General features: G+C 42.7%; 3 protein-coding genes across 5 annotated transcripts; 2 read left to right on the top strand and 1 right to left on the bottom strand.

The window, feature by feature from the left end:
* Nucleotides 1-258: 258 nt before the first annotated feature.
* Nucleotides 259-82,852, top strand: URB1 (URB1 ribosome biogenesis factor). Of its 2 annotated transcripts, none has more exons than XM_089773696.1 (39): nt 259-801; nt 3,367-3,506; nt 5,631-5,782; nt 9,341-9,473; nt 10,727-10,823; nt 12,384-12,469; nt 16,367-16,492; nt 18,403-18,533; nt 20,413-20,608; nt 22,636-22,773; nt 23,652-23,825; nt 25,063-25,192; nt 27,080-27,202; nt 29,919-30,031; nt 31,263-31,382; nt 35,364-35,480; nt 35,992-36,130; nt 37,202-37,372; nt 38,919-39,115; nt 40,420-40,644; nt 41,197-41,394; nt 44,979-45,825; nt 47,782-47,986; nt 49,416-49,599; nt 52,264-52,322; nt 53,021-53,214; nt 54,766-54,876; nt 54,989-55,052; nt 57,436-57,607; nt 58,224-58,326; nt 65,224-65,384; nt 65,913-66,024; nt 67,953-68,059; nt 69,155-69,298; nt 71,433-71,542; nt 74,363-74,554; nt 75,921-76,162; nt 80,481-81,086; nt 81,567-82,852. In XM_089773696.1, exons 1-39 carry the CDS (start codon nt 471-473, stop codon nt 81,773-81,775), a joined length of 7,059 nt encoding a protein of 2,352 aa, XP_089629822.1. In that variant the 5' UTR covers nt 259-470; the 3' UTR covers nt 81,776-82,852. The 2 variants fall into 2 exon arrangements, with proteins under 2 accessions (XP_089629822.1, XP_075766872.2); XM_075910757.2 differs by having other exon boundaries at nt 260-801; nt 41,215-41,394.
* Nucleotides 82,853-92,691: 9,839 nt separating this feature from the next.
* MRAP (melanocortin 2 receptor accessory protein) lies at nt 92,692-103,085 on the bottom strand. Its single transcript, XM_006126058.5, has 3 exons — nt 101,200-103,085; nt 98,706-98,805; nt 92,692-93,792 (listed from the first exon to the last, which is right to left on the bottom strand). Exons 1-3 carry the CDS (start codon nt 101,303-101,305, stop codon nt 93,627-93,629), a joined length of 372 nt encoding a protein of 123 aa, XP_006126120.2. The 5' UTR covers nt 101,306-103,085; the 3' UTR covers nt 92,692-93,626.
* Nucleotides 103,086-105,661: 2,576 nt separating this feature from the next.
* Nucleotides 105,662-113,597, top strand: MIS18A (MIS18 kinetochore protein A). Of its 2 annotated transcripts, XM_075910730.2 has the most exons (6): nt 105,662-105,950; nt 106,086-106,152; nt 107,509-107,631; nt 111,503-111,596; nt 112,618-112,707; nt 113,472-113,597. In XM_075910730.2, exons 1-5 carry the CDS (start codon nt 105,755-105,757, stop codon nt 112,693-112,695), a joined length of 558 nt encoding a protein of 185 aa, XP_075766845.2. In that variant the 5' UTR covers nt 105,662-105,754; the 3' UTR covers nt 112,696-112,707; nt 113,472-113,597. The 2 variants fall into 2 exon arrangements, with proteins under 2 accessions (XP_075766845.2, XP_075766837.2); XM_075910722.2 differs by having other exon boundaries at nt 105,665-105,950; nt 112,618-113,597.
* The last annotated feature ends 8,299 nt before the right edge of the window (nt 113,598-121,896 follow it).

Here is a 121,896-nt window from a genome sequence, read left to right as displayed (position 1 = left end):
GAGAGATTAAGGTTAACACAGCCTGTACAATATGTTTTTTGGAGGAAATACCAGACCCACATTTTTGCGATAACCTTTCCTGCAAGGGTGGCCCAATGTTGCTCACTGAAGAAGAATGAAACAAACTGACACCCCCTGGATTCCACTGATGTTTTTTGTTGCTGGATTAGCCAATACCCAGAGGGCAGGCATTTCCCTCCAGTCCTCCCAGGCTGCACCTGCTTTGGGGGAATGTTTTCTTAAAACGTCCTTTGCAATTGCTTACACTGGAGAAAGCCGTGGTGGGGCCAGCCCACTGGTGTTTTAACATCATGCCTGTCAAGAAGAGCGGCTTTGCCAGAATACAGCAGGCTTCCCCTTGCTCTAAGGCGGATGGACTGGGCCCTGAACGCTGAGTTGCTGTGGGGGCCTGGGCTCAGGTGGAACGTGGGTGTCAGCGGGTCGGGGCGAGCAGCAGGGGACGGGGCTGGATGTCGAAGGGGTGTAGGGAGGACGGAGGAACCTGCTCCCCTCGCCCCCGGGAGCGGGGAGGCAGCGTGGGGCTCGCCCAGCCGGGCGGGCAGGCGCTGGGCCGGGCTGCAGTTTCCAGAGGACCGAGCAGGGAAGCGGACCCGGGCCGCTTCCGGGAGCAGAGCAGCGTGTGGCCGCCGTGCAGCCTGCGAGCCGGGGCGATGGGCGCCCACAAGCGAAAGAGCGCGGCGCCGAGCCCGGGGGAGGCCAAGCGAGCCCGCGGCGGGGCGCGGGAATTCACCGGCACCCACTTCAAATCGCTGCTGCGGGACCCCGAGGCCGCGATCAAGGGTGAGCGGGGCTCGGCTCGCACGTGCTCGGGGGCGCCCGTCGCGGCTGCTGGGGCATTGCGCCCCCGAGCTGCCCTAGAGACAGTGCCCCGAACCCGCCCCGCTGCTGCCGCCTTTGCATTGGCCCCGGGGGGGGGGGCCTCGACCTCCCTGAGTGCCTGCTGCATCCCAGGCACCGCGCTGCTGCCCCTGATACTTAGTGCGCTCTCTCTCCTGCCTGCCCCGGGGCCAGAGGGGGAGCTTGAGACCCACACCTAGGAGCTTGGTTAGTGCAGGTGCCCCTGTGATAAATGCATTACAGGCAGTCCCCGGGTTACATACAAGATAGGGACTGTAATAGGTTTGTTCTTAAGTTGAATTTGTATGTAAGTCGGAACTGGTACATATTGTAGGGGAAACTCTAGCCAAACATTTCACCAGAGCTCAGTTTTATTCTCCCACATCTCACTTCCCTCAGTCCTTTATTCTCAAGCTGAGGTGTCTGCTGAGAATAGCCGCTCCGCGTCTCCCTGGTCTGCTGGGCGTCTCCCTGGTCTGCTGGGGGGAAGTAGCTAGTGCGGGGTTGCCTCACCCCGTTTGTAAGTAGGGATCCGATGTAAGTCGGATCCATGTAACGCGGGGACTGCCTGTATTGTTGCATTTCTACTGTGGCTTGCCAGCTGTTACTCTCCACCAACATTTTGCATTTTCTCTATAGCCAGCCTCGGATGTACAGTTTGAAGCTCCCAAATCCTGGACTGTCTGGTCCAGCAACATCTGTGGTGCAGCAGGGCCAGAGATGTTGCTGGACCAAAGAGCCCCAGAGCAGCAGCGCAGGTGCTGGGGAGCCCCAGGTGGCATCTGGGAAGTCCTCGCCCTGGCCTGGAACCCCCAGCATCAATGGGACCAGGCGGTGGCTGAGGAGTCCCAGACCCAGCCAGGGATCCCCCAGCATCAGCGGGGTCAGGGAGTGGCCCTGGAGCTCCTGCCGGAGTTGGGGAGCTCCCAGCATTAGTGGGGCCACCTGGCCCCAGCCAGAGAACCTTTGGCTGCAGTTGAGCTGCCTGCAGCTGGACAGAAACCTACGGTGGTAGCGGGGCTGGGATGACGGGGAAGCCTCTGCTGGTGAAACCCCCTAGCTGAGGCAGGTCTGGCGGAGGTGGGTGGCCAGAATCCCCAGTGGCAGCAGGGCAACCCTGGCTGTGGGGTGGCGGTGCCAGGTAGGAATGTAATAGTGTAGTCAATTAACTGATTAACCAATAAGCAAAAGCTTATAGGTTAATGCTATAGACAGTGCATTTCTCCTCCTCCCCTCGCCTGTACATTTTTTAGCAGGCTGACCAGCAGCCCGGTTCAGTCCTGGCTTGCGATGCGTCCGGGTCTTACCTATGCAGTGGCCCTGCATTTAAAGTGTATTATGAGCCAGGCAGGCAGGCAGCCTGGCTCAGTTCCAGCTCCTGTGGAGCCCAGGAGCTCAGACTTTCTCTAGACAAGAGCTGCTGCTTCTTTATCAGAGGCAACAGCACAGGGTGACAGGCAACTGGTCTGCAAGAGGAGCTGGTTTTTAAACTGGCTCCCCTCATAGACCAGCTGCTGTCTGGCACCCCATGCTACTACCTCTGATACAGAGGCAACAGCGCAGGATGACAGGCAGCTGGTCTGCAAGGGGAGCTAATACAGAGGCAGCACGGAGTAGCAGGGAACTCCGGGGGAGTGAGGCACACTGGCCGCTGACCCCACTGCCAGGGACTATAGAATAGTCAACTAACTGATAAGAAATCATGAGGTACCTCGACTATTCATTTAACTCATATTTAACATGCCTAGCGCTGGATGGCCCTAGCCGGGAACTCCTGAAGACCCTGGGGCAGTGGGCAGGCAGCAAGGTGAGAAGCCATGCCAGGCACCCTTAGTGGGGCCAGCAACAGGGCAGGGAGTCCCAAGGAGAGGAGCCAAGGAACTGGGCAGCCAGTAGGGGAGCAGTGACCTTCCCTGATCTGGCAAACTCCCTGGTCCGGGACAGCTCAGGTCCCAGTGGTGCTGGACCAGGGAGGTCCAACCTGTATATAAATGACGGCCAAAAAACTAGATTTATAGAATTCTCCTACTGTCTTAAGTGTATTTTCTTTAGTATACAAGTATTTTTGTATCTTACACAAAAAAGAGAAGGGCACCTTTATTACGCTCTAAAACTATTTTGCATTTTTCCATGTTTCAGTGGGTTTAAAATGATATGAAGTAATTCAGTGTTCTAGGTAGAAATATTCTTGAATAAATTCTGTCCCTTGTGAGGATTTATTCAGTGAAGTGTAGTTGGTCATATTTTGTGCTTGTAACTTTTCTATTTTGTAGTAGTGGATGTACTTTTGGATTGGCAATAATATGCATAGCACACAGATAAATGTACAGCAGGAAAGAAAACATTAACAAGCAAAGGATATTGGTCCCCACTGATGTCTTGTACTCCATATCAGACCCTTCCCCCAAATTTTTATGCACTGTGCAGAGTTTGCAAAGCTGGAATAAAGGACATATCTGTCATTTGAAAAGCGTGATTTTGATTACAGATGTTCTTATGTTCTTTCAGGTTTAGAAAACTTCATCTCCATAGCTAAGACGCTGCCATGTGCCGAAGTGTATGATGTAGTGGAGGGATATATAAAAATTTCGGTGGAGTGTGCTGAAATTTTCAGACTTTTAGATGGAGAAAGAAAGCCTGAAAGTGAAGTAAGTTGTCCACGTGCATTGCATTGTAATGGAAAGCAGAGTGTGCACTAAATAGAACATTTTATTATCTATAGTATAAAAAATGTAATTGGAAATCTGAGGAGCAGAAAAATCAGTTGTTAAAGTTTGTTATAAAATGTAAAGGCATCCTTTGAAGACGTACTAAACCTAATGCATTCTGAAAAGCTCAACTGAAGTCAAGTTTTGTAGTACTGGTGGTTTTTGTAGTACAGGCAGTCCCCGAGTTACGCGGATCTGACTTATGTCGGATCCGCAGTTACGAACGGGGATTTTCTTGCCCCAGAGGACTGGAGCGGCGGGACGCCTGGTCCTGCCGCCCGTCTCCTCCAGGGCGAGAAAAGCTGCAGACCAGGGAGACGCTGAGCAAAGCGGTGGAGGACCCGGGCCAGACCCGCGGCGCTTCCAGCTGATCTGGAAGCGCCGCGGGTCCGGCCCCAGGTCCTCCGCCGCTTTGCTCAGCGTCTCCCTGGTCTGCTGGGGAGGGGACGCAGCTAGTGCCCCTCCCCCCCAGCAGACCATGGAGATGTGGAGCAAAGCTCGGGGCCTGTGGTAGAGCAGGTGGGGGCGCTGCCGGTTGGTCCTGCAGCGCCACTCCTTGGCACTACTGGACCAACCCGGCAGCGTCCCAGCTGCTCTGCCCCAGGAGTCCTGATTCAGCCGCTGCTGGTCAGTTTCAGCAGTGGCTGAATCAGGACGCCTGGGGCAGAGCAGCTGGGGTGCTGCTGGGTTGGTCCAGTAGCGCCGAGGAGCGGCTGCGCTACTGGACCAACCCAGCAGCACCCCAGCTGCTCTGCCCCAGGCGTCCCCAAGTCAGCCGCTGCTGAAACTGACCAGAGGCTGACTACAGGAAGCCCGAGGCAGAGTTGCTCTGCCCCGGGCTTTCTGGAATCAGCTGCTGATCAGTTTCAGCAGCAGCTGACTTGGGGACGCCTGGGGTTCTTAAGTTGAATCTGTATGTAAGTCGGAACTGGCGGCCAGATTCAGCCGCTGTTGAAACTGATCAGTTTCAGCAGCGGCTGAATCTGGATGCCAGTTCCGACTTACATACAGATTCAACTTAAGAACAAACCTACAGTCCCTATCTTGTACGTAACCCGGGGACTGCCTGTATTTGAATTTTGTTAGGAAAAGCATTTATGAAACCCAGTACCAATAGAAATGTTTACATACATGTGCATACACATAAATCCAATAAAAACAGTTGTTTTTAGATAAATAAGCATTTATTTACAGTGCTTGATATTCAACTATTGCAGCAATTAAGAACCAAAGGTAAAACTTATTGTCTGAGCTGAGAGAAATGCAAAACATAAACAGTATAAATAGTGACCAATAAACTAAGTTTATAGAATTCTCTTTCTGCGAATTATAGCAGGTATTATGAGTAATTTAGGTAAAGAAGTTGGTTTTTTTACTATTGATTAAAGATGATCTAGCCCATTTAAACTTCCAATAAACAATCTCTTTAATAAAATTTCCACTGGGTTTACATAACTGCAAAACTTTATATGCATTGCTTTGTCAACTGTTTGCAATGTATAGATATTCTTCTAACTACTGATAAAACATAGTTTGTAAGGCCCCGATTCTGTAGTATGGTTGTGTGCCTCCATAAGGGTTGATTGTGAGAAGCTTTCTACAGGATTGGGGTCAAGGTATAGTTTTTGAGCTCTATATAATGGCATTACAGTAGAACTGCAGTTAGGAATGCCTCAGGAATGGACATTGTTCGTAAATCTGAACAAATGTTATGGATGTTCTTCAGAAGTTTACTACTGACTATTTCATGTGTTACATGCTAATGTCATGCACTATGAGCAGATATTTTAATTGTGATGGGCCTATTGAGGCCTGAGCTTTAATCTTTGGAATCTTAATCTTTACTATGGAAACCTCTGCCCAAGCACATTATTTCAGTGTTTAACCTTCTGGAAGAGAATCACTGTGTCACTTTGAGGTTCACATTTGGAAGCATTTCGTCTTGTTACACAGTTACTCATTATTTAGGATTTTTACCATGTAAATCTTCTTATATTTGCTTTTATAGGGACATCTGAGGATAGTAATGGCAACAGTATTTCAAAATAACTCTGACTTTTGCAGATGCTGTTAATCTTTCAAACTTTGGAAGCCATCTTGTTGAGAACAGCAAGTGACCTGTCCCATTTTTCTGTGGTGGGGATGAACATAGTAAAGAAGTTAATTAATAACTATATGAAATTAATCTATGCTGCTTTGTATTCTGAAAGTCACAGGTAAGTCTACTGCATACCAGAGTGAGAACCTGTGTTGGTTGCTCTGACTAGGGATGCTGGTTACCCAGTACACAGTGGGCTGGTTAATTGGTTAAACATATAGTTTAATCAGATAACATTTTAAATAGAATTTTACATCCTATGCTTTGATATAGTCCCAATATGCTGCCTTGGGCAACCGTCCTATAAAGACCTAAGCATGTGCTGAACTGTTTGCAGTGTGAGGAGTCCTGCTTACTTTAGGGGGCTGCTCACAATGCATACATGTAGGCACATAAATACAAATATTTGCAGAATGGGGAGCTTGGCATGCTACAGGGAATAGTGCTGCAGTTGACTTTAACTAAGGCTGTAACTTTGCAGTCTCTTCCTCTGTTTACTTTGTTACCTAAATACATAATTCGTGATATGAAACCTGCCTAGGTGCCAGGGAGGTGCAGAGAGAGGCTTTCTTTTCTATTGCTCATGGAAACAAAGCAGAATACCATGCTGATGGCAAGAAATGTTGAGTTTAATAATTTCTTTTTCCAAGTCTCTTCACAAAATGTCATCACATTTGTAATAGAATTTCTCCATTAACTGAACTTTTCCTTAAGATCTTGGAGTTATCGTGAACAGTTCTCTGAAAACTTCCACACAGTGTGCTGCGGCGGTCAAAAAGGCAAATAGGATGCTAGGAATTATTGAGAAAGGGATAGAAAATAAGACACAGATTATCTTACTGCCCCCGTATAAAACTATGGTACACCCACATCTTGAATACTGTGTACAGATGTGGTCTCCTCACCTCAAAAAAGATATTTTGGCCTTGGAAAGGGTTCAGAAAAGGGCAACTAAAATGATTAGGGGTTTGGAACGGGTCTCATATGAGGAGAGGTTAAAGCGACTGGGACTTTTCAGTTTAGAAAAGAGGAGACTGAGGGGGGATATGACAGAGGTATATAAAATCATGAGTGGTGTGGAGAAGGCGGATAAAGAAAAGTTATTTATTCTCATAATAGAAGAACTAGAGGACACCAAATGAAATTAATGGGTAGCAGGTTTAAAACTAATAAAAGAAAGTTCTTCTTCACACAGCATGTAGTCAACCTGTGGAACTGCTTGCCAGAGGAGGCTGTGAAGACTAGGACTATAACAGAGTTTAAAGAGAAGCTAGATAATTTCATGGAGGTTAGGTCCATAAAAGGCTATTAGCCAGGAGATAGAATTGGTGTCTCTGGCCTCTGTTTGTCAGAGGCTGGAGAAGGATGGCAGGAGACAAATCGCTTGATCATTGTCTTCGGTCCACCCTCTCTCGGGCACCTGGTGCTGGCCACCGTCGGCAGATAGGATACTGGGCTAGATGGACCTTTGGTCTGACCCAGTACGGCCATTCTTATGTTCTTATGTTCCAGTCTCTTAAATGTGACAATTAATTTTTGATTGAATTTATTTCTTAATTTATTTATAGCCTAAGTCCAAAGGCTTCAACTACCATTTCTTCTGCTTTATTCCTTGATGGTAGTTGAGGTTTGGTGGGTGGTTCTTGCTTTTCTGCCTCATTTGGATGAGGGAAGGTGCTTAAAGGTTCAGGGACCCTGTCTGTGGCATTCACAGCTCTTAGTCAGCTCTTGGTAAGATCGAAATCTTATCTCTCTCACCAACACAAGTTAATCTAATAAAAGATGTTACCTCACCCACCTTGTCTCTCTGATATCATGGGACCAGCATGGCTACACCAATACTACAAAAAATAGTGTACCCACATAATAATGAACCCAAAATACAGCTATTGGAGAAATCTTTACAGAGCTTACTAAGAGATACTGCCCTTTTGAATTTCAAACAGGGTATTTTTACTTTTAGTAGCTCAGTTGGCCAATTGGAAAGGCCAAGGGGTTTGGCAGTCACAAAACAATTATTTTGTGTGTCATTTGCACCAGCGGGGTGCAGGACTACTCGCTCCCCCCCCCTTGCTGCCTCTATCAGAAAGAGGCAGCAAGGGAGGGGAAATAGGAAGGGGTGCCTCAAAGTGGCAGCGCCGCATGGAGCCCAGGGCCAGTGGGGGAGTCCCCACCTGACCCCGGGTTCAATGCGATGCTGCTGCTTTGAAATGCCATGTGCAGCTTGGGAGTCCCCAGCTGGCCCCGGGTTACATGTGGCGTTTCAAAGTGGCAGTGCTGCGTGGAGCCCGGAGTCAGCTGGGGACTACCCCGCTGACTTTGGACTCTATGCGGTGCTGCCGCTTTGAAACACTATGTGGAGCCTGACACCGGACTCCCCGCAGTGTTTCAAAGAGACAACGCCGCACGGAGCCCAGGGATCATGGGGCCAATGGGGGACTGCTTGATTCCCCACTGGCCCCGTGTTCCCCCAAGGGCTTTTACCTTTTACCTTGCTACACTTCAAAGGCAGAAGCATCCTTATCGACTATTTGATTAGCCAAATAATCAAAATTTTACATGCCTAGCATAGACTATAATGATTACAATAATTTGTTGAGCATATATGTTGTCAGTTGAAACATAAAGCAGTCATGTTTTTGAGGCATATTTCTGCTTTGTTTACACCTCAGAATTTTTTTGTGAATGATAATATTCCAATATTGGGACTTCAGGGCTTGGTCTTGCAGCTGTTAATAATGGCATGTCTTCACACATCAGTAATGGCTGCAGAATGCAGTTTTGAAATTAATGGCAAAATCCTGTTGATGTCAGTGGATGTAGGAATTGGAGCCTCTCCCCCGTATTCTGGAAAATCAATATTCAGGATCCCATTATATTTGTTTCCATTAACTCAGCATACACCCACAATGTATATATAAATTCCCTTTTGCCTACTTCTTCTATATCAGTACCTCTTAACTTTTTCCTTTCTTTACTCAGGTAGACTTCCACTGCAGTCACTGAGTATGAAATCTGAATGAAAACTGAGTAAGAACCTGAGTATTTGGTCAGGTGATAGGGACACAGTTCTTTTTCTCCATTCTTCAACAAATAAAAATAAGCAATAATAATGCTACAAAAATTGTGTGGAAATGAATTGAGGCCACAGTATTATAAACATTTATGTTGGTGCTTACCTTTACTGCCAAGGTAGTTTCAAAGGCACTACTCTGTACTAAAGTACATAAATAAGAATTTGGAGGCTCAAGGCCTTAATCTGAGAAATGTATTTTTAAAAACAGGTCTATGAAAATAAGATTGTCCAGAATTCTTTGTGAATTAGGGAAAAGTCACAAGCATTTTGCCCAAATTAATAACAGTGGTTGCTTTGTAAAGATGCTGGCTCTTGCATCCCTTATTGACCCAAGCTCCCATGGGCTGTGAGAGCTTTGTATGAAATAGGAATGCAGGATCAGTTTTGGTGTAGTTAGAACTTAGCTTTTCTGACACTGATGCTTACTCACTCTCAGACTCTGAAAGCTGCTCTGTGCCTGCAACTCCTGCTGACGTGGGTGGAAGATATGGCTGGGTGATTTGAGAAGTATAAATTCTCACGTTACAACATCTGCAAGGGTTTATGTGACCATCATTCGTGCAATAACTAGAATTCCACCCTTCCCCTTTATTCATATAGGATGGCTCGAGTATGCCTCACCATGTTGTCGGCCATGGTGGCACAGGGACCAGATTCTGCAAGGGATATCTATAGCCATTTTGATTTCAATCATAAATTCCTGCCTGGATTAGTGAAGAAAAGAGATAAGAAGGTAAAGTATCTGCAGGGGTCAGAAGAGCTGGCCTAGAGCTGTCTTTGGTTTACTTTTCCTAATTTTTTAACATAAACTTACAAATGCTTGTCCACTGTGTGTTCATCCACAGCTGCTCCTTTACCCATTTTCTTCCCCTTCTGTTTGATTGTTAATAATAGGCACTAGTGCTGGTCTATGCAGTTTCTCATTCACTTAAGTGAGAAACACCTAAAGGTCATGGATATTTCTTAGGCTATGTCTAGACTGCAGAGTTTTTCTGGGATACCAGAAATATCCTGGTAAAACTCTGCCACATCCAAGGAATGCATCTGCTTTTCCGAAAAAAAATTCGAAAAGCAGATGTGTTCTTTCGGCATTCCTGTAAACCTCGTTTTACAAGGAAGAAGGGATGTTCCGAAAAAAGTTTTTTTTCCTGACATTTGGCCCAGAGTAGACGAGCCAAATGTTGGAAAAACCCCTCAGAAAAAAGAATTGGAAAAAAATACGCAAATTGCAGTTCTCAGTTTGTGTGTCTTTTCCAAAACTCCCCCTCCCCCCGGCAGTGTAGAAATAGCCTCAGTGTCATTGTGGGAGATCTTGTACTGGCAACCATAGCAATTGCTCATTTCATTTTCATACCATGCTTGATCTGTGCCACCCTTGATCTGGGACAGATAGGGCGTGGTGTCTGAAAATTATAATGTCATAGGGAAAACTGGGTGAATTTTGCTGCCATGTATCAGGTAGCCTAGTTTATTGAGAAATGCTGCACTAACAGGCTGCAGATTTCATTTTCCAAATGGAAGTTGAGTAATTAATTGTTTAAAATCATAATTCAGTCAGATCTCATGGCCTTTATGCAGGCAGATTTCCCTTCAGTTTCCTTGGCATTGTCAGTACACCTCAGTCCTGAGCAACAGCACTTTATTAATCTGGTCTTTGGCTTGTTTTAGGAGAGAAACTGATCCTGAATAGAGCAACGAACTTTTGGGGATTTGGTAATATATCCAAATGTGGATTAGGGTCAGACCATTATACCACTTATCATGTGTGACATAGCCCAGTTATTCAAAATTTAAAAATTACTGAACCAACAAGCTTTCCTAACTGAATGCTGAGATATGAAAGTATCACCATGGGTTAATAGACTGTGGCTGACAAACTCATGTATTTTTTTCAAATTAATATTCTGGGGATATGCTTATATAATTATAAAACACTACTGCTGTAATAATTTATATGCTAAAAAGTGTCTTTTAATTTTCTTTTAGGGAAAACCAGATGTCCGTATGGCATATATTCAGTTTGCTCTCTCCTTTTTAATAGCTGGTGACAACATGATCCTAGTACAAGTGCTGGAGTTAAAAGGTACTTCACAATTACTGATTTGTTAAGAGTATCTTTTAAAAATAATGTTTAAAAATGTGAACCAAATAAACAGCATTGACAAGACAGGAAATTTGTTTTTAAACATTGATTTAAATAAGCTTATACTTTCCACAACACTAGGCTGTGCTAGCTAAAAATAGTAGTGATGTTATTGCTTATTCTGACTGCAAAGAGACTGCCAGATAAATAGGAAGGACTAGATGACACAATTCACAAAATATAAACTTATAGTATGTTTAGAACCACAAAAATCAGAAGACAGAGGCTTTATGGCTTTCAGATTTGTTCAGGCTGTAATAACATTGGTTGTGCTGCCGTCTTTTAAAGTGTCATATCTGAAAATCAGGTAAGATCTAGTTTTTTAACGCTGCACAGAGATGAATTTCACTGACAGCCTGTGCGAGGCCTATGTAAGCTCTTAGACTGGACTTTCCATGGATCAAAGAACCACTGTCTCTACCCGGTATGTCTCTTCAGCCAATGAGGGTCAACCCAGACTAGTGAGGGGGTTTCATGATTGGCGCTCCTTCATCTCAGTGGGGTGCAAGATTGTCATAACCAAGATGATTTCCTGAGATAGGGTAGTTTTGCTAACTGCACTTGAGTAACTAGAATTTGTGGGGTGTGCTGACTGAACCATAGCAGCACTTTCATTGGACGCAGAGGCATGGCTCTTGCAATGTTGTGTGCAATCAGCACGCACCTTGCTTCACGTGCCCTTGCTTTAAGTGTGTGTCATTTTAGTAATACCGGTAGGAAAAAAACGGAAGCGGGTGAAAGCCTGCAGAATCTGGCAACCCTATGTGTGCACAGTGCTAAACAAAATGTCTTGTGGGCTACACATAGGACCCCACTAGATCACAGGTTGCTCACCAGTGCCTTAAGCCCTTCTTTGGGGCTCTTTTTATGGAAGGACCTTCAGAGGATGTTTGTATAATCTCAGTATGTTGAGGAAAGACTGTACTAGCCTCACATAGAATATAGCTCATAGAACTGCAATAGGGAAGGAATCTGGGTTTTTTTAGCTAATTTAGGGTCTGCTTCTGAAAAGGCTTATCTGCACACTTACCCTACTAGGAACTGGATCCACTGCTCATTGAAGTTGATGGGACTGCTTCTGTTTATATCAGTTGTCTTTGGATCAGACCTTATAATTCATTCCATTGACTTCAGTGACTGCAGGCCCTTTGGGGCTGTCATTAACTATAAGTTTGCACAGAGCCCAGCACAAGAGAACTGTGACCTGGTTGAGGGCTCTAGGTATTAGCTCACTATAAATATTAAATAGTAACTGAACCAGCTAGCTGGCTAATAATTCTTACAATTAAGTATTTTATAAAAGGCAATGTCACAGCAGTTTGTTTACTGCTAAATTATTTATTCACCATGCATGCTAATACTGTTATTTTTGTTCATCTTTAAATACAATACAGAGATGAGTGACATGACATTGAAGACAAACAAGTATGAAATTAATTTCATATTCCAATGCTGCTTTTCTTCAGATCAAGACTCTAACATTTGAAGTGTTTTTTTTAGATTTCATTCCAGATATTCTTAGGACTGGATTAAAGGAAGATAAAGTATCTACTGTCAATCTTCTGCTTTCCACACTGGGAACAAAGGTATGGTGTGCCCTTGAAATGGCTTTGTCCCTTGCTTTCTGTTTTTCTAGCTTCTGAAGACAGCTTTGCAATGGATTCCCAACGAATTCCCAAACATTATGGAGAAAACATCTATTTATTATTCTGGCATTATGCTACAAAGCATCATCAGCATTTCTGTTCCTGAGTTTGTTCATCAGGGATTTATAATGGCCATAACATTGTTTCAGTGCTGAAGCTTGTAACATGGTGTTTTTAAGTACAATTTTAACTGAAATGTCCAAGTTGCTGAATTTAGAAGCTACTTACCGTGTGTTCGTAACATTTTGCCCACTTCCCCTCTCATTTCCCTCTTGGGAAGTGGAGTGTTGGATCCACAATAAGTGGGGGGCTGTTGGGACAAATAGGGTGCAAAGAATTGTCCTTCTCTGGTGAGTGAGCACATTTACTATAGATTTCCAATGAAGAACATAGTTTAGATACAGTTCTGCAACATCCCTCTCCCTGACTAAAGATATCTGTTATAGTCTGGATCTGCTTGCAGTTGAGACTGGGAGTCTCCTGATTTGGAGTTAGTGAGGTAGTCTGCCACGCACAACAGGAAAGAGTAACTAACAACATAAATGAAAACTGGCCTTTTAGTTTACAGGCCATCCTCTCTAAGGGCACGTCTAGACTACCCTTGGCTTCCGAAAGAGGATACGCAAATTAGGTGCAAATTTGTATATCTTATTCCGATTCCTTTTTCGGAAGAGGTTTTTTTTGGGGGGAAAATAAGCAGTCGAGGTAGGGTTTTTCGTGCAAAAACCCCCTTTTTGAAAGAACCCTTATTCCTCAAAACAGGAGGTTTCTTTTGAAAAAGGGGGGTTTTGTGCAAAAAACCCTGTCTAGACTGCTTTTTATTTTTTAAACCTCTTCCGAAAAAGGGATCGGAAGAAGATATGCAAATCAGCACCTAATTTGCATATATTTCAGAAGCCGAGGGTAGTCTAGCTGTGCCCAAGTCCAAGATTTGTTCCAAAAAACTTGGACTTTTTTTTAATTTTGGCACAACTTAAGAGCGGGGAATGGGAAAACTTGTAACCCATCAGTTCCTACAAGCGTCAAAGACTCTACTGAGGAACGGATGTATACTGGGGTGACTTACAGTGGGGACGCCATGTACGTTATGTTAAACTTTAAAAAAGCTAGCGTTGGGATTGCAAAATCAGGCCCTTAGAAATCAGGGAGTTCCAAAAATGAAGTTTTCTCCTGGATTGTTGGCTTTTCTGTGTTGCATATCTTGTTCTGGCATGTATCAGGGTTTCATTAATAACATAATCCATGGGGGGTTAAAATTTAACAAGGAAAAGAAGAATAAAAAAATATAACTGAGAAAATGTTATGGGGAAAATATTAATTTTTGGAAGTGCCTTGCTTGCTCTTACAGGGGTAATGCTATATTCACAGTAGTTTTATTACATTTACTTTAGGTGCAGTGGTGTGGTTTGTTTTTTTTTTTTTTTTTTTTTGCAAATGGGTATTGGGGAGGAGACACCTGGAACAGTTTGTTATGTGAAATGTATATGGTCCTCAGATTTTTCTCATAGAGCTTGTAAATTCTTTGAACTGCAGCTAAGAACAAGCCTAAGCTATCCAAATCCTGCTTAAGCAAAGTTATTGGTTGCCCAAAAGTCAGACGTTTCCCCTGAATGTCTAATTGAAGCTCAGAAGTGTGCAGGGCTCTGATTCTGCAAAGCTTCTATCTTAGCAATGGCAACTGGTCAGTGCTAGGCTAACTTCTGCTTGGTGCATTCGTGGGGTTACTTGGGTAACAACTCTTGCCAGCTTCCCCCAGTAGATTTTTTTTCAGTTTCTATATTCAGAGCAGAGCTTCCAACATATATAAACTCCACGGGATAGCTAACATTCCCTTCTCTTCAGATTCCACAGCTTGTAAGGTCTGCGCATTTTTCTAACAGCTTTCTAGTTCCTTGCCTGTAGCTAATGGGGGATTTTGGCATTCTAAAGGTGCTAGGAGATCTTTAGTCCACAGTGAGGCTCTAGTCCAGCAGGCACTTAGTATTCTAAGGGTGTGTCTAGACTACATGGCTCCGAGAAACAAGGTTTACAGGGGCGGTCGACAAAGGCTTCCCTTGTTGACCGATCCGCGTCTAGACTGCCACGCTGTGCCAGATCAGCTGATCGTCCGCACAGTGCAGCGGCCATTTTATGTTAATGAAGCGGGGATTACAGGCAGTCCCCGGGTTACGTACAAGATAGGGACTGTAGGTTTGTTCTTAAGTTGAATCTGTATGTAAGTCGGAACTGGCGTCCAGATTCAGCCACTGCTGAAACTGACCAGCAGCTGACTACAGGAAGCCCGAGGCAGAGTTGCTCTGCCCCGGGCTTCCTGGAATCAGCCGCTGATCAGTTTCAACAGGCTGAATCTGGACGCCAGTTCCGACTTACATACAGATTCAACTTAAGAACCCCAGGCGTCCCCAAGTCAGCTGCTGCTGAAACTGATCAGCGACTGATTCCAGGAAGCCCGGGGCAGAGCAACTCTGCTTCGGGCTTCCTGTAGTCAGCCGCTGGTCAGTTTCAGCAGCGGCTGACTTGGGGACGCCTGGGGCAGAGCAGCTGGGGTGCTGCTGGGTTACTCCAGTAGCACCGCTCCTCGGCGCTACTGGACCAACCCAGCAGCACCCAAGCTGCTCTGCCCCAGGCATCCTGATTCAGCCACTGCTGAAACTGACCAGCAGCGGCTGAATCAGGACTCCTGGGGCAGAGCAGCTGGGGTGCTGCCGGGTTGGTCCAGTAGCGCCCAGAGCGGCGCTGCAGGACCAACCGGCAGCGCCCCAGCTGCTCTACCACAGGCGTCCGGAGAAAAGCTTGGTCTTCTGGGGGGGGCGCACTAGCTGCACCCCCTCACCCAGCAGACCAAGGAAGCCGCGAGCGGCGGGACTAAGACGTGCCGCAGTCCTGCCGCCCGCATCCTCCGGGGCGAGAAAAGCTGCTCTGCGTCTCCCTGGTCTGCTGGGGGGTAGCTCCCTGGTCTGCTGGGGGGGCAGCCCCTGTCCTGCTGCCGGCGTCCTCCGCGGCTTTGCTCCCCGTCTCCCTGGTCTGCTGGGCGTCCCTCCGCTCCCGTCCTCCGGGGAGAGAAAAGCCCCATTTGTAACTGCGGATCCGACATAAGTCGGATCCGCGTAACTCGGGGACTGCCTGTATTTAAATCCGCGCTTCATTGACTATGTTGAGTAAACTACTTTACATGTCTCAGTTGACAGAGCCATGTAGTCTAGACACACCCTGGCTATGTCTAGACTGCAAGCCTCTTTCGAAAGAGAGCGTCTAGACTGCACGCGGAATTTCGAAAAAGCAAGCCGCTTTTTCGAAAGAAAGCACCCAGTGAGTCTGGATGCTCTCTTTCTAAAAAGCCTGTTTGCTTTCAAGAATGCCTTCTTTCGAAAGAGCACTTTCGAAAGAAGGCGTTCTTCCTCGTGGAATTAGGTTTACCACCGTCGAAAGAAAAGCCGCATTCTTTCAATTTAATTTCGAAAGAACGCGGCTGCAGTCTAGACGCAGGTGAAGTTTTTTCGAAAAAAGGCTACTTTTTTCGAAAAAACCCCTGAGTCTGGACACAGCCCCTATGTGCTTAAAGTAGGTCGAAACAGGAAAGGCTGCTCTCAGTATGCTAGGGAAACTGTGGGGGAGTGCTGCTTTCCCAGGTTGAGGAGAAAGGGACAAATACTTCTATTTTAGTAGAGAAGAGGGAGGTGTGTGAAAGCAATAGAAGTGCAGGGCTCTGATTCTGCAAAGCTTCTGTCTTAGCAATGGCAACTGGTCAGTGCTAGGTTAACTGATGGACACTAGTATTGTCCATTTCATAGTAATTTGCAGTATATAAAACACAATTTTTTAAAAAATTATTTTCAGGTGGTTCAAAATAAAGGTATCAGTAAGACACAGAAGGTGCGGTTTTTTACTGTGGAAGTGTTAAATCACATTGCTTCTCTTTACCGTTGGAATGGGATTACCGATGTCAGCACTGAGGGTGTCAAGGTATGGTAACTTTTTCATAAAATGTTTCTCATAACTCCTTGTCTTGTATTTCTTTCCTTGTTTGAGTCTGTGCAGCCCACAAACAGGTGGTATAGAGTGGTCCAGCTGGGGTTAGGGTTATTTCTGTTTATGATCTTAGGAAGAGGAGAGAGCCATGCCTTGCACTGTTTTAAAAAAAACAACAAACAACCTGGCTAGTTTGGTGGTGACTAGAGGTTCAGTCCTGAGAAGAGCGGCAGAGGGGATGTCCTTTTTTTTCTGACTACTTGAAAGGCATAGAGGGACCTCTATTTTGATGGTGGTTGGGATGTGGGGGCGGATGCTTTCTTTTCTCTGTCAAAATCAGGTACTATAGAACAGAGCTATTATCCAGGCAAAAGTGCTGCCTTTGGGGCATGTTGACACTTCAGTGTTCTTCTCAGTTTGGCTGTAGGAAGAACTTGCTCCCTATTTTAGGACAAGATGAAGAAGGAGAGAGCAAAGATTAGACTGTACAGTGCCTATCTCATTATCTTTCCCAGGTACCCAGTTTCCGTACATCAGATTAGGTTGACTCCAGGAAATAATGCCCCAGAATAAAGAGCAGTCTTGTCTTCGGGATTGATTCTGTTCTTGCTTTCACCGGCAAATGAGTGAAAAAATCATTCCTCTGAAACCTAGTACCCTCTAGCACAGCAATGCTTCTGCATAAGTCACTTTTGTGTTTACTCTACATAACCAGAACGGCATATGTTGTTATCTTTTAGTTCCACTTATACCGCATCTCAGATATTTCCATTCGTAAATCTAAAATTGCCTTTGGGTCTTCTGCAAAGCCTGTATAGTGGAATGAAAGACTCCCGTTGCTTTTGATGGGTTTTGTCTGGGGCCTTTATATCAGTATCTATTGATTTTAAAAGACCAACTCTCTCCATGAAAAGGTCTATCATTAATTGAATGTCTCTTTGTCAGCTCCTGTCTTGGTACCTAGTGTATATGCAGTTCACGTTTTAAGAAGCTTGTAAACTAGCCAGGGCCTGTTTCTATGAAGTATTTAGTAAAGAGCCATGCACACACGATACTACATGCATTCCAATGGTGAATTATTCAGACTGTTGCAATGTGAATCAAACTGCTTTGTCAGTAGGCTTTGTGTATTTCCCCTCAATAACTTGCCAATGAATTTTGCATTTGCAGAAGTCTTAAAATATGCCAGACATAAAATAATTAAATAGCCAGTCTTTGACCTGATACATTTTGTTGGTCTGTTCTCTCATTTTTGTGCTGTATCTGTAATGGAATTCATGCTTTTTTTTCTTTCCAGGAGACTTAGCAGTGCAGGCTATTCAACTTTCATGTACTATATTAAAATTGTTCTATGAAGGACCAATATCTTGACCCAACATTGGCTCAAGGAACATGTTATTTGTTTTGTATGCTTCGTGCTGATAGCATCTGTATGATTTCAGAGATAGCTTTCTTGCACTGAACATTTAAAATTCATTTTTAAATCTTAATTTTTGTAAAGGGATTATGGTCAAACCATAATCCCTTTATAAAAATGACACACTCACATCTCTGTTTAGCTTCATTTTTCAGTTTGTTCATCTGGCTTGATTTTCTTTTCTGTCCTTATTTTTTTTGCCAGAAAGTCCTAGGTGACAATGCCTTATATTTAATAAAAACACTCCCAAATTATGCAATTTGAGTTCTATGAATAGAAGAAATCCTATATTATTGAATGTGTTTAATACACAGGTTAAAACTTGCCTTGTTAACTTAACCAGAAACTAAAATGAATAAAGTAGGAGTTGTCTGTGTAAAAATACAGCTGTGTAAAATACACACACAAGTGAATTTGTTGTAAGATTTTCTTTAATTAAACTAACAATTAAAATGTTTATTTTTCATAATTCCTATGTACCTTATAGATTACTCAAGACCCTGAAGAGGCAGGAAAGGTCATGGTAAGAGAACTGGTTCATAACTTCTTAATGGACCTCTGTTGTTCTCTGAAACATGGCATTAATTTCTATGATCGAAGCCTTGGCACATCTGGCAGGTAAATTAGCAGGGCTTTTATGTCTATATTCATGGGGGGGCGGGAGGGGTTGGGGCAGCTGGGTTTCCAGTCTCTATTTCATAATTTTTTTTTAAGGCCAGAAGGGCACCATTAGTTTGACCACCCGCATAACACAGGCTGTAGAGTAGTGGTGTAACTGCAAAGATTTCATGTGGTTATACAACTGTTCAGTTACCCGATAGCTAACATCCCTAATTTAAAGTAATGGAGAATCTACTATATCCCTTAGGCATCTGTTCCAATAGATAATTACCCTCCTTGCTTAGAAATGTCTGTCTTCCAGTTGAATCTTTTTAAGCTTCAGTTTCTAGACATTGGATCACATTGTATCTTTTTCTGCTGGATTAGAGATCCCATCAGGTAGTTTTTCTCTGCCTAAATCAGGGGTGGGCAAAATAGCCTCCGCAGGCTGGATCTAACCCGCCAAGCAGGTTGACCTGGCCCGTGGAGGTCCTGCTGCTTTCCCGCCCCCAGGCCAATCAGGACCTAGGGCTGGGGGAGCGCACGGCGCTTAGTCAGCCCTGGCAGTTGACTCTAAGCGCCATGTGCCTGCTGGCAGGGAGAGACTTTGTGCTGCCCTCAGGACAATCAAAGTTAGAAGCGCCACATGCTCCTTGCAGGGTGGGAGGAGACTTCACACACTCTCCTCACCCCCAAACCCTGATTGGCGTGGGGGTGGGAGGAACATGCGAAGTCTCCTCCCGCCTTGCTAAAGGGCTTGGCACTTAGTCACCCACAAGTTGCTGGTCAGCTGGTGGGTGACTCTAAGCACGGTACAAGGTGGGGGGCAGACTCCAGACCGCCAGAGTTGTGGGTGCCTAGAGGGATCCCCAGCTGTTCAGAACAACTGGCGTTCTCTCTGGGGAGCACGGGGGCAAAGACTTCACGTGCTCCCCCACCCACAGACCAGGCAGGGTCTGTGGGCAGGGAAGCAGGGAAGTGCCCTGCCCCGCCTCTTCTGCCTGAGGCCCCGCCCCTCTGGGGCGATCTGGGGCCACTTAAAAAATTTCTAAAGTGGTTCCCGGTCAAAAATGATTGTCCACCCCTGGTCTAGATTTGATTAAGTTGCCTCTTAACCATCATGTATCACTTCAGAGGCACTGAACTTAACCAGTTTTCCAGTTTAATGTAACGCTATAATTCTAGGTGTTCAAGTTTGTGAAACGTGGTTAGACATTTTTTTAATATCTCAGTTATAACTGTATTGATGAGGGCTCTGTTTTAATTGCAGTATATCATATAAGAGATCTTTAGCTGTATTCTGTTTTCAGTTACACCAGTATAAATCCAAGCTATGTCTACACTATAGAGTTGTTGGAAAAAACTCAGAGCGTCCACACCTCAAGGTTGTTTTTGTGCAAAAAAATCCAAAGAACAGAGGGATTTTTTCCGGCGTAGGTATTCCTCATTCTACGAGGAAGATCGCCTTTTTGTGAAAGAGTTCTTTTGCAAAAAGGTGTGTGGGGACAGGGAAGATGGGTTTTTTTGCGCAAAAGGAGGAAAAAGCACAGGTGCCCTGGTGGCCATTCTGTGCATAGCAGTCAGAGCTTACTTACCAGAAAGCGTCCATGCAGTCTGGACGCTCTTTTTTGCAAAAGCACATCGCTTTTTCGATGAGCTTTTGCAGTGTGGATTTGCTCTTGCCCAAGAAGCCTGCAGTCTAAACATAGCCCCAGAGTGATTCTGTTAATGTCAATGAAGTTACTTGGATTTGCACCAGAAAAAATTAGAGTAGAGCACAATTTGACCTCTTGTATTATAGCATCATTCATATTGAGTTACTGAACTAGTGGACAACTCAAAAGTATTAAAATTATGACTTTTCTCTTCCTTCTCTCCCAAAATGTATTGTTAACAGAGGAGGAAATTTGGTGCTTCTGCGCTTTCTGCTGAGTTTAAAAACTGCAACAGAGGATGAGATGGTTGCTGATCTTATGGTGAATATTCTTAAAGTGTGCCCAGATTTACTGAATAAATACTTCAAGGAAACTCAATATTCCTTCATTCCAAGAGTGAAATCAACCTGGCTGGACAATATTAAATTGCTAAGAAAGGTAAGAGAAATATGAAAAATTCATGCTTTTTGTATATTAAAAAGACCAGGATTGATGCTAAGATCAGCATTTTATTTTGTTGAAACAAGAACTATGATTTTGTGTGATTATGTAATAGAAATGATAGAAAAGTCAGACCCCTTCATAACCTACCTAAAACCAGTTAACAAGGAAACTTTAATATATTGGGCTGTTTACCCTTAACTCCATCTGTTACAGCAGGGCATTCCATCACATTATTAGTACTGTGCAAAATGGATCCTTCTTGGGATGCCCTGCGATACTTGGGTTAATTGGGTTATATTGTGGGAATAATTTTTCAAGGTTGACTTCAAGTTGGTCCAGGTGCTCAGCTGGTATAAATTGAGGGTGCTCCATTGACTTCAGTAGCTCTACATTGATTTACATCAGCTGGGGATCTGGCCTCTTATTTGAAAGAAAATGTAGTTTGGTGTTAGAGGAGACTGTGCCTTAGTTGAGGCTTTTATGGATGAAGATGTAGTGTGTTCCCAGCTGTGCACATATACTGCTTAGTCCCTTCACTAAAAGGCAGCAAGACACTTATTTTAAATAACTAAATGATTTTAAAAATCAAACCAGATCCAAAGGCCCAACTACAAAAAGTTAAACTTTTGTGGTTTAAATGACTTACACAGGAAGGAAGGATGTAAGGGTTCTGAAACACATTCAGCAATTGATGTTATGTTAGGAAAGATGAGACAGGATGCTGTAAAATAAATGTTGAAGATGGTAAAGAAAAAATAGCATCCTGTTTTATGTGGATGCTGAGTAAAATGAGCTGTAGCTCGGAGCCATGGCATCTTTGAGAAGGGTAGATGTAAAGTAAGTGAGAACAACATTTGGTAAAAGGCCATTCTGGGAGTAGAAAGAGGTATAAACATGTAGCTAAATTGGGAAAGAAGAAGTTGGCATAACAGTCTGTTAAAAAAATGCCAATGAGGATTTGGGTTTTCAAGACACAACAGCACACGGCTAGTGAATCCTTTTGTCCTTTTTGTATATGCCTCTGTCTTTTTTTTAATCTTAAAAATAGCTGAGTGGTTTATAGAACAGGGCTTTCGAGGATAATTGACAATTTTTCTGCGGGTTTCCTATACAACTGAACGTAAAGTTGGTGTATGCTCTGTAGGATGTACTACTACTCATTAGCAATCATCATTGTAGAATGACTGTGTTTTAAGTGTGTATGCTCTATTGTTAACTTTTGAGTGAGCTTGTCATTGCTTGGAATCTCACATTTAGTACTGTTAGTTATCTCTGACAAATGATATTGGGATGTAATAGTATTGTCGATTAACTGATTAACCCATAAGCAAAAGCTTATAGGTTAATGCTATAGACTACACTCATTTCCAGGGCTCGACAATTTATGTAATCTACCCGCCCATGGTGAGTAGATTACAACCCAGAAGAGCCGGGTTCTGGCGATCTGTGCATGCGCAGAATGCCAGACAGCGTGGTTGGCGAGCGAGGCTCTCAGCGGTTCGGCGAGCCCTGCTCATTTCCTCCTCCCTCCCGCCCCCAAACCAGTGAATTTTTTAGTAGGCTGGTCAGCAGCCCGGCTTAGTAATGGCTCACACCAGGTCCAGGACCTACCTCCGCTGTGGCTCTGCATTTAAAGTGTATTAGGAGCCAGGCGGGCAGGCAGCCTGGCTCAATTCTGGTTTACGCTGGGTCTAGGAGCTTAGACCCTCCCTCCAGACAGAGGCTGCTGCCACCCCGCACTGCTGTCTCTGCCTCTGTGTCAGAGACAGCAGCACAGGGCAACAGGCAGCCTGTCCACAAGAGGAGCTAGTTTTTAAACTGGCTCCCCTTGTGGACTAGTTCCCACGAGGCACCCTGCACTGCTGCCCCTGGGGACTATAGAATAGTTGACTAACTGATAAGAAATCATGAGGTTACTCGACTGTTCAGTTAACTGATATTTAATATCTCTAGTTTGTAATGTGTTCTGTAGTATTGGCTGCCATCTGCATGATTACACCAGTCTTGTATTTTTATTTCAGGTCTATGAGGCTCAACCAGAGATTTCCAACTCCTTTAAAACTACAGAGTTTATTCCGCTCCCTAGATTGCTTTCTATGGTGATGGTAACAACAGTTCCTGTGGTGTGCAATAAAGCTATGTTCACCCAAGGATTAAATGTAAGAGCATTTTCTTGTCTCAATGTGGCTTTTCCCAAACAGCCTCCTTAGGGTTAAGGGTGTGAAAGATGATCAGCCAAGTAATTTTTAAAATAAATTATCAAATTTTATGAGCAGTGGTTCAAATAGTGACCCCGATTTGAGAAAGCACTTAAACATGTGTTTTAAGTCTCCCTGCCTGTTGCTTCTCCTTGTAAGCCACAGCTGTGCGAATGCTTGCTGGCTGTAAGGGCTGGTGTTTCTTCTACTGCTTGTAGTGAGAACCCAGTGTCTCTCTCTAACAACCCACATTTTAAGAAAAAATGATCTTGTTTAAAGTTTCAACATATAGTTCAGGAAAAATACAGGTTGAACATACCCGGTCCAGCAGACTTGGGATCTGACCTGTCCCGAACCATGGCATTTGCTGGACCCGGGAGGTCAATGCCAGCCCCTCTGCTGCTGCTGGCTGTGTGGTTGCACCATGGCGGCAGCAAAGGGGCTGGCATTGACAGAGCAGAGGTGTGGGGGCACTTGGGAGAGGAGGCAGGTGGCTGCAGAGCCCCGTGGCCTGCACTTCCAGGCCCTAGCCACAGGACTCCCCAGCCCCATGCCACTTCCCCCAAATGCACGTCCCTGGTTCTCCCTCTCCCTCCCTGAGCTTGAATGCCACAAATCAGTGATTTGCGGTGCTCTAGGAGGGCAGGGAGGAGTTGCCGAGCATGGGGCCCCCAGCTTTTCCCTGTGAGTGGTCCAGTGTTGGAGCACCCACCTGTGCAGGACCATAGATGTTACTGGAGGAGGGAAGTCTGGATTATAGAGGTTCAACCTGTGGTTTGATTATAATGCATAGGGAACAAGCACTGTAATGTTGTTAATTCAGCCTCTCTTTCTTTTAGTTACCCAGCAAAACAGTGAAACACACCATCTTGTCCCTTATGACAACTATTTTGAGAAGATCCCTGAAAAATATTGAACACTGTTTGAATGAGGAAATATGGCAGAAGTCAGAAATCTACACTCCACTGATGATGCAGGAATTTGTCCAACTGTACAGAGAAGCCCTTAGCAAGGTGCAAAATAGAAGAAGATATAAAAAAAACCCAGCGTGGGCCTAGAATTATCCATTTGCACTAGATAACTGCACCAGTGTGCTCAGGCACCCTGCCCTTGATTTATTGTATCCTGGGATCCAACCAGATGGAAGTTCCTAGGTACAGGTTGAACCTCTCTGGTCTGGCAGCAACCGTGGTCCCAGATGCATCACGACCAGAGAACCCCCGGACCAGAGAGCCCTGGCTCGGGACAGCAGAGTCCTGGCACCCTGGGGTCTGGGAGTGCTGGCAGGCCTGTGGCTGGGCATGGAGCACCAGTGGCTCCAGGGCTGGCTGAGGAGCTGGAAGCCCGGTAGCCCAGAGGCAGAGGAGCCTGGTGATTTGCTGACAGATCCCATGAGAGCCCAGAGCTGTGTCTGTCAACAGAGGGACCAACCTTCTTTGGTCCAGCAAACTCCCTCCTTTGGGACTGGTCAGGTCTCGAGGGTGCTGGACCAGCAAGGTCCAACCTGCATTTTATAGTCATTTTTATTAAATGTTAATAATCAGTGCTGTATGTAGTAGTGCATGGCAGCTAATAAAAATGGTCAGCCAATAAAATTCTGTTCTAAGATGAATTCATAACATTGGCAGCTAGTGTGCTAGTATGGAGGAAAACTATTAAAATTAAGCTTCAGAGGGGTAGCCGAGTTAGTCTGTAACAGAAAAAACTTAAAAAACAACAAATAGTCTAGTAGCACGTTAAAGACTAACAAAACATGTAGATGGTGTCATGAGCGTTCGTGGGCACAGCCCACTTCTCATGTTACCATCTACATGTTTTGTTAGATTTTAAGGTGCTACTAGACTATTTGTTGTTTTTTAAGTTTTTCCTATTAAAATTAAGAGCAGCTTTTTTGTAATTTGGTACCAAATTCTGGTCTCCCTTAAAGTCAGTTGTAGTCATTGAAGTTCATCCAGATTTACATCCAAGTAACCAATAGCAGAAACTGGCCTTTAGTTTGAAAATGTCTATTATGTTGAAATCTAGACAGCCAAAAAGTGCTTAAAACCTGGTAACATTTCATATTGGGTTTTGATATGATTTTTTCCTATGGTTATGCTCTGCACAACTGAAAATAAAAATGTGATTTTAGTTTGCATTCAAACTGCATAATATAAGCAATTGTCCTTGTCAGTGCATTAGGAATATTTGCAGCATTGTCCAGCACTGAAAAGCTGTTGTTGTTTTTTTCTCATGTATATTCTGCCTTAGCTTTTACCCGATATGAACAGCATAGTGGCAGTCTGGCAGTCACTTCTAAAACAACAGAGAGCACAACAGGCTGGGGAGAGAGCCATTGAGGAGGAAATGACTGAGATCACTGAAACAGATGAACAGCACGGTAGGAAAATATTTGTAGGCATTATATCCAAAATGTATATAAACAGTGAAATCCTAGCCCCACTAAAGTTAAAGGAAGTTTTGCCACTGTCTTACCGGATCCTGGATTTTATCCTTAGTATTTGATATTCAGTCAGTTTGGTCCTTTGGTAGGCTAATCAGACAAACAGAAGAATATTACATACTAGCAGGTGTGGCCCATTGTTGACTAGGTAAAGTCATTTTGCATAAGTTACTCTTCTAGGAAAGTTCAAGAAACGATATAGATGTCATAGATTTTTTTATTAATGTGCTTGCTAAAGAAAAGTAAGAGAACAGTTTTAAATTTATAGGATTTCATCTTCAAACCTTTATTCATTTTATTGAATAATTAACATACATAGTAAATTTGAATCAGAAACTTGTAAAGCTTCCATTACTCTTTTTGTAATTAATTTGAATTACTTTGTGATTTGTAATAACAATTTTCTTTGCACTAAAATGACAGTTGAATAGGCAACTCGATTTTAATTTTGTTAGCAAATATTTTTGATGGGCTCTAATCATAATAGTCATGATTTTTTTCCAGTGAAAAACAAAAATAATTGTTTAAACCTTTCACCCAGCATATTCCAGTGTAAAAAGTAGTGCATTCAGCTAATTTTAGTGGCAGGATTGTTTATGCAAAATTTGGTGTCTGTAGGTAATCGTGAAGTATTACTTCATTTGTGCAAACTTATCTACAAACAAACTCTTTTAAAACTGAGTCCTTCTACAGGAAATTGAAACTAGTCTTGCCCCCTGCAGTCCAGCCAAGTATTGCTAAATGGCCTCCATGTCTTAATGTGTTTTCTGTGCACACATTCTTACTTTGTGCCCTGTCAGGGTGGCATGTCCCAGGCTGGGAGAAACACTTGTGTAGCTCTTTGCTATACAAAACCTCCTCTCCTTTCATACAAATTTTGTGAGCAGTGAAACAATTGGTATTTTAAGTGTCAGTATTATATCATTAGTCTCTGATTTAGCACTTGTTGAAACAAACAGGGCAGTTCATGCCTAAAGAGGGGTTGTGTCAGGCTCTCTACCAAGTTAGGTAGGCTCTGCTGCATCAGTTACTTGTAAGTCATGATTTCATGGCTTTCTTTGCAGCCATTGCAGCAAGAGATTTCATTTTTTTTAACACTTAAAAGATGAGAGTGTGGAGGATAGTTGAAGAGTCTGTTCTCATCCAGTTTTCATACCTGCTTAGGCAATGGGGAATGTTTCACACTTTGGGAAATGCTGGTCAACATGGGGTAAAAAAGGCTGTAAAGAATTTGTTGGCCATCTTTATTTATTTACTTACACTACCAGTTGTACAACAATTTGCCTTTATACAGCGTCGCATCATAGAAGCTGTCAGTAAATCAGAAAAATAGTTTAGACTGCTGAAATGCCATTTGCCTAAAAGTGGATGACTGCTGTACATGAGTGATGGTGTTTCTGTTGTACCTGCTGCACGTCTTATAGATACTCAATAGTCTCCTTCTAAGGCTTCACATTTGGAGATTCAGGAACCAAATTAATGATCAATATTACCTAAAAAACCACAGTGAGTGTGAATGACAGGGGAAATATTTAGTTTCGTATATGTGTATTACTCTCACAGCAAATACGTTAATAACTTAGTGCAAGTTGATAACTTAATTGGTTGCTAAGATAATAAAAACATACTGATTGAGTAGTAATTAAATCACAGTGTTTTAACAACATGTGCTGCAAAGAGCCACTGGAGACCCCTTAAAGAGCCACTTGCAGCTCAAGAGCCATACACTGAAAGTCACTGCGTTACAGTGTTGTGAGATTACTTTTCCTTCAGACAAAGGAAATGCACAAACTAATTCTGAATATATTCTCTGTCTGTGTTCAGGCTCAGATGATGCAGAGACCACTCTCCTAAAAGCTGTGTTACTTCAGGTCATATGCCTTTGTCAGAAGGCTGTTCCCCACTTGGTAGCTCAGAGCAACTTTGATTTCAGCAAGCTACTAAAAGGTATGTTAAGGGTATTTAAATGTTTATCAGCTGACTAATGAAAGCACAAAAGCTTCCAGCAGGAGAGGTTGATCACTTTTCTACTTAGTAAGAGGTTGATCACTTTTCTACTTAGTAAGAGGTTGATCACTTTTCTACTTAATGTTATCAAAAGAGTAACTTGTTTTAAACTCTCTATTACATTACCATTTAGTTTTGCAGCATGTGCCGGGCATGGCATTTTACAAACAAATGTAAAATGACAAGATCTCCACCCCAAGGTTTTAGCTATAAAACTATAAATATTAAGAGTTACAGGGGCATTGGTGTCTGGAGTGGTTCATGACTGTGAATGCCAGCCTCTGGGCAGACTGTCAGAAATGCAGGGCCAACTGGTGCAGTGTTCTATAATTAGATTTCCCCAACCCAGTAACAAGTGTGAACTCCTGGATCACTGTATTGGTGTTACCATGGAGTCACAGGCATATCCTTGGGCACTCCAGTTTATCTTGCCACTCAAGCTGTCTGGGCTCAGTGATAGATATTCACTTATCTAAAAATAAAATACTGAGGTTGTTCCCAGTCCCACATGGCCAGTCATTTACCCACATCAGTTTGTACTTTAGATTTAGCATCAAAGACAAAGCTGATAGCCAGTCCTGTAGTAAACTAATGATTTATTAACAAGGGCAAGAAATGAGAGGGTTATTTACATGTTAAAGCAGGCAGCTTATAAGCACAAATGAGTTACGATGTATGGTTCCAAAAGGTGACAGAGATATAGTCATCTGTTCACTTAATGTCATTTGGGCTAAACTAGGTTGATCTTGGAGATCTCTGCTTTTGTTTCTTAGCTCCAGCCCTGTAAGAATCCAAATAGCAAAGAGAGTATTTCTTCTTGAGAGCATCTTTATGAGCATCTTTATATGCTCCTCCCCCAGAGTTTAAAGTGATGAGAGAAGTGTTCCTGCATGTAACTTCTTCATGGGTGGATGGAACATTCCCTGAAGTTTCTGTCCTACAGTGGCCTGGATTGTCCTCCTTGCTGGGCAGGGGAATCTCTGTTCCTGCTGAGGCTCACAAGTTCATATCCGGCATTTTCAAAATCCTAAACCAAACTTTAATATTAATTTATAGCATGGGATACAGACATTATAAATCAGATTAATGTGTGCAGCAACTTACAAGCATTTTGCAGAGTCTAAATACAGTGTTACAACACCTATCTTGAACAATAATTAATATATCGGTGAGTGGGTCTGGGTTCCACATATGAATTTGTCAGTGTTCAGCTGATCCTTTCAGACTTGGCAAGAGCTTACACATAATCTGCCAGTGTCACAACAGGAAAAAGATATAAAATTCCATATCTATTTTGTCACTTCCTCTCCTATTTTTAAATTCCAAAAAAGAATTTCTTATCTATTTCTTGAGGTTGATTTTCTTGCAAAACTCTGGAATTTATAGCTAGTGCCCTACCAAATTCACAGGCCATTTTGGTCAATTTCATGCTTGTATGAATTTTAAAGTAGTAAATTTCATTATTTCAGATATTTAAGTCTGAAATTTCACGGTTTTGCAACTGCAGTTGTTATTCTTTGGCCACCCAGCACTGAAGGCAATGCAGAAGGAAGTGTGGCAATAGTGCACCCCGTACAATAACCGTGATAGACCCCCTCTCTTTTGGTCGAGTACCCCAGTTTGAGAAATGCTCGTCTCCCCCATTAGGGTAAAAATACACAAGACCAGATTTCATGGTCTGTGGTGTGTTTTTCATTTATATTTATATTTGTAGGGTTCTAAAGCTGGGAGGGAATTAGGTGCCCAACTGCCAGTGACTTTCAATGAGATATGGTTGCCTAACGCCTTCAGGGCTCTGTGACAATCCCACTCTAAACAATTATTTTGGAACTCTTTGTATTTGCAACATTGCCACCTCTTAGAGGACAAGGTAATTCAGAAGAGTTTTAAAAATCACCAATGCAGAGTCTCTTGTGTAAGGTGTCAGAAGCAGAAACTGGGCTCAAGATGATTTAAATAATTGATTTAAACCAAGTTACCAAAAAAGCTAAGATTGTGCTTAGAGTGCACTTAATTTTGGAATATGTCCCATTGAAACACTGGCATGTCTGGGTTTTTTTTGAGAAACAAGTATAGATCGGAGTTCCCTTGGAAAAGTTGAGTTATGCTGAAGTAAAATTAGGGAATAGACTATGGCATTGCCGTTATAGTCTGTGGCTATGATGTCCCAAAATAAGGAATATGTCTCTTGTAATATCAAATAAGAAAATGACACTCAGGGGCAACTGGCAACTCTAGATTTCTCTTACTGCAGCTTTCTGAATTGTATATTTGACCTAGGCCAAATCCCACATGGTGATCTTCAATAAATTTCCCATTCCAGTGTGAACTGCACCTTTTCTGTTATACTTGCAATGTAAAACTACTGTTTGGAGCTGCTGCATAATAACCAGAGGGGCTATGTTATCAAGGATGGGCATAGCAATTTCTACCATGTGAACTGGGTGGGGTCCTTTGGATTGTGTTACACAAGATGTCAGACTGGATATTAATCCTGGTTCCTTCTGTTCTTAAAATCTATGCATTTCTTGCCTGGCTTCATAAGAGTGATTTGAGGCATAAATACTGAATGTTTGTGAAGCTCTCTGAGATCCTTGGATGACAATTCCTCTAGAAATGCAAAGTGATATAATTGCTAACTGCTTTCTAACCCCAGGTATTGTCACTGAAAAAGGTCTCCGAGAGGAGATCCCTCCTGTTCTACAGCACCACATACTGAAAGTGGCCCTGGAATTGCCAGCAAATAAATTCGCTTGGTTCAGAGTACAGGTAGGAGAATTCCAGAGGTTCTTGCACATTTCCTTTACCAGTTGCCCTCTTGTCTTTTTTGCTGATGCTGCACATTTTTAGTGCTAGTTGTATCATTTCAGTGGCTGTCTGAATTTGGTAAGAGCCCCTCTGTGTTGCAAACAGGCATTGTTGGTTCCACATCAGATATGCAAAGTGACGGTCTAGTACCTTGGTCAGTGAGAATAGAAATTTCCCCCTCAGAGGAAGAATGAGAAGGGGCATCCTAGAATCTGCTGCTCTCAGAGACAAGAGTGAGAATCTGCTGTATACTGTGGGATGGAAAGCAGATAAGCAGGATGCTGAGGTGCTACTTCAAATACCTGCTGGAGAAGACCCTTACCCTCATTGGCTCCTTGTTTCTGGCACATGGAGACTTTCACAGACTCCCCTCTCTTCTCACTTACCACAGGCACATATAGGAAGAGCGCCTCCTATAGGTGGGTGGAGAAAGGAGCTGAACCTAACTTGTGAAAGCTGGCAGTGTGGAAAAGAAGTGACTCAAGGCTGCCCTTGTTGGAACCCTCCGTAATAGCAGATTCTCCATCGTATTCAGACAGCCAGAAAGGACAGGGAAGGAACTTAAGTGGGATCAGGAAAGCTCTCTGAAACTGTCACAAAAATTAATTCTTTGCCAGTTTCACCAGCAGTGTCATTTTTCTGTTTTGCACGCTACTCGTATAGACAAGTACTTAGAGGAAAAGTTAGAAGGCCACATTCAACAATGGTGGAAAGAGCTTTTGTGTTTTTCACCTTGGGTTGGTCACAAAAATAGAATAAGCAGTAAAGTAGTGCAATTTGTAATAAATGGGCATCGGTCAGAACAGAGGTAACTACAGATTTCTTGTTCTTTGGGGGCTAAATTCAGCCCTGGGATGAGTGGCTTTATTTCCCCTTGAGTCAGTATTACTATGACATCAGGATTATTGGTGAGGGGTGAAAGTTAAAGGGTGTAGTGAAAAGACTGCTCTACTTAGACCTTTCTATTAGTTGTTTTTCCTGTTACATACACTCCTTCTACCGCTCAAAGGCTGTTATACTCATCTTGCTCACCCACTCATTGGAAAGTTTGTTCAAATCATGCTACTTCCATTTGGCGAGCCCAAAAAAGTTGAGGCCTGCAAAACAGTTCTTGCTATCCTACCGCCTCAGTGTAACTTATTCCTCTCCAGTGTTATCACATAAGGGGGATTTAAAGCCATTGTTCTTTTAGGATGTTTCAGAAGCAGAGAAGGTTCAAGGTGAAAGATCAGTATTTTATTTACTGATGAAAATGTTTGTAACAAGTAAACATTCACAGCTGAAAGCATCAACAAAACAACTGATCATCAAGGTAAGTGTTTTTTTTTGTGGCATTACATACCTAAAGGCATTTATATAGTTTGTGCCAACTGCGGTGGGTTGACATTGACCACACTAAGGTTATTTTTTGTAGCACTTTGATTTTAAAGCGTCTGTAATTTAATTTGACTGTAACTGTTCACTCCCTCCTGTGTGGAGTATGGTTCATAACCATCCTGTTCTGCTCACGTGAGAGAGTTCCAGTGGCCAGTGTCTGATTTAGAAGTGAATATTATTTAGCTTTTAAAACTGATTTTAAAAATCTACGTTTTAGCACCTAAACAGAAGGTGCCTGATTTTCAGAAATGCGGAGTGCCCACAATTCCCAAATTAGTGGTGGCTGCAGAAGTTTGGAACCTCTGAAAATCAGGCTACTTCTAGTGAGGTGCCTCAATATTGTTTTAGGAGCCTAAATTTAAAAAGTATGTTGTGTGTTCCTAGGTTCTGGCTTTGCAGTGAGGTCCACGTAGCAAGCTTATGCATAGCTTCAGTGACTCCAGCACAAGTCCAGGACCTTGCCCACTGGACCCTGTTGTAACTTTGTTCATAATCCAAAATAATATGGATTTTAAAAGCTAAATCTGGCATGTTATTGCTGTTATCAGGTTTAACCACAGGTTGAATGTTGAAAGATGGAAATAACAGTTTTTATCAGAGAAATTACCTGAGAAATTCTGTTGCATATCTCATGTCAGCCACTGAGATGGTGATGGGTCTGTTATCTATCAGTGTGCTCCTCTTGTCAATATTGGTATCATCTTGGCACTAGCATTGGCTGCCACTGTCAGCAAAGTGAGATGTAAGGTCACTGATGAATTTTTAAGGATTTAAGCTACAATCCAGAGCCCATTAAAGCTAGTTAAGGGTCCTTACACTTTCAGTGGCCTCTGGATGGGCCAGGACCTCATATCTGGGACAAGGAGGTTCAGTACAAAATGTTGCAGAGGCTTAAAGTGAGTGAACCTTCTTTTACAGAACACAATGACAGAACTGCCATAGATGTTGCAGGATCTGGTTCAGAGGTAGAATTCAGGAACCAGGTGTATTTCTGTTGTTGTTAATCTTGACAGCTGCCTAGGCAAAGCCTGGTTCCAAAATATGCACTCCTTAATGGTGATGGGTACTTATACACTATTTCTTTTAAATTTTAAATATGCTTTTGTGTGTGTGGTATATTAGGTTGCTGAGCAGAGATGTGGGATGCCTGATTCATTTTCTCCTTTCAGTTTGTTCTGTTTTCTTTGAAAGGGAGACATAAGCAGTGACATCAGGACAGTTGTGTCAGTTCTGATGGGCTTCAAAAATTCATCTTTTTAAAAATATGTTAATGTGTCTCTTTTGCTTTATTTTTCAATATGATGATGGAATATAAATTGCAGGCACGTTTTTGAATTTTACATTCTGTTCCTGCCTCTTTTCATGAGGGCTGAAAGTACAGTTCTTTTTTGAGAACCTACCAGAAGTAGTTAATTATTTAAGAGTGAATCATTTTTTGGATGAATAGTCATATAATGAGAGATGCTATTTTTGTATCTGCCGGTGTTGTACACAGAGTGAAAGCTGAACAAACAGTCCTGAAAGAGACCTGCTTTCAGTATATATTTTGCAATAGACAAAGCTCATAAAACTATAGAGAAGCTTGTTATTTGATTTTTGGTATAATAGTGTTCTGTTTTTCAGTAACTTCAGTAAGTTAATTTATTACATGGTTGCCTGTGCTTATTTTAAACACAAAAGGTCTGATTTGATTTCATTTAACACTGGTTGACTTTGGTGGAGTTAGAACTTGTCTACACAGTTTTGTATGCTTTCACTATCTGGGATGCCGCTGTCTAATAACAGTGGTACAACCCAATAGTGTGGATGCAGTTGTAAAAGAGTCTTGTCCTTATAGTTTATTTCCCATAATTTCTGGGAATAACTTAAACTGGTATGAGGCCATCTTCTCACTGGCATAACTATGTCCCTATTAGGTGTTTTACTGATGTGGTTTTTACCAAAATGATTACACCAGTAACCAATATTGTTTAATTAGTACGAAAACTGGCCTAAATTACTCCTGATTTATACTGGTGTGAGATTGCAAACAGGCTGCAGTTTAGCCATATCCCTGCTTTCCTGGGGTTACAAACACCAATGTTCTGCAGTTGCCCTTATGAATAATTTTACATATATGAGTAGTTTCACATTGTACAGCTGGATTACCCATGTATGTAATAAGGATGTTAAGGACTAGTCAATTGTCCGATAAGCAAATGCTTATCGGATAGTCTGGTCAAGTAGTCGGTTCTTCCCCTCCCCCACCCGCAACCTTTGCTTCCTGTATTAGGGTATGTCTACACTACAGGGCTCTGTCAATGAAGCCATGTAGATGAGCTTTGTAGACATAGCAAACTGAAGTGGCGATTTAAATAATCGCTGCTTCATTTGCATCAAAATGGCTGCCGTGCTGTGCCAATCAGCTGTTTGTCAGCACAGTGCGGTATCTGGACACTCCGCGGTCGACATCAAAAGCCTTTGTCGACTGCCCCGGTAAACCTCATCCCATGAGGCATAACGGGGCGGTTGATAAAGGCTTTCGATGTCTACTGCGGAGAGTCCAGACTACCACACTGAGCCGACAAACAGCTGATCGGCACAGCGCGGCAGCCATTTTGATGTAAATGAAGTGGCGATTATTTAAATCGCCGCTTCATTTTGCTATGTCTACAAAGCTCATCTACATGGCTACGTCGATGGAGCCATGTAGTGTAGACATACCCTTAGATAGAGGTAGCAAAAGAGGGGAGGGAGGTGTTACTTCAAAGTGGCAGCACCACACGGAGCCTTGTGTCAGCTGGAGACTCCCTATCTGCCTCCGGGCTCCTTGCAGCATTTCAAAGTGCATAGAGTCCAGTGTCAGGTGGGAAGTCCCCAGCTGACTGCAGGCTCCATGTGGCATTTTAAAGCAGCAACGCAGCATGGAGCCTAGCTCCATGAGGGTGCTTCCACTTTGAAATGCACAAGAGCCCCCGCTGGGGACTCTGGTACATTTCAAAGCCATCACGCCTGTGCACCTCGAGGCCAGTGGGCAGTCCCGCTGGCTCCAGGCTCCACGAGGGTGCTACCACTTTGAAATGCACAAGAGCCCCCTCGAGATAGGAAGGAACTTGCACTGTGGCTGGAACACTTGGATAATACAATAGAAGACACAAAGGAAGCAATGATTCAGTTTTTGGAGAGAGTAATTGTTCAAATTGTGCATTTCAAAGCGAAAGTGCCCTCTTGGAGCCTAGAGTCGGCGGGACTTCCTGCTGGCCCCGGGCTGCAGGTAGAGTTGTGCATTCCTCCTTTGAAATGTACAAGAACCCCAGTGAGGCTCTTGTACATTCCAAAGGAGGAATGCGGAAGTGCCTATCGACTAGTCGAGTTGTCGATGGAAATTCCGTCCACTACTCGACTAGTAAATTACTCGTTATTTAACATCCTTAGTTTATTATAACAATAATAGCATATGTAGCTGTTTGCAGGATCAGAGGTTCAAACACATAGATCCAAGGCAATAAGTACAAGACTAAGAACAGATTCGAGTTGTATCTGAGTGCTGTATAAAGTTAGGCAAATCATGGGTGTATTGGGAAAAGTTTTGGAGGAGAAGACGTCTGCTTTCAGCAAAAGAGATCAGCATGAATAAAGATCTGGGGCCTAATTCTCATTTACATCAAGGTCACTTTACATAGCTTTTTCAAAGTAAAGTGGCAGTAAATAATATTTGCAACTATTTTGGGGTCCTTTTGTGGACTAAGGTAGTTTAAAGCAATCTTGGTATATGTAAGAATTGGTTCCCTTTTGTTAAAAGTTAGAGGGAGGCAATATTGCTGTTCAGCAATCTGCTGCTACTCCAACTTTAATAAAAGAAATAAAAATTAATGCTGCTATATAAAAAACTATAAATATACAGTATTTAATTTCTTTCACATGCTTTTCTGGCTAGGTTTTGCATGACAGTGGAGTATTTGAGCACACATGGAAGGAACTTGCACTGTGGCTGGCACACTTGGATAATACAATTGAAGACACAAAGGAAGCAGTGATTCAGTTTTTGGAGAGGGTAATTGTTCAAATTAGTAAGATAAACAATGTCAAGAATAACATTAATGGGAAGCTAATTACTTTGCTATTATTGAGGAAAATCCTTTCAAAGGATTGGGAATGAATTCTGAGAAAGGCAATGATTAATTCCTTCACACTGAACTCCTATTTGTTGTCCTCGGTGAGAGGGTGGATAAGAAGGGTTGGGGGAATTGACTTCCCGTAGGATAGATTGTTACCAGAGCAGCGTTGCCATGAGTAAATAAGACTTCTAATAAAAGATGGAATTTTCCAAAGAGGTTAGATTTATTTGGTATCTGGCCCTTTCGGCTCCTTTGAAAATCCCAGACAAAATTAACTAATTCCAATAAAATCTAATCTGTTAAAGAAATCATTTCCTTCCCTGCTCGCCTTTTCCAGATGTTAAATTCCCAAGCCCTTAGTATCCCTAGAACTACCATGTTCTATATAGAATTGCAATGAGTGTTCTTGTTCGTGGTCCTGTGACTGACTTTTATCTTGGTTTGCAGATTTTAATGAAGTTGGTGACAAACCCCTATCCATATACAGATAAAGCAGCAGATCTTGTTCAAGAAGCCAGTATGCTCCAAGTCAACTTGTTTAAACAAGACTCTGATAGTATCAGCATTCCCATCTCTCATATCGATGGTATGTGATGGTCCCAAAATAATGTCTGCTCCATATAATTTTGCTGCTGTTAATCAGGCAAACTTGCTACTGATGCCCATGGAAATCTTGAATACAAAAGATTAAGGAAGTAGAGAGTTAGGCCTTTTAATTGCATTCAGTTCTGTAAGTAAAAACAAAGCGACCAACATGTCTTCTCACATTGGAAGGTAATCTGTGACGTCGCTTTGCACTTTTAAAAATGCAAGTAAAATGTTACTTTTGATCTGCTTTAATTGTCCCATAGTATCAGTTTTTAATCTAAGTCAAATCTATTGCAGTCTGGCTTCCTTTCAAACCACAGAGCCAGGACCAGCTCCCCCTGCAAGCATGAGCAAGGGGCAAGGATCATACTAAAGCCCCTCTCACTTCTTGTGCTCCTGCACAATGGGCAGCTGGAATCTTGTATCTTGTGCTCTTTGAGCCAAATCCTGGTCCCATTGACAGCAGAGTCAAAATTCTTACTGACTTCTGGGGCCAGGATTTAGCCTAGCAAACAGACATGGGAGTACTAGTTCCACTTTGGGAATTCAGGGCTCAGGAGAATGCACACGACATATATAACAATTCTTTTTTATTTATTTATTTGTTTGTTTATTTTGAGTATAGCAGCTGTCTCTCCTGCCTGCGTTCCACTGTCTCTTTTAGAGGTGCTCTGATTACAGATGTTTTGGTCTGATGCTTTCATCCTTTGCATCTGGTAATGTTTCCCAATTCTCCATACTTCTCTTATTGGGGCCTCAGCTTTGAGAGCCACCTCCAATGTAAACATACTATGAGTGCCATCTTTTTTTTACCATCATTAGGAGCCAGACGTACCCATGTTTCATCCTTTGTCTGATTTGTACTGTCAGAGACATCTTCTTGTACCCCTCCAAGCCTGTATTAAATTGTTCCCTTTCACGTGAATACAGCATTAACATTGCTCCCTTTATTTTCTCCTGAACTACCCATGCCTTTGAATGGCCTCTTATTTCTTATGTATTGCATCCTAAAAGTAATAACTGCTTGAACTTTGAACCCTGATGGTGATTTTTTTTCATCTGTAACTAGATGTCTTGGATATGGTTGATGTCCTTGTGGAGGGCAGCGAAGGCCTAGATGAAGAAATTGGATTCAGTTTAAATGAAGACATGATTCTACACACTTTTCCATTCAGTGCTGTTGTCCCAGCAGCTTTAGAAGCCAGGAATAAGTTGTTGCTTCAAACTGAAAATGAAATGGGTATTTACTGTGTTTATATATGTCCCTGAAAGTGGTTAAAAAGATTTACATTGTGCAGAAGGCTGGGAGTATTTTATCATTCTCATGCAGTGGTTATTCTGGTTATTGTATGTGAAAATCAATGAGCCATTTTGAACCCTCTGCTTCGACAAGAAATACAGATCCAAGGCATCCTAGCTCCAAAAAGCGTTAAAAGGTGTGAGATGCCTCTACCCTCTTCCGACCCCAAGCAAGTTGCAGAGGGTTCAGAACCTGAACAAAGAGGGCAGTAGGAGAGTAATGGCTGCTCTTCACAACATTAGACCCAGCTCTTCCAACTCTGTGGAACTCGTGTGGGAAAGCTACATTGGTCATGTCAGAGTTAGAGTCCACCTATCCTCTGATGCTCTGGAATCCACAGCAGTGGCTGCATAGAGAGCCAGAGAAGAGAGCCTCTGTAAGCATAAGTCTGCCTCCTCCCTAGTTCCCTGTCCCTTGACGGCAAAGTGCCTCAGCACAGATGGTCCTGGCTTGAGAAGCCCCCAAGTTTTTTGTAGCACTAGGGTTGTTATATTTAGTTCAATCAACTAATTGACTAGTCGATGGATTTTCCATTGATTAGTCAATAAGGGGGGGGGGGAGCTGCAGCAGAGTTGGCTCCTGGTCTACGAGCTCGCCCCACTGCGGCTCTGCCTTTTACGTGGTTTAAGAACCTGTCGGCTCTTAATACATTTAAAAGGCTAAAGTGGAGCAGGAGGAACCCAGCGAAAGCTGGGACAGCTGATTTCCAACTCTCACTGGGTCTCAGTACTTATGCACAGTTTCCCTCAGATCTGCGCTCCTGCATGGAGATTATGCCAGCTTCTACATGCAGCTGGGCTGGAGCCAATGACCAAACAGAATACAAGTATAATATAATACTGCAAAAAGCACTTAGTTTTGTGCCAGGTTGGGGGTGACCCCAGTAACAAGCCTGAACGTATTCTAGCACATCATTTGCCTTATTAAGAACTACAGTATATAGGATTTTCACTTGTCCCTTGTGGAATTAGAAGCATTTATCCATTTGACATTCAATGGGATGTGTGCTTCTTAGGCACTTGTGAAAATCCCACACTGTTCAGGTTAAATCTCTCTAGTCCAGTACCCTTGGGACCTGACCAGTGTGAGACCAGAGAATTTTCTGAACTGCTGCGTTTCCAATACTTCCACTGCTCACTGGGCTCTTAGAAGATACTTGGAGGTAAATTAGAGCTAACTAACAGCACAGAACACTGACAGCCGGGGCTGGTGGCTATAAACAAACTTTATGGGGCCGTGGGAAACTTGGTCACATGCATAAGTGGACATCAGGCTAACTAAAATGAAGGCAGGCCACAGATGTTGCCAGACCAGAGAGTGGTGGACCAGAGAGGTTCAACTTGTAATCTCACTCACTGATCACTATCTAAATATTTACTACTCAGGTTAAGATGGTGAGACTGATGCTGGGATGAGGGTTATTGTGTGTATCCAGATCTTTCCTATGTGAGACCCTCCATCTCAGACCTTCTTTTTGCTTTTATAGGAGGAAGTATAGTAGAGTATCTTGTTGCTGTTTTTACTGATCTCCTGCACTCTCAGAGAGATCCTCTGGCTCTCTGTCTGATGTTTCAGCTCTTCGATAAAGAACTCCAGTCACTGAATGCATTCCAGTATCCTCAGCTCTTCCAGTTTAATCAATACTATAGTCTTTGGATACCACAGCAAGCTAAGGAGACCTTGGTAAGGGATGCGTAAAATTATTTGATTACTAGCTTTAGGGTTGCTAAAAGACAGTAGATTATAGAATATGTTTTCATTTACATTTAGGCTTTTATCTTCTGAACCCACGTTTAGGCATCCTTGTTTTCTACGGTGTTACAGAACCTTTGCTAAATTGAAGTATATTGGAGACTTTTAAATGAGATGCAAATACTTTTTAGCTGGTGCAGGGTTGAACAGTTAATTGAATCCTTTTACATTAGCAGCAACTTTTTATCAGGTTGCGACAATGATTTACATGCAGAATAATTTATAGCAAGTGGCAGGAAAGTTTCTTGCATGTGCGAGTGGCCTGAGTTTAAAACTGTAAAGGAAAGGACCATAAAACCTTGAAAATAGTCATGTTGTTATCTATTGATGGTATTTATGTAGCCCTCACTGCAGTAGTATCTGAGCACATCACAATCTTTAATGTATTTATCCTCACAAGGTTCCTGGAAAGAAGGGAACTGTCCATTTTATCAACAGGGAGCTGACACACAGAAACTAAGGCAGTTACCAAAGGTGGAGCAGGGATATGAAGCTGGTCTCCATAGTGCTAGGCTAGTGCCTTAACCATTGGGCAATCTTTCTTTGCCAATGAGAGCATTGCTGCATTACTTTTATCATGGCATGAGCAGGTCAGCTAAGACCCAGTGAAGGGAGTTCTTGCAATCTTATGGCGTCAACTATGAGTGCCAGGGTGCTGCTAGTTCAGATCTTGCTATCAATAGATTTTTGCACTTTGCTTTTTAAATGGATTTGTTATTTATTTGCTTTGTGTGTGTTATAACCAATGTTCCCTCTAAGTTTTTCCATCTGTGGGTGGAATAAACTTTGTTAGGTGCACTGAGGCCTGTGTGGGTGTGCACCACCAGTAGAAACCCATGCTGCTGGCTGTGGGCACTCTGCTAATCAGCTGGGTGGCACCTGAATATCTCCTGAATGGCCACCCAAGCTCTCAGTTTACAGGGAATGCTGGTTATAATTATTGCCGTTGTAATACTGGTGTGATTAACTAGCGTTTATAATTGAAACAAAAGACAGAACTATGCAGCACTTTAAAGACTAACAGGATGGTTTATTAGGTGATGAGCTTTCATGGGCCAGACCCACTTCCTCAGATCAAATTGGTGTTACCAATTTTCTTCCTCATAGTATGAGTCTGTGCTCGGTTCTGTGCCTTATTTCAATGAGAATTGCCCCATCCTAGGTCAGAGCTCTAAGAGTTTGAAATACACATTCTGACTTTTTTTCTCTCCTTTGTTAACTTCTCTTTTAAACAGTTTAAACAAATTGAACGCATAAGCAGGGAGCCCGTCCTACCACCAGATCCTTCATTTGCCTCCCTGCTGAAGAATGCTTTTGAGAGAGGGGGCGCTGTCCTAGTGGAAGATAGTGTCCAAGCAAAGCTGAGAGAGATGGCTTCCCAGCTCCCACTTCAGCATCTTTTGCTGGCAACCAAGCATGTGCTGCTGTACCTAAAAACCACGGTGGAGAACTTTGGCCACGTAAGAAATATGTTCTCTTAACACTGAGTGCCAAGTACAGCACACTGAAGGTCTGGTCGTGTAGCCTCTCCGTGTGCACTAACTCTGCTAAAGTTAGGTGGTAGCTTAGGAATCCACCCCAGACTGTAAACAAGTAATGATTGTACCCCTTTTTGTTGAGGTTGGCTACCTTTACAATAGAATTCTTTATGAATATGTGTATTGTGTATATATGGTAAATGAATTGCAGGTTTCTTTTTGTCTCTTGTCATCTTTATATCAAGACTAGCTGCCTCTTTGGAGGATATGCATTAGTTGTGATTAAATTCTTTGACCTGTGTTATGTTGGACGTAAACGTGATGATCTGATGATTCCTGTTGCTCTTAAAATGCATAAATATGGTGTTAGCCCCCCATCCCCAAGCTCTTGATCAGGATCAGGCCCCTATTGTGTGAGTCATTGTACATGGTTACTGCCCCCAAAGAGCTTGTAATCTAAAAATATACTATTTTAATCCTGTAGTTCTTGCATAATTTTTTCCCAGCCTCCTCCACTTTTTCCTTCATCCTTAGGTGTGCTTACTTTCACAGCTCAGTAAAAGTTCTGGTCCTCGCCTGCTCGATTTCTACATGGATTTGCTGAGCCGCTTGTTGTGCCAATGTGATCAGATGGAATTGTGCAACCAGCAAAAACAAGAAGGGATCCAAACTGAATCTGATCTCTTTATGGATTTAGAGTTGGTGGCCACAGTGGAGTCTGCAAATAACAAGGTATAAATAGTCTTGGAAGAATTATGTTTTATATTTTTATATACTTTTGACAGATAATGTCAATGTTTATCGTTAAGCCTTCCCCCCCCCCCCCACAAGTGTGCAAAATTATGAAGTTAGGAGAGCCATATAAGAATTATTTAATGACAGTAGACACTAAGGTTGAAAAAATTAAAGCTTTATAACTCTTAAAACACAAATTGTCAACACCACATGCAAAAATATACAAAGAAAATATCTTTAAATTAGGCTTTAAGAAGTTCTCAAGCAGTGTTTTTTTTTTTTTTTTTTTTTTTAATTTTGCCTATCTGTTAATTTCCGGTATTGTCACTGGAATTTGTTTTTGTCGGTTTCTATGTGTATGATGAAATCAACTTTTAGCAACACTTACTAATAAAAATCTGATCCTTCCAAGCTTAGGTATAAATCTCTTGGTACACACTTAATGAAAGCTGTCATATTAGTCATCATAATTAAATTGGACTCTATAAAGCCTTTCATCAGTTTTGGAGAGCTGTTTACTGAGGCAAAACAGACAAACATTTCTGAGATGTAAACTGCATTAACTAATTGTCATTGGCAGTTGAAATAAACTTTTAGCACACAGCAAGGAGCTGACCTGTATTCTTACTGATACACACAGTGTGTTAGAGGCTTCAGTGAATGTTACAGTCTATGTGGCATGTGAGGGTTTGATTCTTTCTGGTGTTTAGTTGTGTTAGATTGTTTAATTAGAGTTAAAAGTGATGTTTGTTTAAAAGGAAACTTGTTAAAAGCCTGTACAAGACCTGCACGTTAAGGGGAAGTACTGCTGTAGCTTTCTGCTAGGTGATGGGAGGAATGCAAATGGGTTGTTGCCACATGGATAGTGGGCTTCATACATAGTATGCCACAGAGTGGTCTTTACATCAAAGCCATAGATTGACAGATAGGTCAATGCAAAGGTACGCTATTGAAGGAGATCGGAGAGAGACCAGTGAATCCATGAGAACATGCATCCAGTGTCAATAATTCAGTGGCTCTCAATTAGGGCTAGGTAGAGGACTTCCATGGGGTACATCAACTCATTTAGGGTATGTCTACACTAGCCCTCTAGTTCGAACTAGGGAGGCTAATGTAGGCATTCAAAGTTGCAAAAGAAGCTCAGGATTTAAATATCCCAGGCTTTATTTGCATCTTCCCATTCGGGCGCCATTTTAAAATCCCCCTAGTCCGAACTAACTGCCCGTGACTACACGCGGCAGTCAAACGTTAACTCAAACTAAGTCCTTAGTTCGAGTTAACTGTTACACTTCATTCCACGAGGTGTAACAGTTAACTAAGGACTTAGTTCGAGTTAACGTTTGACTGCCGCGTGTAGCCGCGGGCAGTTAGTTCGGACTAGGGGGATTTAAAAATGGTGCCCGAATGGGAAGATGCAAATAAAGCCCGGGATATTTAAATCCCGGGCTTCATTTACAACTTTGAATGCCTAGATTAGCCTCCCTACTTCGAACTAGGGGGCTACTGTAGACATACCCTAAGATATTGGCCTAGTTTTACAACAGGCTACATAAAAAGCACTAGCTAACCCAGTGCAAACTAATTTTATTCAGATTAATGACTTGTTTATACTGCTCTATATTACTAAATAAAATATATTTCAATTGATGTATTTTATGATTATATGGTAAAAATGAGAAAGCTGTCAGTTTACCAGTAACAGTGGGCTGTGACACACTGGTATTTTTATGTCTGATTTTGTAAGCGAATTGTAGTGAGGTAAAACCAGGGGTACACAAGACAAATCAGACTCCTGAAAAGAGTGCAGCTGAAAGGTTGAGAGCCACTGCTCTAAACTATCACAAAGGAATGTGGCCAAGCAGCAGCCTCCATCATTCTAGCCCAGGGAGGGCAATACTTTTTTGCCAGGGACCACTTCAGAAATTTTTGAAGTGGCCCCGGCGGCACCAAAAAGGGGCAGTGGGGCTTCAAGCGGAAGGGGCGGGGCCAGGATACTTTTCTGCTTCCCCACCCACAGACCATGATTGGCCTGGGGTTGTGGGAGCACATGAAGTATTTGCCCCTCTCCCTCCCTCTCCCCCTCCCCACCTCCGAGGTTCCCCCTGGCCGCCTATGCCCCTGGGGTGAGAGGAGACTTGTCGCGCTCTCCCTTGTGCCCCTAGGCCAATCAGGGCAGAGGCAAGGACGGGGGAAACTTTGTACACTTCTTCCCCACGTCCAGGCCCTAATTGGCTTGGAGGTGGGAGAGCAGCAGGGCTTCCGCAGGCCGGATTTGGTCCATGGAGGCCCTTTTGCCCATCCTTGTTCTAGCCCATAGAATAGCAACCGTGAAAGGGCTGCACTGCAGATCTACAGCTCACCTGCATATTGGGAGGGTGCACGCTTTTTCTCCATTCCTTGCTTTAGACCAGCCGTGGCCAACCCACGGTGTGTGAGCTGCATGTGGCTCTTGCCCCCCAAAAGTGTGGCTCGCAAAGATGCTCCTGCGTCCCCCCCCAAGCGGCCCCTGTCAGCTCTTCCCTGGTTCCCTGTGCTTACCGGGTTGTAGCTGCGGGGTTTTAAAAATGGCGCCCAAAATTTTTAAAATTTTGTTTTTGTTTTTGCTCGACAATTCTGTTCTGGGGGGGCTTTTTTTTTCCTTGACAATTCTGGTGCGGCTCTTCGCATTTTTTTCCACCGCTGTTTTGGTTCTCTGTTAAATGGGTTGGCCACCCCTGATTTAGACCCTTACCCAAAGCTGCATTGCCCAAGCTTGTGGAAGGAGGGGTGAATTTTCTCCATTGTGTTAATTTTATCTTATTCCTAGATTCAAGAAGAGTAGAATGTCTGTATTTAATTGATTAAACCTGTGCCATTTCCTCTGGGACTGTAGTTAAACCTATGCAAATATACAAAGTTACATTCTCTGATAGGTACCGTGGTGGTGTCTTTCCCTCTCATGAGAAATTCTCACTTGGGACTAAATCATTCTAATGTCTGTGAATTTTCCAAAGTCTGTGGCAAAATTTTACAGTCAAGCTTGTCTGAAAGAACAAATGCAGAAAGCATGTCTTTATTGCAGAACTAGCAGAAGAGAAGTTAAGATGCAGGCCCGTACGTACGTACGTACGTACATACGTACGTACGTGTGTGTGTGTGTGTGCGTGTGTGTGTGCGCGCGCGCGCAAAGGGTGTGAATTCACCCTCCTTCAGCCTCCCAGCCTCCTGGCCGGGGCACACTTACTTGGAGAACCATGGGGGGTGCATTCGTACTCGTGGTCCACATTTACGAAAAAAGGACCTCCCCCACAGAAATTCCTGCATACAGGCATGAGATGAATAACTTTGAGATGTTGTTTAATGTTTAGAATTTTTTTAACCACAGAGCAAAAGCTTTTTTCACCATTTCATAAACACTGGGATAAAAATAATTGTATGTACCCGTATTTCATTAAGCTTTTTGTCTTTTTTGACAAGTAAAACAACGTAATGTCCAAAACTACAGGCTTTGAGGTTTCACTAAAAATACACTACAGATGGAAGCAGATATATGATCTTAAATTACCTTTTTTGTGATCTCTTTATAATTGTGTGTGTTGCAGATACTAGAAGATATGCTCATGTTGATCTTCAGACATCCTATCTTGGAGATGTGGTTCTTGGCTTTAGAGCAGCATTCTCTTCCCCAACACAGCTTAAACCCTGTCATGGTGAAGCTTCTGTCAGCTCATCTAAATAATGGCATTCTTCAGTTGCTGAAACTGAGTGCTCCAATGTTGCATCGTATGAAGCACATAGACATGTTATCTAAGTATTTTGAAGCCATCACTACAAGCGTCTTGAAAGATTTACGTGCTGGAAGAAAAGTAAAGAACAAGGTAGCTCCTAATAAGTCCCTGCAGTTGGAGGCTCTGCAGCAGTTACATGTTTATATGCAGGTGGCTCAGTTAAAAGAAGTCATGTTAACCATGCTCCAGCTTCCTGTGACCACTCTCACATCTGAAAATTCCTCTACAAAAGAGCAACATTTGAGCTTCTATGGGAAGACACTGGTGCAGCTCCTCACAGAAAGCTACCAAAGACAGTCCATTCAAGGAGAGCTGCTGTTATCAACAGAGCACATTAAAGGGATGGGGACTCTGCTGTCAACGTCAAACAGTGAGGATCTGGAAAAAGTCTTCCTGCACACTCTTGAGAGAGAGCCCATCTTTGCCCAGACAGTTGGAGTAGATGTACACGTTTTCTGCCTTAACCACATGACTGAAACTTCACTTGCCATTGTGGCGTTGCTGATCCAGCATTGTAGGACTCATCTGCTGCAGTTTGAACAGTGGTGTCTGAATTGTGCAACTGGAAAGTACCTGAGGAAGAATATGGATGTCTTTCTTCCGCTGATTAACATATATTTGCAAACTAGAGAGCAGTATGTCTTTACACGGCCATCAAAAGGTAAAACCAACAGCTGATCAATATTAATTATTTAAATATTATCTGGGGAGGTCGTTCAGGGAAAAATGGTGTGTCTGTCATTGTGTGTGTTGAGAAGCGCTTTTTCAGGGGATGAAAATTTCAGTGGCTTATGGTCTGGGATTTATTATAGTCAGTCATGGAGAAGCTCCCCACCTCCCCCCGCCCCTCCCAAAAAGGTACAGTTAAATGTGAGAGCCACTGATGGTTTTAGAAGTCCATTATCTTGGCAAATCTTTAGTGTTCTAATCAATACATGTTATCCATTGGAAAGCTGGGATTCTCCACTTTATTAATCAGTTAAGAATCACTCTTTTCTGTCTAGCCTTGTCTGACTTTGTGGGTATTTATTGTGTGATTATTACTGAGCTATCCAGAGCAAGGCATCAGGTGCTGAAGTCTAATCATCACACCTCTTGCTGTTGCCATCTTTTTAAAATGAAGGTTTTCCTTCCATGTTGGGTATGGACTGATGGTTCAGCACTTAGAAAATAAAAAATGCTAGTTACAGCAAATGCTGTGAATACTGTTGCCTGTCATGTAAATATAAGCTTAAAAAGTATTTTAAAACCTGCAGTATTTGCTGAACTGTAATGGCCTCAAAGATGTAGTAATACAAAATTGCAAAGCAAGTTTTGTTTGCCTTTTAGTTTGTTGATACTTAGCCTCATGACTGTGAAGTTGGATGTGGCTTGTTAGGGCACTGAATCCAAAGATTTGCTTGGCACACTTCTTGTTCTGCTTCATCTCATGCAGATCAAATAAATACTGATAAACAGGCGCAGACCTACCCCTGAATGAACACAAGAGGCAGCATTAGGGATGTAAGAGTGTAACCATTTGAACAGTTAATTGATAAGCATCAGCTTATTGTTTTCCGTTACGAGAACATGCAGCAGGGGCTGCCAGCCCCACTCCCAGGGACCCGGCTTTGCTGCAGGCTCTGCAGTATAAAAGCTCTGTGGAGCTTGTAGTGCATGTAACCATGTAACTGCTAGGCTTTCTAGGAGTTACAGCATTACATTTTTATATGACTTTTTACATTCCCAGGCAGCATAAGCATGGTATTCTAAGCAGATAGCCTGGAGCTCTCTTCCTGTTTCTTTAAGGCGAGAGGTAGACATGAGAGAGGAGAAACCTTTCATTGCCCCGACCTCACAAAAGTGCGGGGCAAGAAAGAAATGCATCTTCTCTCTGAGCAGAGAGAGGGAAGGGGAGAAAATGTGCTGAATAAAGTATTAAGATGTTCTAGCAGCGGTTCTCAAACTTTACATGTGTAAAAATGTATGTGGTGCCCCAGCGGTCCACTGATTGTATGTGTTGTACCTATCGATGTTTCCAGTTTGTCAGCCTCGCGGAGCCCCTGGAGTTGAAAAACACTGCTCTAAAGTAATCTTGGAGTAATGTCATGAGCAGGTTGGATAATACTTTTTTTAAAAATTGAATTTAAATGCATTTTTGTATCTTATAAAAACCTTAAAATTGAATTTGAGATTGGCAGATTATATTCAGGTCCAAACTTAGTATAGTCTATTCACTGAAAGCTGATAAGGACAAAGAATCCTCTGATCAGAGGCTAGTGTCAGCACCTTGGTAAGAATCGTAGCAATTACCACTACTTTGTCTAGCAGATCAGAGCTGGGCTTCTCATCAGGATATTGCCCTGTGCCTTGGATGCCTGTGATATTTGCCTGTAACTATTCATTTTAATCCTCTGTGTAGTAGGTGTTTGAAAGATATACCAGACATTTTACAGAACATTTGTCTTCCAAACACTTTATAGATCGGTTACAGCCCCACACTGTGCATGCTTTCTCACAATAGATCCATAGTCTTTACTCTGTCATTACACAGAACACATGAAGCAGTTTGAGTTGAGCACTGCCAGCAAGTTTACAATGACATGCCTGTGTCTCTTTGCGCTCTTTCTTCCTATAGTCTCCTCAGCGGTTGTACCTGTCTTGAGATGGGCATTGTGGAAAGAACTGTCAAAAAATATTCTACATACAGAAGCGTCCCAAGACCTCTCAGCCTTGAAGTTGAAAGTTTTTTCCAAGCTGGTACAGTCTTCAGAAGTTGAAGCGTTAACTAATCTAATTGACCAGTTGCCTGGAACTCTTGAAAGAGGAGAAAATCATGAGAGGTAGTCAAGTCTTATTTCCAGATATTGCCTTTTTATTAATGTAATGCCTGAAATTTGGTATTTTGTAGCATAAAACATTGTTATAGACATTGTGTGTGTGCTCACGCGCATGCGCGCGCGCACTCACACACACACACACACACACACACACACACACACAGTCTACAGTGACTGTTCCTGCTTCAAAGAACCTTCAGTCTAATTGTGACAGTATTTTTAAGCGTGGGCATCCTTTAATTTATGCATATCATGTAAGAATATCTTTACAAATTTCAGTAGCCCCCCTAAATGTTAAATAAATCATCCCTCTGTCTGAGGCTGCGTCTAGACTGCAGGCTTCTTTCAGAAGAAGCTTTTCCGGAAGAGATCTTTCAGAAAAACTTCTTTCAAAAGAGCGCGTCCACATAGCAAAAGCACATGGAAAAAGTGATCTGCTTTTTCGAAAGATAGCATCCACATTGATTGGACACTATCTCTCATTTAAGTTGTGATTACTATGGACAGAGTGGCCATTAGGGCACCTGTTGCTTTTTCCTGGAGGCCTCTTCTTTCGAAAAAAAAAACCCTCTTCCCCGTCCACACACGCCTTTTTCCGAAAGAGCTCTTTTGGAAAAAGGCTTCTTCCTTGTACAAAGAGGTTTACCGCTGTCTGAAGACCCCCTGCGTTTTCAGCTTTCTGTCAAAAGAATGCAATTGCAGTGTGGAAATAAGTGTAGTTTTTCTGGAAAAACAGCTGTTTTCTGGAAAAAATCAGCAGTGTAGACATACCCTGAAAGATATACAGCGAGTCAGTGAATCTAAGTGTGGGTGGGGAAATATCACAGATTTGAAGCCTGGTGTTTTCTCTATTTAATTGTAGGGGTGTACTTTAGCTCCTCTTGAACCAGGAGAAATAACTGTTTATAGCACAGCAAAATAAGGTTATAACAGTGTCACCTATCTTGCTGGGAAAGGGAGCCACAGCACAAATACCCATATAAAGTTTTACTTAAGCTATGTGGAACTCTTAAGCCATTTTTAAAGTTAACATTCAATAGCATAATAAGTATAGTGACAAAAATGTTTGAAGGATTTATTGCATTAAGGTCTGAAAGTACTTTGCTGGGACCAGTAAAAATACTTTTCTGGACAGTACATTTTCAGGAGCTCTGCTCTTGGGCAAGCAATCTGAAGATTTGTGCTAAGGTGATGATGCTGGGTTTATAACAGATGTGAGAATACTCATCTCTGGAGGGAATTACTGGCCATTTAAATTCCTGGATGACTAACCTATTACATAGTTATCATAAGCTTTAGAAGATAGTGGTCCGTTGGTCATTTGGGGCATAGGAGTCTCTATGCATGAAATCAAATGATTACAAATATGTGGAGAAAATAGGTAAAATTTACATAATAAAAACATTTCTTCTAACATTTAAATTTTCTGCAGTTGGATTGTGGCAGATTCCATATCAAGCGTGCTGGAGAGCTCTGCTGAGGAGTTGCGCTCCTGGAAGAAAAGCCTCTTGGCAGCCTGTATGAAGTGGTTAATCACCACATACAACATCAGTAAAGAACAAGAAAACAGCCAAGGAACAGAGGGTTCCATGCTGTTGAGACTAGAAGACTTATTGGTGAGACTCCTTTCCATTTACTTTCATCTAAATCTTAATTGTATGGATGTTTCTTACTGTAGTAGAACATTTATTGTGCTTTTTATAGTTCTATATTATGAAAAATTAATTTGTTGGGCTTGTCTTTTTGGTACTTCGTCTGTAGCTTGTACAGTATGTAATTGGCTTTGCAAGATCCTAATACAAAACAGTTTTGGGTCTTGTTGTGAAAGGCTCTGGACACCTACAGTTACTATTGAATTAGCGGGATGTTGACTTGTTCAGTGCCTCTCAAAATAAATAAATAAATAAATGTATGTATGTATGTATGTATGTATGTATGTGTGAGAGAGAGAGAGAGAGAGAGAAAGAGAGAGAGAGTTCTGACAAACGTAATTAATCTGCTCCCACTAAAGTCAAGACAATCATTCAGTTGACTTTATAAGTTCCTAATCATGTATTCCTTGTGCACTTCAGGTTTTCTTTAGGTGTGTAAGGAATACGGGATCAGGTCCTAAGTAATAGAAGCAAAGGGTGCTTTTACAGCTACTAGCTACATGCTCCTCTTATCCTTGTGGTCTCTTTGCATGCACTCCCTCTTCAGCCATCACCTGTTCTTGGGGTGTAAATACACGATTCTCCCACTCTCAGACTGGACCTTGGTACTAACGGTGATTACTTCCATGGGGCTGACTTCTGGTCAACACCTGCAGTGCACTTATCTCTAGGAGCTATGACACATGCTACCCAGAGACTGGCAGCTTTATAAAGCAAAGTATTGTTTATTTAGAACTAAAGCATTTCAAAGGGAAAAGACCTTAAAACAAGAAATAAACTGCATACATATCTAGCTTACTAGTTATCTATCCAGTGTCCAGTTGGGATGCTGGGAGGCCTAAGATTCCTACAGACACCCCCAGAGCCCTAGGGTCAAGTGAAATAATCTGTTCTTTTAACCCCCAAGTCAGTTCTTCTTGCTACTTCAGGGACAGAGTGTTGAAATCCTGGTCTCTTTTTGACATCCTCCCCTTTGCAGGCACAGTGTAACATTTTACTGTTTTTAGCCCTGTGATCTGTTAGCAAGCAGCATTGGCAAAACAAGATTTACAACTTGGTTGGAGGTTGGCTGGTAGGCTTCCCCATTGTCTTTCAAGTGTGTGCTGGAATGTTCTTATACAGGAGCTATTGCCTTCTTTCTGGAGACCGCTCCCATTACTTACAGCAGTACAGGCAATATTATAAACATTCCTCTAGCCCAGTATAGGTCTACACTGTAGTTGTGTGACACTCATATCACTATTACTTAGCTGCTCCATGCCCACCACAAGTCCCATCTAAAGAGTTCCACAACCGATCGACAGATAAATTCAAATGTGCTGTAGCCTTGTAAAGTTCTGTGATCTAAACTGACTAAAGATCCCTTCTCTCCCTGCAAAAATGAAGTGTTAGTTCATATCAGGAATAAATGTGGGTGCTGCATTACAGTGGTGGGCTACATTATCACAAGCTAAAAACGTGTCTAAGGAAGTTAGAATTGCTGCTGTCTCATGTTAGCCAAAGTGATTTTGATTAGGGTTCTGTTTGTAGGGCCCAGCTGTATTGAAAGTATTCCTTTGCAACTGAAGATGGAACATCTTGTAGTCTCCCACCCGTCCCCACTCCTGACATGGAGTTTCTTTCTCCATGGCTGCAGATGCCATGTTGTCTTAACATCTGTAATTTTGCTCTAAAAATGTTTTGCTTTTACATTTATTGCATTTTTCTGGGAAATAGTCCTTAGCCTGAAAAGTGTCTTTTTGAAATAATGTGTTTTTTCTAAAATAACAACATAGGTTATAGCTGCATAAGCACTTCCACGGGTAAAACTTTTGTTGGTCAGGGTGGGGAAAAAACATGCCCTGATCAACAGTTATTTCACCAACAAAAGTGTCAGTGTGGAGGAGGCTGTGTTGGCAGGATGTGCTCTCCTGCTGACGTATCTACCAACGCTTTCTCCCATCGACATAGAGCTGCTACAGGGAGATCTTACAGTGGTACAGCTGTGCCGCTGTAAGGTCAGTGGTATAGACAGCCTTAGACCATTGCTTGAAAAACAGGGAAAGGCAGGTGAGTACCAAAGTAAAAAAGCCATTAAGGATTGACTGGGGATGTAAAGGGTTAACTGGTAACCCAGTAAGCAGGCACCTACCCGCATGCTTACCAGGGTAACTGGTTAACCGGCAGGGGGCTGTTCTGGTTGAGCCCGGCTTGACCAGAGCAACAGTCACCCACCCCCCTGCTTGCAGTACAGTGCAGCAGGCTTGTCTTGGCCTGGCTGGAGCAGCCTCTGCCCATGATACAGCGCAGCGGGGCGGGCTCAGCCTGGCCTGGCTTGAGTAGCCTGCAGCACAGTGTGGTCACGCTGGAGCAACCCCCCACCCTGGGATCATGGTTAACTGGTTAAACAGTCCATTTAACCGGTTAACTTTCTAACTGGGATTGTATACACCTAGGCTTGACCTAAGCAAGACAGTTAAATTTTGCTTTTGCTACTTTTTTAAACCCTTGAAAGAGTTTGGACTCTGCATATCGTAGCTGCAAAGTGTGCAACAGAAAAGGGGGGGGAGTCTTAATGTTCTGTGGAAACGTTGGTCTGCTTCATATTGAATGTTACATATTGCAACTCGTTGCTTACTGCCCATACAGCATTTTGTTAATGAAGTGGTTCCGGCTGACTGGCACAGTTTTGTGAAGATGGGACTTAAGTAAGTAAATTTGTATTGCTATTGAGATGAAGCAAAGATGGGGTAATGTTCAGTGGGTCCAATCCTACAGAGTACTAAACACATCCTAAAAGGTACTAAGTACCCTCAAGTTCTACAGAAATCAGTGGGACTTGAGGATGCCAGTCACTTTTTAGGATTAGCCCTATAGACGGGCACAATCCCCACTCACTTCAGTACAACTGCAGTAACTTCATGTACAACTGAGGGCAGACTTGGCCTTCAATTAATATAGTGTATGTAGCAAATTACTTGAACTGCTCTGATTCTCTTAGTTAAGGTAGTGTAACCCAGTAGTTTTTAATGAAAGATATTCCCAGTGTGAAGTCAGGATCAAGCACTTTCCTTTACCAATGGAAAAAAGAGATAAGAAGAAATAAATAGTTTGAGGGTGGCTTAGCATAATTGGAGATAGAAATGTCAGGCTGAGGGATTACTATTGAAAGAAGGTTTTAATATAGATTTTGTGAAATGCTAGTCTTTAGTAAAACCTGTGCAGCTGAATGATGTACTGACTGTGAAGAGGCCTTTCCTCTGAAATTTAAGATGTGTCTAGTTCACAAACTGAATGAAATATTGGCTTGTGTTTTTTGTGTTTGCTTTCTATACTGTGTTTCACTATTTTGAATAGCACATTTGCCATGGGTTGAAATCTGTTTCCTTTGGTTATTGTTTTGAAGGTACCGCTACAGAGATCGTGGATTTCTGAAAACTCTTAATGCTGCTGTGCAATTGTTGTATACAAAAGAGAGCCCTCTTAGTCAGAGATTAGTCAAGCTTTCCATGCTTTACATGATGATCACGCAGCACTCTTTATTTTTGTCAACCATGCTGAGGTCAAGAGAAGAAGATAGCACGAAGAGTCAGACAAGAGGTGTCTCTTTCTTTTCTTCAGCTATATATAGTCATAGTGTTTTGTCAGTGTTGTTTTCCATCCATCCAATTACCTGCCCATCTACATATTTACCAAGCTATTAAAATAACTCCCAAATTGTTATTAGCATATGGTTTCACAGCCTGCCTGCTATCTTCTACTTGAATGTAAATGTATTTTTCCTCACAAATGACAGTTTTAACCATGAATGTCTTTTCAAAACATCCTTTGGGTGTTATTTCGTATTGCTGAAGAATGGGGTGAAATGCTGGCTTCACTGACGTCATTGGAAGTTGGCTATTGATTTTCAATAGGACAGAATTTTGTCCTTGGCATAGATTATCAAGAAGGTAGAAATAGTATTAGGCTAAGTAGTTATTAAACAATTTGCTTACATAAGAGACATTAATTTTACAATAGGTATCTGTGTTGATATAAAGGATTTAATATTGCTCTCTGCTAGCTGTATTTAAATTTTTAATTTCTTAGCTCATGTATTTGATAGAACAATCCTCTGATGAGGAATCTAGTTCAGTCGTAACCTAAAAGAGGCAGCAAGGGTTAATGGATAGAGTATTGGTCTGGGAGTGAGAAGATTTGGGTTCTGTTCTTGGCATTGCAACTAAGTTGTACTGTGATGTTGTGCAAATCACTTACCTGCTCTGCACTTCAATTTCTCCAACTGTATAAAGGGGATAATATTTAGCTGCCCTGTATAAAGCACTTTGGGATCTGTAGATAAAATTGCTAGAATTTCATCATTTCCTGTGTAAATGGAACAGGTTGATGACAAATTAGTACTGCCAATGCCAGTAGTCACGAGCAAAAAAAAAAAAAAATCTAGGCAAACTAAGGCTTTTATATGCTTGACAAGATGAAAAAGCTCTAGTGAAGCAGTAGGAGGAAGGGATTGTTAATATTCTTCATGAAAGTATGTCTGTTATTCCATGCATTTGTCAGTTGGGCAGTATTTCTAGAGAGCCAAAGAGACAGGCTCTTTCAAAGAAGCTAGCCTCAATAATTCAAAAGTTAACTTACATGAGTTCTTTACCTCTCTCTAACTCTAATGCAGAGGTTGCTACTATTTTGTTTATAGATAATGTAGTTTAGCAGGTAGGGGGGAAAAAGGACTGTCTTTGCCTTAGGCTATGCGCTGGAACTCAAAACATGTGGGTCCAGTTCCCAGCTTTGCCAAGACTCTGTTTGTCCCTGGCCTTTTTTTACCCATCTGTAAAACTGAAGTGGCAACACATCTCTATGTCATAGGAGAAATTCACTAAAGTTTGTTATGTGATCAGATCCTGCAGTGAAGGGGTCTGTGTAAATACCTAGGTAAGATGGTAAATACTGCTCTGGCTTCTAAAAAGTTCCAGTTGAAACTATTGTATCATATCTGGCATGCAGAACTGATGGAAAGATGTGTTGCCAATTTTGTGTCATAAGCACAAATATGAATTCAAAATCTTAATGTGTTTGTTTACATGTTTTCTCTCTGGCTACCGTCAGATAGGGAATGCAGAAACTGAAAACATACTTTCATATTTGTTTCAGAGGCATTAGTGGATGTATTGTCAACTATAGTGAAACTCAGTCCCTCGGTCTGTGACAGCAGCCACTTTGCTGTGTTACTAGGATCCTATGGTGCAACACTAAGTGATGTCGGTAAGTGTATTGGACTGTTAAGGATATTTTCCATTGGATCTATTTTTAAAATTCTTAGTGTATGTCTTATTGGGTTTTTTTTTGTTTTTTTGTTGTTGTTGTTTTTGTTTAGATCAGAAAATATTACTGCTTCTTCAGTTATATGAGAAGAATGATCTAAGTCTTATAAACTTCAGGTAAGTTGATTGCCACCTTTTGTTTTAATTTTCATGTGCCATATAAGCAATCTGAAAGTGAACACACACCTGGCACCTTATTTTTTAATCGAAGCCCAAAATTCAGAATGGGAACTAAATTGATGTTGGTGCAAGGTGGCAGATTAAAACCTGGGCACTAGTCACAGAACAGACAGCAGCATTTCAGCTCCCCCTCATACCACTACATTGGTGTTGTAGAGCACCACATTGGGGGTGAAAGGTTGGCTTAGTCTCCCAGTTCTTTTAGTCCTTGGCCTCCTGTTCAGACAGCCCACCTTGCAGTTAGCTCTTATGGTGGCTCTGTTGCATCAAGTATTTTACTGTTTAACCATTCTATTTTAAATGTACCTTTCCGTTGTTTCAGCCACCAAATTAGCATTGCTAACAAACTGCATATAAAGTACATTTACCTATGTCCAATTCCTTCTCCTCTCATCTTCAACAAGATAAAGGGCTCGTATGCACTTGTAACGCTACAGCGGCACAGCTGCAGTGTTTCCCTGTGGAGATACCTATGCTGACAGGAGGAGCTCTCCCGTCTCTGTAGTTAATCCATCTCCCTCAGAGGCAGTAGTTACACTGATAAAAGAATTCTTCTGTCAACCTAGTGCTGTCTCCGTGGATGTTAGGTTAGCTCAGGGCTGACCTTATCATGAGGCGAACTGAGGCGGCCACCTCAGGTGCCAGACAGTGGGGGGCGCCGCTAGGACCCACAGTGTAGAAAATTGTGTCTGTTGCTGGTGCATATGGGGTGTCATTTGAGCTCCCCGCCTCAGGTGCCAAAATGTTGTGGGCTGGCCCTGGGTTAGCTTAAGTACATTGCTCGTGGGTATGGATTTTCCACACACGCAAGAAACATATCTAGGTAAACCTAACAATTTAGCATAGATAGGGCCAAAGACTCTCTCTTTCTCACCCACTCAACCCCACCCATAGAAAAGCCTGTTCCCGCAGGCAAGCTTTGGAGCCTATTTTAAAAGTAGGCATATTGGAACTCTGGGGAAATAAAGACGTAAGTTAATTCCAGAGTCAAGGACCTTGCCTTTATTCTCCTCCTGCCTCTCAGCTGCTAGGTTATCGCAGAGACAGAGAGTGGCCTCTGAGATGGTGAGAAACAACACTTCAGCATTGGACTCTGAAATAAATTGGTAACCAGACACTTAGCTAGACATGGTCCCTGACCTGGGCACGTCTAAACTACATTCCTCTTTTGAAAGAGGAATGTAAATAAAGCAAATGGAAAATGTCACTGAAGTGCGGATTTAAATATCCCATGCTTCATTTGAATATTTGTCTGAACGCTTTTTCGAAAAAGGGTTTTTCGAAAGTGAAAATGCAGTCTAGGTGGGGTTCTTTTGAAAAAAAAAAACATTTTTTTTCCTGAAAGAACCCCATCTAAACTGAGCTTTCACTTTCGAAAAAGCACTTGGGTGAGCAGGGCTTGACAAACCCTGGCGAGAGCCGCTCGCCAGCCCCGCACTGCGTATGCGCCAGATTGGCACTGCGCATGCGCGAAGCGCCGGTGAATGGGGCGCATGGAGCGACCGACTGAAATCTACTCGCCATGGGCGAGTAGATTCAGCCATTTGTCAAGCCCTGCAGATGAGAATATGCAAATGAAGCGTGGGATATTTAAATCCACGCTTCATTTGCACTTTCAATTTGCTTCATTTTACATTCCTCTTTCAAAAGAGGAATGTAGTCTAGACATAGTGCTAGAGTGCAGGGAATATAGACCAGTCCAAGGAACAGGCTTGAGTGTAGGAATAGAGTCATACTCAGTCTTTAGTGGGAGCCTGCATAGCTTGTAATTGATTGCTGGCATTGTCTTCATTTTCTTACTACTTTATACTAGTGCACTGTAGGCACTATCCAAATAGTAAACAGCAAGCCTTAGCAAAATAAGTGGTTTTTAAAGGAGAGGGTGGAAGGGGTTGGTTTAAAGGGTCATGGAGGCATTTTGGTGCTGGCTTGAAAAACGTAATTGAACTCCAAGACACTCTGGGGTTTGTACAGCTTGATCAAATCTTGGTCAGTGTTTGAAAAGGTGGTGGTGGGTGGGCGGGCGGGCACTGGCATAGTCAATAAATCAGTCTCCTGAGGCATGTACTGACTTTGTAGACTAGGAAGTGGCTAAAGGGACACTATCAGGCTGAATTTTGAAAGGCTCTGGATGGATGACAAAGGTGTTGCCAGGGAAACGGATTCTAGTTTCAAGTTCCCAAAGGATAATAAGCAGAAGTGAAAGGAAAAAATGAATGCTCGTGTATATCCTTTATACATTTGAATCCATCTCTGTAATTGCCTTTCCCTCCATGCTAATTATCTGTTAACTAAGGGCTTGCTTTTAACTATATTTAAGGATACTGTTGTGGGGACCAGCAGCTGTGGAACATCACAAGACTTGCAAGAGTCTGGGGAAGTCACTGTGGCAGCAGCCAAGCATGGAGGAAATTTTGTGTCTGCTAGATAAAGAGAAGATGATGAACACTATCCTACATTTCCCTCAGCATCGCCGTCTCCTGCCACCAGAGGTGATTTGGATCAACTATTGATTATTCTCTTTTAATGTAGAGAAGCCCCTTTCCTTTTAGTAATTTATTAATCATGCTGTCATTAAAGCAATATAGTCCATTGTTTGCATTTAGAGATACTTTTAAGTTAACAAGACAGCTAAGGTTAATGAGCTGGTGTCTCTTCATAGAACATGCTTTTACTGTTTTATTTAAGGCTTTTTTCCTCCAAAATTAATTGCTGCCTAGGACCATATCTTGTTTATATGCAACACCATATAAACTGTGCAACACCAATTAATTTAATGAGGTTGCCAAAGTATAACCGAGATCAAAATTTGGCATCTAGTGACTCACCATGTTTGACTGTCTAACCCACAGCTACGCATCAGTACAGTTACACTGAGTTCTCTGGTTTAGTCTCTCACATAGTGTGCTAACTCTGCTCACATTGGTGTAGGACAAACATGCTGGAACCATGGCAGCAATTGCCATGTTTATATGCGGCAGTGGTTAACATGATTCTGTGTAGTTTCAGGGCTTTAATGTAAGCTACCATGGTGATATTGTCTGGGCAGTTTGAAATCAAGCTGGTTTACATTCAAGTAGTATCTCTCCATTTTGGATTTTGTTTTAGGAAGGACAAGCCCCATTGTATAGAGATAAAAGTATGAAGGATCTTGATGATTTGTACGACCCCTGTTTTCTACTTCAGCTCTTCAGTGAATTAACCAGACCAGGTAAGTATATAGTCAGCTCCTATTTTTGGCCAGACTGTTGGCCAGACTGCCAGGAGCTGTAAACATGTATCTGAAAGAATTCAGTGTTATTACAAACAGTTTACAGCATTTTTTAGAGGAGAGAGGTTATGATTATTTAACCAGTTCTATTGTGGTTTTAATCATTTTCAGAGTAATCAGAAAATATTTTTAAAAGCTCTAGAGCCACTGAAAGAATTTCCTAAATAGTCCATAGCTTCTGAAGCTCCTTTAGCAGAGTTCTAGTTCCCGTGTATAGGGTGCTGGGCATACGAGAAACATACATAGAGTTCCAGTTTGAGGTCATGATCCTGCAAAGCAGCTCGTTATAGCCATGCATGGTCCCTATGCAAGAAAGGGAGGCAAAGGGGAGATAATACAGGTGGGAGAAATCATCGCTGCTGTGATGAGGATCTGGGGGAAGGGCTGCTTGTGGGCTTGTAGTGGGGCGATTTTTAATTTGTAACCTGAAGCAGTTTGACAAAGGGGTGTCAGAGACAAATCAGGGTTGACATTGTAAGGTCACTACACCCCACCTAAAGGGTACAAATGAAAGCAATGGAAATGATTAGTGGAGAATTCCCCAGTGCAAGCAGGGGAGTTGACAGGATTGCTGAGCCCCTGGACAGTGTATGTGGGGGGGAAGGGAGAGGCTGGCTCCATGCTCCTGTAAGGGGCTGGGCCTCAGGTGGAAGGGGAACTTTTCACTGATGTAAAGCTGATAGGGAGGGCAAAGCTGTCTCCTGTGTCAGACACAGTTCTCTGCCCCCCACCCATCTCAGCACAAATGCAGAGTGGGGCCGGGGTAAATGGTGGGGCACTCAGTGGAATCAGGTCTCCACTATGCCCAGTTCTTCACTGACGTAAGACCGAACTGCTCTAATTTGTACTAGGGCTGTGTGGCTGAGAATCTGGGAACCACAGTCCTCCAGCCCCCTGCTTCACTGTCCACAAGAGCAGGGTTTGGTCTGGATGGAGAATCTGCCCCACTGTGTTAATGGGAGCTCTCCATTTGTAAAATGGAAGTTGGCTATTTCCTCAGCTGGTGGGAACAGACAGATATCTATTGAGTTTAGTGTAACTGCATCAGTTTACAGCTCTGAAGATTCGTCCCTTTATGTCTGAGGGTAATTCTTACCGGATACTTGCTCTCATAAATAAATCCATCTAATTGATTTATTCAGCTACTGAGAGCATCTAATATTGAAATCAAACAAAAGGTGCTGAGAATTCACAGCAAAGCCAGGTGTATGTTGTGAAAAGAAAGAGAACTCTACATAATTAAGCAATGGCTGGGTATAAGTAACAAGTAATCACCACCAGTTATTCATGTTGAGGTCCAGCATTCAGTGTAATTTTGACCAAGTAATTCATCAGCGATGGAGCTGTTTTTAGAAAAAACCATCATTGTAGTATGCCTGCATTTCCAGTCAATGGAAAATGTTGATTGTATCCCTGTGTATGCTGGTAACCACTTACTCAGTATTGCTTTTCTAATTTAATATGACACCATTTCCCTTCACACCCAACTGCTGTACTGAAAAAGGGGCTTCATGTCTTTTTGTTTACAAAATGCTTAAAGATCGAAGTGAGACGTTTATCATGGCAGATTTACCAGCCATCTCTCTTCCATGTCCATCATGATGTTCTTTTCTGGATAAACTTTGGATTGCTACAGCTGGCTTTTGTTTGCTGTAGCAATAACATCTTATTCTACCTTTCAACGCAATTGTATTATCAGCTTGCCATTTGTTTAATATGAAGTGCAAATGAAAAGAAAAGAAATTTAAATCTGAGTAGCACAGCATCTATATAGATGAGGATGGAGGGAAGGGTGCTTTTTTAAATTGGTGTCTCAAATTAGCCAAAATGCTTTTGACAGTAATGAAAACATGGACTGTTACCCTGTATATATTTAAAAAAAATAAGCTATAGAAATTCAGGATGCTCTGTGTGTTCTAACAGGGTCAGTGTTAGATGGCCTACTGCCGGGGTGGGCAAGATACAGCCTGCAGGCTGAATCTGGCCCGCAAAGCCACTGGCTCTGGCCCAGGGCCCAGTGGGAAACAGCCTGGCTCCCTGCCTGCCCTGCCCCTGCACACTGCCCCAGTGTGTTTCTCTGAATGCTGCAAGCACAAGTGGGAGGAAGAGGGGAGAGGCCTCACGCACTGCCCTTGCCCCCAGCACAATCTCGCAAACTGGCCAATGATAGCTTCCTGTTTGCAAGACAGGCAGTGCGCAAAGTACCTCTCCCCCTGGGCTCACAGCAGTCAGAGCAGTACACATGGCCTCTGCAACCGGCTGCTCTGAGTGGCGTGAAGGGGCATGGAAAGCCGGGAGCCTGGCTGAAGAACCTGCTGGGCTGCTGGCCAGGAGCTACCCAAGTAAACGCCACTTGGGCCAGAACCTGTCTCTGACACCCCAGCCCCTGCCTCTCCCCAACCTCTTCCCTCCCTCTTGTCCCCCTGCCCTGTGTAATCAACTCTCTGCACCTCCGCTTCTGCATCTAACCCCCCTCCTTGGACTCTGAACCCAAATCCTCTGCCCCCAGTCACAACCCAAATTCCTGCACTCCCTCCTACACCCCAGTCCCCTGCCCCAGGTCACAACCTCTCTTAGACCTTGTACCTGAATCCCGTATCCCGGTCATAACCCAAATCCCTGCTTGCCCTCCTGCACTCCTGCCCAAGGTCACAACCACCTCCCAGATGCTGCACTCCCTCCTCCAGATTAGAATCCTCTTCTGCACCCATACACCTTTCCAGACCCTGCACCCCCTCCTACATCCCAGTACCCTGCTCACCTTATACCCCCCTTCACCTAAACTTCCTCACAGACCCCACACCCCCTCCTGCACCCCAGTCCCTTACCCAAGCTCCCTTCTATACCAGCCTCCATCCCAGATCCCGCGCCTCCTCCTCATGGAAGGGTGTGGCCCTTGACCACTTACCAAATTCTTGGAGTGGCCTCCCATAAAAAATTATTGCCCACCTGTGGCCTAGTGTGTGGTGTTTTGGCTTTTATTGACTTATGGGTGGGATTTTAAAAGTTCCTGTGTGACTTAAGATCCCAGTGTGCTCCTAAGTCACTTAAGCAGCTTTTGAAAATCTCACCCCTACTCTTTTGTGCATGCTTCTTGCACTTTCTGTTCAGCGTCACATGCATCAGTACATAATTATAAGCATGTAAAGGATTACTCCTTGCTGAGTTAAGACCTTGAATTGTGCAAATACCTAGTTCTCTCTAACTGTAGATCTGATAAGCATCTTATCAAAAGCTTTCTGACTGTGGTTCCAAGGTTTTTTAAACAAACTGGATGTCAAACATACATTTAACTTTTTTTTTTTCAGTAGCATGTTATTTCACAATAAGTTGTTGTTTGGCGTTTCCAAGGGCAGCTTGGTTGAAAATGTTTCCATGAGATGTGTTCAGTGGAAGAGAAGTTTCTAGATAAATCCTTCCCTGAGTCGCACTGATTATATACTTGAAATAAGGAAATAGGATTTTATTATGGGCTATGAACATGGGAAATTAGCATTTGTAATCTCTATATGACAGTAGTGCCCAGAGACTCCACTCAGAATTGGGGCTCCATTGTGTTTGGCTATGCACTGGCATAGAGTAAGGCACAGTCCTTACTCTAAAGAGCTTCTGGCCTAAGATTTGCACTACTGGCAAGAACTGTGGATCAGCTGCTGCGAAGGGGTGTATAGAGAATCCATTACAGACTGTTAGGCTTCAGATCATACTTTTGAAGTGTGCGTTTGTATTAAATGCACCAGGAGAAGTTCCTTTCCTTGGGCTGTGCTGGAACCTGCAATCCAGTGCGAGAAAGAGCAAAACATAGCCAGTGTGCCCCAGGAAGAGGGCAAGGAGCAGACTGTGTCTGAAATCTGGAAGTATGGTTACTACTTCCCCTTTGCTCCAGCAGGAAAGGAAGTGCTGCCAGCTATCTGGTGATGCCCATAGTGCTGAGGAAGAAGGTGGAAGAGCCAAAGGTCCTCCAGCCACCTTCCCAATCTATATAAGAGCAACCTGGCCACAAGTGCTGTTCCTGCCCTGCGTAGGCTTTGGCAATGCCATGCAGATAAGTGAGGGGGCTCTTTATGCTCTCCTGGGCAGCCATGCATCCAGGCTCATGATTGAGCCCCTAATGTGGGGGGAGAACGAGGCATTTTGAGTACTGCCAGTTCAGTGTGATGGCTCTAACGCAGCCAAGAGGAAATGTGCAGGAATCATTAGTGCTGAATCTCTCCAGCAGATGGTTTTGAAATGGATTTTCAGTGGTGCTGTTGCACAGGTAGTCTCTAAGGGTGTGTCTAGACTACATGCCTCCGTCGATGGAGGCATGTAGATTAGACAGATCGGCAGAGGGAAATGAAGCCGCGATTTAAATAATCGCGGCTTCATTTAAATTTACATGGCTGCCGCGCTGAGCCGACAAACAGCTGATCAGCTGTTTGCCGGCTCAGCACGCTAGTCTGGACGCTCCGCGCCGACCTGAAAGTCCTTTATCGACATCCCCCTTATGCCTCATAGGATGAGGTTTACGGGGGATGTCGATAAAAGGCTTTCATGTCGGCAGGGGAGCGTCCAGACTAGTGCGCTGAGCTGACTAACAGCTGATCAGCTGTTTGTCGGCTCAGCCCGGCAGCCATGTAAATTTAAATGAAGCCGCGATCATTTAAATCGCGTCTTCATTTCCCTTTGCCAAATAAACAAATCTACATGGCTCCGTCGACGGAACCATGTAGTTTAGATGAACCCTCACATGTGGAATAGAGCTGGCCAGGGTGCAGTGTGGGAAGGGGAAGATTCTACCATTGGCTGTCCCACCTTAGAGCAGCAAGTGGAAATGCTATCCAAGAGATAGGTATTCTGACAGCTCGGGAGGAAATGAGCACAGCAGTTGGGGTGGAAACAGATATAATTTGTGATTGATTTTTTTTTTTTTTTTTTTTTTTTTTTGCGCATGGTAAGGGGATTGCCCTCACAGATCTGTCCTGTCAATTATCAAAGCCTAGGAATGTACCTTGACATCATGGTTTAGGGAGAGCAGAGCTGGCAAACATTCACTGAGGCTTTTATAAGGGTTATAATGTGGATGTTGGCACTAAGTAAAAACATTTGTTATTCAGCTGAAAAAAAATACTCCTCTGCTGCTGTTTCTCATTCAAGATTGGTATAGACAAGAAGTCCGGAGTGTTTACATTAATTTAGTGTGGAGTTACAAGTGGATAGAAAAACTAGTAATTGTTCAAAAACTCATTGAAAATGTCTTGGTTAACCTCCAAATCCCTTGGAAAAAATTCAGCTCTGGCTGGGGAGGAATTATGCAAGAGAAATGTTATGCAGAAGGTAGGTTTATTCAGAAAGTGAAAGGGGTGTATAGTGGGTTTAAATGCCTTACATCTTAAATCGCTGATGGGCTTACATCGTAAATTAAGCTAGTCAACTAGATTCTCTGGCGATGGTTAGTAGCTTATGCTGGAGGATCCACGTTGTATTCTGGTATCCATTTCACTAAAAAGATGCTTCTCTCAGAAGTGCTTTTACTCACCCCACTGTTTCTTCATTCAGACGCAGGATATGGGGAATGCCCAAGAAATTTATATTTTCCCCTGCAGTTGAAATTAATTTCAACATTGAGCTCCACGAAGTCTTCCCAGAATTTACTCCTGCCTTTATATGGTCTTCTACTTACAGCAATATCCTTCCCAGATAATGAGCACTGGATTGTGCCCTGCCTCTCTACGTGTGCAAGGGGGGTGGGACACAAGGAGGCCCCCTCGTGTATCCTTGGGGTGCAGATTGTGTCCCTGCATTGCAGGGTCTGGCCCCTCTGTATGTGCTGAAGTGCCTGACAGTCCAAAATGAGCAGGGTCATGGCCCAGCTTGACCTCTCCTTGCCCCCATCCCTCCTCAACATGTCAGCAGAGCTTCTTGAAGCTCCCCCTTGAGCAATCGGCTCCATGATAATCTAACTCGCAGCTCTACGGTAAAGGAACAATTGCCCGGAATGTGCAGCCGTGAGTCCCTCATTACAAAAAGTGACAGCAGTACAGCAGATTGCAAAGAATGGGATCTAAATAAGACCAGTTGAACCTGCAATACCTCTTCATTTTGGGGATGCCCTCATACGGGTAGGTGCCCATACACATTGTTCACCTGACTCTGTATACTGGTTTCACAAGACTACAATTCCCATTGATGGAGTTGAGGCCCAATTCAAACCCCAATGAAATCAGTGGTGATCAAGGGAAGGGAAAAGGGAACAATGGATAGAAAATAGGTGGACAAGATTTAAAATTATCCCATTCTTTAAATTAATCCTTAGCCTGGTCCTCTTTACAGTTACTTTTTGTCAATCTATTAACATGGATTGAGCAAGCCACACTACTGACCTCAGGCCTAGCTAACTTCATGTACCAGGCAGAATTATTTATGATGTCCTTGCCGATGAGTTTTGGGGCATCTGAGCACACTAAGAAGTGGCCAACATCACTTCAGGGAAATTAAAAATTCCTGTTTAGATGTGTGTTTGCACAATGCTCCTTCCCAGCCTGGCTAGCGGAGTGTTCACCACACACTGCTTCATCCTCATCATCGTCCTTCTTGCCCACTGGCGTATAGGGCAGCAACATAGGTCCTCCACTTCTGTCTGTCTCTGGCCAGCCTCTCAATAGTGCCCCAAGTGTAATTCATGCTCTTCATTTCCACTTCAACGGTCCGGTGCCACATTGTCTTGGGTCGTCCTTGTTTCTGCTTCCTGCTACAGGGTTCCAGTTTTGTTGTTCATCTTTCAGAAATTATGTTTTCAAATGGAAGTTAATGTGAAGTTGTTGCTTTTGCAAATGTTATCTTCTTTCCTATCCACAGAATTTGTAGTGGCATGCCATAAATTTGTGGAAGTGAATGCTTTGGGCCTAACAGTAGCTGCCCTTAGCAGCTATGACTCCAGTGTGCGAGCAGTAGCTTACTACGTACTGGGTTCCTTTCGCTCTCATCTGGACGGAGCTCGCTTTCGAGAACAGAGACAGGTATGAATGTACCAGATTTAACTCACTGATGATACTAGAACTTGCCTTGGTAGGCACAGTTGGGCAAATGCATTCCTGGAAGGGACTCATTCACCATCCCTAATTTTCACTTGGCCTTGGATGGGTAGGCAAACCAGGCTGTCAAGCCCTGATTCAGGGTTTTATTAGTCTGTCATCTAAGATGTGATTGTGCTTCTCACACACTGTCACTTGTCCCAAAGTTAGCAATTCCCATCTATAGAAATGTGTGCTTGAGAATTTATAGAATTCATGTATTTTTAAAAAAATATCTGTTATCCTCTTTCCTATTCTGTTTTCTTCTGTCTGTATTTATTATGATTATAATCAGTGAGCTTTAAAAGAAATAACCTTCTTAGAGCCGTTGTTCTGCTGGAATTATGGCTTCATGTGTTACTTATCAAATATAATTAAGGCCTGTGTTCCCTTGCTCCCATTGAGGGATATCCTGCTGTATTATCTGATGATGAGTAATACTAGAGCTTTCTTTTCCTTGTTCTTGTGCTACAGCTGCTCTATCTTATGGATGTTGTACAAAATGGAATCAGACAACCGAATCTCAGGTTTACTTTCTCTATGACCCTCTTCGTTGCTAGGGTGGCGCAGCAAATGCTGAAGCCAGGTATTGTAGATTAAATTGTATGTTCTGTGTTTTAACTTCTGGGGTTGAAGCAGGGAAAACACTAATGCACAGCATGATTAGTTTCAGTGAAGCTTCAGATTCAAAGCATACTGGTAAACATAGCAACCACAAGGACCTGCTATAGCAAAGTTGCTGCTCCAGCATTTCCTCCGAGAAGCCAGATGTAGCGATGCTGCAACTGTACTTCAGTTTACTACACTGTGTTTTGACCTGTTCCAGCTGTGAGTGGCCTGGCCCAACCACTTTGCAGAGTTCAGTTACTTCCAGTGCTTCAGAGACACTTACAAAAATTCCAGCAAAAATATGTATCCCAGCCAGGCAGGCCACCTGTTCCTCATAGGCATACCTCAACTTCTGTGAATTTTGAGGGACAGGCCCCTGTGTCTCAAACAGCCTCACTGTCCAGGACTGGCCCTCTCCACACATAAAGGCTCACAAAGTAAATGGGGTTCCCTTGAGCTGCTTCGGGCACTAAGCACTTGCTCTGCTAGTTCCAGCTCTGCTCAGGGGTTGAGGCATGCTGCAGCTCATCATGGCTCCTATCTTCAGACTCCTTGCCACCCCCAGGACAGCCTGTCATCTGTACACCCTCCACGCCAGCCACCAGCTAATGGGCCTCCCCCCTTGAAACTCCCCTTTCAGGCTTAACCCTCTATAGCAGGCATTGACCCGTTAAGCCTCAAATTGCTGTTGATGAATCCTTTCCAGTCAGGGACAGAATTTACTCACCCTATCACACATCCCTCCAAATGTTTTAAGGAAAAACCTTCATTAGAATCTAACTCTTATGCACTGACTTATTGGAGGAGTGGAAAGCGTTTCACTTTGTGTGCAAGTGGTTGTCCGTTCAGAGCCTGTCTAATTTGTTGCAGAGGAGGTGGATATTCTCTTCACGAATTTTGGGCTCAATACAGAAATAACTGGGTGAAAATAAATAGCCTATGTTATACAGGAGATCAGACAAGATGATGTAATGGTCCTTTGGGGACTTAGAAGCTTTGTGTGCCTGCCTGACAGTTGTGCAAATAGCCTGATGTCTGTGTGAGCTCGGTGGGATACTTGCATGCCTAAATCCAGGCATTAATATGTGCAATACCAGATTTGGCTGTAACACAAAAGTTAAAAAATGTGGTCTGTCAAGACCGGATAGATTGCATAGTGCTGGCTCCCCTCCCTGCTTACAGCAAAAAATATTGGAAAACTTTCCCATCATTACTTTTCCATTTGATTGCTTACTGTAATTGCCACATGTGATTGTGAATGGGAGGAGAGGTGATCTGCTGTATTGCAAATAGCATCAGAACTGTCCATGAGAGAATCTCTTTTAAGATGTGGTTCATGCTGTGTAAAATGTTGGAGAACCCCTGCCTTACGTATATTAACAATATACATGTGAAAAAGCTGCCTGAAGTTGAAGTGTTTCTTTGGCACTGATGGTTTTTCTGTAAGCAAAAATGGATGATTACATGGTTTGGAATTTGTCCATTCTTTTGATATTGCTTTTTCTGTAATACTCTTCACTGTGCTTAGTATCCTGTAATTTTTATGAGATTTCCTAGGGCTAATCTGTAAATATCAGTAAGGGATTTGCTTAACTTTGTAGTAGATTATCATTTTGGAGTGAAGAGTAACTTTGGAAGTATTGAGAATTGACCAGTATTTATATATTCATGTGATCATCTGCTTGATGTATTCTGTAATCGTGGGTTATCATTTTAGGAAAAATTAAGGATGATCAACAATACCTTCCCTGCTATAATATGGGAACATCATACTGGCCACACAGTGAAATATTCCTGACACTCACTGAGGCAGTATAATGTGCGCATCCCACTTCATTAGTGAAGTTCTGAATATGCACGGTTAAATTTTCCTCCTGAGCAATAACCACTCAAATCTGTTCACAGAGGAGCACATGTACACAAAGATAAATAAATTCCTTCTGTCACATCAGTATTTGGACTTGAAGAAAGTTCCAGGATTTTATCAACTTTTCTACAGCTTTGATTTAGAGGTAATGTGAAATTCCTGTCCTTTATATCTCATAATGTCTGGCCTTACTAGGATTATGAATTGAGGTGTTTGTGTCTACCAATGAACAAAAAAAATCCCAGGAATTTTCTACTTAACATTTGTTGTTATTTATTGGTATTTTTGTATCATTTTTATTTTCATATAAATTTGTATTTTTTTTTATTGTGGTAGTGGCTAATGAGCCCAATCAGAGATCAAAACCCCATTGTGCCAGATGCTATGTAAACACCTAACAAAGGTCTAATCTAACTTAATTATTCATTCTGAATTCAGTTAAGATATTTTGGAAATACAGTAAACTTCCGATAATCTGGCACCTTTAGGACCCAGGGGGTGCTGGATTATCAGATATGCAGGACTATCAGAAGGGGGGGCTATGAGGGGTCTGGAGTGAGGTGGGAGGGGATGCCACCCCAGGCCTCTCATAGCCCCCCCTTACGATAGTCTGACTCTGCCCCAGGCGTCCCTGATTCAGCCGCTGCTGGTCAGTTTCAGCAGCGGCTGAATCGGGGACCCCTGGGGCAGAGCAGCTGGGGTCCTGCTGGGTTGGTCCCGCAGCGTCGTCCTTTGGCGCTGCAGGACCAACCCAGCAGCACTCCAGCTGCTCTGCCCCAGCCGTCCCCAAGAGCAGCTGGGGTGCTGCCGGGTGGTCCCGCAGCCCCGAGGGACAGCGCTACGAGATCAACCCGGCAGCACCCCAGCTGCTCTGCTCCCCGCTTCCCCAATTCAGCTGCTGGTCAGTTTCAGCAGCAGCTGAATGGGGGAAGCCTGTCCGGCTGCCCCAGCACTTCCGGGTTCCTGATGGTGCCGGACCATCAGGAGTCCTGGAGCATTGGATACCGGACTAATGGAGTTTTACTGTAGTAACCTTTTAAATGTGTCTGATTAGATTTGTGGTGTCCTGAAGAAATCTGTCTGTTGGTTACTTTTCATAGTGATGAAAACTGAAAAGAGGAAGTCAGGAGCAGTTGATGCAGCCACTTGTAGAAAACCATATTGTTTGTGCTGAAAAGCTTTCCCCTGGATGCTTTGCTTTGACATCAGTGACTGTGGTACTTTTCTGTTTGGTTTCCAGCACAAAACAGAACGTGACTGGGTTCTTGGGCTTCTTGGAGAAGGACTGCGAGATAAGCACTGCTATGAGCTATACGAGTATCAGAGGATTTTCCATATCATTTTGTGCTTCTTTAATAGTCCATTGTGTGATGAAACCTCCCAGGTAATTAAGAGAAAAAACATGTAAAACTTCAATTAAATTAAGAAGGGACATGTAGACGCTCTTCTTTAAAACTTTTGATTGTTCAGTTGTGTGGGGGAAAATATCCACTTACATCAAGACTATGGGCCAAATTCTCATCATGGACTTAAACCATTTTTCACCAGCTGACAGTTATGGTCAGTGGCCTTATCTGCACCTCTGAAATTAACATTCAGAACTGTAATTTCTGTACTTTCAGTTGAGTGGTTGGGCCTTCGTCTTTTTAGGATGGTTCACAAGCCAGCATTCCACCTTCACTGTACTCGAAAAAGTAACAAAATGTCATTATATTCACAGCTTCTTTTGTTATCAAGAGTCATTTTACCTGAAATAAAGCCTGTTTATAAGTTTGTCAAAAAATGATTGTCATTCTTCCAAGGAATGGGCAGGTGTGGAGTGGCCAGCTGACAGAGTAAGCTACTGTACTGGTTTTATTCTGAGGAAGTAGCCAAACAGAATTCAATGATGTCAGTCTAACTCCTTTATTAATTTTACCTGTCTCTGAATAGAAGCATATTGGGGATATTCTTTCTGTGATGAATATCTGGTCTTATAACATAGGGGGGCATTCTTACAATGGAGACAAGTAGAGGCCGATGCCATTACTTTAAAAACTGAGCAATTCCCCCCCCCCCCCCTCTATTTTTGGACTTGCGTCATCTTAAAGAAGCTTAACTTTCAGAAAATGTGGAGCACTCACTCCTGGAAAATCAGGCCACTTACAGTGTCTCACTCAGAAATTGAGGTATCCAGGATCACTAATTGCCTTTGAAAATCTTGGCCTAAAATTAAAAAAAAATCTTGCTGTCTGGCCACTGCTTCTTTTTTTAATGAGTCAAATATAGATCCATCTGAACTAGAAAGTATGCTGTCCTATGGCTGTTCTACAGAATTTGAAATGTTTTGTTTCAGCATTTGCCTGTATGGGTGTAGATACTGTCCTCTAATTTTTCGAAATAGCTCATATTTTTATTTCTGTATTACATTTACTTCTGTATGGCTACGTCTACACTGGCATGATTTTCCGGAAATGCTTTTAATGGAAAAGTTTTCCGTTAAAAGCATTTGCGGAAAAGAGCGTCTAGATTGTCGGGACGCTTTTCTGCAAAAGCACTTTTTGCGGAAAAGCGTCCGTGCCAATCTAGACGCGCTTTTCCGCAAAAAAGCCCCAATCGCCATTTTCGCGATCGGGGCTTTTTTGCGGAAAAGAAATCTCTGCTGTCTACACTGGCCCTTTTGTGCAAAAGTCTTTCGGAAAAAGACTTTTGCCCGAACGGGAGCAGCAAAAGCACTGACAATCTTACATGAGTTCGTCAGTGCTTTTGTGGAAATTCAACCAGCCAGTGTAGACAACTGGCAAGTTTTTCCGCAAAAGCAGATGATTTTGTGGAAAAACTTGCCAGTCTAGACACAGCCCCCAAGTGGGAATTTTAATAGCTGCCTCTATTAGCTGTCTCTCCAAAAATACTTTTTAAAAGCATATCTGTGTGGTCCCAATACAGGTATATTATAAAAGATGCAATAATAATAAAATATTTATAACACTGCAATCCAGGCACTTAGCAAAATCTCAAAACACTGTACAAAAATGAACTCATTATGTCTCACAACGCCGCTGGAATGTAGGTAATATTGTTATTTTATAGACGGAGAAACCTGAGAGGTACTGAAATTAAGTAGCTTGCTTCTGCTTACATAGCAAAAACTAATCATAGAAGACATATCTTCTGACTCCCATTTCTGATTTTTAACTTCTAGACAAACGTCCTGTCTATGGTCCTATTCAGCAAAGTACTTAAGCATGTACCTAGCCTTCAGTAGTCCCTTCAGTGCTTTAATGCTGCTTATCTGGTTAAGTTCAGTGAGGAACATGTGCCTACATCTGTGATATGTTATCAGAATGAAGTGACTCCGGCTGATGTCTGTGTGGAAGGCTATATGGTGTGGTCTTGCTGACTTGTCATTGTTTTTCATTTGAATAAAAGCTCACCAAACAATTAGATTATTAGTCTGTCAATCCGAAATGTTTATAGTAGTGCACCAGCCCACAGATATGGGCTATAGAAATAAAAGTGTATTTTGTTTTCTGTTTCAGGGTCACATTTTGGAAATACTGCAAAATGCTGCACGTATCACTAAGGCTGCCTACGAACTGATACGAGACCATAGCCTCTTAACCTGGATATTATATATTCTGGAGAAAAGGTACATAGAAGGAAGACATTGGTGTAACGAGAAATAGTTGTGCTGCATGTGTATAACAGGAGTATGTGTGCAGTTGAAAATGGGTGAATAAACCCTTTTATTTTCATCTTTGTATGAGAGACACTTGCACAGAGGTGTGTCCAATCAGTACTTGCGATATTTCCACACACAAATGCGAACCTTAGGGTGGAGGAATTTGTGGAAGCCTAATATTCTTCCTAGTGCTGTTTAAATCTTGAGGGCTGTTTTTTAAACATTTCTCATACATATATATCAAGACGGCGTATTAGGATAGCTCATTAGCCACTCACTTCTTCAAATGTTGCCTTCAGTATCCAATCCTGCAATGACCTCTGCAAGGCTGTTAAGTTGATTCTGTGTCCTGAACCCCCCACATACACAAACGCAGACAAAGTCCTTTTGCATGGATCGTTCCTACTACGTACAGACAAGGAATCTGGAAAAACAGACCATGCATGCTCCCAGCCCCCACCTAGGCAGAGATTTGCAGAGCATACACTCTGAAGGATTTTCAAGTGACACAACTATTTATGTTCCTTTTTGGGGCACCTTTCTTCACACATGTCTGGTAGAGGAAGTGTGAATTTAGCCCAATATGCACAATGCTTATTTTGTGATTAGATTGGATTGGAAAATGTCATCCTTGTTTATGATCAAGCAACAGGAGTATGGTTTCTAATTATGTGGGACAGGTCACTGACCTCCAGGGTAATGAATAATTACCATAGGAATAGCTTTTGTTGTGTTCATAAAACACAGACAATCGACTGATGATCAAAGTGCCAACACCTATAATAGATCTTTTAATGGAAAAGGATTGATGACCTGTCCTCCTAAGGAACTTCTACTCACTTAAGGGCTTGGGGGCCTTTTCTGTTTGGACGAGAGAGAGGATAGATTGCTCCTTCTTACTGAGATGTTTCCCATTAGCTAAGTATAACAAATGGATTTTTGAGGGGGCATGACTTTGTTTTGGGAGAAATAGTAATCGATTTTTCTTTTAATTAACCATGTAATCTTGGCTTCTGTGCTGTACTGCAAAGCATTGCTACTTTTGTAAACAATAGTATCATAGAAATCAAATCTAGGACTGGAAGGGACCTCAGTCATTAAGTCCAGCCCCCTGCACTGTAGCCAGACCAAGTAAACCTAGACCATCCCTGACCAGTGTTTTTTCCATTTATTTTTAAAAGCTTCCACTGATCGGGACATCTCCCTTTCCCCACCTCCCCTTGAAGCCTGTTCCAGAACTTAGCTGCCTTTATAGTTAGAAAGTTTTTCCTAATATCTAACCTATATCTCCCTTGCTGCTAAGCCCATAACTTCTCATCCTACCTCCAGTGGTCATGGAGAACAGTTCATCGCTGTCCTCTTTATAATAGACCTTGACATATTGGAAGACTTATCAGGTCCTCCCTCACTCTTCTTTTCTCAAGACTAGACATAGTTGTTGTTTAAACTTTCCTAATAGGTCAGGTTTTCTAGACCTTTTATAATTTCTGTTGCTCTCCTCTGAGCGCTCTCTCTCCTAAATTGTTGCATCCTGAACTGGATGTAGAGCTCCAGCTAAGGCCTCACCAATGCTGAATAGCATGAGAAAATTGATTTCTGTATTGTACATATATTGTTCTTGTTAATACACCCCAGCATCATATTAGATTTTTTGCAGCAGCAGCCCACTGACAACTCCTATTGAGTTTATGGTCCATTGTAACCTTCAATACCACTGCTGCGTAAAAAGAAAAACTTAAAAAACAACAAATGGTCTAATAACACCTTAAAGACTAACAAAACATGTAGATGGTATCGTGCTTTTGTGGGCACAACCCACTTCTGAAGAAGTGGGCTGTGCCCGTGAAAGCTTATGATACCATCCACATGTTTTGTTAGTCTTTAAGGTGCTACTAGACTATTGGTTGTTTTTTAAGTTTTTCCTGTTATAGACTAACTTGGCTACCCCTCTGAAACTACTACTGCGTAGACAGTTGTCCCCCATTTTGTAATTGTGCATTTGATTTTTCCTTCCTAAGTGAAGTTCTTTGCATTTGTCTTTATTGAATTTTATCTTGTTGAAATCAGATCAATTCTCCAATTCATGAAGGTCATTTTGAATTCTAATCCTGTTCTCCAAAGAGCTTGCAGCCCCTCCCAGCTCGGTGTCATCTGCAAGGGAAAATTCCTTAATACAAACCATAATGGAAACTCTTGTTTTAAATAGTAATTGATGTAAAACAAATGGTGCCTATTGTGTAGCTTGCAATTTTATGGATTGCTTTGGAAAATTATTTAAATTTAATGGACGATATAGTTGAGTCAAAAAGAACTAGTTTTATTTAAGGCCTTTGCCAGAAAATACTGTCAGTTCTCCATAATAATATGTAGCTCTTATAAAGCGTAACAAAATAGGTCAGTATCCCAGTTGTTCAGATGGGGGAAACTGAGGCACCAAGTGACAAAGTGACTTGTCTGAGGTCGCTCAGTAGGCAAGTGGCAGAGCAGGAAATAGAACCGTGGTCTGCAGAGTCCCTGTATCCACTAGCTTACACTGCCATCCATAGAGATGAGTTTTTTATTATATGATACCCAAAAAGGTTCTCAGTGTATGGGCAACCAAGGGCTCCATCTTGCAATGAGTTATACCTGGGTAGAATCCTGAGTCCACCTGGAGCTCCACTGACATCAGGCCTGCCTACGTGTTGAGGTCTCCAAATGTTAACATGTGGCTCCTTCTAGGAGATGGATTGGATATTGACAAGTCAGTTTCTGCCTTCCATAAAGACATTTATGTTTGTCTTCCAGGTTTCTGGAGAACAAGATGCTAACCAATATCATTTCATTAGTCCATACTCTGTGGATAACAAATTTAGGAAACAAAGTGATGTCACCTCAAACTCCTTGTGAAAAAGAGCTGCAAGAGAAACAGAAGTTCCTTCCTCTTCAGCTTATCAATGAGTTTCAGTATGTTTTGCTCATGCTTGTTAAACACATCCGGTAAGTCTTTTTTCATCAGGTTTCCAGGCTTATGTGATCATGTTGTTGTTCAATTTGAAATATATTATGCCAACACAAATTCACTTAATCTCCAATAAATTAGTCCTTTTCCCCTTAATTTTAAATGGTGCTAAATGAACCCTGGTGGAGAAACTTGTGCAGAAAGATTTTGCTATTAAACATGTTAAGAATGAAGTAGTGACTGTAAGGTGACTCACATTCTAAGCACTTGACAGGTGGTTTTTTAAAAGGGAGCGTTATGTAATGTGTCCTCTTTTGCTAGATCAGAGCCTACATCCGTTACTTTAGTTCTCTGGCAGGCATCCTCCCTGATGAAGCTTCAAGCTCATGCTACCTAAACCGGTGGTCACTGTCTGGCCAGTGATTGGCGCAGTCTTCATGTATGAGTTCTGCTGCTGGGTCTCTACTTCATGCTTGGGCCCAGATCCTCAAAGCTATTTAGACCCCAAACTCCCACTAAAGTCAATGGGCGCTAGGTGCCTAAATACCCCTGAGGTTGTGAGAGTCGGTCCATGCCTCCCTAAACCCTGCCCCCCCAGTTGGATTTGTATGCACCATCTGATACAGCCTTGGCTAGCGGGGACTGCTGGCATTTCCACAGCTTCTGGGGCAGGTCTGCCCACCTGAGCAAACAATGGCTGGTCTCCTTTTGTCCCCTTCATTCTACATGTCACTCCCTTTCCATCTCATTAGTCTAACTGCCAGCCACCCCACCCCCTCCACACGCAGTAGTTAGGTACATTCAACCAACTCTTCTTGTCCTAGTATGGACCCCTGCCCAGTCTGCGGGGGTGAATCAGGCTCAGGGGAAGTGGTAGAGGGAGGAATAGGTGAACAAGGCAAACTTTTCTAAAGTATTTCATGGGCCTGAGTCACTTCTGAAAATGTTACCAAACATTTTTTGTGGTAGTTCTCTTCTTGGGAAGTATGCCTGTGTGCTGGCAGCTGGAAGGTGGTTGGGTGCAAATGTCCTTGGCTCTGGACTGGCTATCTTCTACCCAAGTGACAGATGAGGATTTATTGCTGTTATTTATTATTTGTCTTCTGTGTTTAGAGCATTCCCCACATTATGGTTTTCTGTCTGGCTTTTACAGTTACCTTGCCCAGGCTGCTGGTGCTCTATAGATAAGAATTGTGATATGTGTGCTATTGTGGTTTTTTGTCCGACTGTCCCATCGGGCACTAATGGAGAGAAGCAGCAGAAATTCAGTCAGAATGAGATTAAATGTCTCTTGCATCCTAAGAAACTAAATGTAAAAAAACAAGGGGACTTTGAATAGCAGTGTATTTCGCTTTTTTCTTTTGGTTAACATATATATAAATTTCCTTTTTCTTTTTGATATAGGACCAACTTAGATTTTGCAACACTCACTCAGTTTTTCAGTACATTCAGTTCTGTGCTAGGATACCGAGCTACTGTTGTTGAGGCCTTCAGACAAATGGGCAGATTTACTGTGAATGCGAGTGTCCTTTCAAACAAAGATGTCCTGATGCTCTTGTATAAGTGGAGCATCATTGAAAGAAATCTGCAGCTCCAAGAAGATGTGCAAACAACTGCTCAAAAATACCAAGTCAAAGATTTGCTTAGTAAGTATCAAAATATGGGTTTAAAAGTGGTACTGGTTGCAGTGATTTTTATCTTTGTTTAAGCAAATAAAAGAGGAGGGTGGGGAGCTTTCAGGAACCTATATTTCCAAAGGAAGCCAGCTTCATAGTAAGAAAAAATCAGTTATAAATCAAGTATTGTGGTATGCAAAATACATTTCATATTTTCACAATTAAATATAGTTTTAAATAATTGTGTGGGGGGCATAGTCATCAGTTTGCCATAATAAACTAGAAGTGATTTAAAATATTCTTTTTGTGCAGAATGATATAATATTGTGGCAAATTGTTTGGACAATATTTTCTGAGGATCTGGCAGCCTGTTTGGTTTTGTTGCATGTTCCCTTAAGGTATATCTGCACTATAGAGATCAAAGCGGCTGCTATCAGTCTTCCAGGGTTCAAATGAGCAGGTCTAGTTAAGACCGCTAATTCGAACTGAGAGGGGAGCTCTGGTCGATGCTGGTAGTTCTGCTTCCATGAGGAGTAAGGGCAGTTACAGGAATACAGGCAGTCCCCGAGTTACGCGGATCCGACTTATGTCGGATCCGCAGTTACGAACAGGGATTTTCTCGCCCCGGAGGACTGGAGCGGCGGGACGCCTGGTCCCACCGCCCGCATCCTCCAGGGCGAGAAAAGCTGCTCCCCGTCTCCCTGGTCTGCTGGGGGGGGGGACGCAGCTAGTGCCCCCCCCCCCCCCCAGCAGACCAGGGAGACGTGGAGCAAAGCCCGGGGCCTGTGGTAGAGCAGGTGGGGCGCTGCCGGTTGGTCCCGCAGCACCGCTCCTTGGCGCTACTGGGCCAACCCAGCAGCACCGCAGCTGCTCTGCCCCAGGAGTCCTGATTCAGCCGCTGGTGATCAGTTTCAGCAGTGGCTGAATCAGGACGCCTGGGGCAGAGTAGTTGGGGTGCTGCTGGGTTGGTCCAGTAGCGCCGAGGAGCGGCCGTGCTATGGACCAACCCAGCAGCACCCGAGCTGCTCTGCCCCAGGCGTCCCCAAGTCAGCCGCTGCTGAAACTGACCAGTGGCTGACTACAGGAAGCCTGAGGCAGAGTTGCTCTGCCCCCGGCTTCCTGGAATCAGCTGCTGGTCAGTTTCAGCAGCAGCTGACTTGGGGACGCCTGGGGTTCTTAAGTTGAATCTGTATGTAAGTCGGAACTGGCGTCCAAATTCAGCCGCTATTGAAACTGATCAGTTTCAGCAGCAGCTGAATCTGGATGCCAGTTCTGACTTACATACAGATTCAACTTAAGAACAAACCTACAGTCCCTATCTTGTACGTAACCCGGGGACTGCCTGTAGTGTTCTTTCTCCCTTCAACTTTCTGCAGTATGGACAGCGCCAAAAGTCGAGTTAAGTTACTTCAACTTCAGCTGCGTAATTAACATAGCTGAAGTTGTGTATCTTAATTCGACCTTGTCCCGTAGTGTAAATATATCCTCTGTGAATGAAGACCTTGTAACAGAAATATCTGACCAAGAAGCCAGTAGGTTAATCAGCTAGAATGATGAAATTCTGACCCGGACAGTTTTTGCTGGAAAGTCTAATTAATAAAAGTTGTCTCATTTCAGAATGTTGGCATATACCTTTTGGAATCTTACGTCAGAATTATTCTTATATCACTATTAAATTAACTTTTTTTAAAAATAATTTTCACAGTGGATTTTTTTTGTTTCATAGCAGGACATTAAGGAATTATTTTCATAAAAATAGAAAAAAACACTTTATATATAAAGTTAATATGTTTTTCTTTCTGTTATTAAAAAGACACTGTGGAGGTAAACATTTTCCAAAATGCACGTTTTGTAATACAAAATATTTGTATGATTTAAAAAGAAAACAAAACGCCCAATGGGAACAGTATTGTTAAACATTCATTGGTCTGCAAGGTTTTCAGTCAGTCTTGCAGTGTTGCGAGAGTACATGAGAACTTAAAAAGGAAATTAATTTGAAACTAGGTGTAAATAAAAAATGAAATTGACTAGTCTATTTTCATTGTCCATGTTGAGAGAAATACACAAAGTAAATGAAAAGCACAATGAGTGAAATGTAAATTAGACTTTTTACTGGTCTTTCTGGTTTAATACTAGATAAGGATATGGTAGATGGGGAAAGAGGCATATCTTTTAGTCCAGTATACCAGGATTGGATATACTGTAGTTTTTTAAGAATATGTTATTACTTAACAAAGTATGCATAATATATTTAAAGGCCGTCACATTTTAAAAGATGTCAACATTTTTTTCATTTGGGTATTTCTAGGAATTCTGTATACAGTAAAACTCCATTAGTCCGGTATCCAATGCTCCGGGACTCCTGATGGTCCGGCACCATCAGAAACCCGGAAATGCTGGGGCAGCCGGACAGGCTTCCCCCATTCAGCTGCTGCTGAAACTGACCAGCAGCTGAATCGGGGAAGCCGGGAGCAGAGCAGCTGGGGTGCTGCTAGGTTGATCTCATAGCGCTGCCCCTCGGGGCTGCAGGACCAAGCTGGCAGCACCCCAGCTGCTGTGCCCCAGGTGTCCCCAAGAGCAGCTGGAGTGCTGCTGGGTTGGTGCCGTAGCGCCGCCCCTTGGCGCTGCGGGACCAACCCGGCAGCACCCCAGCTGCTCTATTGCAGGCATCCACGATTCAGCTGCTGCTGAAACTGACCAGCAGCAGCTGAATCAGGGACACCCGGGGCAGAGCCGGACTATCGTAAAGGGGGGCTATGAGGGTTCTGGGGTGGCATCCCCTCCCACCCCACTCCAGACCCCTCATAGCCCCCCCGTCTGATAGTCCGGCATATCCGATAATCCGGCACGCCCTGGGTCCTAAAGGTGCCGGATTATCGGAAGTTTACTGTATTTGCCTATGCCATATTTATATATATATATATATATATCGGGACACATAAAATTTGAGTATAGTGAATTATGTTTGCATCCATAACCATTTCTGTAGTTAAAGATCACTTATTGTGTCCAGTTTCATTCTCCAGCATTCAGTAATTCATAAGATGGTCACAAAAATGTACGTTGACATGAAATGTTGCTGTTAAAATCACCTGCTCAAGTTGATATTCATTTTTTTTTAGTAATCAAAATTGAAAAATAATTGAGGTTTCTGATTTTTCAAAATTAGCATCTCTGACAATACCCCATTCAGTACTGATGTGGTAGAATAAATGTGTTGCTGCTGTTTATAAGCTTTACTGCTTTGGTAATTAGGGATGTCATTGTGTAGACGAATACACAATTAATTGATAAACTTGGACTTATCAGTTAATCTTGTTGACTACACACATTTCCTCCCCCCGCCCCCATGAGGGGCTGGCTTTAAGCAGGCTCCCCACAAGCACTGGATCCGCCCCTCCTCCTCACCCTTCCGATGGCTCTGCTGGCTCTGATAGAGAGGCAGCAGTGTGGAGGTTGAGGGGGGCAGGTTGGAGCCAATATGAGCAGGGAGCCTGCTTTCAAGACAGCTTCCCACACGTATCTGCTCTTGCAGACTGCTTGCCCCCTCTTCCCACTTGCTGCCTCCTCCTGGGGGGGACAGGGACAAGCAGGAGCCCGTGATGGGGGTGGTGGTGTGGAAGCCAGCTTAAAAACCAGTTCCCCCCAGCACCAGCTCTGCGGTGCTGCCTGTTCCCCTCTCCTTTCTTCCCTCCCTTTCTCCCCCCCCATTGCCTCTATGACCAGCCAGTCTGTGTGGGGAGCAGGTTTTCAAACTGGCTCCCCTTGCGGACCGGCTCCTGCCTGCCACTACATGCTGTTGCCTCTGATATAGGGGGCTCCCTGAGGTGGGGCCAGGAATGCATTGGCTGCCGGCCCTGCCTCTGTGGACTATTGAATAGTCATGTAACCACTAAGGTTTCATGCAGTTACACAACTTTTCAGTGATACGATATCTAACATCCCTATGGCTAGCAGTGAACTGAACTGAAAGTTTCAGATAACCTCACATAAAAGTATAAGCTTTCACAAGATCAGTGATAAACAACATCCTGTGGACCTGGTGCACACTGAAGTCATTGGAAAGACACCTATTAGCTTCATTGAGCTCTTCGTTGGGTCCTAATGAAGTAATTGAACCCTTTGCAGATAAAGACTTTAATTTAGCAAAGTACCTAAGCATGTAACTAACTTTTACACATACAAATTCTTCCATTCACTTAGCTTGGGTTGTTGAATCAGGCCAGAAGCACGTACCTTGAAACCTTCCAGCAGGTATTACACAAGGCTATCCTGCCTGTATTATTGCATTATAGTGGCAGGTGTTCCTGGGAGGGTTGAGACTTTTTTTTATTTTTCCCATTTACAGAAAATATTAAAGAAAAGAACAAAGCTCAAGTCCCTTTTCGGCCTTCATCTCGTCATGTTCGGAAAAAGGATGTGGTAGAACAAGAGGAAGACACTGATTCAGAGCTGAAGGTTTCAAACTTAGAGAAATGCAGAGACCATCTGGAGTCTATATTGCTTCACTGGGAGCCTGTTTATCCAGCCCTGATAGCTAATCTTCCAAAGGAACAGCATGAATCTACTGATCCAGAGAATGAGACTGTCAGTCTTACATGTGCAATTGCTTACCTAGTAACCAAATGGCTAGTGAAGTCCATGGTTGATCATAGCCTCAACATACAAAATTTACTTTTGACTCTCAAGTGGCTAAACAATAGCATTTTGCCCTACCCTCCTGTAGTGCAGAAGATTCTTAGGGATGCCACCTTGAAAAGCAGTATTTTTAAGCTTTACAACAGAATCTGTGATGCCAATGAAGAGAAGTCATCCCACATTGAAGAGCTCTGTTTGTTTAGTACAATCATGCTTCACTTTATGGTTGCTCAGGGGCTGACTAACACCAGTTTCCATGAAGTGATTAAAACATTCTGTCTGTCAGCAATGAAAGAGAAGGATGAGATCAAGAAAGGTAAGTTATTGTTGGCTTACACTCAGTTAACAAGGCAGAGGAGCAGATGACAGTAGTTATATAGTTAAATATTTTTCATTCAGCAAATATTTTCGGAATATGTCTTTGCTCAGATGGATGATCATTGAGTTAAGTCCTTCCCAATAAGATAATTTATGGCCAACAGGCTAATATAGAATATGGTCTTCACCTCACAAGTATATTTGAGATAACATTAGTCCCAGTCCCCAAAAGAAGCTGGCATCTTTGTTGTAAATTTGGCTTGCTGAATTTTATACATGGGTAGCAGAAGTTGTGCAGGGAAAATATTCTTGCATTAAGAGTCCCATTACACTTTCTGGTTTGCATGACTACATTTCTGTCCATTTGTAGATAAAAGTTTTTGCTAGGTGTATAAATAGAGTTTTGAAAGGGAAATGTTGATAAAATATGTTTTCCCATTTTATTCTTATTCCTTTTTTTTCTCTTTTTGTTTCACAGCTTCTTGTGTATTCCTGGCTTCTGTTTACATTGGGGACATTTGGCTTGGAGCACAGGAACCAGATACGTTTATAAGCCATGTCAAATTGATCTGTCATGGTACAGATCATGGTAAATTAAATGGCGATGACAAGAAAATGCACAAAAAAGCAGAAGAAGCAATGGTGTCTCTTTGCAAAGACATTTATATAGCTATTTTGGGACATTAACTCTTTATACCTACTCGTACTCTTAAATGTCAAAACCAATGTCATCACTGCTGGTAACAATGAAATCTCCTCTGAATTGTACTATGTAAAAATTAATTTGTTTTCCATACACTGTACAGGCTCTAAGAAAGAGAGCAAGACTTAAAAGAACTCTACACATGAGGAATCTGGCACTAGTCTACTCAAGCACTGTTTTGCTCTTTCTTTTGCAGACAGAGATGGGACTCTGGAGTTACTATGTAATTTATACAACAAATATGTTTTACTTTCTAAAATACCAAAAAGAAAAATAGCTGATTACTGCAGTGCCTCCAAACTCACTTTCCTGTCACCACTTGCCAGATAACACAAGTCCTAGCATGGAAATAACTATGGCAAAGACCTATCTCCTTACACCCCTGAAGAGCTGAGGAATGGTCTACTGTGTGCTAACCCCTGCTTTTCCAGACAGCAGGGATGAGTGTTTCTGAAGCAGACCCAACTTCTGCATCATAAAAGAGAGGGGAAATATGAACCTGAGTTTCCTATGTAATGGTGACATGTGCTAGGCTACTGCTGATTGGGACAGTCTAAAGACTTGTATTTCAATAGGATAATGATTGGTTCTTCTGTCTACTTTCTGTGCAGAAGCACAGTTCGATGCTACAACTTCACTTATGTTAAATCCAAGGGTTGCTTTCTTCAAATTAAGACAAAAATAGTATAATTCACCAAAACAAGACATAAACAAATTGTACTTCATCAATTAAAATTGTATTCTGTTGCATGTTGTCCATGAAATCTAATTTAAGATTTTTCACAAGACCTGAAAGGGGTGATTTAATGTATCATTTCAAAGATATAAGAACATGCAGATCCTGCATTTCAAGCTGTGACATGTAAAACAGGGTTTATTATAATGCCTCATATGTGCTATGCATAGGTACTTTGTACAGATTTCTAATTGAAAGTAAGATCAGAGATATGCTCTCCTTTTTATGTTTATATAATCTATTTTTAGGACAAGTGTAACATTTCATGTTCACATCATGGTTTAGAATTATATTTTATATGTTAATATATTCTGAAATATTTATATTCTTGTAGTTTTTATTCATAATATCAGTCTATTTAATGATGATTTTTTAAAAATACAATATTCTCTTTGCTTGTTCAATGAAAATATGTTTTATTCCAGAGGGCCCATCAAGGCTTGTACTGTCACATAACTTAAGCCTAAAATTTGACATACCTTTAAAAGATGCATCAGGGAATGTTCTTTTCAATTTAAGGAAAAAAAATCATTTTCTTAAATCTATCACTATTGCCAAGAATCAGGTAGTAAAGCAATAGCTGCCATTTCGTTGTGGTGTGCTAAAAAGAACGTGTGAGCAACCAAGAGCAAGCTTTATTCTCAGACCTTTCCATATTGCTAATGAATTACTGTTGCTTATGCTAGTGCAGACACAGTGAACAAAACCGAGGAGGTGGTTACTTACTGTAACCGGAGGCTCTTTGCGATGTACGGTACACATGTGAGTTTGCCTGAGTCCAGAACTTTTCTCAAAGCAATATCTGTTGACCTGCATATGTCTCCTTGTGCTCCCAAACAAGAGCATAAGAGGCAGTGAAGGTTGATGCTACTCCAGTTCCTCCTTTTTTACGGCAGAGCAGACGAGATAGAGAGAGGGTAGTGGAATATAGATGGAGATCACACATCTTGAAGAATCTTCAGTTACAGTAGGTAATCTCTTGCTCCTCTTTGAGAGGTGGTCCCTCCATACATTCCACATGTGAGTAACTTATGATCGATGTGGAGGTAGATGCAAAGAGGCTGATGGCAGAGCCATTTGTAAGACCACTCTCTATAGATAGGTCTTGGTAGTGTCAGTGATCTTTCAGTGGAGTGAGTGATAAAGGGATAAATGCCTCCTCCAGCAACAATATGGCTCCAGTCAGAATTGAAGGTACTAAGGGCACCGACTCCACATCCTCGTACACTGATGCAGCTGACTGGTGTATGGAGGAGGACCAATAAGACCCCTGTGATGGCACTTGGACATCTGTGGTACTGGTTCCAGGGGGCTCCAGTAAGGCCAAAACACGGGGTCTGTCAGTTTGGTTGGACCCCATGGGAAGCAGTACCAGGCCTCCCTTGTGGGAAGGGTAAGTATGGATGCCTCACTGGTCTGTTGGGGCTCCTGCATAATGAGTGATATAGTGAGACTCTGTCATGGGACTTCTCTGAGTCAGATGACTGTTCTGTCAGAACTGGAGAGCCCCAATCAGATGGAAGGAGGTCCTTTCCTGTAACAGGAGAAATGATTCATCTTCAGGTGCAGGGATGTCCCAGAGTATGGATGGGCCAAGAGGAGCAGAGTGGTAATATCCCATCATTTTGTGCAGATAGTTTGGATTGTGTCTCCTAATTAAGGATGTTAAGAGGTGGGTAATCAACTAATTATGTAGTCTATACAATTTGTATCAACTACACGATTAGTTGATAAGGGAAGGTACGGTGTCCCAGCTTGTGCTGGTCCAGGAGCTACCTCTACTGTGGCTCTGTAATTTAAATGTACTAGGAGCCGGGTGCACAGGCAGCCTGGTCCCTACTACTTCTAAACTACAGAGCTGCAGCAGGAGTAGGTCCCGGACCAGCGTGAGTGAGGACTGCTCAGTCCCAGCTCGCACTTGGTCCAGCAGCCTCTGTTCGCAGCGGTCTGGGCTGGCTGATAGCAACAGCAGCAGCAGGGCAGGGGCAGGCGGCACCGCGGAGATGGTGCTGGGGGGGGGGAGCCGGCTTCCCCCAGCACCAGCTCCTGTTTCTCCTCCCTTGCTGCCTCTGATACAAAGGCAGCTGGGAGGAAGCGAGTAGTTGAGTACTCAACTTGACTACTCACTTACATCCCTATTTCCAATGTGCATTTTTTTTCATTTACGGACATTAAAATTTATTTGCTATTTTGTTGCCCAGTAACCTAGTTTTGTGATATCCTTTTGAAGCTCTTTACACTCTGGTTTGGACTTAACTATCTTGAGCAGTTTTGTATCATCTGCACATTTTGCCACCTCACTGTTTACCCCTTTCTCCAGATCATTTTTGAATATGTTGAATAGAATTGGTCCCAATATGGACCCCTGTGGGACACCTCTGTCATTCTGAAAAATGACTGTTTATTCCTACCTTTTGTTTCCTATCTTTTAACCAGTTATCAGTCCATGAGAAGACCTTCCTCATGAAAGCTTACTTTGACTAAGAGTAAAGTAAGGAACCTTGTGAGGAACCTTGTCAAAGGCTTTCTGGAAATCTAAGTACATTATATCCACTGGATCCCTCTTGGTGATATGCTTCTTGACAGTATTTGGTCCTGCCATGAGGGCAGGGGACTGGACTCGATGACCTCTCAAGGTCCGTTCCAGACTTAGTATTCTATGATTCTTGACCCCCTCAAAGAAATTCTAGTAGATTAGTGAGGTACGATTTCCCTTTACAGAAATCATGTTGATTTCCCCTAAAATTATATTCATCTATGTGCCCGTAAATGCTATTACAGGCAGTCCCCGACTTATGCGGATCCGACTTATGTCGGATCCGCAGTTACGAACGGGGCTGCCCCAGGGTACACGGAGTGCGGGACCTCGTGGTCCTGCCGCCCGTATACTCTAGGGCTTTCTCTGCGTCTCCCTGGTCTGCAGACCAGGAAGACGCAGAGCAAAGCCCCGGAGGGGCTCGGGCAGCGGGCTGGCCCGCTGCCTTCCCCCCCTCCCCCTCCCCGCGGCTTTGCAAAGCCTTGGGGAAGCCGGCAGCGGGGTACCCCAGGCGTGCCTGGAGTGCCCCGCTGCCGGCTTCCCCAAGGCTTTGCAAAGCCGGGGGGGGGGGGGCTCGGGCAGCGGGGCACCCCAGGCGCACCTGAGCTGCTCTGCTGCCGGCTTCCCCGAGGCTTTCCAAAGCCACGGGGGAAGCCGGCAGCGGGACAGCCCAGACGCCCCGCGGCTGTTCCGCTGCCGGCGTCCTCAGAAGCTTTGCTCCCTGTGTCCCTGGTCTGCTGGTCTCCAGCAGACCAGGGAGACTGGGAGCAAAGCCACGGAGGACCCAGGCGGCGGGACCGCGGTGCATCTCGGTCCGCCGCCCGTGTCTTCCTGGTCTGCTGGGGTGGGGGGGGGGGGGGCAGCTAGTAGGCCCCCCCCCCCCCCCCCCCCCCCCAGCAGACTAGGCTTTTCTCCGGACGCCTGTGGCAGAGCAGCTGGGGTGCTGCCGGTTGGTCCCGCAGCGCCGCTCTGGGCGCTACTGGTCCAACCCAGCAGCACCCCAGCTGCTCTGGTCCTGATTCAGCCGCTGCTGGTCAGTTTCAGCAGCGGCTGAATCAGGACTCCTGGGGCAGAGCAGATGGGGTGCTGCTGGGTTGGTCCAGTAGTGCCGAGGAGCACTGACCAGCACTGACTACAGGAAGCCCGAGGCAGAGTTGCTCTGCCCCGGGCTTCCTGGAATCATCTGCTGATCAGTTTCAGCAGCAGCTGACTTGGGGAACGCTTGGGGTTCTTAAGTTGATTCTGTATGTAAGTCAGAACTGGCGGTCAGTTTGAGCAGCGGCTGAATCTGGACGCCAGTTCCGACTTACATACAGATTCAACTTAAGAACAAACCTATAGTCCCTATCTTGTACGTAACCCGGGGACTGCCTGTATTTCTATAGTTTCAACCAGTGTGGCCAGCTGAAGATAGACTTACTGGTCTGTAATTGCCACGATCACCTCTAGAGAGCCCTTTTTAAAAACTGGTGTCACATTAGTTAACCTCTGGTCATTTGGTACAGAAGCTGGTGTAAAGGATAGGTTGTATACCACAGTTAGTACTTTCACAATTTCAGAATTGAGTTCTTTTGGAACTCTTAGGTGAATGTCATCAGGTCCTGGTGCCTTGATGCTCATCATTAATGGAAAAGGAGCAAGGGCAAGAGACACAGTTCTTGAAGCCTGGGACCCTGGCTTAGTCCCCAGTAACAAGAGATTGCTTCCCCTATTAGAAGGGCTCTATTCTACGGTCCACTGAAATATTTACACAAGTATACATCTCTCTTACCAAGGTAAGAGCAAATGAGGAATAGGGCTCTGATTCTGGCCATGTAGCAGTAAGTGGGCACTAGAATTCCATAGATCATACTGTCAGTTAAGAGCATGAGGCGAAACACTGCATATGTATGGGTCAATGGATACTGCTCTGGGACAACAGCCAGACTCAGATGCATGGTGTGCACACACAGGGACCATCACTGGAAGAAAAAAGACAGTCAGTCATCTCCTGTCTTTGAAGGGAAAGGGAAAAACAAAAAAATAAATGCAAAAGAATAATTGTTCAAGTATCTTCTATTAAATATATCAATGAATTTGAAATGACATATATAGATAGATGTAGTCAAGAGCATTAAAAAAAATTAAGGGTTACAATTTTGAAGCAATGTAGTGAAGCGTTGAGCAGAAATTTTCTCGCTAACTTTGTACACTTAACTCCCTGTTCAACTGCTTTAAAAATGTCTTGTAGAAAGCTTTTTCCAGCTCACTTGACACTATGTAATGTACGTATATTGTAACTTCTTAATTAGAATAACGAAAAAACCATAATCCTGTCAATAGCTACGTTTTTTTACTAAGTTTTATAACACTTGCACCTAATAAAGTTCTAAACTTAAAAGGCTACTAAGTTGAAAGGACACATTTTCAACCCACGTTGTGCAGATTGCACATGTATATACTGCAGTTGCTTATGCATAATAGGGTAAGTGCACACCTTAGTAACTGTGAAGGTGCACATGTAAATACAGTGATAATACTTTTCTTTTTTGCAAAGTGCTTTGACACCTTTAGAAAGATGCTAAAGTTATATCAAGTCACTTTTAGTTGACCAGTTTTCAGTGCGTTGCCCCCATTCTGTCATTAAGCCTGTTTGTCCCTACATATTACAGTTTACACATGATAAGACACAGCCGCACATGTGGAGAAATTGGAGAGGGTCCAGAGAAAAGCAACAAGAATGATTAAAGCTCTAGAGAACATGACCTATGAAGGAAGACTGAAAGAATTGGGTTTGTTTAGTTTAGAAAAGAGAAGATTGAGCGGGGACACAATAGCAGTTTTCAGGTATCTAAAAGGGTGACATAAGGGGGAGGGAGAAAACTTGTTCATCTTGGCCTCTGAGGATAGAACAAGCAGCAATGGGCTTAAACTGCAGCAAGGGAGGTTTAGGTTGGACATTAGGAAAAAGTTCCTAACTATCAGGGTGGTTAAACATTGGAGGTTGTGGAATCCCCATCTCTAGAGATATTTAAGAGTAGGTTAGATGTAGGTTAGATAAATGTCTATCAGAGATGGTCTAGACAGTATTTGGTCCTGCCATGAGGGCAGGGGACTGGACTTGATGACCTTTCGAGGTTCCTTCCAGTCCTAGTATTCTAGGATTCTATGTTGATCTGCTGTGGGTTACAATAACGCAAATCTAGAGTGACTCCTGCAGTGCCTACTTTATCTCTGATTTTAGTAATTAATTTAGGCATTTCAAAAGGATCTTTTTTTTCTGGCTTTAACAGTTTTTCACTATAGCAACATTCCCATTATCGAAACACTCCAGAAAGAGTGATTGTATATATTTCTTTGTTTAGTTTAAAAAACATTAACAAGATATCTCTTTATCATGTAAGTGAGCAGACAAGTTAAAATTATGACAGTCTAGCCTATGAAGGGTGTACAGTTCACATGTACTTTTATCAGTGAAGCTTATATAAATCTTCACTTGAGCACTTTTTTAAAGATAAGGACTGATTCCCAGCTAGTGAGAGGCAATCTCTTCATAGTAATTAAATACTTTTAAAAACACAGATTAAGTGGCCAAATATCTTTAAGTTCATATAAGCTATTGAATGATAGCTGCCGCTTTATAAATGCTCTCTAAACAAACTGTTTAGGTGGGCATTTATTTTAACATTTAAAAATATATTTAAAAGATGTAACAGCAATGTCCATAAAAAACGTGCAATGAATGTGCCCAAGAAAACTAATCTACATTTTGAACTATGGACTTGCACCACTTTAAAGAAAGTAAGTTTGCAACTTTGCCACTGGTCAAATGAAAAGTGTGTGGATGGACTTCCAATAGAGTCAGTGGGGCTTCTCATCAGAGGGTCCCCCATAGTTCTCATTGTGGGAGTCAAGACCTGTAAAGGGCTCATCCCATTGTCCACGGATGCATTCTGTGGGCTTTGAATTGGGCCTAAAAGTACTTCCCTTTGTGTACAGTGTGTGAAATGCACTTGGACATGTTAGTAACAGTTGGTATTTCTTAGGATTTAAAGTAGATCAGGAAAGATGTGGCTTGATGATAGTGCTACAGCTGTGGGGCTTTCTGACTGATTCTGCAAGGGGTTGCTGAAGTAACAAGAGAAAAGAATTTTAGGCCTCTAGGTTGGGGGGTTCGTTAACAGGCTGATTCAGTAGAAATTAGAGTCCTCAGAGTCATTTGAAATGAAGATTTTTCTGAGGGAGCTCAGCTTGATTTTGAAGCACATAAAGAGCCTGCACTTGAGTCTTCCTGCTGAGATGAAAAGTCTGTGAAGAAAAGTACCTACTAGGAGGGTTAGTAAATTTGAGAGACCTAGAAGGTAGGAATCTTACCAGAAGGAAAGCTATTCCCAGAATTATTTAGCATTTTTAAAGGGCAGATTGCGTTTCAGTATATTTAATATTAGTTTAGTGTTTTTTAGTTTTGGTTTATTCTTTATATAATGCTATTTTTCTCAATTTTAAAACATTTTATTTCCTTGTTCTTTGGGCTTTGTTTAAAATATAATAATAATAATCCATATTTGGTTTCCATAGCACTCTGAACTGTTACATATAATTCCACAGGAGTAATAAAGAGTGTAAATTATTTTAGTGGGTCTATGCTTGAATCATGCTACACCGTAACCATAGATGCCAGTTATGTGGGAGTTCTGAGGCTGAAGCATGCACAGAACTAAAATAGTGGGTGCTTAGCACCCCTCAGATACTCGCTGACCAATTGTTTGGGGGCCCCTGCTGATCAGCTCCTCAGCCATCCAGTGCCTGCTGCCGATCAGCTGTTTGGTGGCAGGAGTAGTGCTAGATAGGAAGAAGTGGGGGCAGGAAGAGATGGAGCAAGGGTGGACACATTTAAGGGAGGAGAGGGTAGAACTGGGGCTGGAAGAGACAGGAAGAAGCTGGGAAGGGGTAGGGTTGGGGCAGGGCCTTGGGGCAAAGCAGGTATGGAGCACCCCCAGGAAAAGCTGCAAACTGGGTCCTGTGATTGTAACTAAACAAGAACACAAGTGATCAAGGAATGAGTAAGAGCAATTATCATATTTCAGAAATCCCGTTGAAATCCACAATGATTCTTGATACCAACTAGACATCTGTGGCAGGCTATTCTTAGTCAGTGAGGAGAGTGTACATCAGTTCAGCCTGACAGCCTGATCAGGGCAACTGGTGCAACTAAACATCCAGAGTGAAATCTTGGCCCTGTTTAAGACTATTGACTTTTGGTCAGGAGTTCAGCCCAAACCCATGAACCCTGCCAAGTGTCAAATGTACTCTCCAGTCTAACAAAAGAGGAGCACAGTTGAGAAAAAAGGGGAAAGTCGGTCATGGCCATCTCCATTTGCTTATTGGAAAGTGAGGGGCTTTGACATTTTCTTGCTAACTATCTGTCTTGAATTCCTGCAATCATTTCCACACTCACCTGGTCCATGACTCAGTCTGACTCAACCCACTTTAACCCTGTGGTGTTTCTGAGCCTATTGCTGGTAGACTTGCTTTAAAAAGTATTCTAAAATACTCTTTGCGGTATCGACAACAGGACTCGATTAATTTTTTGTGGGCCCAGCTCCATACATATTTGTGTGCCCTACTGGAAATAAGAAGGGCAGGTTGGTCCTTGAGTGAGCTGCCAGCTAGGGAGCAGCTAGGCCTTCTCTGTCCAATGTGTGGGCACCGTTTATAATCTGGCAGTTGCCATGGGCACACAGGCCCACCCAACCCTATGCGGCCAAAGTACCCCTCCTCTCTGTCCCTGGCTGCCTACCAGTAATGGGGGTGGAAAAGAGCCGGCAGCCAGCCAAGGGCTGAAAGGAGCAAGCATTGGGCAGGGGGGAGGATCACTGCCTGGGGAGGAGCCAGTGGGTAGGGGGCCACTGGGTGTGGAGAGAGCTGGCTAGCCAGGCAAAAGGAGTGAACGGGGGTGAGGAGAAGCAGAGGAGGGAAGAGGAACCAGCTGGTTTAGGGTGCAGCACAAGGGAGCAAGCTGTGCTGGGGCTCCTTTTGACTGGCGTGATGGCATCAGCAGTGCCATTGTAAATCCAGGACTGATGGCTCACCCCCAAAGTTCATCCTGAGACATGAGATTTTTTTGAAAGGTTATGTTGACTGTTTGATCTGATTTTTTGAACTGCCCTTCCCCATCTTCAGTGTGTGAGAGAGAGAAACTAGCGTTGTCCATTCCTAAATTTGTAGAGTATGATGATTCTGTGGTTTGCCTGATGGTGCAAAGCTTTCAGCTTCTCTCCAAACCCCACAATTCTAATTAATTTTGTGTGCCCCCCCCACCATCCCAGCAATTAATTATGCAACTCTCACATCACTACTGCTCCTAAATCCTCATGTCAGCTTGGCCTTGCTAGCATCACCTCTTCTCATCTTGCACTCACAGGAGTTCGTCACCCCTCTCTCCCTGGCCCCTTTTCCTCCTTCCTGGGCCTGAGGGTGGGTTAGCTCCGATGGATCTTCATGCACCTTTTCCTCTCCAAGCTTGGTGCTGGGAAAGAGAAAGAGGAGGAACCAAGGCCAGACTGACCTATTATTCACAAGAGGAAAGAGGAAGTGACCTATTATTCCTAAGATGCAGGTCTCTTTCTCGTCTCTCCTCCTTAACACTATCCTTCAAGATGGTGTTACCTGCTCGCTCTCACTTCTACCCAATCCAAAATGTCTCTGGCTCCTGAGAGGAGGAGGAGGAAGAGTTATACACATCTTCTGCAGCAGCTCTCGTTGACTGTTCTTCCCCAGTAAGCAGGAAATATGAAGGGGATTTTCCTCTAGGCAGGGCTGAAATTCATCTGAGGACTGCAGATTCTCATGTCATTGCCAGATGAGCTCAAGCCCTGGCCAAAATCACATTAATTGCACCTAGATTTATTATACTCATCTGAAGAAGTGGGCTGTGCCCATGAAAGCTCATGCTACCATCTATATGTTTTGTTAGTCTTTAAGGTGCTACCAGACTATTGTTGTTTTTTAAATATTTCCTGTTACAGACTAACTTGGTTACCCCTCTGAAGCTAATTAATTGTGAAGAAATCCCGAGAGTTGGCAACACTGCAAACAGTCAGAAGTAAAAGTCGGCAAGTTTCTATCCTAACACCAGTGTAGCAACTGAACAATGGCAGTGTTTCCGTGTTAACATTTTCCTGGTATTAAAGGAGACTAGAAATTGGTTTATACAATCTTTCAGAAGGCGAACCCATGGCTACTAGATCCTGAATAGTGTCATTTTGCCAGTTTTATTTACAAATGCACTTCAGTTTGTTTGTCAAAACAAATGCTGCTTTTGAGCATTTGGCTAAACAAAATAGGCAAACTTTATTTTAAAGTAACCAGCTATTTTTTCAATATTAAACCAAGTAAATAAAACACATTCTGCTGTACTTTCAAGCAGAGCTCAGTTTGAAGCTGGTGGAGCCTGGTGCAAGTTTCCGCTCTGCAGTCACAAGGCTTTTAAATTGACAATGCTCAAACAAGTGGCCAAAAAAATACTGCAATGTGCTAAGGTGAGCTCAACAACAAGAAGATGAGCTGAGGACAAGCACCTAAGGAAATAAGATTGATCAAAACTAAGGTTGTGATGGAGCTTATTAGGAATAAGTACTGCAGGAAAAATATTTAAATCTTATTTTAATTTTTCCAATACAATCAAAGGGTTCTTTTCCAATTAAAAACAAAAAGCTATGATCCTGAGCCTGCAAAGATTTACACATTTTATTTTTGTCTCCATGAACATGAACAGTCCAACTGAAGACAATATCTAGTGCATAAAAGGTAAGCACAATACATAATGTTTTGCAGGGTTGAATCTATACCAGATTTTTGGTAGCAATGGCTCTCAATGAGGGGTATACAGATATTTACCAGGGGGTAAGCAACTCATCTACATATTTGCCTCATTTTACTACAGGCTTCATGAAAAGAACTAGTGAAGTCAATACAAACTGACATTTCATACGATTTGTTTATATTGTACTACTCTATACACTGAAAAAAGTGAGTACAATATTTATATTCCAATTGATTTATTTTATAATTGTATGGTAAAAATGAGAAACTCAGCAATTTTTCAGTAATGGAGTGTTGTGACACTTGAATTTTTATGTCTGATGTTGTAAGCAAATAGTTTGTGACATGAAACTTTGGGTATACAAGACAAATCAGGCTTCACACAACAGAAAAGTTGCTCAATGTACAGCTCCCATGTAACTGAGAACAGAATCTGTCCCTGGTTATTTTTAAGTTATTCTTACTTTTATTAGATGAGTAATTATACAATGGTAAACATTTGCAAGATCTAGGATTATTCAGCACCTCTGATAATCAGCAAGTCTAGGCTTGAGAATGGCTTGAGAAGCTTTGATCATTAGGCAGCTAGGTTTGAATATTTTAGCCTTAATTTTTTTAATTATTTTTGTTCTCACTCTCAGGGCTAATTCAATTTAATTTTACACAGTTGTTAGCAGGTTACAAGGAGATTCTTGTGTCTTGTCTCTGCCAGAATTACTAAGACTGGCTTTTGAGGAATCCATTTCCAGACTGTTCTAACTCAAGCAGAGATACTTCCATGAATGCCAATTTTATCTGAAAGGGAATGGCGTATTTCAGTAGAGATCAAGTCTGAGTCCGGACTGCTGAGATCATGACAATGCAGCCGCTCAGCATTGGAGCTTCCTCCTTCCAGATGTTCTATCCTGTTACCTGCAGGCACCTGTCTGTAATATATGGAAAGACAAAGTATTGTTATCGAGGAATTTAACTGAGGAGGCATGCTGCAGATCTCTCATAAACAGAATTAGAGTTTCTAAAAATTATAGATTATATTTTTCTAACACAAAGGGATTGCATCCAACAGGAAGTAACTGTTTTGGACCTCATTAAGATGGTTAAAGATGAATTAATTACTGGACAGTAAGCAGATCTGCTGATGGGGTCAGGAGTGGAAGAGAGGGGAGAGAAGAGGGCAACTGCTCTGGGGCCCAGCAATTCAAAAGGAGCCCTGAGACCTTTAAATGGAGCTAGAGCCCTGGGCAATGTGCTCTGGGTGGTGGTGAGGGTTGGCTGAATAGAAGCAGGGTTCCCTCTAAGCTGCACGCCTGCGCAGCTGTGCACAAGAAATTTTAAGCCCACCCACCTCATTTGCAGAGCCGTGCAGCAGCACTCACCACCGCTCATGTTCCTATTGCAATCGAAGGCTGGTGGTGGTGGTGGTGGCCTGGTGGGTTCTGGCCAGGCCACGTGGTGGCTGGCAGCTGCTCCCCTTTGCTCCAGCTGGAGCCGGAGCACAGTGAGGCTGTGCTAACCTCAGTGAGTGGAATGCCATGGTTCCAGCTCCGGCGAGTGGATCCCCTTTAGAGGGTTTAGTTGCAGGGCACAGCCAGGCTCCCTCACATATCAGACACCTGTAAAGTGACTTTCCTTCAAGCCTAGACCATACTGCATTGCCCAAGACTCCTCTGAGGGAGGTATGGTGTGTAAAAAAAAATCCTAACCAATGACTGACTGCAAACAGTCAAGGGATGAAATTAGGTTTCCCACACGGTGGTCAAAGAGGTGATAGGGAGCAGTGTCATTCAGTGCATGTGGAAATGAGTACAGTATGTATATGGCTAGCTGGTTGCAAGTTGCAGAATGGTAGATTCATTCTGAGGTGGTTTCATCTCTTGGTTAGAGCTTGGGACCGGTAGGCAGGAAATACAAAAGGAATAAAAGTATCATTACATGCTTTCTGAATGCTTGTCTAAAATGGATCTGAAATCTCTCCCTGATGATCTGTGTTAAATATAAATATTTTCCATTAGCTTTCTGAAAGGGAAATACACTTAAGAGCTCTAAAAAAGTTGCTACTCACTACTTCAGAAACCAACTAAAACTTTTAGTTTTCTTAAGGGAAAAGGATTACAGTGAACATCTTATTAATATTAGGAAACTAGGATTAAATAGAGAGCTTGGGCAAAACAACTTCATGTACAGAATAATAAATGAGATAATTCATAAAGAGAACAATATATTATTTGGGGTAGGTCATTGAAACAAACAGTAAGAATGGGTTCAAAAGACCCACCTTAGTTTTACTTCTGGATAAGAAAAGAATTGAAACAGCAGGAAACCAGGTAGCAGGTAAATCAAAAAAGAGATGTGGTGGGCTGTATAGACTGCCTTGTTCCTAACATTTCTTAAGGTATTTTCTAACATCTAGAAAAGCAATATTCAAGATGAATGTATAATGCTAAATAAACAATCCATTACCTACTGTTCCTTTCAGTTATCAACACTTGTGGTTTGTACAAAATGCCCTGGAATGCTGTTACCATAGCACTTTCAGTAGGTTATATCAAATATATCCAACACTACAGATAATATGGCAATATTTACACTATTACAATATTGTAATACCGCACAATACATATCCTCCATGTTCTTTCGCAATAGCACCATATAAAAGCTCTCCTAATGTTTAGCCTTTTCTGAGCAAGTCTTGCAAGTACTCTGTTACCAAGAGGAATCTCCCTTTCATGAGAGACTATTACTTGTACACAATTTTCTCCTGCCAGTTCTTAAGGCACAGTAAATTAAAGGGAAAGTGCCTCTGTAACCATGTAATTTTATGTTGATTTCCATGTGTTTCTTGTATTATTGTGTTATTTGGAAATTAACTTATCTCCTGCTTTGTGGTTTCTTTGGGAAAGCTGCCTTTTTGTGTTGTCGTTGCCTTTTGTTAATGTGCCAGAGACCTTCCGGTGCTGATATTCTGACTGTATTATTACTCCCTTTTACTACTATATTATATTATTGTTTGTCTCTGCCTAATTGCTGGTCTGAACTTTTTGCCTCCTAATCAGCTTACGAAAAGCAGTGGGCCCAGCCTTCCAAATTCATCCATGTTTGTACAAGGTTGTTTGCCCAAAGAAATCAGCAGCAAGCAAAGTAAACTAAATGTGGACTGCATCAAATAAAAACCTTACTTAGGCAAAGTTCAAAATCTCCTGTAATACTAGGTCTGTGAACAAAGCAGTGCTATGTGTGAATGGGCATTGCTTTCTTTTAGTCAGGCTTTGTCACTAGAATGATTTATATCATTAGGTTGTTGTAAAAAAGAACATTCATGTTGTATTCCATAGTGCTGCTTAAGTGTTACTTCAGGAGACTGCAAAACACGTTTTCTGATAAGTCTATGTAACAGTCACAGAGGTTATAAAAATGAAAGGCTAGATCACCTAGTCCACCTACTTCTCCTGAAGAGTTGATCCCTCCTTTGCCAAATCTAGTTTTACATAAATGATGAACTGCATAATGCTAACATGAGCCAATTTGTGATCTCTCCCTCAATGTACCCTACTTTGTCATATAGACTTATGAGACAATCAATTGTGCTCAGCTGTTTCACTCAGTAACTCAGAACATGATTAAGAACATAAGAACAGCCATAATGGGTCAGACCAAAGATCCATCTAGCCCAATACCTGTCTTCCAACAGTGGCCAATGCCAGATACCCCGGAGGCAGTGAACAGAACAGGGAATCATCACGTGATCCATCTCCTGCCATCCATTTCAGCATCTGACAAACAGAGGCTTGGGACACTATTCCTACCCATCTTGTCTAATAGCCATTGATGGACCTAACCTTCATAAATGTATTTAGTTCTTTTTAAAACCCTATAAAAGTCCTGGTCTTCACAACCTCCTCTGGCAAGGAGTTCCACAGGTTGACTATGCGCTGCATGAAGAAAAACTTCCTTTTTTTTGTTTAAAACCTGCTACCTTTTAATTTCATTTGGTGACTCATAGTTCTTATGTTATGGGAACAATTAAATAACTTTTCCTTATTTACTTTTTCCACACCGGTCATGATTTTATAGACCTCTATCATATCCTCCCTTAGTCTCCTCTTTTCTAAGCTGAAATGTCCCAGTCTTTTTAATCTCTCTTCATATGGGACCCATTCCAAACCTCTGATCATTTTGTTATCCTTTTCTGAACCTTTTCCAATGCCAATATAACTTTTCTGAGATGAGGAGACCACATCTGTACGCAGTATTCAAGATGTGGGCGTACCATGGTTTTATATGAAGGCAATAAGATGTTCTCTGTCTTATTCTTTATCCCCTTTTTTAACGATTCCTAACATTCTGACTGCCGCTGCATACTGAGTGGATGTTTTCAGAGAACTATTTACAATGACTACAAGATCTCTCTCTTGAGCAGTTATAGCTAAATTGGTCCCCATCATATTGTATTTATAGTTGGGATTATTTTTCCAATGTGCATTGCTTTAATATTTATCAACATTAAAGTTCATTTGCCATTTTGTTGCCCAATCACTTAATTTCGTGAGATCTTTTTTGAAGCTCTTAGGTCTTAACTGTTTTTGGTCTACTTTGATCTTAACTGTTTTGAGCAGTTTAGTATCATCTGCAAATTTTGCCACCTCACTGTTAACTCCTTTCTCGAGATCATTTATAAATAGGTTGAATAGGATTGGTTCAAGAAAAGACACATGGAGGATACCACTAGTTACTTCTCTCCATTCTGAAAACTTACCATTTATTCCTACCCTTTGTTTCCTGTCTTTTAACCAGTTAAAAGAGATTGCCTCTCTTACACCGAGCAGTACTTTGGTCTTCTAGCAGTCCCATTGAAAAAAATCGTTCTTTTTTCTGTTATACATTGGGAGGTTCCTCCCATTTTTTCTCCACTCTACTCATCCGAAGAAGTGGATTTGCCCACGAAAACTCCTGACACACACACACACACACACACACACACACACACACACACACACATATATATATATATATTTGTTAGCCTCTAAGGTGCCATAGGACTACTAATTTTTTGTTTGTTTAAGTTACAGACTAACACAGCTATCCCTCTGGACTATCTTTACGTCATGAGGAAGTTCTATCCAGGCCTGCTCAGCCTGAAGGACAGTAGCTGTAGGCTTTGAGGTTAGGGAGGAATACTGAAGTAAAGGAAATGGAGCATTTTTCAGGACAGGATGTGGAAAACAAAGCAAAGTAAATTGGGCCAGTACTTAAACCACTGAATTAACAGAGTTCCATGGATTTCAGGGCAGCTGTAGTGGTTTAAACCATCTGATAATTTAGCCCATTCATACATTTAAAGCCAAAGAGGACTAATTTGACTACCTAGTTTGATCTTCTGCATAAAATAGTCCATAAGATTTCCCCCAATTACTTGTGGGTAAATTAGAACAACTGATGTAGAATTTACCATATTCCTTGGTAAGTTGTTCTTCCAGTGATTAATTATCCTCACTTAAAACTATATGCACCACTGCCAGCTTGCATGTCTAGCTTCAGCTTCTAGCTGTTAGATTTTGTCCTCATACACAAAGCACAGACCAGGTTCTGGTCTTCAGGTAAACTGACTTGCTGGGGGTATCAGACAATGTGTCAGGGGGTTCTACAGACTTTAAATCCCAGGCTGAAAGAAATGGGACCAAGGTGCCTGTTCAGAGACAACTGACAGCTGGAGATCTGAGAGGGCACCATGGAAGTGGAACAGAAGCGTAAAACGGTGAACAGGTGTAACTTGCCAATTATAATGTGACTTAAACATATCAGGTTGTTTGTACCTCATCTGCAGCACAACAGTCTTACTTACTTGACTGGTGTTGAACCAGATCGAGACATATAGAGCAATATAAGGAACAGAAACAATACAAATGCAGCAAGTCCAACCCAAAAGGCGATGACAATTGAATCTGTTAAAAAAGAAGAAAGAAGAATGCAGTATCAATGACACAGTATCAGATAAAAATATGTAGATAAAACTGATTATCTCAAAACATTTTAAATCATTGAATTAGCTAAACTGCACACCACCACTGAATGGTATTATTCTCTCTATTCAAGATGGGGAAATTGAGGCACAACTTAATCAAGTGACTATCCAAAGTCTCATAGCAAACCACTATGTGGCATATCTGTAGAAATAAAGTAATCCTAATTCTAGCCATTGACTCTGTTCATTAAGATGACCAGCATTACATATATATTTGGGGAAGCAATATATTCCACTTACGAGGGGTGTGAGACTTTTATCCATTTGCAGATTACACAACTCAGTTTCTACCACAGACTCACAGAACACCATTGTATATGCCAGTTTTTCATGCATCTAAGTGGGCTCCCAAAGTTTTGTTGGCCTTTAAGGTGCCACTAGACTCCTTGTTGTTTTTGCTAAAGCAGACTAAGGGCACATCTAGACTAAGGCTTTTTTCCAAAATGAGATATGCAAATTTAGAGCTAATTTGCATATCTTCCATCGCACTTTTGAAGGCGGGTCTTTTGAAAGTGAAAGTAGTCTGGATGCGTTTTTTCAGAAAAACAAACAAACCCTTTTTTGAAAAACCACGTAAACCTTTTTTTAGGAAGAGCGTTTTTTTTAAAAAGGGTTTTTTTCCCGAAAAAACTGCATCCAGACTACTTTCACTTTCGAAAGACCCGCTTTCGAAAATGCAAGTGGAAGATGATATGCAAATTAGCACCACATTTCCATATCTCCTTTCGAAAAAAAAAGTAATCTAGACGTGCCCAGATATTCCTGAAACATATGTAAGTAGCTAGTTCCATGACTAACATTCTTACTTACTGAAGCTGGACAATCCCTTTTTTCCCTTCAGTTTTGGTTTGTGTTGGATTTATGAATGCAAACTGCTAGACGCAATGCACTGTTCTTCTTCATTTCAAGCCCTTGAGGCTTGCTTGGAGTGTGAACACTCTCTTCCAATTCAGGAGCCTCTCCCTCTGCCCTGCCATTTTAAAGGCTTACTGGGGAAGGGGCTAGGTATTTTAATGTGCCAAGGTGATTCAGTCCCCAGCAGCAGCCACTAAAATCAGAATAGGCTGAAACTGATGTAAAATCCTCCTATGTCACAGCCCTTCCCAGCTGGAGGACAAGCCCAGGGCTTTTTAAATTTTACAGTTTTAATATTATCATTTGCACTACAAAGAATGTTTCTTGTATTGTTGTTACACGTATAAGCAAAAGTCTTTCAAGACTATCATTTATTCCTTGTAGACAAGATCATTGATGATAATGTGAAAAGTTGTATTAACCTTAAAGATTGTACTTTTATATTTCAAAATGTCTTTGGTAACTGTAAATTAACAGGAACCAGTAATATATTTTTGTCCATTGTCATTTTCCATAGATTCTACCTATCCAATACATGTTAGTTTTAAATTCATCCTGGTGAATTTATCCTTTGACTTCCACTGAATAAAGCTAGGGAGTTACACTAGGAATGAACTTGGTCTATCATGTCAAATAATAATTTAAGATTACATTAGAGTTTCTATTTTGAGTATAATAAATACCTTTCTCCAAACAGAGTTAATACAATTGGATAAAGAGAATTACATTTTATTTGTTCATCAACTAAAAATATCAAAATACCAAAGGGTAAAGGAATGTACTATCATGGCCATACTATGATTCATACAACCATTTTGGTCATAAGTTTTCATAGCACCCAGTGATGACCTTTATAGTGCATCATTTTTGTAACTGCAATAAACATCAATATGATTAGATATGAACAAGAGATAAAAGAAATTAAAAAGTATGTGTGTTCAGCTTCTTGTTCCTGGCTAATCAAAATTTAACTTCTCCAGAAACTTACACCAGTTTTAATGCAAGGATGGTATTCCATGAAAAAACAACCATTACTGACAAAAAAAACTATATAGTGTAACAAAAGGCTATTTTGCTATTCTATCATGCAAACAGGAATACACCAATCTACTGATAAACATTTTAAAATAGGCTTTTACATAGATTTGTTTTTAACAATTTACTATCTTTCCAGTTATCTGGGTTAATATACAAATCTCTCTCAAATGTATATATTGTAGAGTAAATGAAATAATATTGCAGTATTAGTATTAACCTACAATAGAACCCAATTAGTGCTGAGTTGAAAAACTCAAGATGCTCATCTGTACAAATTACATATCTATAGCCCAGTAAATAGCATTATGTTACAGAATGCCACACAACAGTGAAGATATTAAGGGAGATTATTCAACCTATTTTATTTATCAAACTCTTCACATACTAAATCAGCAACTGCTACTTACTATGCGATACTTACATTTATTAGCCTTCAACTTCCTTTCATCTATAGGTACTGGATCCAAATAGTCCCAGTAATATTCATAAGACAAATAATACTCAGATGAGTTTGTTCTGATAGCCATTTCAATTGTGCATTTGAATCAGCTCAGAGCTCCACTCTAATTATCTTTTATTTTCCACCACACTTCAGTGTTCTCATATAAAGATTGCATAATTGATGCCTGTGTAAATCATTCTGGAAGTCTTCATATCCTGAAACCCAAGGACTGATTAGATACCAGAACCTTTTAGCAGAAATGACAGTCAGGCTATGACAGACACCAAATGTAATCCTCTCTAGCTGGTGGGTAATTATATACTATCAATTCCCACCCTGCTTTGTATTAACGTGAGTGCCAAGTAAACAGTAACAGAATGGACAAAAGCCAAACTGATAGGCCCAGTGAGTAACTAGCAACAATGAAGCCCTTGGCATGAAAGAGATATTCTTGACCTACTGAAAAAAGCTCTGCTAAAAATTAATGACTCTATGACACATATTGTGAGATGACATTCCATATGTGTTAAGAAAATGTTTATTATAAGAATGAGAACTGAAATATGCTTTATGCAAGATGGTTCATGTAAGATATCACTGGAAGGGTTATGATTTACTGAATATGATTATCCCATATGTATGCAGGTATTATTTTTGTAGATGAAGTTAAGAATATTGACCTGTGTATCTAGACTTCATATTTGCTGCTCTGGGTCATTCCCACTATTGCCACATCAGGGGCTACAATGGACTTGATGGCTCATCAGCTACTACACTGGAAAGTAAAAAGGCTTGGCCTTCCTGGGAAGAGAGTCTATAATGCTTCACCTGACACTAACCAACTCCTTGTTCTTATGAACTGTTCCAAAAGGAGGTGGGAGAATCAAAGGTTTCCCTGACTTATGGAAATTTTATGTAAGGAAAAAAAGAAAACAGTGATTGTCTTCAGCTTGTTTTACTTCTGCCTCCCCACCCCAAAGAGAAACCTGGAAATCTGGAAATAAAAGTGTAAGAGAGTGGGGGGGAGGAGAGAATTGCTGGCCACAGGCCAGAAAGAACACCTCTGACTGAAAGACTTTACCTGAAAAACTATTTTGGGTGAGAAATTATTATCCGTAACCAAATCTGTAGTAAATCTAGTTTAGATTATGCATTTTGCATTATATTTTTAGTAATTGCTTTGTTCTGTTTGCCACTTCTTTAACTGCTTAAAATACATGTCTTCTTAGTTAATAAACATATTTTTGTTATAATGAATGTAACCCAATTTATGTAATTTCTAGGGGGGAATGGGAGAGGCTGATATACCTTCTTTCACATTAAGGAAGGAGGGAAATGTCATATAACTTTGGGTTTATATGCAAAGGGGAATGGACAACTGGGTACCATAGTAAGTCCCATAAGCTGAGTCTTCTCAGAGCTGACCTCAGTGTCCGTACCTTCTGCAACTGGCTGTGGCCCTGCTGTGAGCTTTGCTGGAGGAGACCTTAGTGCTTAGTGCTCAAAAAGACAGGGTTTAAGGCAGGGGCAGGCAAAATACAGCCTGCAGGCTGGATCTGGCCTGCGGGCCAGCAGGAGCCTCAACCCTGCCTGCCCTGCTCCGACAAACTGCCCTGTGTGTTTCTCAGAATGCTGTGAGCACAGGCAGAGGTTTCATGCACTGCCCCCTTCTCCAGCACAATCTCATAGCTGCCATGTTTCTGGTCAATGGGAGCTGTTTGCAGGACAGGCTACATGTGAAGTACTACTCCCCTGGGCTTGCAGTGTTCAGAGCAATACACATGGCTCTGAGCGGCGTGCAGGAGCTTGGAAGGCTGGCCGGGAGCCCACCCACGTACACACCTCCTGGCTAGAGCCTGTGTCAGCACTCCAGCCCTGCCTCCCCCCAATCCTATGCCCCCTTCCTTCACCCTACGCCATGTAATCCAAACACTTGCACTCCCACTCCTGCACCCATACTCCATCCCAGCCCCTCCACCCAAATCCTCTGCTCCTAGTCACAACCCAAATCCCTGCACACCTCCTGCATCCCTGCCCCAGGTGATAACGCCCTCCCAGACCCTGTACTACCTCCTGCACCCCATCTCCAGGTCACAACTCCCTCCCAGAGCTAGCAACCCCAATTCCCTATCCCTTTCACAATCCAAATCCCTGCTCGCTCTCTTGCACTCCTGCTCCAGGTCACATTTCCCTCCCAGAACCTGCACCCCCCCTCCAAAACCTCTCCTTCAGGTCAGAATCCTCTCCTGCACCCATATCTCCTTCTGGACACTGCGCCCCAGTACCCCGCCCCAGGTCACAATCCCCTGGACCTAAATTCCCTCTCAGATCCCATTCCCCTCCTGCACTTCATTCCCTTGCCCCAAACTCCCATCTACACATAACCTCCATGCCCAATCCCACACCTCCTCCATTAATATCATGGAAGAGTACATCTCTTGACTATTTACCAAATTCTTGGGAGTGCCTGCCCCCCATCAAAAATTATTGCCCACTCTTGGTCTAAGGCCTGGTATAAACGTAGATCAACTTCGCTACATCACTCAGGACTATGAAAAATTCATATTCTGATCACTGCATTTTGGTCAACATAAGCCTTGATGTATATCAGTGGAAAAACTCTTCCATTGAGGTTGATAACACATCTAAGGAGGGAAATTGATGTAGGAAAGATCTGCACTACAGTACTACAGCTACATATCATAGCTAATAGAATAAACATTGCCTATGTGTTTTGCCCAGTGATGTTACGTCTAGACCGCAGGCTTCTTGCGCAAAAGCTCCTCCACACTGCAAAAAGCGCATTGGAAAAGCGCACTGGAGAGTTGGGAAGTTGGTTTAGAATGAGTAGAAATATGAGACAAGGAGATCTGATATCGCTGAGTATCTTCATCACGCACCTAGAGAGAGTGATGGACAAGATCAAGAAAGAGGTAGAAGGGATATTGGTGCACGGGATGAGAATTAACAATTTGAGGTTCACGGATGTTATAGTTATCGAGGAAGATGAAGAGAAACTAGTGAGAACAGTGCAAGTGCTAAATGAGGAAGGGAAGCAGTATGGACTGATTATGAATATTGATAAAACAAAGACAATGGTATTTGGAGATAAAGAAATAGGAAGGAAGATCAGTGTAGATGGGATCAAACTAGAGAATGTAGAGAAGTTCAAATATTTGGGGAGCAATATTACATATGATCTAGACTGTAAGAAGGAAATAGTCACTAGAGTAGCGAAAGCAAGAGCGAGTTTGAAGTTGATGGATAAGATCTGGAAAAGTAAAGCGATTAGCTTAGGAATGGAATTGAGCATCTTGAAAATGTGTGTATTTAGCAGCATGTTTACGGATGTGAGACATGGGTGATAATGAAAGATTCGAAGAGAAGGATATTGGCGTTCAAGAGGAGTTATAGAAAGATACTGAGAATATGATGGATGCAGAAGGTCACCAACGAGGAATTAGATACAGCCAAAAAAAAAAAACCTACTGCAGAAGGTTATACAATGGAAGTTACAGCTATTTGGGCATATCTGCAGAATGAACAATGAGTGAAAAGTTAAGACCCTGGTATTCGGCATAACAGACAGTCCAGATTGGAGAGGCAGACTGCACAGAGAATGGGTGGGGAGCTAGTCTACAGAAACTAAGTGACTCGGTAGTGGAGGCATCAGACACCAACGGGCGTTGAGCCCATGGTGGTTGTTGATGATGATGATGAATGTCTTCCTGCCCAATGCAGGACAATGTAGCACTTTAAAGACTAACAAGATGGTTTATTAGATGATGAGCTTTCGTGGGCCAGACCCACTTCCTCAGATCAAATAGTGGAAGAAAGAGTCACAACCATATATACCAAAGGATACAATTTAATTGTATCCTTTGGTATATATGGTTGTGACTACTTTCTTCCACTATTTGATCTGAGGAAGTGGGTCTGGCCCACGAAAGCTCATCATCTAATAAACCATCTTGTTAGTCTTTAAAGTGCTACATTGTCCTGCATTTTGCTTCAACTACCCCAGACTAACACGGCTACATTTCTATCACTTTCCTGCCCAATCTGGCGGGGTGGCCATGCGCGGCATGGTCAGCTGGGCGATAGATCTCTTTGGCTCTTGAAGTGGCAGGATTGCCCTAGCGCAGGTGGGGCACAGTCTCCGTAAACTGGTTCCAGAAATCAGCCTAGACTGGAAAACAGGCTGGCAGGGCAACAGCAGCCTCCCCTCCCCTCGCCTCGCCTCCCACCCGCCAGTGCAGGGCCGGGCCGGGCCACTGCCGCAAGGGGCGCGCGGGGCGCAGTCACCTGGGCAAACGCGCCACAGGCCCTATATGACACGCGGCACCCAGGAGAACTTAGCCCCGCCCCCACCACTGCCGGAAAGGGGCGGGGCTCTTCTCCGTCCCCGCCCTGCTCAGACAAGGGAAGGGGGCGGGGCTTCGCCGGCAGGGGTTCCTCTTTGTCCCTGCCCCTCTGCGCTCCGCTCGTGCGCGCCGCTTCCGCTTCCGGGCGGCGGGCGGTTTGAAGGTGGGGGATGGCGGGCGCGCAATACGTGCCGCTGGAGGCGTCGCTGTCGCTGCTGGAGGCGGAGAGCAGCCGGGGCACGGCGGCCCCCGACGAGCCGGAGGAGCTGCCCATGGTGTTCCTGTGCGCCGGCTGCAAGCGGCCCGTGGGGGACACGCTGGGCTGGGTGGCCAACGAGGAGGAGACCGGCTGCGTCCTGCTGCGCAGTGAGTCCCCGCGCGCGCGAGGCTGGCGGGGGAAGCGAATCTCTGCCGGCCCCCGCCGGCTCCGAGCCCGTTCCTTCCGCTCCCCCCGCCCGCCCGCGGCCGTTAGTGACGGTTGGTCCCGCCTGTCTCTTGCAGGCGCCTCCCCCAACGTTTCGGTAGAGAAGGAGCAGAAGCTCTCCAGCCGGCCCGGCGAGTGCGGATGGTGAGTGGGCAGGGCCGAGGGGCCTGGCAGCCGGGACATCCAGGGTCGCGGGCACCGCTGAATGACGACCGGGGCGTGCCCGAAGTATCCCAGCCCCCTACCGCTGGCCTCGGCCACTGCTGGAAGGGGAGAGCAGCCGGGGCACGGCGGCCGCGGGACGGGAGAAGCAGGAGGCGTTGCCCATGGCGTAGCTATATCAACACTAGGGATGTTAAAAAGCGGGTAACTGGGTGAAAACCTTCTAAGCAGCTCCACGCACCTGCAGCCTGCATTGGCTCCCGGCTCCTGACATGTACTGGCTCCCTGCTCCTAAGGAGCTGGCTGCCACCCTGCAGTGTAAGCCCTGATACAGAGGCCATGGTGCAGGATGGCAGCTGACTCCCCAAGAGTGGGGCAGGAACCTGCATGTAACCGTTCCCGTACCGATAACACCAGAGTGATCAGTTAACTGTTTAAATGGTTATTCTGTTACATCCCTAGTCAGCACTTGATTCGTTAAGCAAAACAAGGCCAATGCCTCAGTACGCACATATCCCTTGGGTTGGTGCAGCCTGAATAGGCACAGTGGATACCAGCCACAGACTGAACCTTCTTGAGGTCTGGCTTTGAAACAGCGGGTAATGGTGCACCATGGGTGCTGCTATTGGTCATGCCACTGAAAGGATGCTCCCAATCAGAAGGGTTTTATTATGTGACTTCAAATGTCTCCTGCACAAATCTTAAATGGTGAATGAAAATGGAAGAAAACTTATTCAGTTCATAATCATAAAACCCCAAATAGGATAAGGATCTTTTAGTTACTGCTTGGGAGGGAGTTACCAAAAATTTCAATCCAAATACTAGTTTGGAAGTCAATTTTATCTAGTATAGGCTAAAGTATTCTGCTGTATAGCTGAGTAATTTACCTTGCTAAGATCATGCATAGGGTTCAAGGGTTATATATTTGGAATGAGTAAAACAAATGAGGAATCCTGTGGCACCTTAAAGGCTAACTGATTTATTGGGGCAAACCACTTTGTCAAATGCATGGTAAAATGTGTGTGTGCTGATGCATTGGCCTTGTTGGCTTAAAGCCTGAAGTTCAGGTGTTGATATAGCTGCCATATTTGAAACATTTTTCATTATGCTGCAGTTGCAGACTAACATGACTATACTGATTCATAGAATGAAATGAAACAGATATACATGAATATGTGTAATTTTTTGCATTACATAACCACATTTCACTCTTTTTTCCTAATGTGATTTACTGACACAGTGGTAGTGGATACTCTCTTCGAAGTAAGATTAGAAGTGAATGAATTAGAATCAATTTAAATCATCTTTCTAAACAAGTGGTTATATATTTGCTTATAGCATGATTGAAACTTTGTTCTGCTCTGGCTGTTCAATGACCCTTGGGAACATCTACAGATGCACCCCAAAACATCTTGACTATAAGCGAGATTTATTTTGCTTCAGTGTTGACTCAATTGACAGGTAAGGATGAGACCAAATGATTCAAGTTGTCAAATATGCTAATTGATTTTTGCCTTTTAGATTAAATGCCAGGTAGTTTGGGTTCATTACTTAACACTTTTAGCAATCAGATATTTATTATTAAGCTTGTATTAAGGTGAGTATGTGGGAGGGTATTTGGGAAAGGTTATGGATTACTCCTCTAATCTCCTTTTGTTCAAGAACAGTATTCTGTATTGTGGAGCAGGCAAAATATGGGCTGTCGCCAATGTCTTGATCCTTGAATAGGCACTGTGCCTGCTATACCCCCATGTGCCTTTCAAAGTGGCCAGCTGTTGGTGCTTGTACATCACAGCACCAAGGGCCCCATGTGGGGGCATGGAGGCTTCATTCACTGCCTGCACCTCAGCAGAGTCTTGTAGCTCCAATTGGCTAGAAATGTGTGAAGTTCCCCCTTCCCCGAGAGGTGTGTAGTGCAGAGATGCCTACTTAAAGCCGCTGGCTACTTGGATCTCATGCAAGTCTTGCTAGGCTGTTAGCTGGGAGTCACCTAGGGTAAGTGCCTCCTCGTTAGAACCTGCACCTGGCACCCTGTCCCCTTCCTCCCCCCAACTTTCTGCCCTGGTCACAATCCTAACCTTCTGAACCCCCTCCTACACTCCAGTCCCTCACTCCACTCTCCCTCCTTCACTCAACCTCCATCCCAGATCCCACACTCCCTCGATTAACATAGAAAAGTGCAGCTCTTGACCACTTCCCAAATTTTTGGAATGGCCCCTCATCTATTGCCCACCCCATGTTAATGTCTCCCTTACCACAGGACTAAGGTTGTGAAAATATTCCATGTATAATGTTGTCCAATATCTGATATTTACATATTCTTGGGTGTTCTTTTATATAATAAAACTCACAAGTGTATAAAATTACACTAGTTGCCCAACGCAACCAGAAGGTGCCTCTACTTCCAGTCTCATTTGAAAGACTCTGCACACAGATGCCATTGTGATTGCTCACTAAGTGCAAATGGATTCAGATCCATCTTAAGTAAAATTTGTTCTATCTAAACTCAAGGAAAAAGCAGAATGACAATGAGATGGTGAAAAGTGCAACTAAATGTAGCCTTTATACTAAATTTTGTGCTTTTTGCTAACCAGAGAGATATACTATCTACAGTTAACCAGTCATATAGCTTAAAGTACATTTATATAGTTAATCTTTTACTTGTGATTTAAGCACTATTTCTGTGAAAATTCAGATTTAGTTAAAGATGCACAGAATATAATTCCTTTAGATAAAGAAGGTAAATAAAGTATTGGGTGAAGTTAATTAATTGAACTGGTTCTAATCACAATGTCCTTCAAATGTAGAACTAGCAGTTCTTTGAGTGCTTGCACATGTCCATTCCCACATAGGTCTGTACAGCCCCCAAGCACTGTTGCTAGAATCCATGGGGCCTGCCAACGATATAGTGGTCCTCTTGGAACCCTGGAGGATTTTTCTTTTCTTGAGGCAACCTCTTGAGGCACTTGTACTCTGTTTAGGAGAGAAATTTTTCAGAGAGTGGTCCTGTAGCACCTTAAAGACTAATAACAATATATATTATGAGCAAAACCCACTTCAGATGAGTGGAGCAAGAGGTTTAGGTGGAGAGACCATCCCCAGCATCATGCAGAGAGACTGGTACCAAGCCTTAGGAGGAAGTCCAGTAGGTCTTGGCAGATTCGGAGAAAACTATAGAGACTCTGCAGTCTGTCCTAGTGGCTTTTCCAGACAAGGCGCTTAGTGACACCAAGGGCCAGCCCTCAGCAAGATGACAAATCCTCATAGGCCTTGTGAAAGCAGGTAGCTTCAAATGTGAGTATCCAAGCAGAGGTGGTCAAGAAGGTTGCACGTAGTCTAATGGAACCTTATCACCAGTGAGATCATTCAGAGGTAAGGCCACACTGTAGGATACCATCATGAAACTGATCAAGGCTCTGTCAAACCCCTGCCTGCCTCCCTCTGACAGCAAAGTGCACAGAGCATAAGCATTTTGTACAGCTGAAGTTCTGAATTGCGTTTTTTTCCCCCCTCACTCTCCTCTGGGATCCCTGTTGTGGCTGCCACCAGATAAAGTGCTTCTATGCTTAAGGCGAAGAGGGCCAGTTTCCTTGGTTCATTTGAATGGGAGATGTATTCTTTGACTCTAGATAATGACCCAGCAAGAATGGTTGGTTTGCTATGATTTTAATATGTGGGAGTTCATGATTAAATCCAACCCTCTTTTCTTACAATACTACATGCAGGAGTTCTCCTTCCTTATCAAGAAAGGGAATTCTGAGGCTTATGCTGCTAATTTTGCAGCCAGGTCAATGGCAACTGTGGTGACAATGCAAAGGAGTTCATGGTTGCTTCCTTGGGACTACTTAACAAGTTGCAACAAAAGATCAGGACCTCCCATCTGAGGGAATATTGCTCTTTTTTGAAGCAAATGGATAGCAGGCTGCATTGTCCCGAAAGGACTCAAAAGCAACCTTGCAATCTGAGGGATTCTTGACCTTGCTGGCACGGTCCAGAAAGCAGTACGGGCCACAATAGACAGGCTGCTATGCTACTTCTATCAGCTTTCTAGGCAGGACCAACATAGAAGGAAAAATAGGGGTTTAGATGCAGATCTCCTCCTCCTGTTCTCAACAGCAGGCTCCACTGAACCTGGACGTGGACACTGAGGATAATGAAGACACTTGTTTTCACATGTTCCATGTTGGCACTGCTATCCCCCTGCATCTGATTCAGCTCCCCTCCTTATTTTCCAATTGCCTTTACTATTTGGATGCCTGTACTAAGCTCATGTTTGACTTCTGCATCCTCAACACAATAAAACTGGATTACACCATCCAATTTTGATATTCTCTGGTCCTTCTTAACAATGTACTGTGCGGTAGTTCAGCAGGCCAGAGATGTTTTTGTCTTTGGCTGGGCAATCTTGCAGTCAGCCTGTTCTTGAATTCCAAACCCACCTCCTATGCAACTGCCTGTGAGCTACCTATGTGGGAATGACACAGAAGGAGAAAAAAATACTAACCTTTCTATAACAGTTGTTTTTCAAGAAATATTGCACGTGTCCATTCCAAGATCCACTCTCCGTAACCTCTTTGGAGGTAGCTGTCAAGAGGAAACTAAAAGAACAAGGTCGGCAGGCTCCTTTATACTGGTTCCATATTCACTCAGCACCAGAGTTCTCTAGATTTGACATGGTGGATACTGGTAGAGGAAAAATTTCCAGCAACTGTACTGTGGGCATGGACACACCTACGTAGGAATGGACACATGCCACACATCTCAAAGAACCGTCATGTAAAGGTTAGATAGAAGGGCTAGATAGAAGGGCTATCTCATTCTCTCAAATAGCTTTTATTCAGAGATTGGAAGAGGAAAACAGTGTCATTGTTTTTTTTTTTTTTTTTTTTTTCAACTCCCAATTAGTTTAATTTTGAAAGTCAGTCATTGAACTCAATTAGACTGAAACTAAAATGAGGAAAATATTCTCTATACCTGCAAAAGAAGCTACTGTTAAAGATGGTTAGCACTTCAGTAGACTGTTTCCAGATGTGTCCAATAACTTCAATTAGTTCAGTGATTTTGATAGTCTTTAAAACTTCACAACTATGTATTACTTTGATAGGCCTCAACTTAATGTGCCCTAACATAAGTTGTCATAATTTAGTTATTGAAATGTTAGTTAAAATAAACCAGTATGACTTGATTTTGTTCATTAAAAAAAATCAGTATTTTACTCACATTAATAGCATGAATGTTTTGATCATTGCAGCACTTCCCTTTCTGTCAGAGCTATTTTTATTGCTAACAGGTCCTTTAAGTTGATTATTTCCTTGTTTCACATTATGACTAGTTACATCCTAGGATCCTCAGAAAAACAAGCTATAACTGATGATGAACCTTTAACTCTTGAAAGTCGAGCTGGCTTAGAAGAAGCACTGGAAAGGGTAAGATTTCATTTTAAGTAATTCAGAGGTAATTACAATTTAAGAAGACTTACAGCCATCAGTAATATCCTACTTAATAATAATCCCAATAATATCAATAATAATTCCATTTAAACACCTAGGAGTTCAGTCAAACTGATCTAATTTTTATCATTGTCATGTTTCACTTTTCTAGAGTTACCTATAGCTTTTTGTGTGTAGTAGTTCAGAGTTTCTCTAGATACAATTTTGACAAATCTTTTCACTATTGCGTTTTTGACCAGTTTGGTTTGAAGCCATAAAGTGAAATAATTTCTGATATATTTTTGATTCACTAAGGAAGGTAGAATGCAATTCAACATTAAATCACTCTCTGATATAAGCAAACTTGAAATATTTTTCCGGTGTTTAAAATTGTTTTTTATAGCTATGAAAATGCCCTCTTTGAGCCTATAATCTGGGTTCCTATTACTCATAATCATGTAGCCAGGACAGTAAGTAAGATAACAGATGGAGGAAACCTCTGAGAGAAGCTAAATTTGTATTACATAAGTTAAACATAGTGAAACTTTAAGCTAAGTGTCAGATAATTCTGTGGTGGCTACATTGCTGCAATAAATTGTCATATTTAGGGATGTGAAAATGTAACAGTATATGTGTTTAACCAATGAGCCTGTATTACATGCAGGCCCCTCTCTTCCCTCCCTGTGGTGCTGCCTCTGATACAGAGGCAGCAGCAGAGGGGAAGAGTGTACATGGGAGATGCACTACCTGCCCCCGCTGTGTAACTGCTGAAATTTTCAATGGTTACATGTTTAGGGATGTTAAAATGCATTTACTAGAATAGTCAGAATTAACTGAAGCGCCAAACATTATGTGAACTCCTTTCAGTGAAGATGGTGAGGAAAGATTAAAACAGAAATGTAATGGTATCTCCTGCAGTCCATACTAGTTTTATAGCAATCACTGGGGTAGCATTATGGTGTTGGTTTTTTTTGTCTTGTAAATTCATATTTCTGGGAAACTTTTTCCAATGTAACAGGCGGAAACCATACTGAAAGCACTTGAGGCACGCCTGTCTATAGTTGAATCAAGCTTTGCATCGCGTCATAACAGCTGAAAGAAACGTCATGTATGTATCTTATCACTGGGACCACATGCTTTCTTAATCTCTAGAATATTTTGGCATCCTGCAAAAGCCTTCCAGTGACTGATGCAGTTTTTGCGCTAGTCTTTCTAATGGAACAACAGTGATTTGTGGATGATGTATGTAAAATTTAAAAAATTCCCTCCTGCTGGCATAAATCCATGCCACCTTTATATTTGATATTTTTTTTGTGTGTCTGCCCAGGCTCTGGGCAACTTCCTGAAAGGGTAGTTAAATAGGTTCTCCTGAAGCTGGCTAATGCTGTTTGGAATTCAGCTTATGGTATAACTTAGGTTGCCCTTCTGTTGGTATCTGAGAATCATCCAAAATTATCTGCTGAACTGACGTCTGTTAAATTTTTAGCAACTAAAGTAACAAGCCAGCCCTGAACTTTCTTGGAAAAACTATTGGATTGTTTGTCTTTTTTAAATTTATTTTTACAGCCTTCCCTTGACCTGTGCTGCACAGCATTGAACAGTACGATGCAAATGTAGCAGGTTCTGCATTCTAGCTGTGGCCAGAATTTGCTAACTTTCTTTACTGGAAACTTGAAAAAAACTTTGCATTGTGGAAAAAATTTAGTTATTGCAGAGCTTAAAATAATTATGAAAAGTCCTTTGACCTTGTTTGAGATGAGGAACAAGTTTAACATGTATACTTAACTAAATATATTGAGTTTATCTTATACTTTAGTGCTGTAGTCTGGATTAATTTGTGCTGATACGTTTTGTAATTCTTTTTATTTAAAGGGTTGTGCTCTAATCTTGAAAAACCTAGGATTACTGTAAGCTTGTAAATGGAACAAGGATACTTGGGCAATCAATGTAAATGTTTAAAGTCTTGTAAATACATTTCTAATAAAAATAAAGAAACTACTTCAATGACTTGCTAGCTTTCTTCAGAACTTGATGCACTTTCTGGCCCTTGAAACTTTGTGCAAATGTGTAACCTAGGTAATGTGTAACCTAGGTAACCTAATTTACCACAGATTTGTGAGGAGGCAGTGGCATGCTCTGTTCATAACCAGTCAGGGCTCATCTAGATTACGCTAAAGTGTCGAAAGGGGATATGCAAATTCAGTGGGAATTTGCATATCTTCTGCTGATCTCACTTTTGAAAGCAGAGTGAAAGTAGTCTAGATGCATTTTTTCCGGCAGGCCCCCCCCCCCCCCCTTTGAAAAGCCACATAAACTTCAATTTTTGACGAAAAGCGACTTTTCGAAAGGGGGGGGCTGCCGAAAAATCTTCACCTTGACTACTTTCACTTTTGAAAGCTCTGCTTTCAAAAGTGAGATCGGAAGATGATCTGCAGGAATTTGCATATCCCATTTTGACACATTAGTGTAGTCTAGATGAGCCCTCAGTGAAAGCAGGTCATGCTGTTGATTTCCATTTTTGTTTCCCCTTCAAATAAATAACACCAACTATTATGGCCCCATAGTGATTGTTTTTACCCTCTTCATTGTTGCTTTGCTGAAGTTGAACTTGTCTGATGGTCAGATAATCTTAGGTGTCGCTTCAGGTGCTTTTCTATTCATGTTCCATTGTTGGTGGGCATGGCACAATGCACCCTGAATTCCTTGGGCCATTCCTGTGGTCTTGAGTGTCTTTGTCCCTCCTACCCGATGGGTAGGGCCCTACCAAATTCACAGGCCAATTTCATAGTCATAATTTTTTTTAAATAGCAAATTTTATTTCAGCTATTTAAATCTACAATTACAACACCACAACATTTCAGAAGTCCTGCCCCAAAAAGGATTTGGGGGGGGGGGGGTAGAGGGATGTTGCAATGTTATAGGAGAGTTATGGTTTTGGTATTGTCATCCTTAATTCTGTGCTGCTGCCTGCATTGCTAGGCCCTTAATCAGCAGTTGCCACTCTCTGGCCTCCTACAGCAGCTCAGAAGGTTAAGGGTGCCATGGTATGGAATTGCCATGTTTTCTTCTGCTCTGCTGCTGTCGGAACTGCTTTCAGAGCTGGATGCTTTGCCACCAACAGCTGCTACTCTCCAGCCATCCAGCTCTGAAAGCAGCACAGATGGCAATACTGTGACCCCTTCTGTAAAATAACTTTGCAATCCCCAGCAATTCCTTTTTGGGATCAGGATCCCCAAGTTGAAAAATGCTGGTCTCCTCTGTTGAAATCTGTATAGTATAAGCACAAGACCAGATTTCGTGATCCATGATTTTTTTTAATGGCCTTGAATTAGTTAGGGCCCTCCTGATGGCATAAAAGACAGGGCCACCCCTTCCGTTCCTTCTATCAGTGGCTAGAAGTCAAACTTGCAGTGTCTGAGTGTCTCTCACTGTGGTCACTTATTGTACTATAAATAGTTCTAATCCTATATACCTAACTCTAATGGCAAACTGCTAGCTTTAGATATATCAAGTACTTACTCCCTATTTTCAGATCCTTATGCCCCAAAAAAGGAGGTTTACCGGGTTGGCGGGAAAGGGGTTTTTGCGCAAAAAGAAAAGTCCACACTACTTTTTTTCCTGCAAAAATGCTTTGCACAAAAATGAATTGCATAAATTATGCAAATGAGGTGTGGTTATATGCTAATCTGTGTGATTTGCGTACTCACTGCTGGTAAAACCAGCTGTGTAGACATAGCCCTTGTGTTCCTCAATTTCACCCCACCAGGGCCTTGTGTATCATCACCCTCTGATTGTCCTGCCAAGGGTTCTGTGTGACTATTCTCCCTATGCCCTCCCATCATTTTTATGTAGGAAATTGTATGGCGACACCCCTGCAGACTTACTACTAGGAAGAGGAGGAGAGATGAGATGAAGTGTTATGCTAAATGGTATTAATAGTGCCATCACTCAGTTTGATATATGGACAATTGAAAAGGTGCTTGAACTATGGCTGTACTAAATATCTGGGACTTCAGGTGTTCCAATTTTTTCTCCTGGTTTCCTGATTTTTTTTTCCCCCTCCCCTGCCTTCCTCCCCTCAATATTATGGCATTTATACCTAGACTAGTACATTCCCTAAATTTTTTGGAATTGACTAATTTGGCCATTCAAAGTTTGTCACATACTCAACTTGTGGCTGTTTAAAGCCTTCACAAGTCTGGCCGCTTATGTTTTGGTGATGGGTGCTTCTGTAAAATGTCTTTAAAGGGCACTGAAAAGACTAAAATAATTTCATCTTTTGCAAGATGTATATATCCTTCAGACTTGCTGGGACTGAAAATCCGGAACACCTATCCTCAAAAAATGTTCCTTGTGGGGTTTTCTGCTTGCACTTCTGACGCAATTGATTCTAAAGATTCTTCCTTGGTAAATTAAGTAAATTAAGTCCAACAAATAGTAACAACACCACTAGTGATCACCTAGGACCCCTAACTTAAACCTCTCCAGCACATCATTAATAATCTACAATCACTCTCACAGGTCTTGCTAGCAACTATGCAACACACCTCCATCAAATTCACCCAGGAACCCACCCCTACAATCAACTCTGTCCACACAGTTATACAAGTGATATCACAGGACCTAACCATGTACACCACCACATCAGAGGCTTGTACAACTGCATGTGCATTAATGTGATCTATGCCATCAAGTGCCAGCCTTCTGCTATGTATATTGGCCAAACTGGACAGTCTGAGAGAATTAATGGACACAAATCAGATATCTGAGAAGACAAACACAAACCTGTGTTGGGGAACATTTTAACTTGCCTGGGCACTCATTAATGGATCTCAAAGTCACTGTATTTCAAGCCAATTTCAAAAGCCATCTGGGCAGGGAAGCTACAGAACTTAATTTTATTTACAAGTCTGATTCCTATAACAGAAGTCTAAACAGACATAGGCTGGGTGGCCCACTACATTCCATATCTTAATGATGTAAAAAACCAAACAGGGTAGTTAAAGTGGGTACTAAGTATTATCAGCTTCATTTAGCATGTACAGTCTGACAATTTCCCCCTTTTTTCTTTTCTCCCTTCTCCCGCCCCCTCCCCCCATCCCCTCTGTGCTATTTATTTGAAAACTGGATGGACTGACTCAAACTCCATTCATCTGAAGAAGCTCTTGGTACCATCTACGGCTATGTTTAGACTGGCATGATTTTCCGAAAATGCTTTTAACGGAAAAGATTGCCGTTATAAGCATTTGCGGAAAAGAGCGTCTAGATTGGCACAAACGCTTTTCCGCAAAAGCACTTTTTGCGGAAAAGCGTCCGTGCCAATCTAGACGTGCTTTTGCGTAAAAAAGCCCCGATCGCCATTTTCGCAATTGGGGCTTTTTTGCACAAAACAAATCTGAGCTGTCTACACTGGCGCTTTTGTGCAAAAGTACTTTTGTCCGAACGGGAGCAGCATAGTATTTCCGCAAGAAGCACTGATTTCTTACATGAGATCATCAGTGTTCTTGTGGAAATTCAAGTGGCCAGTGTAGACAGCTGGCAAGTTTTTCCTCAAAAGCAGTTGCTTTTGCGGAAAAACTTGCCAGTCTAGACACAGCCTACATGTTTTGTTAGTGTCTAAGGCTTTGTCTACACTACATGCTTTGCTGGAAGGCAATGGGAATAAGCATCAATTAGCATTTTCTCATGCTTCATTTGCATAATCTCTTCTGGTCTGTTTTTGCGCAAGGGTTTTTGTACAAAAACAAGCAGAGTAGATGTTTTCTTTTTGCACAAGATCCTTATGCCTAAGGCAAAAGGGGTTTTTGTGCAAAAAGGAAACATCCACACTGCTTTTTGTGCAAAAACCCTTTGTGCAAAAACAGAGCGGAAGAGATTATGCAAATGAAGCATGAGAAAATGCTAATCTGCGCTTCATTTGTATGGCTTCTTCCGGCAAAGTGTGTAGTGTAGACAAAGCCTAAGGTGCTGCAAAACTATTTGTTGTTTCTTAAATTTTTCCAGTTACAGACTAACATGGCTACCCCTCAGAAACTTTCTCCTTCTCAAGCGGGGACTACATCTGTGAGGGTTTTGTTTTTCTTTTTGTTTCTCACTTGTGTGCAGCCCTCAATTGATTTTTCTGTGGGTCAGTGGCCCCAAAATTCCCCACCCCTGCTTTAAACCACAATTTGGGAACTTCAGTAACTCGGCCAGAGGTTAGGGTTTTATTCAGGAGTGGGTGGGGTTCTGTGGCCTTGAAAGTAGAGGAGGTCAGACTGGATTATCAATGATTGTCCCTTTTGACCTTAAAATCTATGGCTTTGTCTACACTGCCGGTTTGTGGGCCGTGAGTATGCAAATAATTTATGCAAGCTTTTTTGTGCAAAGGGTTTTTGCAGGGGAAAAAGTGTGGATGGGGTTTTTATGTGCAAAACCCCCATTTTGCACAAGATCCTTATGCCTACCCGTCCACACTACTTTTTTTCCGCAAAAACCCTTTGTGCAAAAACATTGTGCATAATTATGCAAATGAGGCATGGCAATATGCTAATTTGTGCCTCATTGCCTGCAAAACCGGCAGTGTAGACGTAGCCTATGAGTCTGAGACTTGAGTGCCGGAGCTACAGCTGCTCTGGTACCAGCTGCTGCAGCTGGACTTGATGCTGCCTTTTTTATGGTGTTTCCCAGAGCTGCTACAGTCACCTTCCTGCTCAGATTGTTGCTGCTGCCTTCTGCTGTATTTCATGGAGCAAGGGGATGCCACATGACATGCCGGACTCCTGCTTTTCTGTGTGTGCTCCACCTGGATCATCAAACAGCCCGTACTCTGGGCTGCTGGGGGGTCAGGAAGAGGAAGTTGGGAGTCATGTGGGCTGCTGGCAGGAGCCTTTCCTCAGGTATTAAGAAATGTACACTGAACCTCGCTTCCCATACCACAGTGCCTACCCATAAAGCTGGCTTTGTTTGGAAAGGCAATGCCTCCTTTTTCCTTCAAATTATACCCTGATATTAACTGTACAAAGAAGATAAGTAATGGGTAGATTATCACATCTTCATTGTTTTTGAATAAACAGAGCATTGAATATTCACTTGGAAATAGTGACAGATGCATAGAAGATAGTGCATGCTCTAAACACTGTGGAGGAGGGTGGGGGATAGAATTGGGAATTTGTATTTCAATGAAAACTGCTTTTACCAAGCAGATGACTCCTGGAGCAGACCTTGAATGTTTTCTTATCGCTATATTTTTAACAAATTTCAAGCAGCAGTTTTGGGGGAAAGAAATACTAATTTGCCCAGATTTACAGCAAATTCACTCTGATGTTCTCAGGTTTGTTCTCTCATTACCTTCCATAATTGTCCCTTATTTGATTAGCTGCCGCTATTCCTTGAGAGTTGACTACAGCATTGAGATCTTTAAGGCTTAGTGGTTTTTTTTTAAACAATTCCTAATTATTACCTGCTCCCATTCTGACTCCAGTGGTGTTATGCCAATAGACGAATTAGTATGGAATGCATAGTGGAATATTAACCACTCTGATCTTTACCTCTGTGCAGAGATGGTCTGGACTCTGGAAGATGGCTCTAGTTAAGCTGCTTAGTTGGTCTACCACCACTGTGAGATGGTTAGAAAAACACAAGCGTAGACAAAGTCTAGGTAATCATTTGAGCAGGGTTTTTTTTTTTAAAAGAACGATTTACTTTCTTTTAGCTCATGCTGAACTTTGACACAAGTGCCCTGTCTCACTTCAAAAACCATTAGGACATATTCAAAGACTCTGCCCAATATAACTAAAAATCTTGAAGACTAGTAGCAGCAGCTGATAGCTTTGACTGGTGTGGATAGGCTCATCGTTAACTGTGTCACGGCATGGAACGCACTTAAAAGAAGGGCTGAAGCTTTTTGGTTGCACAAACATTTCAGGTTCGTCTTAATAGTTCGACTGCAGATTAACCCCATTGTCATTTTATTAAACTGCCAAAGTTATTTTTGTTACAGCATCATAATCTGCCCTTCTTTAAAGGTCTGTGTCAAGGGGTCCGCACCCCCGTGCGCCTCAGTGCCCCCTGACTGTCTTCATATAGCCCATCTCAGGGCAGAATACAGTCTGTATGGGTTGCTCATCATAGGCACCTGGGCTTATCTCCATGGCCCTGCTTACCTAAGTCAGGCTGCCACCTGTCTCCACGCCCGGGCCTTTCCTTCGGCCCCTCATCGGGGTAGCCTTAGCCGGCCTTCTCCCAGCTCTAGCTGGCTAGTCCCAGCAGGTCTCCCTCCTGGGGGCTCCTGCTTCCTCCACAGCCAGTCCCTCACTGGCCTCTCTCCCCCCTTGAGCAACCTGGGCTTCTCTATATATACACACACAAGCCAGCTGTGCTCCTGCTCGCCCTAATGGGTTCAGCTGGCTTCTCTTAGCCATGCATGCAGTCCTGGATCTTTGCCAGCTGGGCTCTCCCCTGCCCTAATAGGTTCAGCTGGCTTCTACCAGCCATTCGTGCAGTCCTGGATCTTTGCCAGCTGGGCACTCTCTAGCCCTAATTAGCTCCCGCTGGCCTCCTCTCTGCTAGCCCCGGCTCCAGGCCAGAGTCCAAGTATTAAAGGGCCAGTGCAGGGCAGGTGCCCTGTCACAGTCTGCCCAAAATAGGCAGTACCTGAAGAGAGGCTCTTGGCTAATATTTACAATAATTTTAGCTCTTGGCTTCAGGCATGAGAGATTTAAAACCTGACCACCTCAACATTATATGTAGGCTCTCCTGGCTGGAATGGACCTTGTTTCAGCAAATTACTAGCAAAGATACAGTCCAGTTAACAAGTATTCCTGGAAATGTGTTCTGATTTGAATAGGATCAGAAAGAACACAGTCACAGCTGGTTGTGCAAGAAGAGCTTTATAATTAGCAAATAGTGCAAATGCAGCAGAATAGAACTCTAGGAGTCAATCATAGTTGTGACCATACCAGAGTAACTGCTGTTGCCAAGATTAAGAGAATAGGAGAGGGGTGGGATCCTGGCTCTTTTGAAGTCAATGGCACAACTGCCACTGACTTCAGTCGGACTAGGACTACATCCAGAGAGAGTAGGAAAAAAAGGAGGGATGGAGTGAAAATTAGGATGAAAGAAGGGACACTTCCAAGGCTGCATTACAGTAAGGAGATTCAGAGAAAAAAATTCCACTTATTCCCAGCAGTTTTACTGAACCTTTGATGACATTAGTCTAGCAAGTCCCAAAGGGTGGGCATTTTTTCCAGCAAGACTTATACAACCTGTGATGAAAAGGAAGAGCCTGCACTGCAAGAAATTTGCCAGAACAGAGGGGACAAAGCAGCATAAGGAAAAGGAAAGAAAGTTAATATACAGTATATGAAAAGAGAGGAACAAGAAGGGAAAAAAAGTTCTGGGAACAAGAAGAGAAACTAAAGGCTGGAATTCTGAAAGGAGAGTAAAGGAGGTAGGCACTTAAACCCTTTTGAAACCCAATGAGGTTTGAACAAGTAATACCTTAAGACAGTGGTCCCCAAACTCTTCAGGGTTGTGTTATCTTTACTCCTGTTGGCATCCCTTCTTGTAGCCAGGGCTGGGAGTGCACCTGAAACCCAAGGATAGGTGGGAGAGTCAGACAGTGAGAACGAGGCTAAGTCATAGGCAGTCTGGGTTTGGAGCCAGGAATGGAGCCATGGCCAGGGGTCAAGGCTGGGGTGGAACTAGATGAAGGTGCAGCACCGATGCTGGAGGTCGGGCTGTGAGCTGGGGCTGCAGCTAGAAGTGAGGCTGGAACAGTGCTGGGAGTGGAGCAGGGCTAGATAGCACTCCCTCTTTATTCCCACAGAGGGCTGGTCTGGGCCCCAGGACACTGCCCTGAATATTCCTCTGTGCCTTATCTACAGAGGGAACCTGACCGGTGTAGGTATTGCTGAATAAGCTCAAACAGTGGAGCAACTATTACTGAATAAACATGACTTTTATTCAAGAACAGAACATCCATGTGGGGAAGCTATTCTGGATTAGCTATACCACAACAGCTTTGCCACTCAAGGCTTTTATGTTCCTTTAAACATCTCTACCAACAGATTTAAGAGAAAAATAAAATCACAGAACAAATTCTATGGCTGAAAAGAAAGGAGAAAGAGAAAATACAATAAAACAATTGGAAACATTCATACTAAAGAGATCATCAGAAAAAAAAAAAGAAAATAACCCAAAACCTAATAGGATTTTTGTAAAACGTTTTCATTGAAAATAAATTCAGCAAAAGAGTTTGTGAATCAGGGACTGTTTCACATACGTTGAGAATGGATTAATCCATCTTGAACAATAT

The sequence above is a fragment of the Pelodiscus sinensis genome, chromosome 1 (genome assembly GCF_052426305.1).
Source record: "Pelodiscus sinensis isolate ZL-2025 chromosome 1, ASM5242630v1, whole genome shotgun sequence".
Taxonomy (NCBI): domain Eukaryota; kingdom Metazoa; phylum Chordata; order Testudines; family Trionychidae; genus Pelodiscus; species Pelodiscus sinensis.
Note: the sequence above shows the minus strand (reverse complement) of the source record. Positions and strands in the feature narration are given on the sequence as shown.

Bases quoted from the DNA above. Each gene is read 5' to 3' on its own strand.
- MIS18A (XM_075910730.2), top strand. From the start codon at position 105,755: ATGGCGGGCGCGCAATACGTGCCGCTGGAGGCGTCGCTGTCGCTGCTG. The intron at 106,153-107,508 runs GTGAGTGGGCAG...ATTTGCTTATAG, and splicing joins CGGCCCGGCGAGTGCGGATG to CATGATTGAAACTTTGTTCT. The intron at 111,597-112,617 runs GTAAGATTTCAT...CCAATGTAACAG, and splicing joins TAGAAGAAGCACTGGAAAGG to GCGGAAACCATACTGAAAGC.
- URB1 (XM_089773696.1), top strand. From the start codon at position 471: ATGTCGAAGGGGTGTAGGGAGGACGGAGGAACCTGCTCCCCTCGCCCC. The intron at 40,645-41,196 runs GTAAGAAATATG...CTTCATCCTTAG, and splicing joins CGGTGGAGAACTTTGGCCAC to GTGTGCTTACTTTCACAGCT. The intron at 53,215-54,765 runs GTGTCTCTTTCT...TATTTGTTTCAG, and splicing joins CACGAAGAGTCAGACAAGAG to AGGCATTAGTGGATGTATTG.
- MRAP (XM_006126058.5), bottom strand. From the start codon at position 101,305: ATGGCTATCAGAACAAACTCATCTGAGTATTATTTGTCTTATGAATAT. The intron at 98,806-101,199 runs GTAAGTATCGCA...CTTTTTTAACAG, and splicing joins GAAGTTGAAGGCTAATAAAT to ATTCAATTGTCATCGCCTTT. The intron at 93,793-98,705 runs GTAAGTAAGACT...CATATATTACAG, and splicing joins TCTGGTTCAACACCAGTCAA to ACAGGTGCCTGCAGGTAACA.